General features: G+C 47.4%; 1 protein-coding gene across 2 annotated transcripts; it reads right to left on the bottom strand.

Annotated features, from left to right (window-relative positions):
* Window positions 1-33,315: 33,315 nt before the first annotated feature.
* Window positions 33,316-91,961, bottom strand: STUM (stum, mechanosensory transduction mediator homolog). Of its 2 annotated transcripts, XM_057536171.1 has the most exons (4): window positions 91,754-91,961; window positions 37,885-38,064; window positions 34,430-34,438; window positions 33,322-33,356 (listed from the first exon to the last, which is right to left on the bottom strand). In XM_057536171.1, the coding sequence occupies exons 1-4, from the start codon at window positions 91,959-91,961 to the stop codon at window positions 33,322-33,324; spliced, it is 432 nt and encodes a 143-aa protein (XP_057392154.1). The 2 variants fall into 2 exon arrangements, with proteins under 2 accessions (XP_057392150.1, XP_057392154.1); XM_057536167.1 differs by lacking the exon at window positions 34,430-34,438 and having other exon boundaries at window positions 33,316-33,356.
* Window positions 91,962-144,179: the final 52,218 nt, after the last annotated feature.

The following is a 144,179-nucleotide window of genomic DNA, read 5'->3' as shown; positions in this document are numbered from 1 at the left end:
GGAATCAACCAAAGATTAGTAGATTAGTAAAGGAATGGATCAGTGAACTGGAAGACAGAGTAGTGAAAATCACCCAAGCTGAACAGAAAAAAGAAAAAAGAATTTTTAAAAAATGAGGATAGTTTAAGAGACCTCTGGGACAACATCAACCATACTAACATTTGCATTATATGGCTCCCAGAAGGAGAAGAGGAGTGAAAGGGGCAGAGGACTTATTTGAGGAAATAATAGCTGAAAACTTCCCTAACCTGGGAAAGGAAACAAGCATCCAAGTCCAGAAATCACAGAGAGTCCCAAATAAGATGAACCCATAAAGGTTTATACCAAGATGCATTATAATTAAAATGGCAGAAATTAAAGTTAGAGAGAGAATCTTAAAAGTAGGAAGAGAAAAGCAACTAGTTACTTACAAGGGAACTCGCATAAAGCTATCAATTAACTTTCAGCAGAAACATTGCAGGCCAGAAAGAAGTGGCATGATATATTCAAAATGATGAAAGGAATAAACCTACTACCAAGAACACTCTACCTAGTAAGTCCATCAGTCAGATTTGAAGGAGAGATGAAGAGTTTTACAGACAAGCAAAAGCTAAAAGAGGTCAACATGACTAAACTGGCTTTAAAAGAAATGTTAAAGGAATTTCTTTAAGCAAAAAAGAAAGGACCATAAATAGAAATATGATAATTATGAAAGGAAAAAATTTCATTGGTAAAGGCAAACATACAGTAAATGTAGTAGATCAACCACTTATAAAGCTAGTAGGAACATTAAAAAACAAAAGTAGTAAAATCATCTATATCAACAATAAGTAGTTAAGGGATACACAAACAAAAAAGATGTAAAATATTATATCTAAAACATTAAACATGAAGGAAGGAGTAAAAGTTAGGGGTTGTTAAAATGCCTTCAAACTTAAGAGATAATCAACTTAAACATGTATGTATATGAAATAATCATAGTGTTATATATGAACCTCATGGTAACCACAAACCAAAAATCTATAATAGATACATACACAAAAAAGAGAAAGTAGTCCGAATATAACACTAAAGATAGTCATCAAATCATAAGGGAAGAGAGTAAAAGAAGAAGAAAGGTACAAAAAAGAACTATCAAGACAACCAGAACACAATTAACAAAATGGCAATTAGTACATACATATGAATAATTAGTTTAAATGTAATGGACTAAATGTTCCAGTCAAAAAACATGGAGTGGCTGAATATATTTAAAAACAATTTTTAAAAAGACCCAGCAAGCCTTCACCTTCTATGCTGCCTACACGAGACTCACTTCAGATGTAAGGATACACACAGACTGAAAGTGAAGGGATGGAAAAAGGTATTCCATGCAAACAGAAACAAAAAGAAAGTTGGGTAGCAATACTTATATCAGATGAAATAGACTGTAAAACAAAACCTGTAAAAAGAGACAAGGACATTTCATAACGATAAAGGGATGAATCCAGTAAGAATATGTATAACAATTGTAAAGCACCTAAATACATAAAGCAAATATTAACAGATGTAAAGGGAAAAATTGACAGTAACACAATAATAGCAGGGAATTTTAACACCCCACTTACAACAATGGACACATCACCCAGACAGAAAGTCAATAAGGAAACACTGGCCTTAAATGATACATTAGGCCAGATGGAATTAATAGATATGAAGAGAAAATTTAATCCAACACCAGCAGAATACACATTCTTTTCAACTAGACATGGAGCATTCTTCAAGATAGATCACATACTAGGCCACAAAACAAGTCTCAATAACTTGAAGAAGATTGAAATCATATCAAGCATCTTTTCCTGCCACAATGATATGAGACTAGAAATCAACTACAAGAAAAAAAAATTTAAAAAATCACAAACATGTGGAGGCTAAACAATACACTACTAAACAACCAATGGGTCACTGAAGAAATCAAAGAGGAAATCAAAAAATATCTGGAGAGAAATGAAAATAGAAACAAAATGATCCAAAATCCGTGGGATACAGGAAAAGCAGACTTAAGAGGGAATTTTGTAGCAATACAAGCCTAACCTAGGAAACAAGACAAATCTCAAATAAATAATCTATCCTTATCCTTATACCTAAAGAAACTGGAAAAAGTTTGAGAATATAGCCCAAATAGTGGAAGGAAAGAAAAAATAAAGATCAGAGCATAGGGCTTCCCTGGTGGCACAGTGGTTAAGAATCTGCCTGCCAATGCAGGGGACATGGGTTTGAGCCCTGGTCTGGAAATATCTGACATGCTGTAGAGCCTGCATGCCACAACTACTGAGCCTGCATGCCTAGAACCCATGCTCCACAATAAGAGAAGCCACTGCAATGAGAAGCCCATGCACTGCAATGAAGAGTAGCCCCCGCTCGCTGCAACTAGAGAAAGCCTGTGCGTGGCAGTGAAGACCCAACACAGCCAAAAATAAATAAATAAAATAAATAAATTTATTTTAAAAAACGATCAGAGCATAAATAAATAAAATGGAGACTGATAAAACAATAGAAAAGATCAATGAGGCTAAGATCTGGTTCTTTGAAAAGATAAACAAAATTGATAAATCTTTAACCAGATGCCTCAAAAAAAATAAAATAAAATAAAAAGAGGGCCCAAATAAATACAATCAGAAAGGAAAATAGAGAAGTTGCAACCAGCACCACAGACATACAAAGGATCATAAAAAGACTACTGTGAACAATTATATGCCAATACAATGGACAACCTAGAAGAAATGGATAAATTCCTAGAATCTTACAATCTCCAAGACTGAATCAGGAAGAAATAGAAAATATGAATAGACTGACTACCAGTAATTAATTTGAATCAATAATAATAATAATAATATTTTAAAAACTCCTAACAAATAAAAGTCCAGGACCAGATAGCTTCACAGGTGAATTCTACCAAACATTTAAAGAAGAGTTAGCACCTATTCTTCTCAAACTATTTAAAAAAATTGAAGAAGGAATGCTTCCAAACTCATTGTACAGGCCAGCATCAACTTGATATGGAAATCAGACAAAGATATCACAAAAAAATAAAATTACAAGCCAATATCAATGATGAATATAGATGAAAAAAATCCTCAACAAATATTAGCAAACCAATTCAATCATACATTAAAGATATACACCTTGATCAAGTGCGATTTATCCCAGGGATGCAAGGATGGTTTGATATCTGGAAGTCAGTCAATGCAATACTACACATTAACAAACTGAAGAATAAAAATCATGTGATTATCTAAATAAATGCCGAGAAAGCTTTTGACAAAATCCAACATCCATTTATGATAAAAACACTCAACAAAGTGGGTAGGGAATATACCTCAACATAGTAAAGGCCATACAAGACAAACCCACAGCCAACATCATACTCTGCAATGAAAACATTTCCACAAAGATCAGGAACCAAGCAAGGATGCCCACCCTCACCACTTTTATTCAGCATATTATTGGAAGGCCTATCCACAGCAATCAGACAAGAAAAAGATATAAAAAGAATCTAAATTGAAAAGGAAGAAATAAAACTGTCACTGTTTTCAGATGACAAGATACTATATATAGAAAATCCTAAGGACACCACCAAAAAATATTAGAACTAAGAAATGAATTCTGTAATGTTACAGGATACAAAATTAATATATGGAAATCTGCTGTATTTCTATACACTAAAAATGAACTATAAGAAGAGAGATTAAGACAATAACTCTATTTATAATGACATCAAAAAGAATAAAATACCTAGGAATAAATCTAACCAAGGAGGTAATAGACCTGTACTCAAAAAACTATAAGACACTGATGAAAAAAATTGAAGATGACAAAAACAAATGGAAAGATACCATCCTCATGGATTGGAAGTATTAATATTGTTAAACTGACCATACTCTCCAAGGCATTGTACAGATTTAATGCAATCCCTATCAAAATACTAAAGGCATTTTTCACAGGACTAGGACAAATAATTCTAAAATCTGTATGGAAACACAAAATACCCCCAAATAGCCAAAACAATTTTGAGAAAGAAGAACAAAGTTGGAGGTATCGCATATCTTGATTTCAAACAACACTACAAAGCTACAGTAATCATAACAGTAGGTATAGACACATAGATCAATGGAACAGAATAGAAAGCCCGGAAATAAACCCACACTTATAGGTCAATTAATCTATGACAAGGGAGTCAAGAATATATAAAGGGTAATATATAGACTCTTCAATAAATGGTGTTGGGAAAACTGGACAGATACTTGCAAAATAATCAAACTGAACTACTTTCTCACACCATACAAAAAAATAAATAGTTGGTGGGAATGAAAAATGGGCACTTTGAAAAACATTCTCACAGTTTCTCAACAGGTTAAATATGGAATTACCATATGATCTAGAAATTCCACTATAGGTTTATACCCAAGAGAAATAAAAACATATGTCCACACAAAAACTTGTACACAAATGTTCACAACACCATTATTTATAATTGTCATAAGTGGAAACAATACAAATGTCCATCAACTAGTGAATGGATAAATAAAATTGGTATATCCATACAATAGAATATTATTTGAAAATAAAAATGAATGAAGTACTGATACATGCTACAACATGGACAAACCCTGAACACATTATGCTAAGTGAAAGAAGCCAGACAACATATCAAATGGCTCCATTTGTATAAGACATCCAGAATAGGCAAATTTGTAGAGACAGGAAGTAAATAAGTGGTTGTCTAGAGCTAGGGGGATTGGGATGAAAGGGAGAGTGACTGCTAACTGTTATTGATTTTCCTTTTGGAGTGATGAATATGTTCTAAAATTGATGATGGTAACTATCCTTATAAGGGATAATAGTGCATCATTTAAAAGGATAAGAAATAAATATTATAAATAAATTTTTTTAAAATAAATAACTTTAAATTAACAACTCAGATAGAATGGACAAGCTACCAATGCTCACTCAAGAAGAAATAAATTGAATAGTCCTATATCTCTTAAAGAAAATTAATTTGTAGTTAAAAATCTTTCCACATCAATTGGTTCAAGATGGCAGAGTAGAAGGACGTGCACTCACTCCCTCTTGTGAGAGCACCGGAATCACAACTAACTGCTGAACAATCATCAACAGGAAGACACTGGAACTCACCAAAAAGATACCCCACATCCAAGGACAAAGGAAGAGCTGCAGTGAGACAGTAGGAGGAGTGCAATCACAATAAAATCAAATCCCATAACTGCTGGGTGGGTGACTCACAAAATGGAGGACACTTATACCACAGAAGTCCACCCGGTGGAGTGAAGGTTCTGAGCCTCATGTCAGGCTTCTGAACCTGGGGGTCCAGCAACGGGAGGAGAAATTCTCAGAGAATCAGACTTTGAAGACTAGCGGGATTTGATTGCAGGACTTCGACAGGACTGGGGGAAGCAGAGACTCCACTCTGGGGGGAAACACACAAAGTAGTGTGTACATCAGGACCCAGGGGAAGGAGCAGTGACCCCATAGGAGACTGAACCAGACCTACCTGCTAGTGTTGGAGGGTCTCCTGCAGAGGCGGCAGCTGTGGCTCACTCCAGGGACAAGGACACTGGCAGCAGAAGTTCTGGGAAGTACTCCTTGGCGTAAGCCCTCCTGGAGTCTGCCATTAGCCCCACCAAAGAGCCTGTAGGCTCCAGTGCTGGATCACCTCAGGCCAAACAACCAACAGGGAGGGAACTCAGCCCCACCCATCAGCAGACAAGTGGATTAAAGTTTTACTGAGCTCTACCCACCAGAGCAACAGGCAGCTCTACCCACCTCCAGTCCCTCTCATCAGAAAGCTTGCACAAGCCTCTTAGATAGCCTCAGCCACCAGAGGGCCAACAGCAGAAGCAAGGAAACTACAATCCTGCAGCCTGTGGAACGAAAACCACATTCACAGAAAGATAGACAAAATGAAAAGGTAGAGGACTATGTACCAGGTGAAGGAACAAGATAAAACCCCAGAAAAACAACTAAATGAAATGGAGATAGGCAACCTTCCAGAAAAAGAATTCAGAATAATGATAGTGAAGATGATCCAGGACCTCGGAAAGAGAATGGAGGCAAAGATTGAGAAGATGCAAGAAATGTTTAACAAAGACCTAGAAGAATTAAAGAACAAACACCTAGAAGAATTAAAGAACAAACACCTAGAAGAATTAAGGAACAAACAGAGATGAACAATACAATAACTGAAATGAAAAATACACTAGGAGGAATCAATAACAGAATAACTGAGGCAGAAGAAGAGATAAGTGACCTGGAAAACAGAATGGTGGAATTTACTGCCATGGAACAGAATAAAGAAAAAAGAATGAAAAGAAATGAAGACAGCATAAGAGACCTCTGGGACAACATTAAATGCACCAACATATAGGGGTCTCAGAAGGAGAAGAGAGAGAGAAAGGACCAGAGAAAATATTTGAAGAGATTATCGTTGAAAACTTCCCTAACATGGGAAAGGAAATAGCCACCCAAGTCCAGGAAGCACAGAGAGTCCCAGGCAGGATAAACCCAAGGAGAAACACACCGAGATGCATAGTAATCAAAGTGACAAAAATTAAAGACAAAGAAATATGATTAAAAGCAACAAGGGTAAAATGACAAATGACATACAGGGGAACTCCCATAAAGTTAACAGCTGATTTCTCAGCAGAAACTCTATAAGCCAAAAGGGAGTGGTACGATATATTTAAAGTGATGAAAAGGAAGAACCTACAACCAAGATTACTCTACCCTGCAAGGATCTCATTCAGATTTGATGGAGAAATCAAAAGCTTTACAGACAAGCAAAAGCTAACAGAATTCAGCACCACCAAACCAGCTCTACAACAAATGCTAAAGGAACTTCTCTAAGTGGGAAACACAAGAGAAGAAAAGGACCTACAAAAACAAACCCCAAACAATTAAGAAAATGGTAACAGGAACATACATATCAATAATTACCTTAAATGCGAATGGATTAAATGCTCCAAACAAAAGACACAGGCTCACTGAATGGATATAAAAACAAGACCCATGGAGAGACCTTCAAGATGGCAGAAGAGTAAGACGTAGAGATCACCCTCCTCCCCACAGATACATCAGAAATACATCTACATGTGGAACAACTCCTACAGAACACCTACTGAACGCTGGTAGAAGACATCAGACTTCCCAGAAGGCAAGAAACTCCCCCACGTATCCGGGTAGGGCAAAAGAAAAAAGAAAAACACAGAGACAAAAGAAAAGGGATGGGACCTGCACCACTGGGAGGGAGCTGTGAATGAGGAAAAGTTTCCATACACTAGGAAGCCCCTTTGCTGGTGGAGAAGGGGAGTGGGGGGTGGGGGGGAGGCTTCAGAGTGACAGAGGAGAGAGCAGCAACAGGGGTGCAGAGGGCAAAGCGGAGAGATTCCCGCACAGAGGATCGGTGCCGACCAGCACTCACCAGCCTGAGAGACTTGTCTGCTCACCCGCCGGGGTGGGCGGGGGCTGGGAGCTGAGGCTCGGGCTTCGGAGGTCAGAACCCAGGGAGAGGACTGGGGTTGGCTGCGTGAACACAGCCTGAAGGGGGCTAGTGCACCACAGCTAGCAGGGAGGGACTCCGGGGAAAAGTCTGGACCTGCCTAAGAGGCAAGAGACCATTGTTTTGGGGTGCGTGAGGAGAGGGGATTTAGACCACTGCCTAAACAAGCTCCAGAGATGGGTGCGAGCCACGGCTACCAGTGCAGACACCAGAGACGGGCATGGGACGCTACGGCTGCTGCTGCCACCACCAAGAAGCCTGTGTGCGAGCACAGGTCACTATCCACACCACCCCTCCTGGGAGCCGGTGCAGCCCGCCACTGCCAGGGTCCCGTGATCCAGGGACAACTTCCCCGGGAGAACACACGGTGCGCCTCAGGCTGTTGCAATGTCATGCTGGCCTCTGCCGCCACAGGCTCGCCCCGCATTCTGTACCCCTCCCTCCCCCCGGCCTGAGTGAGCCAGAGCCCCCTAATCAGCTGCTACTTTAACCCCGTCCTGTCTGGGTGGGGAACAGATGCGCTCAGGTGACCTACACGCAGAGGTGGGTCCAAATCCAAAGCTGAGCCCCAGGAGCTGTGCAAACAAGAGAAAGGGAAATCTCTCCCAGCAGTGTCAGGAGCAGTGGATTAAATCTCCAAAATCACCTTGATGTACCCTGCATCTGTGGAAGACCTGAATAGACAATGAATCATCCCAAATTGAGGTGGTGGACTTTGGGAGCAACGATATATATATATATATATATTTCCTTTTTCTCTTTTTGTGAGTGTGTATTTGTATGCTCCTGTGTGTGATTTTGTCTGTATAGCTTTGCTTTTACCATTAGTCCTAGGGTTCTGTCTGTCCGTTTGTTTTTTAGTATAGTTTTTAGTGCTTGTTATCATTGGTGGATTTGTTTTTTGGCTTGGTTGCTCTCTTCTTTCTTTCTTTTATTACTTTTTTTTAAATTTTTAATAATTATTTTTTATTTTAATAACTTTTCTTTCTTTCTTTCCTTCTTTCTTTCCTTCTTTCTTTCTTTCTTTCTTTCTTTCTTTCTTTCTTTCTTTCTTTCTTTCTTTCCTTCCTTCTTTCTTTCTCTGTTTTCTTCTGAGCCATGTGGCTGACAAGGTCTTGGTGCTCTGCCCAGCTGTCAGGCCTGTGCCTCTGAGGTGGGAGAGCCAAATTCAGGACAATGGTCCACCAGAGACCTCCCAGATCCATATAATATCAAATGGCGAAAGCTCTCCCAGAGATCGGCATCTCAACACTAAGACCCAGCTCCACTCAACGACCAGCAAGCTACAGTGCTGGACACCCTATGCCAAACAACTAGCAAGATAGGGACACAACCCCACCAATTAGCAGAGAGGCTGCCTAAAATCATAATAAGGTCACAGACACTTGAAAACACACCACCGGACGCAGTCCTGCCCACCAGAAAGACAAGATCCAGCCTCATTCACCAGAACACAGGCACTAGTCCCCTCCACCAGGAAGTCTACACAACCCACTGAACCAACCTTAGCCACTGGGGGCAGACACCAAAAAAACGGGAACTACGAACCTGCAGCTTGCAAAAAGGAGACCCCAAACACAGTAAGTTAAGCAAAATGAGAAGACAGAGAAACACACAGCAGATGAAGGAGCAAGGTAAAAACCCACCAGACCAAACAAATGAAGAGGCAATAAGCAGTCTACCTGAAAAAGAATTCAGAGTAATGACAGTAAAGATGATCCAAAATCTTGGAAGTCAAATGGAGAAAATACAAGAAAAGTTTAACAAGGACCTAGAAGAACTAAAGAGCAAACAAACTGATGAACAACACAATAAATGAAATTAAAAATTATCTAGAAGGAATCAATAGCAGAAACTGAGGCAGAAGAACAGATAAGTGAGCTGGAAGATAAAATGGCAGAAATAACTGCCAGTGAGCAGAATAAAGAAAAAGAATGAAAAGAATTGAGGACAGTCTCAGAGACCTCTGGGACAACATTAAATGCACCAACATTCGAATTATAGGGGTCACAGAAGAAGAAGAGAAAAAGAAAGGGACTGAGAAAATATTTGAAGAGATTACAGTTGAAAACTTCCCTAATATGGGAAAGGAAATAGTTAATCAAGTCCAGGAAGCACAGAGAGTCCCATACAGGATAAATCCAAGGAGAAACACGCCAAGACACATATTAATCAAACTATCAAAAATTAAATATAAAGAAAAAATATTAAAAGCAGCAAGGGAAAAACAACAAATAACATACAAGGAAATCCCCATAAGGTTAACAGCTGATCTTTCAGCAGAAACTCTGTAAGCAAGAAGGGAGTGGCAGGACATCTTTAAAGTGATGAAAGGGAAAAACCTACAAGCAAGATTAATCTACCCAGCAAGGATCTCATTCAGATTTGATGGAGAAATTAAAAGCTTTACAGAGAAGCAAAAGCTAACAGAATTCAGCACCACCAAACCAGCTATACAACAAATGCTAAAGGAACTTCTCTACTCAGGAAACACAAGAGAAGGAGAAGATTTACAATAACAAACCCAAAACAATTAAGAAAATGGTAATAGGAACATACATATCGATAATTACCTTAAATGTAAATGGATTAATGCTCCAACCAAAAGACATAGACTGGCTGAATGGACACAGAAACAAGACCCATATAAATGCTGTCTACAAGAGACCCACTTCAGACCTGGGGACACATACAGTCTGAAAGTGAGGGAATGGAAAAAGATATTCCATGCAAATGGAAATCAGAAGAAAGCTGGAGTAGCAATTCTCGTATCAGCAAAAATAGACTTTAAAATAAAGACTATTACAAGAGACAAAGAAGGACACTACACAATGATCAAGGGATCAATCCAAGAAGAAGATATAAGAATTGTAAATATTTATGCGCCCAACACAGGAGCACTTCAATACATAAGGCAAATGCCAACAGCCATAAGAGGGGAAATCAACAGTAACACAATAATACTAGGGGACTTTAGCACCTCACTTTCACCAATGGACAGATCATCCAAAATGAAAATAAATAAGGAAACACAAGCTTTAAATGATACATTAAACAAGATGGACCTAATTGATATTTATAGGACATTCCATCCAAAAACAACAGAATACACTTTCTTCTCAAGTGCTCATAGAACATTCTCCAGGATAGACCATATCTTGAGTCACAAATTAAGACTTGGGAAATTTAAGAAAATTGAAATCGTATCAAGTATCTTTTCCAACCACAACGCTATGAGACTAGATATCAATTACATGAAAAAAATCTGTAAAAATACAAACACATGAAAGCTAAATAATACACTACTTAATAACCAAGAGCTCACTGAAGAAATCAAAGAGGAAATTAAAAATTCCTAGAAACAAATGACAATGAAAACACGATGACACAAAACCTATGGGATGCAGCAAAAGCAGTTCTAAGAGGGAAGTTTATAGCAATACAAGCCTACCTCAAGAAACAAGAAACATCTCAAATAAACAACCTAATCTTACACCTAAAGCAATTAGAGAAAGAAGAACAAAATAGCCCCCCAAAGTTAGCAGAAGGAAAGAAATCATAAAGATCAGATTAGAAATAAATGAAAAAGAAATGAAGGGAACAATAGCAAAGATCAATAAAACTAAAAGCTGGTTCTTGGAGAAAATAAACAAAATTGAAAAACCATTAGCCAGACTCATCAAGAAAAAAAGGGAGAAGACTCAACTGAATAGAATTAGAAATGAAAAAGGAGAAGTAACAACTGACACTGCAGAAATACAAAGGATCATGGGAGATTATTAGAAGAAACTATATGCCAATAAAATGGACAACCTGGATGATATGGACACATTCTTAGGAAAGCACAACCTTCCGAGACTGAACCAGGAAGAAATAGAAAATATAAACAGACCAATCACAAGCACTGAAATTGAAACTGTGATTAAAAATCTTCCAACAAACAAAAGCCCAGGACCAGATGGATTCACAAGCAAATTCTATCAAACATTTAGAGAAGAGCTAACACTTATCCTTCTCAAACTCTTCCAAAATATACAGAAGGAGGAACACTTCCAAACGCATTCTATGAGGCCACCATCACCCTGATACCAAAACCAGACAAAGATGTCACAAAGAAAGAAAACTACAGGCCAATATCACTGATGAACATAGTTGCAAAAATCCTCAACAAAATGCTAGCAAACAGAATCCAGCAGCACGTTAAAAGGATCATACACCATGATGAAGTGGGGTTTATCCCAGGAATGCAAGGATTCTTCAATATATGCAAATCAATCAATGTGATACACTATATTAACAAATTGAAGGAGAAAAACCATATGATCATCTCAATAGATGCAGAAAAAGCTTTTGAAAAAATTCAACACCCATTTAGGATAAAAACTCTCCAGAAAATGGGCATAGAGGGAACTTACCTCAACATAATAAAGCCCATATATGACAAAGCCAGAGCCAACATCGTTCTCAATGGTGAAAAACTGAAAGCATTTCCTCTAAGATCAGGAACAAGACAAGGATGTCCACTCTCACCACTATTATTCAACATAGTTTTGGAAGTCCTAGTCATGGCAGTCAGAGAAGAAAAAGATATATAAAGAATACACCTTGAAAAAGAAGAAGTAAAACTGTCACTGTTTTACAGTGACATGATACTATACATAGAGAATCCTAAGGACGCTACCAGAAAACTACTAGAGCTAATCAATGAATTTGGTAAAGTAGCAGGATACAAAATTAATGCACAGAAATCTCTTGCATTCTTATACACTAATGATGAAAAATCTGAAAGAGATATTAAGGAAACACTCCCATTTACAACTGCAACAGAAAGAATAAAATACCTAGGAATAAACCTACCTAAGGAGACAAAAGACCTGTATACAGAAAACTATAAGACACTGATGAAAGAAATTAAAGATGATACAAACAGATGGGGAGATATACTATGTTCTTGGATTGGAAGAATCAACATTGTGAAAATGACTATACTACCCAAAGCAATCTACAGATTGAATGCAATCCCTATCAAACCACCAATGGCATTTTTCACAAAACTAGAACAAAAAATTTCACAATTTGTATGGAAACACAAAAGACCCTGAATAGCCAAAGCAATCTTGAGAAAGAAAAATGGAGCTGGAGGAATCAGGTGCCCTGATTTCAGACTATACTACAAAGCTACAGTAATCAGGACAGTATGGTACTGGCACAAAAACAGAAATATAGATCAATGGAACAGGATAGAAAGCCCAGAGATGAACCCATGCACATATGGTCACCTTAATTTTGATAAAGGAGGCAAGAAGATACAATGGAGAAAAGACAACCTCTTCAATAAGTGGTGCTGGGAAAAATGGACAGCTACATGTAAAAGAATGAAATTAGAACACTCCCTAACACCATACACAAAAATAAACTCAAAATGGATTAGAGACCTAAATGTAAGGCCACACACTATCAAACTCTTAGAGGAAAACATAGGCAGAACACTCTATGACATAAATCACAGCAAGATCCTTTTTGACCCAACTCCTAGAGAAATGGAAATAAAAACAAAAATAAACAAGTGGGACCTAATGAAACTTAAAAGCTTTTGCACAGCAAAGGTAACCATAAACAAGATGAAAAGAGAGCCCTCAGAATGGGAGGAAATATTTGCAAATGAAACAGCTGACAAAGGATTAATCTCGAAAATTTACAAGCAGCTCATGCAGCTCAACACCAAAAAAATAAACAACCCAATCCAAAAATGGGCAGAAGACCTAAATAGACATTTCTCCAAAGAAGATATACATACAGATTGCCAACAAACACATGAGAGAACGCTCAACATCACTAATCATTAGAGAAATGCAAATCAAAACTAAAATGAGGTATCACCGCACACCAGTCACAATGGGCATCATCAGAAAATCTACAAGCAACAAATGCTGGAGAGGGTGTGGAGAAAAGGGAACCCTCTTGCACTGTTGGTGGGAATGTAAATTGATATAGCTACTATGGAGAACAGTATGGACATTCCTTAAAAAACTAAAAATAGAATTACCATATGACCCAGCAATCCCACGACTGGCCATATACCCAGAGAAAACCATAATTCAAAAAGACACATGCACCCCAATGTTCATTGCAGCACTATTTGCAATAGCCAGGACATGGAAGCAACCTAAATGCCCATTGACAGACGAATGGATAAAGAAGATGTGGTACGTATATACAATGGAATATTACTTAGCCATAAAAAGGGACGAAATTGGGTCATTTGTAGAGACGTGGATGGACCTAGAGACTGTCATACAGAGTGAAGTAAGTCAGAAAGAGAAAAACAAATACCGTATATTAACGCATATATGTGGAACCTAGAAAAATGGTACAGGTGAACTGGTTTGCAAGGCAGAAATAGAGACACAGCTGTAGAAAACAAACATATGGACACCAAGGGGGGAGAGGAGGGTGGTTTGGGCATGAATTGGGAGATTGACATATATACACTAATATGTATAAAATAGACAACTAATAAGAACTTGCTGTATAAATAAATAAATAAATAAAATATGTATATGCAAAAAAAGAAAAATATCTTTCCACAGAGAATATTCAGGCCATGATGGCTTCATTAGCAAAATCTACTAATTGTTGAAAGAAACAAAAATACAAATTCTATACTAACTTTTCCAGAATGTAGAAGAGAAGGGAACACTTTCCAACTCATTTTGTGAGGTCAGCACTACCCTATTATCAAAACCAGACAAGCCATTACAAGAAAATGACAGATCAATTACTTTCAGGAACATAGACACAAATATTTTCAACAAAGTGTTAGCAAATCATGTCCAGCAATATGCAAAAAGAATAATACATCATGACCATATGGGGATTATCCTGGGGACGTGAGACTAGCTCAGATTTGAAAGTTAATCAATGCAATTCATCATATCAATAGACTAAATAAGAAAAGATATATGATCATATTAATAGATGCCAAGAAATTATTTAACAAAATTCATCATCCATTCAACATTCAATTCCAGGTAAATAGGAATCAAAAAAACTCCTTAACATAATAAAGGCTTCTACAAAAAAACTGCAACTAGCATCATACTTAATGGTGAAAGACTAAGTGTTTTTCTCGTAAGAATGGGAACAAGGCAAGGATATGTTCTCTCACCACTCCTATTCAACATTGTACTGAAGGTCGTATCCACTGAAATAAGGCCAGAAAAAGAAATTAAAAACATGCAGATTGCAAAGGAAAAAAATAAAATATTCTCTATTTGCAGATGACATTTTTGTCTACTCAGAAAATCCAAAAGAACCTTACAAAAAAGCAACTAAAACTAACAGGTGAGTTTAGCAATGTCTCAGGATACAAGGTAAATACACAAAAATCAATTATTTTTTCTATATACTAGTGATGAACAAACAGATATTGATCTTTTAAGAACAGTACCGGGCTTCCCTGGTGGCACAGTGGTTGAGAATCTGCCTGCCAATGCAGGGGACACGGGTTCGAGCCCTGGTCTGGGAAGATCCCACATGCCGCGGAGCAACTGGGCCCGTGAGCCACAGTTACTGAGCCTGCACGTCTGGAGCCTGTGCTCCGTGGCGGGAGAGGCTGCAATAGTGAGAGGCCCATGCACCGCAATGAAGAGTGGCCCCCGCTTGCCACAGCTAGAGAAAGCCCTCGCATAGAAATGAAGACCCAACACAGCCATAAATAAATAAATTAATAAAAACATCTGATTGTCTTTAAAAAAAAAAAGAACAGTACCATTTACCATAAATCATGCCAAAAATGATGAAATACTTAGGTATAAATCTAACAAAATATGTGCAGGATCTATATGCTGAAAACTGTAAAATGCTGATGAGAGAAATCAAAGAAGCACTAAATACATGGATTGATACAACATATTCATGAATGGGAAGACTCAATCTTGTTAAGACGTCAAGTCTCAAAATTCATGTAATCAAAATCCTAGAAGGATTTTTTTGGGGTAAAAACTGATAAGTTTATCCTAAAATATACATGGTAAGACAAAGTAATTAGAATAGCCAAAACAATTTTGAAAAAGAACAAAGTTGGAGGACTCACACTACCTGATTTCATTACTTACTATAAAGCTAGAGTAATTGAGACAATGTGGCACCAATACAAGAATAGATACGTAGATACATATATATAGTGGAATACTACTCAGCCATAAAAAAGAACGAAATGATACCATTTTCAGTAACATGGATGCAACTAGAGATTATCATACTAAGTGAAGTAAGTCAGAAAGAGAAAGACAAATACCATATGATATCACTTATATATGGAATCTAAAATATGACACAAATGAACCTATTTGCGAAACAGAAACAGACTCACAGTCATAGAGAACAGACTTGTGGTTGCCAAGGGGGAGGGGAGGTAGGGGAGGGATAGATCAGGAGTTTGGGATTAGCAGATGCAAACCATTATAGATAGAATGGATAAACAGCAAGGCCCTACTGTATAGCACAGGGAACTATATTCAATATCCTGAGATAAACCATAATGGAAAAGCATTTTTAAAAGAATGTACATATATGTATAACTGAATCACTTTGCTGTACAGCAGAAATTAACACAACATTGTAAATCAACTATACTTCAATTTTAAAAAATAAATTAAAAAGAATAAACACATAAATTAATGGGACATGAGAGAGAGTTCAGAAAGAGATCTATACACAGATTATGAATTCATTTTCAACAAAAATGCAAAAGTAACTCAAAGAGGAAAGGATAGTTCTTTCAACAAATAGTGCTGGAACAATTGGACATCCATACACAAAATAAACAACCTTGACTCAAACTTTGCATCACATACAAAAGTGAACTCATGCAAACTGAACTCATGTAAACTCATGTAAAACCTAAAACTATAAAACTTCCAGAAGAAAATATGGGATAGCATCTTTGTGATCTGGAGTTAGGAGGAGAAACTTCTGTTCTTTTTTAAAATTAATTAACTAATTAATTAATTTATTTATTTTTGGCTGTTTCGGGTCTTCGTTGCTGCGCGCAGGCTTTGTCTAGTTGCAGCAAGCAGGGGCTACTCTTCGTTGCGTTGCATGGGCTTCTCATTGTGGTGGCTTCTCATTGTGGTGGCTTCTCTTGTTGTGGAGCACAGGCTCTAGGCACGCAGGCTTCAGTAGCTGTGGCACACGGACTCAGTAGTTGTGGCGCACTGGCTTAGCTGCTCTGGGGCATGTGGGATCTTCCCGGACCAGGGCTCGAACCTACGTCCCCTGCATTGGCAGGCGGATTCTTAACCACTGCGCCACCAGGGAAGTCCCCGAAACTTCTGTTCTTTTAACAATATTGTTAAGAAAATGAAAAGACAAGCCACAGGCTGAGAAAAAAATATTTGCAAAACACGTATCTGACAAAGGATGCAACCATTGTATCCAGAATATATTTTAAAAAAATTTTGTGTGGTAAAAAACACATAACATGAAATCTACCTTCTTAACAAAGTTTTAAATGTACATTACACTACTGTTAACCCTATGCACATTGTTGTACAATAAAGCTCTAGAATTTTTTCATTTTGCCTGACTGAAGCTCTGTACTCACTAAACAACAATTCTCCGTTTCCTTCTCCATCCAGCCCCTGACAACCACCATTGTACTCTCTGCTTCTGTGAGTTCAACTACTTTAAATACCTTGTGTAAGTGGAATCATACAGTATTTATCATTCCGTGACTGGCTTATTTTACTTAGCAGAATGTACTCAAGTTTCATCCATGTTATAGCACATGACAGGATTTCCTTCTTTTTAAAGCTAAATACTATTCCATTCTATATCTATGTTTTCTTTGTCCATTCATCCATTGATAGGCATCAGAAACTCTTGAAACTCATCAATAAGAAAACGAATAACCTTCCGCCAAATGGGGAAAACATCTGAACAGACATCTCACCAAATAAGATAGGAAATAAGCACATAAAAAATACTCAACATCTTTAGTCATACGGAAAATGCAAATTAAAACCATAATGAGCTGCTACTACTTACCTATTAGAATGGGTTGAAAAACCAAACTGTGATTGCAAGTGCTGGTGAGGATACAGAGCAAGTGGGACCCTGACTCACTGCTGAAGGGGATACTGAAGGGAATGGTGCAGTCACTTTAGAAAATAGTTTGGCAGCTTCATATAAAATAAACATACGCTAGTCATACAATCCAACAATCCCACAATCTCTTGTAGTTACCCAAAAGAAATGAATGTTTTATGTTCACACAAGAACATTCCCAAATGTGTGTAACAGCTTTATCCACGATCATGAAAAACTGAAAACTCTGCTTATCTCCATCAACTTGTGAATACATAAAAACTGTGGTTATCCTTGCAGTGAAATACTACTCAGCAATGAACAGGAACAAGCTACTGGTACAGGCAACGACATGGGTGAATCAGAAATGCATTATGCTAAGTGAAAGAAACAATTATTCTAGTTATAATTATATATGATTCTCATGATATGACATCCTGGAAATGTAAAAGCTACAGTGACAGAAAACAGCAGTGGTTGCCAAAAGCTGAGGTTCGGGGCAGGGCTTGAACACAGGAAACTCTTTGGTGTGAAGGAACTCTTCTATATCTTCACGGTGGTCATGGTTATACAGCTGTATGTGTTTGACAAATTGTACATAGGACTGTATATAGAACTATTCCCTATAAAGGGTGAATTATGTAAATTATTTCTCAAAAAACCTGACTGAAAAATTAATTGATCTCTGTTATGAATAAAAAAGCCTGGAACATAAAGAAAATAAATTACCCAGCATCACTGTTAGTGTCTTGGACTAATTCCTTCTACATTTCTTTTTTATGCATCATCACCCTTTACCCTTTGCCTGCTCTATATCAGCTCTGTTCTAGGCATTGTGCACGTGTTATTTCATTTATCCTTAAACATGGTTATTATTTACAGAAACCAAGTGTGATGGTCAGTTCTGTGTGTCAACCTCATGTTGCTGTGAAGGTATTTTATAGATGTGTTTAAAGTCCATAATCAGTTGACTTTCAGTAAGGAAGATTATCCTAGATAACCTGGAGGGCTGGATTCAATCAGGTGACAGACTATAGGAGCAGAACTGAGACTTCCCAGGAGAAGCAACTTCACCTGTGCATGGTAGCTTCTGCTCACGCCCAAGCATTCCAGCATGCCCTTCCTGGTGGCCTGCCCTGCAGGTTTTGGATTTGCCACAATTGCCTAAACCATTTCCTTTCTATCTATGTCTCCTACTGGTTCTGCTTCTCTGGTTGATATGCCTGAAAGATACACCAAAACTCAGAGAAGTCACGGATAGGTATCAGCTTACTCAGCTAGTTAGTAGCTCGGTGGGTCCTGTTCTTTCCCACTGTGTTACCCGACTCAGAGGCGAGACCCTCAGGGACAGAAGAAAGAAACATTTTGACTTGCCTCTCAGTTTAAAAAGAAAGGAATGGCATCCGGACCTTTCCCTCCCTCCCTCCCTCTTCCCCTATTTCTTCTGCAAAATCCCAGTCAGTGAATTCTCTCTCTGGGGCCCCTTCTTTATTTTAAGCTTCTCCCTTCCTCTCCCCTTCCTCCCTACTCAGTTTCCGGCTTCCCCTGCACTAGGTTGACAAGAGCCCCTTCCCTGGTGAAAGAGCCACAGGCTTTCCTGCAGCAGAGCCTTCCAGAGAGGAGCTGGAGTCCTCCCAGCCAGCATCCACTCTCCTCTACCTGCCTCTGGCAGGCGACAGTGGCTATGGAAGAGGCTCCTTCTCTTGGCCCGTTTGTTCGGGAGAGAACAGAGTGGATGCGCCAGCAGTGGCAGGGCTGAAAGTTCTAGCATCTGCAGGGAAGGGTGCGAGTTGGCTCAGGCTCTCTCAGGGCTCGGGGTGTGGGGAGTGTGGGGAGCCTTAAGCCTGGGGTTGCAATCACTCAGGAAGGGAGGCCGAGGTGGGTGGTGAGGACTCATTTATTTCATGGCTGTGTCTAAACCTGTGCTGGGCAGTGAGGTGACCATTGCAAGGGCAGAGCTGTGGTGACCCCAGCTCTTTTCTAATCTCAAGGTACTGGATTGTGGGGCACTGGGACTTGCGATCTAGTTGGTGAGACACCCACACACACATACACTTATCAGCAGTCAAAACACTTGGACTAGGATTCCTTGTTCAAAACATGGGCATGTCTGGAATCCAGGTCACATGGGTGACGGTTAAAAGGACCAAAGGTATTTACCTTGCAGAAGAAAAGGGGAGATGGAGACAAGAGAGACACCTTCAGTTGATCGAGGGGCTGGCTATCTAGTAGAAGAGTGAGAGGACCTCCTGTACTCCCATCTTATCCTCATTCTTTAGCTCTGGAAAGAACCACTGGGACTGATGGGGAGAAGTTACAGGAAAGTAGGTTATGACTCAACCAACAGTCTCTCACAATTCTCTTTCCATCCCACAGAGGAATAAGGTAGCGAGTCCCTGGTCATTGGAGGAATCTACACAGAAGCTTCATGACCACTCATCTGGCAGACGGTAGGGGGCATTCACAGAAAAGGTAGGGGATGGGGCACCGTGACCTCCAAGCTCCCTCCCAACTCTGAGATTTTATGAAGAGCCACTTGACATGCAGAAAAGTAATTTTCAACCAACAAATAAGCTTTTTTTTTTAAATTAATTTTATTTATTTATTTATTTTTGGCTGTGTTGGGTCTTCACTGCTGCATGCGAGCTTTCTCCAGTTGCTGCGAGCCGGGGCTACTCTTCGTGGTAGTGTGCGGGCTTCTCATTGTGGTGGCTTCTCTTATTGCGGAGCACAGGCTCTAGGTGCGCGGGCTTCAGTAGTTGTGGCACGCAGGCTCAGTAGTTGTGGCTCGTGGGCTCTAGAGTGCAGGCTCAGTAGTTGTGGCACACGGGCTTAGTTGCTTCGTGGCATGTGGGATCTTCCCGGACCAGGGCTCGAACCTGTGTCCCCTGCATTGGCAGGCGGACTCTTAACCACTGCGCCACCAGGAAAGTCCCAAATAACTTTAATTTTAACTGCCTTTTTACATTTTCCAAAATGTTTTCATGAACATGTATTGCTATTATAGTGAAAAACATACATTTAAAGGCTCAATTTTTTTTGCATCAAATCCTGCAAAACCAGATGGTCTGCCTGTGTCCTGAGGAGGATGTAATAATGGCATGATTGACAGGAAATGAGTGTGGAAAGCAATCTGGGGAGATGAGTTTTGAACGGGATGGTCTTGACCTTCACCACTCAAACCAAACTACTGTCAGTAGAGAATTTGATCTCTCCAACTGGGCACTCAGGGCAGGCCACCTCCACAGGGACCAATTCCCAGGCTGGGACCTCGAGACCAAGGCAGCAGTTGAGGCCAGTGACCCGCAGTGACTTCTTTCCTTACACCGTGGTCCTTGGCACACGCAGTGTTCCTCACCTCTGCAAAGTGTAGCTCCCACAGATGTTTCCAGACATGCTCCCAAATGACCTGGGGCCTCAGGACTCTGGGCTGCCATACGGCCACAGCAAACAGTGCCTCTTGGGTCTCACGGCAAAGAGAGAACAGAGTCTGAAGGTTAATGCTTTCGCTGAAATTGAGAGACATTTTGGAAATCCTTGTCAGTCCACCCAAGTGTCAGCATCGCCTCGAGAGGCTTGGCTGTTCGTCTTCTTCCATATGTTTGTTCTCTTTCTGTCTAGCTTCTTTCTGGTCCAGATGAAATTCTTTGACTTGTGCTTATTTTCATGACTAGTAACCAGCATTTCAGACAGGCAGGAAGCCAACGGACACAAACTTTGCTTCTATCCTAGGTTCCGAGATGGTCCTTTGCACAGAATATTTCCCATTTTAGGTAGAAGGTGGGAGGTGGAAAAGGGGGCCAATATGCAGGTGTGCTTCATGTCAATTAGCAGCTTGCTGCTTCTAACTCTTCCTTCCCCGTGCAATGAAATTTCCCAGGAACAGGGCCAGAGATGGCACGAGGGAAATAAAAATATTATCGGAGCTGGTGCTATTTGGGGGAGAGTTTCATGTCTGAGAAGCCTAGTTCCCTCTGTGAAGCGACTTGGGCCACTGGCCTTGCTTTGTGGAGAATTTAGTGGGGCTGGACGGCAGGACACTGACTGAGGGTCCAGAATCACAGAGAATTCCCAGGGACTTTGGAACACTAACCTCTGGGTGCAGTTCTCACAACGGCTAAAAAGGAGAAACTTAGACATAAGTCCTGAGCCTTCAGCCTTAGTTTCTTATTCTCTAACTGGCTCCTCATTAACCAGCTAGCAACTCCCAGCATGCTTTTGGTGCCTTGCCACATGCTCGAAGGCCCTGCACCCACCTGGAGGGTCCATACTTACAATCTTTTATTAGTGGGAAAAGAAAGGGGTTTTGTATGTATGTTAACATTTTCTGGAACTTCTTATTTATTTATTTATTTATTTATTTATTTATTTGGCCATGCCGTGAGGCTTGTGGGATCTTAGTTCCCCAATCAGGGATCGATCCCAGGCAGTGAAAGCGCGGAGCCCTAACCACTGGACCACCAGGGGATTCCCTGGAACTTTTTAATGTAAAAAAAAAGTTTTCATTGAAATCACTGTGCATATATACACCTACATTTTTTCTTATAAATAGTGTTCTCCACTACCGTCAGGTGAGACAGGAGGGGTCGGGTGGAGTGGGAAGCTGGGAGGATGGGGCTGGAAGAGATGAAATCCTGAAACACGTAGGAGGCAGATCCATCACTTGTCACAGGTGGAAAACAATCACACGTGTGCCCAGGCCTGGCGCATGCACACGTGTGTGTGAGTGTGTGTACATATGTATGTGTATGTGTACATGCAATGTAAGTAAGGATCTAGTCTGTGTCTGACGCGTTGTAGAAGCTCAGTAGATGGCGGATATTGTTCATAGGTGGGAAGAACAGTGAAGATAGGATGACTCAGAGGAGGCTTTGGGAGCAAATATTTACTTAGGATTTTTTCTTATTAGTGAGAGAATCTCAACTTGAACAAGTTTATGAAAAGGAAGAAAGAAAAAAAGGCAGGGAGAGGGGGAGGGAGAGAGGGGAGAGGAGCATAGATGGCTCATGCATTTAAACTGTGGGATGGGCAGGGGTGGTTCTGCCTTGGGGGTGACGGGTGACATCCTCCCTCCCTCTCTCACCTCTACTCTTCCCCGTGTGCTGATGTCTTGCTCCATCCTCGTGTCTCCATGAGTGGGGGGACCTTGGCCATTGGCAGATCTGGGCTGACAAACCACCGCCTCAGGACCAAGGAGGGAAAATAGCTTTCCTGTACTCCTGTTACAAAGATCTCAGGAAAGAGCCGGATCTTTGCAGGTTAGCCCAGCAAAAGGGACATGCTATCGGCCTGTCTGGGGTGGGGAGGGGTCTGTGAGTGGCTTCCTCCCCCAGAATCCCATGTGCTGAGTAGGGGAGGAGCTGGCCCCTGGGAAAGGCAGGTGGAGAGCAGAGCAAAGAAGATTGCAGTCTCGTCTCGCCCTGGTGGATGCGGTTCCTGAGCTGGGCCTGGGAGCCAGCGAGGATCTGCGTGGCGAGGGGAGGAGGGCTGTCTCCGCTCAGGGAGAGGGAGCAGGCGGCAGAATCTGGGGACACCCCCATGCTGGGGGGACAGGATGCTCAAAGCCACAGCTCTGACCCCTTTGTAATAAAAATCTATACCTCACCACCTCAGCTTTTTCAGAAGATTCGGGATGTGTTTCAGGTTTCCCCAGAAACTCAAAAGCAACAGCGGAGGCGAATCCTCTGTCGCCTGACTGCTGGGTTCCCCTCCTGGCCTGGAACCTCAGGAGATGGGGACAGCTTCTAAGGGTTTGGAAAGTGCTTATTTCCTTCACTGAAGACATTCCTAGTTTTAAAAGTTTCTTTGCTTTCTAGAGCCTTTTTTTTTTTTTAAACATAGCTATTTTTGACAAAAATATAAATATCCACCGCCCTGACTGGAGAGACAGCTGCAGGCTCCTGCTCTGAGCACCTTCGCCTCTGATTACCCTCCACGGAGCCAGAGCCCATCGAGGGGCCTGGACTCAGCATCGTGGGCGGAGGGGGCACTAACCCAGGGGCCATTCAGGTCTCCAGGTTTTCCACAAGGACACTCAGGGCCACAGGCCACACGAGTGGCTGCACAGCGGCGCCCCACAGACACTGGGAAGTGGGTGGGCATCGGAAGTACCCGAGGCACCCTGGGCCCAGGACCCTGCCTCCGGAGCCATGAAAGTGTACCCCACTCACGTGGCCAGACACTGCTCTGTCTCCTCTTTTTTTTGCAGGGGGTCCCCTTTCGCCCCCTGCTACCAGCCAAGTGACCATCTCAGTAATTCCTAGTTTATGTCGCTGTGTGAGAAGGTCTCAGTGACCTAGCTGGCGGCCATCCTCCAGGACTTTGGGCCACTGGCCAGCTGGGGGCTGAGGACAGGTCACGGAGCTGGGGGAGAGGAGCCATGCGTACAGGACGCAACTTCCTGCTCAGAGAGCTGCCCGGGCCCGCTGCTTCCTCAGCACCTCTGCCCTCCCTCCCTCCATTCCATTCTTCCTTTCCATAAACGGATTCAAGTCGAGTCCCTCTCACTAGTGACAACAAATCCTAGTTAAGTCCTTGCTCCCAGGACGCTCTCTGCCCCAGCTGGGTGCTCTCTTCCTGCTCGGAAGGCCATGCATCTTCAGGATAGATCCACGGCCCCGTCCACAAACCCAACCACGGCCCACCCGCCTCCTGTCCCCCGTGTATCCTGCCGCATCCCCTCCTTGACTGACTACAGGCGACCACAGATCTCCCCCAGAGCCTGGGCTCTGGGAGTGCAGGGACCTCTGGACAGCAGATGGCTCTGTGCTTTTCACAGCCCCTTCCCTCTGGGCCTGAGGAGAACGCTCTGTCTCTTTGGGGGACACTATTCCTCACCCTCCAGGAGAAGCACTAGAAGTTTCAGCCATGTCACCTTCCTCAGGATGAGCGGGTGGCGGCGGGGAGCGGAGAGATGTCGGTGCCCCCCAGGGTTCTCTTCTGTCACGTAGCAGGGCTGGAGGGTGTTGCTAACTTCATCTCCCACTGTGCCGTCCCACCAGCCCCTCTGAAGCCGGAACCCTCTGCAGGAAGAAGTCTCTAGCCAAAAGCATTCCTGGAATAATCTGAGCACAGTAAGTACTTGGAAGATGCACACGGTCAAGAAATGCTCCCTGGGGTGTCTGGGCGACCGTGATGTGCCTTCGGTCATTATGCTGCCTCGAGCTTTGCGTCCTGGTTTTAGCAGCGACTAAAGTCAACCCTTAGGCACAGATGGCATTTCTGGGGCCTCGAAGCAGTCCCTGAGGTTGAGCGTGAAGTCTCCCTGGAAGGTGTACCTTGCAGCAGATTCACTCTTTGGGGCCACAACAACATCAAGGCCCCGAGATGGCAGCATCTCTCAGTAGACACACCAAAACGCCCCCCCACCCCGGCAAGTGGATGAGGATGGCGGCTGCCAGGGGTCCCAGGCTGACATGAGGAAACAGTGAGCGGCAAGGCCTTTCCCTTGGGGTGTGAGTATTGGGGTGGCACGTGGGGATTCACCTCCCACAGCCCCCAGTGCTGAATGCAGCGCTGCAGATGTGGCCTCGTTCTGGACCCCAGCTTGCTGCTCCTAAGGCATCGGAAATCAGACGGTCTGTTCTGTCACCTACACCGCAGTGCTGCTGAGTGCAAGCTGCCTGTCAGATGCTTCCCTGGCACGAGGGAGAGCCTGGAGCCTTCTTAATTCCAAGCACGACTTGTTCATTTCACGCTATTAGATTTCATCTTGTTAGATGGCCGCTGCCTCTCAAGAGCTTTTTGAATTCTGATTGGTCTAATATATTTAGTTCCCTTCATCAACACATTTGATAAGCTCTCTAGGTCTTCATTCAGTTATTAAAGAGAACACCGACTGGGCCACGGGCCATGCCCTGAAATTCCCTCCAAGGTAACATCAGCTCAACCAGTCCCTTGTTACAACTGAACCGCTAGTTATAAGTCCTCCTAACCACCCTTACCCAGCTTCTCATTTACACAGGAGACTTGGACAAATAAGTACGCTATACACACGTCCCTCATCAACCCGTCTGGCAATCAAGAGAAGGAAATGAGTTTCATCTGTACACTTATTTTTGGAAAACCCAGTCTGGGCCCAACACTCAATTTAGCGTGCAAACTCCAGGTTGAGAAGGGATCAGATTACCAAACATGTGGGCCTTTGAGGAGTAACTTGTACAAGCCTCCCAGGAGAAGGGGAATGCGAGGAAAAAGTCTGAAGGAAGGCAAGGCCCGCCTTGGAGAAGGGCAACCTTCGTAACAGGAAGGACACCAACAGCAAATGCTGCCAAGGGAGAAGGAGGGAGGCATCGAGGACCAGTCAGAGATCTGCCCAATTCTGAAAATGAGAGGACACAGGGATTTGAGAAGCCACCAGAAAGGTCACATGGGTGTTTATTACATAGAAAAGAGGGAAAGGAAGAAAAGGTTTCCAAAGCCATAGTTCCGGGGTTTAAAAAAACACAAACTTGGAATGTCAGAGAGATGCCATGCTTTCTATATTTATAATAGGAATATATAAATATGTACATGGAGATATGTACACAAGTTTTTATTGTCATACATGGTATTTTTCATTACATGTACAGTAAAGGTGCTTGAATTACGCATCTGAAAGCTGGCAGAAGGCTGGAGAAAACGGAACCCTGCTCAGTGCTAGAGGGCGCTGTAGAGACCCAGCAGCAGTGGGTAGGTCCGTCAGGGCTGGGGATGGGGGCTGGGTTTTGAGGGTCTGTGGGAGCTAAGCTGCAGGCAGGCCTGGGCCCCAGGCTGCAAGGTTTGGGCCAGGGCAAGTCTGGAAGCTTCCCGTCTGTGACATTAGAAGTTTCTTCCTCTCTTGGAACCGAGGAAGGCTCCAGTTATTGCCATGGGCTGGAAAAGCCCCTTGGCTGGATTGGATCCCAGGGGAAGCTTGTGGAGGTAGGGTGGGCTCCCAATGGTCAGGGTAGAAGTGAGACAAGAAAGCCCTGGAGATCAGGGAGTAGGTCTTGCCAGAGAACAATAGAACTGTACGGCGATTAATTTAACATAAAGAAGAGCGACCCAAACAAAGCCAATCACGGAATCAAAAACTGTAAATCACAACACTCATCCATATATAAATTCAGCTGATATGCACAGAACCAGTCTTGTTTCTATGTATGTTGCACTCATCCATATATAAATTCAGCTGATATGCACAGAACCAGTCTTGTTTCTATGTATGTTGCACTCATCCATACATAAATTCAGCTGATATGCACAGAACCAGTCTTGTTTCTATGTATGTTGCACTCATCCATATATAAATTCAGCTGATATGCACAGAACCAGTCTTGTTTCTATGTATGTTGCACTCATCCATATATAAATTCAGCTGATATGCACAGAACCAGTCTTGTTTCTATGTATGTTGCACTCATCCATATATAAATTCAGCTGATATGCACAGAACCAGTCTTGTTTCTATGTATGTTGCACTCATCCATATATAAATGGAGCTTAGCCTGTGAAGGCATGGAGCTTAGCCTGTGAAGGGGGCCGGCCAAGGGCTCGCTCAGGGCGCCCAGGCCACTTGTAGCCACCATCACCCTCTCCCTGCTTGGAACATGGGCCAAGCGCTAACCCAGAAAGTGGGGTGGACGTGACCTCTGTCCCCCTTCTCTCCTCACTGGTTCCTATACCGGGGCCGGTGGGAGGGTGGTAGGAACAGATAAGGACCTCAGAGGACAGGGTTGTCTGCAGTCCTGCAGGAGCCCGGAAAGAGACCATTGTCCCCTCTTCTCTGGGAAGACTCCTCTCGCCCCTCCCACAGAAGGCCAAGCAGGGGCATGGGGCTGAGCACAGCCAGGTTTGCTGGGGTGCGGGTGCTAAGCCCGTGGACCCTGGGAGGAAGAGGTCCAAGACCAGGGGCCCCGGAGGGAGAGGAAACAGTGTGGGCATCTGGGCCTGGGATGGGGGTGATGACGGCAAAAGTGCCACCAGCCAGAGGCCCTGCCTAAGGGAGATGGCTCCTGCATGGGGCACGGGGCTCTTTTGGAGATGGTAAGTCCCAATCCTGAGTCTCCAGACAGACCCTGGCCTGACTTCTCCCAGCATCAAAGGGGCTGTGAATGTGCACATGCACGCTGTGTGTGGGTGTGAGCGTGTGCACAGGTGGGGGTGTGCATGTGTCTGTGCTTCTGCTCACTCCAGGGTGAAAGTGCGGGGTCGGGGATGACCGTGGAGTCCGGACCAGCCCGGGTGGTTGGCATTTTGGCAAATCCACATGGGGAGGAAGAGGGGTTAGGAACAGAGATTCCACAGCTAAATCAAAAGCGAGAGACAACTTGTACCAGAAATTAGGACACACGAGTGGGACCCTGTGCTCAACCTCCCCTCTCTGGGGCAGGATCAGGAAGGGAGAGCGGAATTGGGGGGCCAGTGTTTCTGTTTTACTAGGAAGAGTCCCGGCCTCTAAGTCCATGGGGCCGGCTACTCCCTGTCCGTCCCTCGCCTGACAAGGCTCATCCTCCAAGCCCTGTGCTCTGAGAGAAGTGGGAAGAAGGACGGTTGCCCAAGCCCCTCCTTGTACCCAAGCTATAGGTTTTAAACTGAGGCACAAGACACTGGGAGAGACGAATAGCGCTGAGGCTGGAACTCACCCCCCAGGCTTGGGGGACATTTGGGGTCACTCTGGTTGGAGTTTCCCCCATCCGTCACCAGAGTGGCTCATCCTGTCTCCACGTGGGATCTGGGGTGGATCTATGAGAATCTGAGCAACACCTCTGTTGAGCCCAAGAACCTTCTGAAGTTCTGAGAATCCAACGGGAAGAAAAGTGATGAAAAATACAGGACCCCGGGCATCGCCACTTGCTCAGGCTGACCTCAGCCTCCCTTCCCCTGACAGCCTGGACTCCTGTCTCCTCCAATACACACAGAGCTCTCTGGGGGGGAGAGGCTCCAGCCCCAGGCCTTGGAGAGCATCTCCCCTCTTGGACCTCCACTCACCTTGCTATTCCACCTGTGGAGGTGGGGATGCTAGAGACGCTGCTCACCAGGGAAGTGGTATCTTTGAGCTGCTTCTCCGAGGCCAGGCCCAGGACCTGCTTGGCCCACTTAGTGCCCACTGAGCGCTTGCTGAATGCATAAAAGCAAAACAGGGAGCCTCCACTGGTAGGCCTGCTAGAGGCCAGCACAGGGAGCCCATAGAGACAAAGGCCAGGTTCCATGGGGGAGTGTGTGTGAGCTGAGGGTCAGCAACTGCTTCAAACTGCTCGTCCCACAGACAAGGTCATGGTCTCTGGGGAGGGTGGGTGTGGCTGAGGTGGCGGTGGGTGCTTTAAAAGTGCTCATCCACCTCCCATGCCCCTGTTGAAAGCCCTCTAAGCAAGCCAGCAGAGGGAGTAGCAATAACAGTGAACAGCCCCTGCAGCCAACAACTGGAGGACTTACATCTCAATTACACATCCCCAGGCCATTTACACAACGGAGGAGGCTTTCTCTGTCAACATCACTAACAGGATAAAAACAGCTGGTGTCATTAAATCCTGTCATTAAATCCCCACCGCCCAGCGCTTCTCCCAGGGTGGGATCCGCCCTGGCTGGGGCCCAGCGGCCCAGAGGAGCTGGATCCAGGCAGAAGGGAAGTGACCCACCCTCACAAACTCACCTGTCTGGGCAGGGATCAGGGCTTACTCAAGGAAACATGTCAGGTCTTTGTTTTTCGTTTTTTTAATTTTAAAGAGCCAAGATGGCCCAGAAAGACCACTGTCAGCCAGTGCCTTGCTTTCCTCCTCAGGAGCCCCAGGCCTTTGGGAGCCATCCTCCGGGTCCTGTGGATTCGGTGTCTCCTTTCGCTGGCCTCAGGGCTTGGTGTTTGGGTTTTCTTTCTGAGATCTGGGCCCCGTTCCTCCAGGGGGAAACATTGCTGTGGGGCTTTCTTTCTGTACTCCCTGTTTGCATGTTCCCTACAGCCCATCAGCCCTGGTGGCGCCCAGACGAGGCTGAAGTCACTGCCGTGTCTCTGAGATGCGGTGGGTCAGGGACCGGAGCCCCTGGGCAGGGTCCTGCGTGTTGGGACCAGGCAGGTTTGCCTGCCTTCATCGAGGGAGCGCAGGTTTGAGGGCCGCCCAGGATGGTGGCAGCAGGGTGGCACCCTATTACTTCTGGGTGGGCCGGGCACTGACCCCCGAGTGGACCCTCTCTTGGCGCCTCAGTTCTGACATCTGAAAACCACCCCACCCCCTCCCATCCCCGCACACTGATATTCCCCTGCCTCCGATTCCCCGGCAGGCTATCGGTAAGGGTCACAGGAGATGAAATGCACGCCACAGTGCCTGGCAAGGGCCCAGCATCTAGAGGCTGCCCTTGTCATTGGGGCTGACACGTGGGTCCGAGGCAGCAGAGAGAGGGCCTCGTGTCCCTTCCTTACCTTCCCTCAAGCGCAGCCAGAGGCTGGCTCCAAGGCCAGGCCTGCTGCTCGTCAGGCAGGGGCTGCGGGAGGGCTCCTGCTTGCAGCCTCAGCACCACGGCAGGCAGGAGGGGTGCCGGACCGGAGCCGGAAGCCATCCGCCCCTGTTGCTCCCCACGGGGACCCCGGCCTTCCCGGTCCGAAGTCTTGGCTTGGGCTCAGATCTTAAGGTCCAGGTCAGCTGTCTCCACTGTCCACAAGACACTCCCAGGCGGCCAGGTGGCTCATTCTTGCTCCAGGATCCTGCTCTGGCCCAAGGGAATTGCCACTGTGTTCCAAGTGTCATAATTAGGTTCTGGGAGTATCTCATTCACTGCGAAGTTCTCTGTGTGCCTGTGATCCCTGCCCCAAACACCCGTGGCCTAGGAATGTCCTACGGAATTCTGACTGACAAATGGCTGGACCTGAAATGCACCCTGGGGTTTCTGGACCATCACCCTTGTGCTGCACCACTGAGGTAAGCCCAGATCTGTCACCAAAGGGCTGTGTGTCAACCAAGCTCTTGCTGGCCAGAGAACTATGCTTTTCAGCTGGCTGGTGTATCATAGATTACCTTTGGCCATCTAAAAGCCTGAGCGGCCAGCTCAGAGGACTAGCGGTACACCAGCCACTGTTCCTTATCTAATGATGACGATGATGCTGAGACCATGGTCTCACTCAGAGAGAAGCTATTTTGAGCTGATCCACCCGCCTGGCAATCCTCATAGACTCATTGTTCAGAAGACGGGCTGGGGTCCTCTTGGTTTCTTCTGCACGTCAGTTACCTGGAAAGGGGCTGCCTCTTGAGGCTGGTGTCTTCTCAAGTTTGGAGAAGCAGCCGCAGGTGAGGGGAGGATCCGGGGAACGGGGGGGGGGGGGGTAGGAGGGGAGATGTCCTTCCAAGCACACAGACCCTGGCATGAAGCCATCCCACACTGGGACACATGGTGACACTTGTCACTCAGGAAAACTCCACCCGTGTCTGAATGTGTCACTAAACACGAAACATAAATTGCTCTGTCTTCTCTACCTCCTCGGCAGCCACCCCCGGCCACGCCAGGAAAATCAGATCCACCCTCTCCCTGTGGGGGCAGTCCCCTCCTGACACCTGCCATCTCTCCGGGGTGTCAGGCAAACTCGGGGGAGCTGTTTGGGGTGACGGGCCGTGGGCTGGAGTTACTTCCCTCAGCTGGAGCTGTTTTGATCTGATTCTAGGGGAGGCTCTGGGCTCTGACGCCGCTTCCTCGAGAGCAGCCAGCCGCCAGCCTGCTCTCCTCTTGGCCTGGAGGCTGCTGTCTTCACACAGCAGAAGGTTCTGACTTTCTGCATAAAACCAGATCTGAGCCCACACCTTGAAGACACAGAGGCTTCCACACGTGAAAGTAGCAGCAAAGGCCCAGGTTGGGGCCAGGAAGAAAGGAGGGGGAAGACATAGACACTGCCAGGTGTCCAGAAAGTGCAACCCGGCCCCAGGCAGCTCATCAGAACTAAGGGGTGGACAGCGGGGTAGGATCAGGCCAAGGAGGAGAGAACCCACCCCTGAGTCAGGGCCAGGGTGGGCTGGGGGAGCAAGTGGCTGGAAGGAATTCTGTCTCTCCCAGGATGCCGGTTTGCTCTCCAGGCCACAGGGACCCTGAGGTCCACTTCCCAGCAGGACTGTAATTAGAAAGCCCAGTGGATGGGGTGGGTGGGCCACTGCCCCAGGTGGAGGGTTGTAGGAACAGAGACTATGCAAGCAGCGGCTCACAAAGGGGCTCACGGTGGAGCGAGGGACCTGTCCTGCGGCCGGCCCCCCAAGCCTTCCCATCTAGCACGGGGGAAAAGGCCAGACAGGCCACTCCTCCAGCCCTGGCCAAATTCTGACTGAGCCCCTGATGGATAGGAAATGCCCCTTGGAGAGAAACACACCCAATGGCACAAAGTCCAGTAAGGCCAGAAACTCGGCTTTGGGCCAGTCCCACATTTTAGCGATTCCTACATTAGAATGAAAATGAAGAGAAAACAGACATGTAAATGTCCACCTTGTCACTGTCATTTAGATCTCCGTTCTCTTAATTTCTGACTCATCTTGAATCAGACAGCTTCTGTTGGCTCCGGCTCTGTAACAATCACTTACAGAGGTGTCTTAAAGGACCTGACCGTCCCTTTGCAACAGGAGAAATCCCTGTGTAACACCAACAGTACCACCTGAATGCATCTGTTTGCAAGAAGGATTTTCAGAGAGAGGGCCAGCACCCCATACAGTTTGTTGTTTTTTTTTTCGCGATTCTAAAACCGCCAAAGCTCTCAAATGGTGAGTTTTCTCCCATAGCTTATTTAGTGGCAAAATCTGACCTGTACTGAGGTAAGGCTATTTACAGTTTTATTGATCCTAATTAGTCTGACTATTCACATGTTTCTCTGCAGAAATGGTCGCGCGTTTGATGGTGGTGCGCTGTCCAGACTCGGCCGGGCTGTAAGGAAATGTATGGCAAATATCTCTTATTCTCCTCCTCAGATGCAAAATTTGTCACGTCAGAGACCCATTCAGCCCCAAGGATTTCAGGAAAAGGAGTGTGGACCCCAAATGGTGTTAAGTATAACGGGGAAGGCTGCCCATGCAAGCCCGGGTTGGTAAATTTGTGAATGAACATCCGGCAATTCCAGCAGTTTCGCCCCGGGAATAGAGCCACTGCCCTCCTTCCCAGGGAAACAAAGGTCAAACACACCCAGGCCTGGAGATTTCAGGGGCGAGGAGGTGAGGGCTGCGATTAGGGTCAGCAGACACCTGCGGGGATCCGTCCCCCTGACAGCTGAGGGCACAGCAGGCCTTTCCACACTGGGCTGGAGTCTGTCCATCCTCACTCCCGCTGCCCCCAGGAGACCAATCTGGCAGGGGTTGGGCACCCGGAGGAGGTGTCCACTGCAGTCCTGCCCCTTGACGAGCCCTGCTCGTCTGGACGGGGCCACTGCTGCCTGGACTGGCGGCCCCTTGCGCCCTCGCTGTGGGCAGCGGGTGACACGAAGCAGGCCGAGCCGGGGTGCTCCTGCCTCTCTCTAGGCATTCCCATCTCCATCCCACTCCCCACCCAACCCAGATGCCCTGTGTGTCTGCACTACAGGGCTGTCTGGAGCAGCGGGAGGAGTTGGTAGCCCTTAGAGCCTGCTGAGAAAAGCAGATGCGCTTTCAAAATAAATAATATTTTTAAGTCCCCTCTTTCCACTCCAAACCCGGGAAGCGGCAGAAGAGAACGTGTGAAGACCCCGTGCCCGCCTCTGCCTGACGTGGCCCTCCTGGACACTGGGCTTCTCAGTGGCTCGCCCGGGCTCACAGCTGCTGTGGGATGCCCTGCTCCTTGTAGCCTGTAAGGAAGAAGCAGAGGAGAGATGGTCAGACACCCACATCCCTCAGCACTTCTCCAGGCGGTGCCCCCAGACTAGAATATGCTAGAACTTCTTCACACAGAGGTGTAAATGACTGCCAAGGTCATTGGCTTTTAATGGGAAACAAAGGGATGAATGGAGAACAGTGGATCTTTGGGTTTAGTGGGGGATATATGAGAGGAGGGTGTCTGCTGCAGATCTGGTGGGGCTTGGAAGGTTATCACTGTGCTCCTGAATCCACACCCCTGAAGCTACTGCACAAAAGTGGCCGCAGCTGACTGGCCTGCTGTGATTTCCCAATGCGGAGCCTTGGGAGAAGGTACCAGGCAGACTTCCCCAAGTGATGGGCATCTGGTACATGTGGACCGAGAGGAGGAAAGAATTAAAAAGGAAGACAGCGTACAGAAGGCGGGAGCCAAGCATGCGTGTTCCATCAGCTGGACGTCTCTGACACAGGCCAAGGCGATTGACGGCTTCGAGCCTTTAAAGCCTTGGTGATGATTACGAGGACATGGGAAAAAATTGACCATTGTTGATATCAAGGAACTGATGGTAGTTTATTTGAGCATGAAAGGGTATTGTGGTTTTTGTTTTTGTTTTTTAAAAAAAGACATCTACTGAAATATTTAAGGGTGAAATTATAAGTCTGGAATTTGCTGAGTGGTTACCCCTGTTAGCTGGTAATTCAGCCCACAGAGGAGCATCAGGGGACTTACATGTAGTTTTTCTCTTTATTTACCAGATATTCATCAAATTTAGGTGTTCGGGGTAGAGGAAGATGTAGGGAGTAATAGATGAAACCAGAGTGGCCATGAGCGGATAATGGTTAAAGCCAATATGTGCGTTTAGGGACTCGTACTAGACCTTCTACTTGTGTCTGTGTTTAAACATTTTCCAAAATAAAAAAAAAAAAAAGAAGCTTCTGAAAATAGAAGCTTGTTGACCAGTTGGGAGCGGGGGTGTTTGTGTGCATTGGGGGTGCGGGGCAGGGCAGTGAAGGGGAGGCCCCAGGCAGCCCAGGCATGAGGCTTGTCATCCCCCAACAGACTCACCTTGGGAAACTTTGGAGCAACACAGGGGTATGAGGCAGCATGAGGAGGAGGAGAAAAAGAGAAAGAGAAAACAGTCTGAAAACAGAGGCCAGAGGGACTGCCTGAAATATAAAAAGAGGGAGAATGCACAGTGGGGCCCAGGAGATGGAAGCGGGCTGTGGCCAGTATTTACGGTGACCAGACACTGCGGCCAGCGGCCAGCCCCAGCAGGCGTGTGGACTTGGCTGCAGGAGCGCACAGAGAGCGTGCTCCCCTCCCTGGGGGTCACACTCGGTGAGACACTGCCAAGAAGCTCTCTCCCCTTCCCTCCATATCTCAGCCAAGGCCGCTCTTCTGCTCATCTCCTGCCCCTCACTCTTCTTCCACCCCCAACCCATGTTTGTCTTGAGATGAATTCTGGATGGATCCCAAGAGGGACGGGTACAGGACAGGTTTAACTGTGACAGCCTAAAGATGTTGAAGTGACCCATCCTGGCCCCAGCCCAGCTCTGTCTGAGCCATGGGGTTCGCCTTTTATGTGGACAGGAACCACATATATAAAACCTATTGCTTTGGGAAAGACCCAGGTGGGGGATGGCAAACAGACTTTATCTTGCAGACATCTTGGATCCATTGATAGTGACCGCCTGAAGCCCTGTGTTAAGAACATGTAAGACTATTCAGCAGGAAGTGTCATGATTGATTAGCAATGTCTGTCATGGGTATGGCAGTAGAAAGAGGCTCTAGTACAACTACCAAATATTTATTGACCCACAACCAATACAGGCTGTTGTTGACTGTTATTTGTTATTATTAATATAAATAGAGCAGCGGCCTTGTAAGTTCCTGATTTTAACTTTTACTTTGATCTATATCTCTCTGATTCCCCTCTTAGGAGGTTTTTCTTGATGGTACATTTCTTGATGACACCCCAGGCAATGCCAGGTAAAAAAAATCACCCTGTATTGTTATAATTGAAAAGTTCCCTTCATTTTCACAGGGTGGGGCTGGAGTGACACCAGAAAGAACAGCCCCTTATCCAACTATCTACCAGGACAAATAAGTCAATTGTGGCTATTCTCGCCTACATAGTCATCCTGGGATACACACACTCCATTGTTGTTTGGGGCAGTTCCAGCCCACAGCACCATCTCAACAGTGGCAATTACTCATCCTTTGAGGGTGGGCTTACTTTTCGGAGAAAGGGCAAAGGCACCCCTTGCTGAGATGGGTGAGCAAGTCTGGTGGCCAGGTGGGGTAAGTGGGTAGCGGTGAGGTGTGTTGGGTTTTCTGGTGCAGCCCTCAAGTGCATCCCCCAAACAGTGTTCTAAAAAGTCTGACACAAAGACAGCATGCCTGGAACCAAGGAGGTGACCTACAGTGAAAGCTTGGATTGGGGGGGAAGAGGGTAGGAAGGGTGGGGAGGTGGGTTCCAGCACTTGATTAGCCTGCAGCCCAAATATGGCCCCAACACCAGCCACAGAAGAGGGATTTCTGCTGAGTCAACAGCTAGGGTGATGGAAGGTGAGGAAGTGACAGGTCCCCATCTGCCCTTCTCGGGTCTCTGTTTCCTCCTCTAGGAGGTGACAAGGGGAGTTCTTGAAGCTATCTCTAAGATCCAGACCCTGTGGGTCCTGGTATCAAGCATGACCAAAAAAAAGGAATACCAGAAAGCCCTAGGGATCAGATTAGGCATCAACACATTTATTGAGACCCACCCTGTGACACAGGCTTGTGCCGCTGTAACAGGAAATTTCCTTACTAACATACCCCAGTGCCTGGCCAGACAGTTGTGTGATGAGGAGATGATGCAGTAAGAGGGGTCGGGGCTCATACTGGGTGGAGATGGGGCAGCCGTCACAGGCTGTCCATCTGCCGCTGAGGAAGCCTCTGAGAGCAGAGGCCCCTTCCAGTTTCCAACTGGGACCAGGGTCCGGAGCTTACACAGGCCTCTCGGGAAGCACCCAACTTCCCTGGGAAATTGTCAGACTTGGCTTCTCAGGACTCACGGGATTACAGGCAGCACTTCTGTCCAATTAGCGATGTTCTGCACCCTTCCCCACAAATGCAAGTGGTCCGTGGACAGACCCATGGGGCGAGGCTCCCATGAGGGGCCTGCCTTGGTCTCTGCCTGCTCTGCCCACTCACCGACGTCCTCCCTGACAGCAGTCCCTGCCCCGAGAGCTGCTCTCCCCAGCAAGGAAGGACTGTCTTCTGACTGCTCCTCAGCTTCTGCCTGCCCAGTGTCCCCCTCCCTCTTCTCTGGCGCCCCTGTTTCCCAGCTCTAACTTTGGGATGCCCTGGCAGTCCAGCATCGCAGGCGGGGGGGGAGCTGCTTCCAAGCAGCCTGTCTGACCAATCTACGGGCTCTGCCGAGCTCGCTCAGGCTCAGGGACCTGCATTTTCTCCGGCCTGGTGGCTTAATTGGTCACTGACCCGAGCCTTGCTGGGCCCTGGCATCTGTGTGTGCCCTGAATCTGGGATCCTCACAGGATCCTGAACTCAGACTGGGTCAACTAGGAATCATTCTAGATCATTCTAGAGCCCCCGACCCCTGGGCTTCCCCTCCTGCTTCTGCTGTCCTTACCTGGCACAGCTCACCTCTGGCATTGACATTCCACCTGCCAATGGTTTTGTCAGGTGTAGGACACAGTAGGAGCGCGGGGTGTGGGGAGAAGGGCAAAGGGCCTGAGGAGACGTGGTCCTTGTTAGTGAGGAACTGAGGCCTAATGAGGTAGACAGAACGTGTGACAATACAGGGAGGGACATGCACAGGGGCACAGGGTGACGAGCGCGGCTGCTTAAAATAGGTGTCTGTTTTAAGATCTCACTAGGTTATTTTTAAAATGTTAATCAAGTCTTCTCTGGTAGTTTCATGTCGGGATCAAGTTTGTGTTAAGTGACTGGTGAAGGTCCACTGCAGACAAATTAGGAAGAGCAAGGCTTTAGCATCAAGGAACAAAGAGCTTAGTTTAAAAGAAGTTGAAATGATGCTGTTCTAGTTGTAAAAAAAAACAGTTACAGTGTTTCCTGCGGGCAAACATACCCAGTGGCCTTTTCCTTCTTTCTGGAAACGGCATGATGGAGGTACAGGGGACCCGAGCTCACGCGGGCCACACCCCCGCTACCGCGGTTGTCAGCCGGGCTGTTTCTGAGCTGAACAGGGGGCTCCCTCCCTCCCTGATTCACGCCCTTCCCCTCCGGCTCAGGTCTCTCAGATTCCCTGCAGGCCTCGGGGCTGGGCATGCGGGGAGGGTCCCGGAGCCAGGCGGCCACGGGCACTAGTGAGCAGGACACAGGTGAGCCCTGGGAGGAGAAGCGGGCCCAGGCGTGCAGATCGCCCTGCGCAGCCCCCATGCCCCGAAGGATCGCAAACGCCCAGACCACCCTGGGCCCTGCCCCTCCTCCAGCCCTGCTCCCCGCCTGCCGGCCCCGCTCCGGCGCCTCCGGGAGGGGTGGCGCCGGCGGCTACTCACTGGCGAGGATGACCATGTCCATGCCCCAGAAGATGCTCATGATCCAGCCCACCATGACGATGGCCGTGAGCATCTGGATGAGGGCCGCAGCGATGTTCAGCCAGAAGACGCAGCACACGTGCCTGTCCGGGAGGTCAGTGCGGGCACCACACAGCACGGTGAAGGCCGAGACGAACGTCCCTGTGAGAGGCCGGAGGGGACAGCCTTCTGAGGCCGCTGGGAGACACAGCGGCACGTGTGCTCATCACTAGCCTGGGGCCCAGCGGTTCGCCCTCCGGCAGCTCCGAGAGAGCGGCCTGTGTGGCACCTTCCCGCTCAGACCACCTCTGCTGCCCGTACTGGAGATGCCAATGTACCAGCCTGGAGGAGGCATGGCCTGGGGATGCCAAGGACCCAGCACAGTCCTGGGGCCTCTGGGGGAACACAGATGTCACATGACAATCGGGCCCTGCCATTAAGGAGCAACGGTGCAGCCACTTTCAAGGACAACAGACAGCGGGTGGAAAGGGCACCAACCTCATGTGGCAAAGATCCTTAGGGCCTAAGAGTTCAGAGGTAGGAGCTGCTGCCACTGAGGTGACACGGAAGCCACCCACAGGGTAAATTCAGGAAATGACCCCCAGCACACACGCTGATTGCGGATGCCAGCAGAGGGGACAGAGGCCAGGGCATATCTCCCAGAACCCTTCCCTGAGGGGACGCCCCCAAGCACCCCAGACCTGAAAGGGGAAGGACAGAGAGCCCGAGATTTACTGAGCAGCCACAAGGCACAGAGCAACGTGGTGGGTGTGTCCAGGGTCTTTACCTCGTCCCAAACTTCCCAGAGCCCTGTGGGTAATATTGCTACATTTACTGACATTTCTCTCCAGCCAGGCTTTTTTCTACACAGGCTCTAAGCCCCTCAGTGACCCTGCAAGGCAGCTGGCCTTCCTTCTATTTGTATGAGTTTCCTATGGCTGTTGTAACAAGTTACCACAAACTTAGTGGCTTAAAACAACACAATTCTGGAGATAAGAAGTCTGAAGTGGGTCCTCAGGGCTGGGTCCTTTCTGGAGGCTCTGGGGGACAGTTGGTTTCCTGGCCTTTTCCAGCTTCTTGAGGCTGCCTGCATTCCTTGGCTCGTGGCTGTGTCATCACAGCCAGGAGCTGCACATCTCCCCTCTCTGACCTCAGCTTCCATCCTTACATCTTCTCTCTCTGACTCTGATCCTCCTGTCTCCCTCTTATAAGGACCCTTGCGATTACATTGGGCCCACCGGATAATCCAGGGTAATTCCCACATTTTAAGATCCCTAACTTAGTCACATCTGCAAAGTCCTTTTTACCATGTAAGGTACCATATTTGCAGGTTCTGGGGACCAGGGTATGGACATCTTCGGGGTGGGGGGGCCTCCTGCCCACCACACTATCTTACATATTGTATTAAGCAGGTGTTTCTGATGCTTTGATATCTGGGGCCTTGCTGACCCTGGAGAGACCCCCTCCCAGAGCTAGCCAAGTCCTAGAGATGCTAAATGACTTTCTTACGCAAGCCAACCGATCCAAAGCCCACACCCAAACTCCTCCTTTATGGACTCTCACACTCTGGGTGAGTCCCCCCTACCCTAATCACCCAGAGCCAGGTACCAGACCACTAGGGCAGCCCCTACACGCCAGAGACCACTGAAATGATTCAAACTAGCCAATCCTAAACCTGCTTACCCTGTCTTGCCTTTCCTTCCCATGGAAACCACAGTAAAGGCTCCTCCCCACGTTTTCCCCTCACTCCCTCTGCCTCCTAACTGTGCCTTCCTCATTTGCCACCCCCAAAGTGCGGTGTGCCCCCTCCTTTTAGGAACTGTGAGTAACAAACTATCTTTCCTGCAAACTATTATATATAGAATGGATAAACCACAAGGTCCTACTGTAGAGCACAGAAAACTGTATTCAGTATCCTGTGATAAACTATAATGGAAAAGACTATGAAAAAGAACATATATATGTATAACTGAATCACTTTGCTGTACACCAGAAATTAATACAGCATTGTAAATCAACTACACTTCAATAAAAGAGGAATGTTAAAGAGAAAAAAACCTGTCTTTTCAGTGGCCATAGTTTCCTGATCTGTTGGCCTCACCATACCTCACTAATAATAAAATCTACATTTTAAAGCACGCACACACACACAATCAAGAATTAAGTATCTTGCCCAAGGTCACACTCACAGGTGGGCATTGACCCCACCGCTGTCTGATGCTGATGGCCATGCTCTGTCATCCTGACCTCACAGGTGGAGTGACCTGGGAAAGCAGGTCCAGACGAGAATGCAAGCCACTTGGGAAATCAGCCCGTGATTCTCATGTTCCTACTTCTCATACTTTCTGCTCCTTGAGGAAACTGCTGGGCAGGCAGGGGTCGGGGTGGATGGAGTTGGGGGAGCTTTGATTTCCCCCCTCTCTGCACCCTGGCTTCTGGCCCTTCTTTGCCCAAACCTGGTGGCTCCTACTGGCTTCCAAATGTGGCCTTTCCCTCAGCCCACACACTCATGCCTCAGATCCAAGGCCGACCCCTGAGTCCACCAGGCTGATTTCTGATCCCAACCCTGCCCCGTCCTCCTCCTCATCCGAACAACTGCCACTGCTTGTGAGTGTTTCTGCCTCCTGAGTTACTGAGAACTCCTCTGAGGTCCCAGGTGGCATCCCATCCACCTTTCTGCCCCCAGCCCAGCACAGTGCCTGGTGAACAGCAGGTGGGATACAGGGACCCAAAGAAATGCAACCAGTGTGACGTTCATCCTCAGACCACCTGCATCATCACCTGCAGTATTTGTTTAAAATGCAGATGCCTGGGTGTCCATCTGAAAGCTGGATGTCTAAGGGGTGGCCCAGGAATCTGCATTTCTAAGCAAGTTTCTCCTTCCACTCAAATAATGATAATGCTCACTAAAGTGTAATTACCAAGGGTTCAAGTTCAACCAAACAGATTCAAGATCAAGATTCAAGTCTAAACAGCCCCTCTGTGTTCCTGACACAGCGCCAGGGGTGGCCCTCTGTGAGATTTGGGGAGGCAAATGCTGTTCTCCCACTCTCACTAAATGGACAGTCCATTTTTTTTTTTTGGTTTTTAAAATTTTATTTATTTATTTATTTTTGGCTGTGTTGGTCTTTGTTGCTGCGCACAGGCTTTCTCTAGTTGCAGAGAGCAGGGGCTACTCTTCGCTGCGGTGCGGGGGCTTCTCTTGTTGCAGAGCATGGGCTCTAGGCGTGCAGGCTCAGTAGTTGGGGCTCACGGGCTCTAGAGCACAGGCTCAGTAGTTGTGGCGCATGGGCTTAGTTGCTCCGCGGCATGTGGGACCTTCCCAGACGAGGGCTCGAACCCGTGTTCCCTGCATTGGCAGGCGGATTCCTAACCACTGCGCCCCCATGGAAGTCCCGTGAATGGATTTATAATATAAAAACATCGTTTTAACCTATCCAACCAGAAATTTAAAAAATGATTTTAGCACCCTTTCATATGAAGAGGTGTTAATTACTTTAAATGAGTCTTCTGCTAAAGAACGAACCCTCTCCAGCAGCGACGGGTTAGCTCTAACTTATTGCATGAGCACCAACCACGAGCCCGTGCTGGGCCCTGGGAATACAGAGTGCAGCAGGAGGTGGGGCTTGGCTGGGTCCCACGCCAGGAGCTCACATTCTGGTGGGGACACTGGGTCACAAAAGGAACAGTGACGAATCTTGTTTGGTTTATCAGGAAAGGCTTCACAGAAGAGAACATGAAGTGGGGAGAGGTCTGGAAAGCTGACGGGAAACAATCAAGGGGAGGAGGAGGGGAAGAGCATCCCAGAGATGACCCAGTGTGTCCGTCCGGAAGCTCAGAGGGTGGCAGGGGACTTTGAGGGCACAGGGAGCTGAGCATAGGGTGCGGCGTTCAGGGCAGGGATGAAAAACGGGGCTGGAGGCGGGCAGGGGTCAGACTGCAGAGGGCCCCGAGGGACTTGCTGTGGGGCCTGACTTCCTCTTCTAGGCAACACGTGGCCCCGGGAAGGGTTTCAATGGGGAATCACAGATCAGGGTTTTGACTCCCAAGGGGAGGATGGGGCAGAAGGGGTGAGGCAGAGGCTAGGAGATGAGATGAGGTGAGGTGGGCAGGGAGGCATGGCAGCGGGGAGGGGAGGGGGAGAAGGACCCCCAGGAGGGGAGGGTGTCCCAGGGATTGGGGGACCTGCTGCATGTCGGGGAAGGGAGAAGGGGGCACAGGTGTGTCTGGGTGTCTGGTTTCCCACACTGTGTGATGAGGGTGGGGCCACGATCTAGGTGTGGAGCCCAGAGAGGGTTGTGCCCATGGGCTGCTGAGCAGAACCGAGCTGGAGACAGGGGCTGCGGGTAGCGCAAGTCACCAAAGCGAATGAGGTCACCCGGGAGGGCATGGAATTCAAGGAAAGATCACTGAAAGACCCAGGGGGATATTAAGACCACAAAGGGGACAGAGTGGGGCCAATCCGAGAGGTGAGGGACAGTGTCCCAGAAACAGAGGCATCTCAGGGAAGAGAAGCTGGTGGACAGGGTCACTTACCGCAGAGATGGAGAAGGGACAGGTGGGTCCCGGGTCTGATTAGGTCACGAGCAGCCTCAGAGGGGGGCTGAGAGGATGATGAGGAGGGAGCAGGATGTCAGAGGTTTGAGGGGATAATGAAGTGAGGATTTCAGAACACAGGCGAGGACCACTCTCTCAAAAGTACTTGGGAGAAACTTCAGCTTGTCTGTCTGCTGAGGAGAAGCCGCCAGAGAGGGGAGAGAGTGAGGACATAACCAGATAGAGGGTAAGTGGGTGGCGAGGTTCTCGACAAGGTGAGAAGGTGAGGGGTGAGGGGGGGTCTACAGCAGATTTCCCAAAGCGGTTTGCACATGAGAATTCTCCAACTGAGGTTCATGCAAATGCAGGTTGCAGAGCTGCACCCCCAGACCACCAAAGGCACAGTGACGCATCCAGGGATGGGTCCAGGGATTGCTCGTTTGAAAGGATGAAAGAAACAGTCCCCCAGCTGATTCTAACTCACAATCAGGTTTGAGAATCCTTCTCCGAGGGGCGGAGAGACTGGCCTCCTGGATACAGAACCGGAAAACCACACAACCTTGTAGGAAATTAGTCCGTGATTCCGGCCTTTCACTCTGTCCCACAGCGTCCGCCACGTGACCCGGCGCTGAGTCAGGGAGATTACCCTCTGCAGCAGAGGCAGGGGCCTGGCCATAATGCTTCTGGGGGTGTCAAGGCCCGGCCAACACTAATTGGCACTAAGGAAAAGGATGGTAATGAACTGAACTGTCAACCACCAAAATCAGTGTGCTATAAGACACCTGCAACTTAGGCATGGACATGTGCTTTGCGTGTCCTACAGGATCCTGAGGGAGAGAGGAAGGTGGGAGAAGCCTGAGGAGGACCCCACCCTCACCGCACAGAGATTTACAGCAAAGACCCCCAAGGACTTTGCAGCCATAGCCCTCTCTGGCCACCGTGGCTCTGCCGAGGTCACTGGCTTCCCCGAGGAGCTCAGGGCTCAGGCCCCACGCACAGGCAGTGGGGAGGGGAAAGCATCCCTCCACTTCCATCCTGGATATCCCAAAGGGTCCTGGGGGAGGGCTCCTGGTTCCCCCCCCCTTCTGTCAGGCGCCAGAAGAGAAGCAGCGCAAAGTGGGCTGGCGGTCTCCCGTCAGGAGAGGGGCTGGTTCTGCTCCATAGGATGGAGCCTGGGGGCTGAAATCGTCCTTCATGAGCCCCATCAGGTTCAGCTTGTCACATGACTCACGTGGGAGAAGTAGGAGGTTCTGGGCTCGAGGCGGGGTCTCAAGGCCTCTTGAACTCAGGGGGAGAAGGGCAGAGCTGTCCTCTGAAGAAGCTGCTCCCCAGAAAATGCGCTCCCCTGGGACAGAGACCAGTAAGTCCAGTTGGATCCCAGCCAACACCTGCAGCTGGCTCTGCAGTCATTAAGATGTGCTACTCGTCAGCGGCCGAGACTTACACCTGGACCCCCTCCATCATTCCTCCAGGGAGGGTTGGTTGAGCACAGCTCTCTTACCAGCACAACCTTGAATGTGAGCTTCGGGGGACGGGAAGGAAATGTAAGGGAAGGCTTGGCCCGGACTTCACAGCCGATTTGGAAGGAAAAGCCACACCATACAAAACACGTCCCACTGCTGACTGTGTGTTCCAGTTCACAGCCAGAATAAGATAAATGGGAGATCACGTTCAGGGTCAAACTCAGCCTATGAAATTTCAATTCTCAAACCTGGATGTGGGGGCATAAGAAGCAATGGAGATTGTGCTAAAAATACACCTTCCTGGGCTACACCAACCTGAGATTGTAATTCAGTGGGTCTGGTCATCATCTTTTCATCGTTGTGCAATCATTTCAACGGGAAATGGAAAAGGAAAGGAAAAAGAAGTGACTATAAGTTCACAAATGATTCTGGACAAAAGCCCTAGGAAGACAGAATCAGGATAGTTTAAAAGTGCCCGTGACAGCCACTATGGAGAACAGTATGGAGGTTACTTTAAAAAATAAAAATAGAACTAACATATAACCCAGCAATCCCACTACTGGGCACATACCCAGAGAAAATCATAATTCTAGAAGACACATGCACCCCAATGTTCATTGCAACACTATTTACAATAGCCAGGACATGGAAGCAACCTAAATGTCCGTCAACAGAGGAATGGCTAAAGAAGATGTGGTATGTATATACAATGGAATATTACTCAGCCATAAAAAGGAACATAATTGGGTCATTTTTAGAGACGTGGATGGGCCTAGAGACTGTCATACAGAGTGAAGTAAGTCAGAAAGAGAAAAACAAATATTGTATATTAACACATATATGTGGAATCTAGAATAAATGGTATAGATGATCTTATTTGCAAAGCAGAAATAGAGACACGGACGTAGAGAACAAACGTATGGACACCAAGGGGGGAAAGGGGAGGGGGTGGGATGAATTGGGAGATTGGGATTGACATATATACACTACTGACACTACGTATAAAATAGATAATCAATGAGAACCCACTGTATAGCTCAGGGAACTCTACTCAATGCTCTGTGGTACCTAAATGGGAAGGAAATCCAAAAAAGAGGGGATATATGTATACGTATAGCTGATGCACTTTGCTGTACAGTGGAAACTAACACAACATTACAAAGCAATACTCCAATAAAAATTATACTCCAGTAAAAATTAATTAAAAATAAAATAAAAGTGCCCGTGGCCTAAGTAAGCCAGGGTCGGTCTGCAGAAGATAAGGTCTTGGTCCTGGATGGGGCTCTGCATGCTCCTTCTGTCATCCTGGCTCCTGTGGTTCTGATTTCTTAACAGACGGGGCAGAAAGGGGAGAGGCTTTTGGACACTGTGTGTTCACATGTGCTTGTGGGAAGGCACTGTCTTTTTTTTCAGCTTGGTAACTCGAACAGAGTCTGAGGGGGCTGTGCTAGGCGGGCAAGGAAGGCACGCCAGACCACTGCGAGCGGGACCTCGTGCGTCTCAGAGAACGAAGGGTATCGCTGTGAGCCAAAGGACAGTCAGCCCAAGGTCCAAGTCTGTGGAGGTCTGTGAGGACGACTGTGTCCTCATCCAGAAAGTGTTTTGTAGACCCAACACCATGCTTCTCATGTCCTGGCCAGCAAGGAACTTGCAAAGAGGAGACAAATTATAAAACCAAGAGAGAACAGTGCAGGCAAAACATGGACAGTTCTAGTATTTTCGTCATCCTGACCACCCTCAACGTCTTCAAAACAAATCTGCCTTGTTTCTTCAAAACAAAGCTAACTGCATTCCTCAAGAACAAAACAAAAAGGCCACATACTTAATGGGAGAAGATATTTGCAAATGATATATCCGACATGGGGTTAACATCCAAAATATACAAAGAACTCATACAATTCTACATCAAAACAAAAAGAACACAAACGACCCAATTTAAAATTGCACAGAGGAACTGAAGAGACATTTTTCCAAAGAAGATACACAGATGACAATTTTCCAAAGAAGACATACAGATGACACATGAAAAGATGCTCAACATCAATAGTCATTAGGGAAACGCAAATCAAAACCACAGTGAGATATCACCTCACATCTGTCAGAATGGCCATCAATAAAAGGCAACAAATAACAAGTGTGGGTGAGGATGTAGAGAAAAGGGAACCCTCATGCACTGTTGGTGGGAATGTAAATGCAGCCACTGTGAAAAACAGTATGAAGGTTCCTCAAAAAATTAAAAACAGAACTACCATACGATCGAGCAATTCCACTTCTGGGTATTTATCTGAAGAAAATGAAAACACTAATTTGAAAAGGTATATGCTATGTTCATTGCAGCATTATTTTCAGTAGCCAAGGTAGAGAAGCAACCTGTGTCCATCAATAGATAAAAGGATAAAGAAGATGTGGTATGTGTATACATACATACACACACACACACACACACACACACACACACACACAGTGGAATACTACTCAACTATAAAAAAAGAATGAAGTTTGCCATTTGTAACAACATGGATAAACCTAGAGGGAATTATGCTAAGTGAAATAAGTCAGACAGAGAAAGACAAATACCGTATGATTTCACTTATATGTAGAATCTAAAAAAAACCCAAAACAAATGAACAAACATAACAAAACAGAAACAGAGTCATAAACACATAAAACAGAGTCTGGTGGTTGCCAGAGGGGAAGGGGTGGGAGAGGAAAGAAATAGGTGAGGGAGATTAAGAGTTACAAACTTCCAGTTACAAAATAAATGAGTCATGGGTATGAAATGTACAGTGGGTAATACAGTCGATAGTTATGTAATATCTTTGTATGGTGACAGATGGTAACTAGACTTATCATGATGACCATTTTGAAAGGTACAGAAATATCGAATCACTACGTGGTGTAACAGTCACTAAAATAGTGGCATAGTACTATTATACTTCAAAAACAAATAAACAAACACAGTTGCAGAAAAAGAGATCAGATTTGTGGTTACCAGAGTCAGGGGATACAGGGAAGGGCAACTGGATGAAGGGGGTCAAAATGTACCAACTTGAGGTTAGTTATAAGATAAATCAGTACTATTTATGTAATGCAATGTACAACATGATAAATATGATAAACACTGCTCTATGTTATATATGAAAGCTGTTAAGACAGTAAATCCTAAGAGTTCTCATCACAAGGGAAACATTTTTTCTATTTCTTTAATTTTGTATCTACATGAGATGACGGATGATCACCAAACCTACCAAGGCGATCATTTTATGATGTGTGTAAGTCAAACCATTATGCTGTACACCTTAAACTTATATAGTACCGTATGTCAATTATATCTCAATAAAACTGGAATAAAAATATATTTAAAAAATCTGCTAGTGTCTTTGCCCCATAGATCCTGGACCAGTGGCAAAAGGGTTTGTGAACTGTTCTCTCCATTCCAAACAGCACAAAGATCCCTAATGAGGTCGCAGCAGCCCATCAGAAGGCGGCTTAGAAGTGTTTGGTTGGAAGCTCATCATTTTAGTGCAGTAACTGGGATTCTCTCCTGCTGTTAGCATCTCCTAGGGGACGTTCTATTCACCTCTGATCAATTAGAGACAAGAAAGTGAATTTATTACGACTTAAACCTTTCCGAGCATCAGTTTCATGGAAGAAAAATAATGAAGGGTGGACAGATGGGCCTTCTGTAAAGAGAAGGTGTAAGGTACCTGGGACCACTTCAGCATTAGCCCCAGCTGCTACCCCACACCCAGTGCCCCCTCTCCTCTCCCCTCTCCTTAGTCGGAAAGTACCAGCTCGGAGTACCCTCCCTGTATTCCTCCCTGGCCCTCAGGCAATTGCTGAGGAGTCACATGGGGACCCGAGGATTGAGGAGCTCGGAGAAAGGCAGCCAGGAAGAAGCCTTCAGATGGATAAGGGGGGTTGCAAGGGAGACCTCGGCAGGTAACAGTCCTGGGTCGAGACCACAGCCATGAAGGGGCCTTAGATTTTCCAACTGAAAAGGCTCCGTGGCTTAAAGGAAGGAGGGCAGGGAGTCCCTCTGGCTGTCACTAATAAATCTGTCATCCTTCCTTGGAGGGCAGAGAAAATGAGACCAGCTCCCTCCTCCGTCCCTCTTACTGCCTCCACCATGACATGAGGCTGATTATCCCGCGGAGGGGCAGGTTGACTGGAGCTGATAATTAATTTTCATGGCACTGGGCATTGCATCAGCTTCCCTGTGGTTGTGAGCACATCTCCTCTGCCCTCAGCCTCCCCTGCCACATCCTTGACGCGCTCCAATATGTGCCCCCAGCCCTAGACGAGCTGCAGGACAGAACTGGACACCTTAGGTCTCTCGGGGGCCCCAGAGAGGCCCCAAGATCTCCCCGGGATCTTAAGCCTGAGCAGAAATGTAACCACGTGGAATTTCTCAGTTCCCCAGTTCTGAGCCTTGTCAGGACAGATTCTGGCTTAAACGGCAGAGGGTAAACTGAGGAAGTGGGGATAGGACCAGGAGGGCGGCTATGTAATGACCAGGGCTAGGAGTGTCCCGGCCCTCAAGAATCTCACAGGATGGTGAGAGAGAAGAAGCCACGGAACACAACTTGTGTGGTCAGTCCTGGGGGACAGGGCAGAGGCAGGGTGACCCCACGTTACAAAGGGGGACTCTGGCGTCAGAATTCCGGCTGCCCCCCCAGAAGCCTAGACAAATGACCTAACCTCTCTAGACCTCAGTTTCCCCATCTATGAAATTAAGGTAATGATAGTAGCCTGCCTCATAGGGATGTGAGGACTGAATTCGTGCATGTAAAGTACTTGGAACACCCTCATGGGAGCAAGGGGAGGGCCCTCACCCCGACCAGGGAGACCCAGAGTCTTCCCCAGGAGGCAATGTTGGAGCAGAACCCTGAAGAATAAGGAGTTATTCTCAGTGAACATGAGTGAAACTGAAGATCTCCACGAATCCTGCTCTCCCAGCGGCTTGTAGCCAATGGGACTACTCTTCACTCCACCTAAAAACAAAGTTTACTACAATTGCCGAGTTCACTATGTCAGCCTCATGGAGCCGGAGGCTCGGTACGAATCATATGCCACGGTACCATGCAGCCAGTAAAAATTATAGTTATGATAACTACGCAGCAAGCCAGGCCAGTGCTTTAGGTGAAATTACAAAAATAGTATGTATACTGTGCAGAGGACTATTTAAAAAATATTTACTCTGTGGACAAGGATTGGAGTGTATCAAAGCAAAATGAGAACTGTTTTGCCATGGCAGAATTAGAGGTAGCTTTTTCTCTTTGTTCAAAAACAAATTCTCTTTTCAGTTAAAAAAAGTTTCAGGCACCTGTCAAGATCCAACTCTGCTGTCCGCCAAAGAGCATCTTACTGGTGACAGAGAAAACCATGTGGCAGTCAAGCAAACTAGGGGACAGATGGAATGCAGACACCTGACACAGAAAATGATGCCATGTGACCATGTAAGGGCTGTGACAAAATCCCCTGAACTTCCAGGAACACCTCTGGAATGCAGCCCCCAATCCTAGGGCGTCTTTCCCACTTAGGCAGGCAAAGCCAGGCTATCAAGCTAAATGCGAGGCTTGGGCTCACCTGCTGGAGGTGGGATGAGAGGGAGGATGCTTCAGGTTCCTGTTTGGAAGCCAGGAAAGGACTCCAGTCCCCAGACACCTGGAGGAGCCATGGTGGATTCATTTAGGAGGCCACATGACAACAAGAGCAGAAAAGGAGGTGGCTGGGCTGAGCTGGTACCCCAGCCTCCCAGAGGACTGGGGAGGAAGGAGGGAGGGAGGCAGGAGGCCTGTGTGGGGCTCGTGCTCAGATGCTCCCTGTCTGGCTGGGGACTCCCTGCTGGCCCAGCAGACACACCTGCTCCTTCCTGGAGCTGTGGCCTGCAGGGTAGCCCATGTGTGCTTCCGTGACAGGGACAACTTCCTGCTGGGGCTCCTGGAACTAGGCTCAGGTTGGCTCTCTCCAAGCAGGGCTGACGTTGCACCACGTTGGCACAGGAGCATGCCACGCTGGCAGAGAGGGGTTGTCAGTTGTGGTCTTTATTTTGGAAGTAAGTAACTCAAACAGGCTCAAACGACACAGGGATTTGCTAGTTCACATAATTGGAAAAGTCCAGGAAGGTGGTGTGGGGCAGTGGTTAGGCATGTAGGCTCGAGGGTCAGACTGCTGAGTGTGATTCCTGCCTATCATTTACTGGCTGTGGGAACATGGGCAAATTACTCTGCCTCTGGAGGCCTGTCTCCTCATCAAAAATTTGTAGACCTATTTCCTCATCTGTAAAGTAGGAGTTAAAATAGTACCCTTATCCAGGGCTCTTTGTAAGGCTTAAAAGAGATTACACATTTAAAGTGCTTGGAACATACTAAGTCCTTAACTGCTGTATGCTGTCTTACTATTAATAAGAATTCAGGATTGGTTTGATTCCATGACTCAGTGATTCAACAGGGACCCAACATCTTCCATCTCTGCTGTGTCTTCCATGGTATCAACTGTATCGCAAGACCAACTTCCCTCATGGTGAAAAAATGGTTGCAGCAATTCCAGTTTTCACATCTACATACCACTTGTCCAGAGAAGACAGAACATTTCTGTCCCAGTGGTCCAAGCAAGAGTCCTGAGATCTACCTAGATCGGACTGTGTAGGCCACATACCCACCCTTGAACCAAAGATTTGGCAAAGAAAGTGGAAGGTACTTACTGGCTTAAGCAATTGGGCCCACTCCTGGAGATAGAAATAGGGTCAGATTTCCCTACAACGCCCAGATTGCGTGAAGGAGGTGTCAATTCCTGAGTGAAAATCTTAGTTTGTGGGGGGGAAGTGAGAAGAGGGTAAAATGAGGCTGGTAAGTGGTCTGTGATGTTTGCTAACAGAAGAGAAATGTGTTACAAAATCCAGCAGAGAAATGACACATTGGACCATCATTTTCTAAATGGAGGTGTGGTGATTTTAAAAGATCGCCCCAAATTCTTTGACACTCTTCCATCAAGAGGTGGGGTCTAAATTCCTTCCTCTTAAACTGTGCTCTGTGGCTGGCCAGCAGGATATAAGAGAAGTAACACTGTGCTAGTTTCCCAGGTCAGGCCGTAACAAACTGGTACTTCCACTTCCTGAATCTCTACCTTCGTACTCTTACACCCAGCGTGCATGCTGTAAGGAAGCCCAAACCAGCCTCCTCAAGAAGCCACGTGGAGAGGTGTGTAGGTGTCCAGCCAACAGCCCAGGTGAGATCTCAGCTGATGGCCAGAATCAGCCACCAGACATGTGAATGAAGATGCTTCCAGATACGTCCAGTCCCCAGCCATCAGGTCACCTTGGTCTTTGAGTCTTTGCAGCTGAAGCTCCAGACATCATGGAGCAAAGATAAAATATCCCCAGTGTGTCCTGTCCAAATTCCTGACCCACAGAACTGATGAGCCTGCCGCAAGGCTTTTCTCACACCACTAAATTTGGTGGAGTTTTGCTGGACAGCAATAGATCATTGGAACAGGGGTGTCACTGAGCAACATGTCAGTGGTGGGGAAGGAAGGGTAGCAGGAAGTGGGCCAAGCTGTTTGGTTCTTACAGCGCTCATTTACCACCTGACTCCAATCCTAGAGGACCAGTTCTACTTGCCCCCTGGGCACTGGGTGCCTACTGCCATCCTCCACGCCAAGCTAGCACAGCCGCCAACAGTCAGGGATTCAGTTAGGACAACACCACCCTGGAGCAGTGTTACTAGAAGTGCTCAATACTGTCAAAACACAGGGCTGCCGGCCACCTATGGTATGACCTTTGACCCACACAACTGGAGGCGGCCGCCGGGGACAAGAGAGGCTCATTTGCCCTGTAGCTGGGCCACTCTGACTTCTGTGTCTCCTGGACAGTGAACTGATGCCCTTGCCTCCCCCTCCAACCCCCTACTCCATCGAGGACCCCGGGGCTATGGGGAAAGAGAGAGGAAGGGGCCATGAGGAGGGGCTCCCTGAGGACCGTGCCAGGTGGACAGGGACAGACTAATAATTCACTGAGAAGGAAGAAGAGACAACTGCTTCGACTGTCCTTTCTGCCAGATACGTGTGCTTGATGTCTACAGAAAGGTCCTTTCCCGACCTTCCTACGGCCACGTGTATAACCGTTATTATGATTCTGATTATGGATCTATAATGTATCGAGCATTCGTTAGAGGTTAACATTTTACTATATTACCTCACCCGGTTCCCACAACAAGCCACGTCTTTATCCTCATTTAACAGACAAGACCTGGAATAAAAGGTGCATTAACCAACTGTAGTCAATTGCAGAAGTGGCCCCGATTCTCTATTCCCTGTACCCACGTCCTTCGCCATGTGATTCAGCACCTCCTCCCATGAAAAGAATCTGTTTCCCCACCCTTTGAACCCAGACTGGCCTTGTGACTTTCACGGGCCGATACATGTGCTAGAAGTGGCATCGTGCCAGTTCTGGGCCGAGGCCACAGGGCAAAGCGTTCCTTCACCTGCTCTCGCGGAGCTCCGGCCAGCCGCCATGTGACCAAGTCTAGCCTGTCCGCTGGGGGATGAGGCCACGTGGAGGAGACTCCAGCCCCCCAGCCATCCTGGCTGAGAACCACGCCCAGCCCTCCTGAGCCAAGCCAACATCACAACCCACGGACTAAGTAAATGGCTGCTGTTTTAAGCCACTACATCTTGGGGAGGTTTGCTATGCAGCAAAAGCCAACTAAACACCAACTGTGCCTGTTTTCAGAATCCAGTGGCCGCCAGGAAAGGGGAACGAGAGGCCGGAAGACTGGAGGCCCTCAGCTCCATCAAGAGAACAGGAGGGAGGGGTGGACTCAGGCTTTGGCTGCAGAACCTATCCTGGGACCTGAGAAAGCCTTTTCAGAAAATAGGAGCCAAACAAAATTGGTCTGGCTCCCCATGGATTGCCCTCTAGAGGGACCACCTCTGGGGCAGCCTGTACTTGCTGATTTCTTAAAGGGGCCAAGAGAAGAATGGATTTGATAAACTTACTTATTTCAGGAAAGGACCAAGAATTAAAACCAGCTGTCCTGATGGAGGCCTTCCCTCAGGTCCGGGAGGCTGGGACCTGATCCCTATAGGACAGGGGCTGCACAGCTCTCCCAGCTCCAGCCTCGGTATTGGTGGAGCTGGGGCAGCACCCCTGGGACCACGCTTCCAAGAGGAGGCTGGGAACTTCCACTGTGGCTGCAGGGTGACTCAGCCGAGGGGCCCACAGGGGAGGGACGCGGAAGCTGGGATGCTCAACGGGGCAGATACACGAGTGGGGAGGGAGGGGAGGGCAGAAGCTGGGTGGTCTGCAGTTGGAAATGGAATAAAAGAAGATTTCAGTGGAATCCCAGTTGCGAAGGGGACATCTACATTACTACCCAAGGAGACTGGCCACGGTCAGTCCAGAGAATGGCTCTGCCCGAGCCATTGCAGCTTCTCGGTGACCCGAGGGCGCCAGGCTGGGCTCAGGAGGGAACTCACTAACGGGTGGTAAGTCTCCCAGCACCAGCTCCTCCCCGAGTGCCCGGCCTCCTACCCACCAGCCGATTTTGCTAGTTTCCTATTCTTCTCCCCGCCCACAAGCTGGCTGTCCGTCCGTCCGCCCCCACCATCTACTCCGCTTACACTCCCTCCCGCTGTACAACCCACCTGAACGCTCCAGCTCGGAGCCCAGGTGGTGTCACAAGCAGCCCACGCTCCACCCGGGCACCACGGACCTCCGATCACCGCTTTGTCCTATTTGCAGGTAGATCGCTCACCACGGTGCAAGGCCTTCGAGGGCCCTGGCCTTCCCTGGTCCACCTTTGAGGCCCCTACATTGCCTAGAAACATAATTGGCACATAGAAGGTACTCAAGTATCTAACGAATCTGAATGGAGCACAATGAAGACAACTCCTGGCTGGAGAGCGGCCCCAAGAAGTTACACTCTGCCCCCCACACAGGCTACAAGCCCTTCGAGGGGTGCAGCCAAAAGGTAAGAAAGCTGACTCTGAACCCAGCCTACTTGGGTCTGAGCCCTGGCTCTGCCCCTTACCACCTGGGTGACCTTGGACAAGTCACTTAACCTCTCTGGGCCTCAGTTTCCTCATCTGAGAATGAGAGCAATAATCTCTACTGCTCTGTGTTGTCATCGACATTATAGGAGGTGTTTGGTGCTTAGGACAGTACAGGGCGCCCAATAAGTGCGATGGAAGTGTGTGCTTTAACTACTAGAACACTAGAAAGAGGGTTTGCATTTTACTCCCCTTTATCTTCCAGGCACTGGTGCGATGCCTGGCACGTGGCAGGCCTTTAGTAAGGGCTTACTAAATGAATAGATCTCCACAGAGGCATCGGCTAAGGCCTGAAGATCTGTGTGTCTACAGAACTGGGCAAGATGTGTTTGTGGGTTTCTACATCTCCACTGGGCTCCCATCCCACACCCTGACCCGCTTCTGTGGTCGGCACACAGCTCACATTAAAGCAGTGCCCTTGCGGGACCATCAAACCGAGGAGACGGATCTGCTCTTCCTGGTCCCTGCAGATGAGGGATGGCCTGAGGTCCTGGGAAGACAAACCGACTGCCTGCACATGCTCCAAACCCTTGGGCTGTTTAGGAAAGGCCGCATGGTAAAGGAGAGCAGAGTCACATCCCGGCCTCCAGCCCTACTTGGACACTTATCACTCACTGCAGGACCTCGGCCATCACTTCCCCTCTCTAAGCATCCTCCTACTCCCGGGATGGTTATTATTACTGATGTTATTATTATTGGCACCCAGCAGGATTCAGTCCCCAGGATGTTTGATCTGGGCACCACTTTGCCTTCTGAAATGGAAATGACCCAGCTTCTTGGGGGCTGTGCAGTCCAGGAAGTAGCTCTCCACTCTCCCTGCAGGCCTGGCAGGGTCGGAGAAGGGGACAGGAAAGGGACAGAAGCCTTCGGGGGACAGTAGCCCTCGGGGGACAGCCTGACAACAAGAGACCAAAGCCCTGTTGAGAAGGAGCTCCATGCCCAGCATAAGGACTTTATGTCCCAGAGCGTCCCACACCCTAAAGTGGACACAAACAGACCCAAGCGCACATCAAGGAAAATGTCCTTAAAGAGTTTGGGGGACCATAGCCCCCTCCCCCGCAATGAAATGGCAGGAACATTTCAAGATATGTGAACAATTATTCCACACAGAGAGCACGCTTCCTTCCCCGAGATGCCGTGACTGCTTTGCACCCACACTGTCAGGACAGGATCTCTGCAGCAGCCCCTCAGAGCCCACACCAGGATTCAGACTCCTGGGTCTTGGTCACAGTTAACCCTGATGGAAGTCAGAATACTTGGCTCAGTCACTCACTTTATTCACCTCACTTGGCTGCAAATTGGCTCTTTCCAGAAACTAATTTCACCCTCCTTGGGTGTGCTTTCTGGGAATGATTTAGAATTTTCCAAAAAATGTGCTGCCGACCTTGAGAGCAGATCCCCAGGGCATGAGCTTTTTCTGAGCAGCGGCAGCCCTGCTAAGACCGATGACACGCAGGACAGGAGGATCGCCCATAAATGTGCGTCTTGTAGGTGAGAACTTCTTTCATGTCCCAGTCACCCCCTCAAAGGTGACGGCGTCCAAAGGCAGAGCACACAAGCGTTGGTTAAAAACAAAAGCCTCTTCCCTTACGTCCCTTTCCGGTGCTTCACCAGTGGGGACGGGCAACGGGAGGTTTGGATGCCGGAGGGCAGTTGCTACCTTCAGCATCACCAATCTCATCTCTGGAGGTGAGATTAGAGCAGAGTCAGGCCTACCCTGCACTCCTAGACTCAGCACATCATCTGCTGCAGTGTTGCACGCCTCCTCCACAGGGCTGGAGGAAGTAGGTGCAGATGGAGAGAGGCATTGGCACTTATGCAGACACCCTGGTGGAACGGCAGGCACACCAACCAAGGTCCTGGGGCTAGTCCGGGTGCATGGATAGTGCAACTGGATTTGTTACATTATATCTACATGTACAGTTAATGGCAGGCTCATGTCATTCTTGAGGTTGGTAAATTGCCCTGTTGTTATGCTTTGTTTCCAAAGCACTTCGAGGGTCTAATCGAGGAACATAGCTACTCGGAGATGGTATCTCTTGGTATGCTTTGGGCTGAATGTGACACAAAGCCAATTCAAATGAGCTTGAGCGATATGAAGTGTGTATCATCTCAAATGATAGGAAGTCTAAAGCAGCTCAATTGTGTCCCCAAGGGCCCAGGCTCTTTCCGTACCTGCACGGCCACTCTGAGAGTTGGCTTCAACCTCAGGCTGTACACAGATGGCTGTGGCAGTTCCAGAGATCTCAATCCAGACATGACAATGTCTGCAAGAGTAAAGATAACCTCTTCCTGTGGCCCTCTTTCAGGCTTGAGGAAACATTTCCCTGATTAATGATCATTGAGTCACCTGTCAATTTCTGAGCCAGTCACCCATAAGAGAGTTGGAATTATAAGACTGGCTTGGACTAGTCATCTTGGTGGAAAGGGTGCTGGGAGTCAACCTCCCTGCCCACCACACACAGCCTTTACCTGAGAGCAGTGGGCCTCTCTCCTTTCTCCTCCTGGGCACACCTCTTCCCAGGCAAGCAAATCAATCCCAGAGACTACTACAGTGAGATGTCACAGCTAGACATCTAGAGAGTCCCTCAGAACAATCACTGCATTTCAAAAATGCCCTACCCAAGTGTGCATCACTGATGAATGGATACACAAAATGTGGAATATATACAATGGAATATTATTCAGTCTTGAAAAGGAAGGACATTCTGACACGTGATACGACATGGATAAAACTTGAAGACATTATGCTAAGTTGAATAAGCCAGTCACAAAAGGACAATTACGGTATGATTCCACGTAGAGACAGAAAGTAGAATTGAGGTTACCAGGGGCTAAGGGAGGGGGAGTGAGGAGTTACTGTTTAATGGATACAGAGTTTCCGTTTCAGATGATAAAGTTCTGGAGAGTGGTGATGGTTGCACAGCAATGTGAATATACCTAATGCCACGGAGTGGTACACTTAAAAATAGTTAATCTGGTCGATTCTATGTGACGTATATTTTACCACAATAACAAAAGTAACTTTTGGATCTCTCCTAACTCACTAGTCGGCAGCCTCAGTGAGAGGTGAGCCTTTACCGGGACGTACACACCCCACACGGCAGCCACTCGGGAGCCTTGATCCTGTGTAATGTCTCCATGTCTCAATTTAATTTCATCACGGCTCTTAGAATACGGAAAGAATCTTTTTTTCTTCTCTGACTTGAATGCCACTTTGATTAAAGAGGTCCAACCTATAGGGAGGCAGTGTGTGAACGTCAAAATCAGGGCCGCTGACCCCCCCCCTCTAGGGGCACTCACAGCTGGGGACCCCAGAAGACACAGCCTGCCACCCCATCCCCCGCCCCCAGTACAGCTCAGTCCCTCTAACTCTGCTCCTGCAGCCACCCTGGTCAGCAGCTCCAGGAGATTGTGTGTCACTCACTTTAATGAAGAGCTTCTGAGACCTGGAGTAAGGACAGACCATCAATCCACCTGCCAGGGAGCGGCCGGGAGAGGAGTCGTGTTCTTTCCTGTGATCTGACTACCGAGCCAAGGGGAGAAGCATAGAGTCAGATAGAGCCGCTTCCGCAGCTGATGGATTTCTTGGAGCAGAACTCATTAGGTGGAAGGAGACTTATCTGGGGGTTTTGCAACCTCAGCAGGACATTCTCTTTCCAGAGATCTAAACAAGCAGGAAAGTAACGGAGGTGGCAGCCCGGGAGCTGGGAGGTGGGACTTGGCCCCAGTCCAGACGCCCAGGCAGGCTCTGGGGAGCTGCTCACCCCCAGACATTGCAAGAAGGCTCTGCAGATGTGAAAAGCAGAATTTGTGGGCAGAGTGTAGTTCCCTTCAATATTTTAGAAGTTCAAACTCGCCACTATAGGTCCCAATCGCCTAAAAGGGGGCTGGAAACTGGGCGAGTGAGTAAGGCATGCCATTCTGTAGAAACAGTTGGTTGTTTTTTTCCTCTCGGAAATGGCACTTTGGAAAATCTTGTCCTCTGATGGACTCCCAGAAATCCCCGCCCCGATCTCCCCAGCAGGGACAGTGTCGGTGGAGACTGGCCCATTGCCCCTGCCCCAGACTTCCCCATTGCCACTTAGCCATCCCCCGCTCTGCTGCTCCCCGCAACCCAGGGGCCAGCCAGGCCTGGCTGCCGAGTTCAGCGACCAGCCGCTTCTGTCCGGCCTCTCTCCCCGGCTACCCACCCCGGGTGCTCTGCTGGGGTGGGGGCCAGAGAGTGGCCTGCCGGAGAACTAGGCCAGGCCAACATATCTCTCTGGGAACCTTCAGCTCCCAGCTGGGGTGCTTCCTAACTTCCTGCTCCCCATCCTCTGTGTGCAATGGGGCAGGGCGACAGCGCTCAGCTTCACTTGGGGCTCGCTCTGTGCCAGGCCTGTTCAAGTGCTCCACCTGCAAAGTCTCCTTCCGTCCCCACAAAAGCCCTGAGGTGGGCGCTCCTGGCAAGGGAGGGGGTGGGACCTTGGTCATGGGCTGCTGATGGTGCTAGGGTGCCCATGCCAACCTGGCTCTGCCCCCTTCCAACCTTGGGCAGGTCAGCTAGGCTCTCTGTGCCTCTGGCCTCCTTCTGCCCCACAGGGCTGATGTTAACTGCACCTGCTGCACAGGTGTTTCAGGCAGCTCGGGCCGCCATAACAAAGTGCCACAGTCTGGGTGGCTTAACAGAAATTTATTTCTCACAGCTCTGGAGGCTGGGAAGTCTGAGATTAAGGTACCAACTGACTTCAGTTTCTGGTGAGAGCTCTCTTCCAGCTCTTCAGGTGGCTGCCGTCTCACTGTGTTCTCAGGTGGCAGAGGGAGCGAGAGAGAGTTAGCCTCTGGGGTCTCCTCTTATAAGGACACTAATCCCATCAAGAAGGCCCCACCCTTATGACCTTATTTAACCTCAGTTACCTCCTAAAAGTCCTCCCACATACAGACACACTGAGGATTAGAGCTTCAGCGTAGGAATGGGGTGGCTGGGGGCAGACACAATTCAGCCCATAGCAACAGGCCTGGTGTGATGAATGAGTACACACAGAGCTCCTGCAACACAGCCAGGCACACGGTCACACCTACAGGGAGAGTCTAGGTGTGTGACCCAGACTTGTACTCTTCACCCTGACTCTGTGGACACTCTCCACCCTGCTCATAACACAGGATGGGGGTGACAATACACACCTGCTCTGGTTGCTTGTCCCTTGTGAGTGCTTGGCAGGCCTTTCCCTGGAGGGTTATGAGGTCTGCAGCCCTGGGGTCCCCTGACACCCAGCCTGGTGCCCCCTTCCATCTCTCTGGTTCATTCACTGCCAGAACCTGACTCTTATCCCCTTCTGGGCCTCAGGAGTCCTCTCACAGCCCCAGCTCAGGTGTACTCCTGGGGATGTTTACATTCTGGACTCCATAACAGATTACTGAAGCCCGCCCCATAGCTCCTTCAGAAAGGTGTTTCCTGTCCATACAGGGCAAAGACTGGTAGACAGGAACCACGCTTATGGACCCAAATCTATTAACCAATATGAGTAACTCCCCAAGGAAACCCCTCCATCCTGCCTCGAGTTTATATCAGGGACAATTTCTCTAACACTTTGTCCATTTGCTTGGGCTGCAAACCAGTTGCAACCACCGTGGCCCCTTCCTCCACTCAGCTCTCTCCATTCTGAGAGTTGGCAGTGGTAACATCCCCACCGTCGGCTCCCCTAGATGCACAGGTTTCTGTGAGGTCACCACATCCCTCACCTGCCTGCTCACCTGTAATTTTTACCTACTTCATATCAGTTCCCCTTCTTCTGGAGACAGTGCCCATAGCTTCCTTTGGGGCCTCCCTCTCTCCCATGCTCAGGCCATGAAGTTTGGGTGGGAATGACCTTGGCCCCCAACTCCCAAGGCAGATGCATGATACAGACCTGGACCATCCAGACATTCCACTCCCCAGGCCACAGTGACTGGCTCAGAGATGGGCACATGACTCAAGGCAGGCCCTTGAGATTCAGTTCCAGGAGTTTACTGGACCAATTGGGAGAAAAAGCCCTCTTTACACTGGAATTGCTAGTTTAAAAGACATTGTCAACATGGAGCACCTGGGAGCTATCGTGTAGAAAGAGCCCATCTAAAAATCAAACGTAGAGGAATGGAATCAGGGCCAAGAACTGGGAAGAGAAACTGAGTCCTGAGGACATATTTGAGCACCTGGATCCAGCAAGACCTGAAATCCACTGTGCCACTAGATTCCACAGTTCTGTAAGGCAATATATTCTCTCTTTTGTTTAAGCCAGTTGAATTGGTTTCCTGACCCTTCTAACTTAAAGACAGTAACCCATCATCATGTGTTCCAAGAGCTCTATGTGTATTAACTCATATGACAACAAGCCTGTGAAGTAGGTACTAGTAACATCAGGTTGTTTGAATACAGGCACAAAGAGCTTCATTGACCTGCCCAAGGTTAGAAAGAGTAGAGCCAGGGGTGGCAGGGCTGATGTACCACTTTGGAAAACCTTAGTATGCAGTAACTAGCCAAGGTGGGGATCCAGATCACCTTATCAGAATTGCCCAGGTAACACGCTGTGGGTGCTGAACTGACTCTCGGATAGTTGTATGAAAACAACAAGCCAAACTCCATAAACTGCAACAGCCCCAGGACTCAGGCGTGACCTGCGTCCTGCCTGGGGCGAGAGGAGGAAGGTGTGGTCACATCACAGCGCTCAGGACTCGTGGTCAGGGGACCAGGGCTCTCTCCCTGCCTCTTGCCACTGCCCCACGACCTGGGAGAGTCCCTCTCACTCTGACCCACCGGTGTCCAAGTCTGTAAATTGAGAGGCTTGGATGGCATGTTCCCCAAGGACCCTTCCAGGTCTCCCTTTTTGTGGCCCTGGTCCTGTGAAACAGAAGAAAGACACTCTGGCAGAACCAGCACCACGGGGCCCACAACTTTCCTGCTCGGTGTTGGAGCAGAATCACTGGTGGGCGGGGGAGGGAGGATTTGAGCATTTGCTCAGAGGCTGGTGGGGCCCCTACACGCAGGCTTGCCCTGTGGCAGGCAGAGAGCGCCTGGGCCCCAGGAAGCCTGCCCGGTGGCTGACTCCGGGACTCCGGGAACACGCGGAGGTTTCCCTGCCCACCTAACCCGCCTGCAGGCCTGCCCGGCGGGTGCGGCTCGTGCAGGGCATCCCCTCCTCTGACCCAGAGGTCTCGGGTGCTCTGCAGTGAGGCAGGGTCCGCTCCCGGTGCCACCTGATCGGCTTTGCTTTCTGTCTCCCGTGGGCACCTGGCCGCACAGGGCTGTCAACCTCCCCACCTGGGTTTTCCTGGTTCCCGCTGAAGCCCGGCTTCATGAGAACAGCACTGCAGACCCAGGATCTAGTTGAGTGATTAAATTTTAGGCACTTGATACATACTTGTTGAAAGCTGTTACATGGATGTAGTAAATATTAGAGAAACAGACGAAAACAAGCCCCATAGCTGTCCCTCATAGTCAGAAGCTCTCATCTTTCCAAGGTCAAATCACATCTCAATGACCTTGGCCCGGGACGCCTGTGTTGAGAATGCCCCTCTCTGTGGAGGAAGGTGAGGGCAGAGGCCTCCTTGACGACACAGGTCATGGGTTCTCACAGCAACCCCAGCGCCGCCACGCCCGTCAACGCGTATTCGTTGTGTTTGTTCAACAGTGTCTTGCTGCCTCTCTGTCTGTCTGTCTGTCCATGCCCGTGGAGCAGCTCTGACAACGTAGGTTTTTAAGCAACTTTGGTTAACAGGGCTAGGTACACAGAAGTGCAAAGTAGGAGGATTAGGAAGGGAAAAGGTTCTAAGGGGGTAAACCGGGGGCCACAAACCCCCTGGAGATCCACGAACTAGGACTGGAAAAAATTTACTTCTTTATTTTCACTAACCTTTAACTCAATTTCAGCATTTCCTTTCATTATAGATGTAGGCAACAGCCACCATAATATTAGCAGAACCTGGTCTTCATCACCAACAAGATATTTCCATACCACAATGAAGCTGAGAAGTAGATTTCTCAAAATACCATTGACACTGATTACTATTTCAAAGTTACGGCACTTATTAGACTCACGGCTGGATCTTCTTATTTAGTATATTAATACAGGAGCCTGGTGTTTCTATATACAAATTTGTTTTTAATATTTTGATAACTGTGTTTAAAAATCATTCATTTTCTTTATAAGTCTATGTAGTAAATGCGTCAAAAATGCATTAAATTTATTTTGAAAGGGGATCCGAGGCTTTACTAGACTGTTAAAGGGTCCAATGGCACCAAACAAGTTTCAGAACCCCTGGATTTGGGTCTGATATCTCCTCCAGGGCTCAAACCTGCCACTCTTCAATTACAGACCATGGAAGGCCATTTGACTGGACGCTGGGTCTCCAGGTGCCGGGGAAGGAGGGAGGCTTGAGGATAGGAAAGCCCTCCAAGTGATGCTTGTTCCACCGGCCAGAAGGAAGCCGCGTGGAGGGAAGTGGCTTGGCGTCCCTGGGTAGGAATTTTTCTCCCGCAGAGCTCGCTAATCTAAACCAACAGCTGCTGCATCTGTTCAGGGTTCTGAGTTTTTCTACCTGTTGGAGGCACTATGCTCAGACTTTTCTCTCGTACTCTACAGATTTTTATTGTATTTGCGATGGTGCTTGCAGGCATCATTGGATGTTCTGACACTGCCAGCGTGCTCTGGATGAGCCCTGTTGCTAAGAAACAAGTCCCAGAGGTATCTTTTAACACACAGCTCCATAAAAGCACATTCCTCCTCACTCAACTCCAGCGTGCCTTTTCTCTGGCTGCTTAGGTTAAACGAATAGCTGTTTTCCAAAGGCCTCGTTTTGAGCCTGGAGGAAAATCCAGTGAACTGCTCCAACGATGCAAACAGGGGAGCTACTTTCAGAGCTTGGGGTGGTGGCCTTGGACAGAAAGAAGGACACCACCCTGGCGAAAGTTGCCTGCAAGGCTCTGAGCAGGTGGTTGGTGAAGGAGGGCCTCCTAGGAGGGACCAGCGCAGGCTGAGGGGACAAGCAGGGCCCTGATGTGCAGAGATGCCTCGAGGGACCCCCCACCCCATCCTGGGGGCTCCTTTGAGGGTTTCTAGGAACCACTGACCTCACCATTCCCTGTAGAGCAGTTCCAAGTTAAACATGCTTTAGACCGAATTCAACCACAACTTCTCTCCCAGGAAGGCTCCAGTCTTCCTTGGTGTGTCCACCAGACAGCACAGAGCAAGGGCTCCTGTGAGGGACACCACCTTCCCCTTGCAGCCCGACCCCACTCCTACTCCTATTGGTAGGAGTGAGGTGGGCCTGAGGAACTTGCATTTTAAAAAAAGAACCCCATTTGAGAAACTCCTGGGGCAGGCCCTGCTGGTAGCAATCACCCCTGGTTCCCTTCTCCTCCAGGCCTGGCTCTGGGGACACCACAGAGTGCCACAGACTGAGTGCCCCACCCCACTCCTACTCATACTAAACCAAACTCTCAGAGGATGAAAGCTGGGAGTTGACATTTAACAAGCTTCCCAGGGGATTCTAATACACCCTGAGGTTGAAGAACGACAGTGTAGGACCACACATCAGCCATGTCCCCAGCTGGCTACTCTGATCCCAAATTACTGAGGATCTGCTACGAGCCAGGCATTGTACCAGCCTCGGAAGGGCAGAGCTGAGTGTGAGGACGGGTCCTGTGCTCAACAGGCCCATAGTCTATAGGCCCTGCTGGTTTATACAGCATCCGTACTCTCAGCGCTGGAATGGGAGGGCTAGCTTCACCCCAATACAAATTCCAAGGATGATAAGAATGATATTTAATTTTTCAAAAAAGCAGTTTAAAAATAGGCAAAAAACCTGAATAGACATTTTTCCAAAGAAGACAAATGGCCAACAGGTACAGGAAAAAATGCTCAACATCCTTAATCATCAGGAAAATGCAAGTCAATGAGCTATCACCTCACACCTGTAAGAATGTCTATTATCAAAAAGACAAGAGCTAACAGGTGTTGGAGAGGGTGTGGAGAAAAGGAAACCTTCGAGAACTCTTGGTGGGAATGTAAACTGGTGCAGCCACTGTGGAAAACAGTACAAAGGTTCCTCAAAAAATTAAAAATAGAACTACCATATGACCCAGCAATTCCACTTCTGGGTATTTATCTGAAGGAAATAAAATCATTATCTTGGGGGCTTCCCTGGTGGCGCAGTGGTTGGGAATCTGCCTGCCAATGCAGGGGACACGGGTTCGAGCCCTGGTCTGGGAAGATCCCACATGCCGCGGAGCAACTAGGCCCGTGAGGCATAACTACTGAGCCTGCGCGTCTGGAGCCTGTGCTCCGCAACGGGAGAGGCCACGACAGTGAGAGGCCCGCACACCGCGATGAGGAGTGGCCCCCGCTTGCCGCAACTGGAGAAAGCCCTCGCACAGAAACGAAGACCCAACACAGCCAAAAATAAATAAATAAATTTATGAAAAAAAAAATCATTATCTTGATGAGATATTTGCACTTTCATATTCATCACAGCATTATCATCAAGATATGGAAACAGCCTAAATGTCTGTCAATGGATGAATGGATGAAAAAACTGCCATATATATATATATATATATATATATATATATATATATATATACACACACACACACACACACACGCACGCACACACACACATATGAATGTTATTCAGCCTTTAAAAAAGAAGGAAATCCTGCCATTTGTGACAACATGGATGGAACTTAAAGGCATTATACTAAATGAAATAAGCCAGACACAGAATGGCAGATATTGCATGATCTCACTTACGAGTGGAATCTTTAAAAAAAAAGTCAAATTCCTAGTAACAGAGAGTAGAATGGTGGTTGGCAAAGGCTGGGGTGTAAGGGAAAAGAAGAGGTAAAAAAATAAATTCCTTTAGAACTTGAGAAAAAATGTAGTCCTCACTGTGTTCCAAGCACTATTTAAGCACTTTATGTGTAATAGCTCATTTCCTCTTCAAAAGAGTCCCATGAAGTGGGTACTATTATTATCTCCATTTTGCAGATGAAGAAACTGAGGCACAAGAGGTTAAGTAACTTGCCCAGGTCACACAGCTGTCACATGGTAGAGTAGAATCCAGGCCCTCAGCAAAATAAAGAAGTTATACCCAGAAAAGGATCACCAGGATTCATTGAAGCACACACAGAAAATTGGGGATCCCTGACTCCCCACATCAAATGCCCTTTTGCTTCTGAGCCCACAGGGGGCCTCTCCCTCCCACGCCCCCATCTCTGGGCAGTGTAGCAGGTGGTTCTGCTTCTACTTATTTTTCCCAACCTGAGAATGAAATCTTCCCATTCCTGGCAGGGGGAGCAAGGGCCAGCCTGGCCTTCCTGCACCCTGAGCATTGAGGAGCATCTCAGAAGGCAATGCCCCAGGGCAAAGCTCTCCACTGCAGTGCACGCCTGGGCCTCCACCCTGCAGCAGGGCAGCAGCCGCCAGAGGGGGCAACAGGCAAAAAGGCTCCAGGCTCCTTCCCTCTCCCAGCTGCCCGACAGCCGCAGCCATGCTGCCTGCTAGTGATGCATTATTTTAAAAAAACCTCTACATTAAATATGTATTCAGGGAAGAGGCTGGGCACTGTTCTGGTTCTGATTCCCACTCTGGACGGGGCAGTGAGTCACTTTCTGGCAGCTCTCTATGCCAAATTCCTCTGGGCTATTTCAGGGCAAATAAAAATGCCTGGGAAGCCCTCTGAGCAGCCCTGGAAGGCATCACTGCAAACTGGTCACCAGGTCGTAATCAAGTCACTCCACCCAGGGTTGACAGCCAGAAACATCCCATGCCCCAGGCAGGGAAGCCCCAGCAGCAAAGGTGCCAGCTCTCCACCCGGCATCCACAGTGGGACCCAGCCCAGGTCACCCCCACAATGAGCCTTGCCCCAAGCCTCACCTACTCTAGAAGCACAAAAGGACGCCTCACGCCTCTCCTTCACACTCTTTTTCATTTTCAATAAACACACTTAACAAATAACCAGTTAGCAGCAGCTGCTGTCTCCAGAGGCTGTAGACTGGATAGTCCACTGTGTGAGGGTGAGACTGTGGGTAGTAGGGCTGGGGCTCTGCACCTTTCTAACTTGTGCAAACTCTGAACATGCCCTTGTCCTGTGCACTCCGGGGGCACCAGTGTGCAGGCTCACACGTGCACACACCGGGTGTGCACATACAGCCTCTCCCGGGCATCGCAGTTTGGCTTTCAAGGAACGGAGATCAGCACTCCGCCAGGCAGGGAGTCTGGCACATGCTCTGGGTGGCCCTGTTCAAATTTCCGGCACTACATAAATAATAACAGTCAACACAATGGCTTTCTAGTAATTCATAATTCCTTATGATTCATAATTCTGTATGATTCAAACCCCTCGGCTGGGCCCAGGTGCTCAATTAGCAACTCCTGGCACTGAGTGCCTGCCCTGCTCACTAGAGAGCCCTCGGTGGAATTTATCTCATGCTGACACACTTCCTCTTTTAACTCCTTTTCCTGGTCATTTCTTTTCCAAAACATTTTTAGTTACTAGAAAATCCTCTCTCTTATGTGTTCTGCTTCTCCCTCGATGGCTTTGTATATTCCATTTTCTGGGAAATGAAGTTTCACTGTGAAGCCCCTCTGTTTATGAGCCAAAGAAATATCTAGCATCATTGATAAAAAGTCTGGTGCCACTGGGACCATCTACCTCTTCTTCTAATTAAATCTGCTTTTCCTTAAATGCTGGCATTCAAGATGACTATAAAACTCTTTCTGATTCAATGTCTTCTTGTTTTGTTTAACAGTTAATATTGTTACATTTTGATTTCCTGTTATTTTCCATTATAGATTTCAGCATTTTAGCAGTATTGTGCATTAAATGGGATTTTTTTATTTTTGACAAATCTGGTTAAAAGGAATAAAAGAGCCCTCAGGCTCTTCACCACACCTTGGGTAGCTCCAGGGTGTCTGGTCCTCAAAGGCTTTCTGAAACCCAGGTTTAAAGAGACTGCAGGTCACTGAGACCTGGACAGGATCATTGATTAGCTGAGACCACGCCCACAGTCCACCACCCATTGGTTTCATCCGGCGAGCAGGCTGGCCTCCTTCTCCCCTAACCAAGTCCACTTCCCAGAAGCCTCTCGTGTCGATTGCATTGTTTAGAGATCCAGGTCTCTGTCATAACATGGATCCTTGGAATCAGATTTGTAGCCCTTGAGGGAGCGGCAATGGGTGGCTGACAAATTTACCACCTACTTTCCCCCAACCACATCAACCTCAGCCTTCAATGTGCAAAAATCTCGACAAGAATCATGTTTATGGAAATTATATCACCATGGCAACTGGAAAGGTCTCACAAGTATTTTTAAAATAGCAAATTAACAAAACCCACTTATAAAAATCTAAAATCTGTTCTTTTACGGGCATTAGTGAACACACAGATTCGAACAAATACAAAATATGTTTCATGACATGATGCCCGAAAGTCAGTAAAAAGGGCTCCTGACCCTAGATTAACTGGGGACAGAGGGCTGAATTTGTGAAAGCAAAGTTTCCTTTTTCTAATAACAGGTTGCACCTTGGATTTATTCTGGAAAATGACACCAAGCTCTCCTAGTGCAGAAAAATGTGGATAAGAGACCTGAATTGCTGAAATACTAATTTCTTACTTTCTATTTTCACATCACTGATATTATTACCTTCCCCACTCTGCAAGACTATTCCATTTTTAACTCATAGGTTTTTAACAGTTGCATAAGCTTCTGCCGCTGTGATTTAGCCTGGCTGAATCTCTATTATAAAATCTGCTTCTCAGAAGTCTGCACACAAATCACACAGGAGGAGGAAAAAAACAGATCAGAGGTACCCAACCAGAATCTTTTTGCTTTTTAAAAATGTTAATTGGTATGGCTATCAAAGGGGATCCTTTTAAGTAGATGATGCACTCATTTTTGGTGTCTTTTGTAAAGACTTAAAACGTAATAGGCGTATTTTGATGACTCTTCTCATAACAAGGAACCTTTGAGGGTTTTAACAACTCAAACAGTGGGGGTTCTTTTTGAGAGTGGAGGGAGAAAAATCAAACCATGCGCCTGACGACTTCGTTCTCTAACTGGTCTCAGTCTCCACAACAGGGAGGGCTGGTGGTGGGTACAACCAAAGGAAATGGGGGGCAAAATAAAAAATGATGGGTCCTCCAGAGAGGAACACACGCTGGATGGAGGTGGTGATTTGCTTTCAGTGTCTTCCATTTATAGCAGGAAGCGTGAAGAAGAATAGCTGTTACAACAGCCTGGGCTGATGCTGCATCTTCCAAAATGATCATAAAGATCACAAGCAAAAAGCTGCTTGTGAATGGTGAGCTAGCTCTGAAAAGGTGGACGGTGTTCTGATTCATGTCAGGGGAAGAGCGGGAGAGGGGGCTGAGCGGCCAATAGGCAAGTAAAGAAGAGGGCTCCAGGGTGAAGGAGCAGCGCCTCCTGGGGCAGCCATGCTTCCGGCGACCTAAATCTGCAGAGGGGACGGGGTGGGAGCCAGGTGCATAGAACCTGGCTTCTGCCGCTGGGGAAAGAGGGGCAGCGCGCAGATCTCTGCGCCAGGCGCCAGGGGCCAGAACTGCCCAGGGAGGAGGTGGGGCTGGTGCCCGCCTGCCGTTAAACAAGAACATGAAAAACCATAAAGGAAAACACAGAAAGAAGATGCCTGGGACCCGGGGGCGCCGCTCAGCACCGTGTCAAGCACCCCCCCCTGCGCCGCCCCCTCCCCCGGGCACTCTTGGGAATGTGGCATCTCACGAGCACTGAGAGCCATTTGGAAGCTGGACGCCCACGCTTTTCTGGCTCTGTGTACTGGCTGTTCCAGAGCTTCCAGGAGGAAGACTGTTAGAATCCAACTTCTTTAGGAAAACCGGGCTGGGTCGGGATGGGGCGTGGTTGCCGGGTTGGCGGCCAGGCGGCGGTAATGGTGCCAAGCTGGTGGTTCAGGATCCCACAGCTCAGCTGGGGGCGCTAGAAACACAGGTCTCTCTGCCAGTGGGGGTCAGGGTCTTAAGGCAGTGACTGTTGACAGAGGTCTGGGCAGGACCAGGAGAACCAACCAGTGAAATGCTGATGTTTAGCAGCAGAAGAGCAGGAACGGGGGTGTTGTCTGAGTCTCAAGAGGGCTGGGTGGAGGAAGGGGGGTGCAGGACAGAAACCATGGTCAATACACAAGCCGAAGGGAGCCGGAGGGGCAACGTCCAACCTCTCTCTTCCTTTACTCCATCCCCTGCCAGTGCCCCCCATTGGCCAACACGCCTGGAGCAGGTGAGGTCACGTAGAGGTCAGCCTCAAGGCCAGGGATGAGTTGAGAATGGATGGGGGTCAGGAGGAAGGATGTGCAAGCCTCCGCTCCTGCCCACCTCGGCAAGGGCAAGCCTCGTGCCCTCAGAGCGTGAAAGCAGGAGATCAGCCAGACTGCATGGGTGGGATGAGCCAGACAAGCTGCTGGAGCAGAGCCCCCATTCACTTCCTGACTTAAAGGGACATGGTGCATATGACCCTGATCTTATTTCGTTAACTATCTCAGCGCAAACAAGGAGGCAAGAAGAATAATCACTCTTGCTTCGGAGGAGTACAAAGTAGGGCCCATCAGGGAGGTGAGCACCATCGGGCCGAGGGTACTGTTGATGGCAGATCTGGAATGAGAAGCTGCGATGCCAGATCTCAGCCCAGCAGGGGCCACACTCCTTCCCAGCTTATTATCAGTCAGCAAGTGTGGCTGGGATCCTGCTCGGTGCTCTGCGCTGGACCACACTCTAGGGGATGACACAAAAGAGGTGTAGTTGAAGAGACAAGACGAACCCATGTGATAGATTAGAAAACCCAAAGTTAGAGCAGCAGGTAAGCCAGATAATCCAAAAGAGTAAATAAATGCTCAGTTTTAAGGCATATTCTACCCATCACCCTACCCCCTACCACCAGTCAGTTTTCATTGTCTTCAGACTTAGGCTGAGAACCACGTGCCTTTCTCCCATGGTTGGTGGTACTGCCGATCCCCTGATGCCTGGGGGCGGTGGGTGAGGAACCCCATGCAGAATATGAAATGATGGGATGCAAACAGCACAGGGGAGACATAACTGCTCACTCCTTCCTTCCTAGGTCTACCTTTAAGGAGTGCATGGGTCCATCTCCAAGTACCTACACCCTGACATGGGGTAGACCAGCTCTTGTCCTCAGGGGAACCTGCACAGGATCATTGACAGCCCCCTGTGGCAGGTTCTACATTGGGCTCAGAGAAGCCGGTAGGGAAAATAAAACACACAGCCATGGGACTTCCCTGGTGGTCCAGTGGTTAAGACTTCATGCTTCCAATGCAGGGGGCGCGGGTTCCAGCCCTGGTCGGCGAACTAAGTTCCCACAAGCTGCGTGGCCAAAAAAAAGTGTACAAGAAAACCAAAAACCAAAAACAAGACACACAGTCGTCCTACCCAACTGTGGGCCCAAGCAACTGGGGATCTTGCCCAGGCCATTGCTTTTCTCTGCTTTCCTTTAGCCCAAATCAATTCCCAAGCCCCAGAGTGAGGCCCCTCTCCTCAGGACGGACTCAAGAGTCCAGCCACAGACACTGAGGTCCCAGACTTCGGAAACCTGGCCACGCCCAACTTGTGAGCTTTGGTGCATCAGCCACTACCCACCCCCTTCTGCCTTGAGCCTCAGAACCCCAGCTTTAGGGCCTAAGATGGTTATGTTTATTTTTCTCCTTCCTGAGTCAGGCCACAGGATGATCCCTGAAAAGATTCCACTTGTATGTTCTATCCACATGACCCCTCAGAGTGGCCGAGGCCAAGGGTAGGCTCTCCCATGCCCTCCCGGAATGGTGTGGTCATTGGTTGTTGGCTCGAGGCTGGTTTCTTTGAGGTCCACAAATGATTCTGGGACTCCACACTGAGATGTCAAAAAGAGGAATTACCAAGACAAGAAAGACTTCTCCAAAATAGCTCTGCAGCATCGGGACCTGCTCCAGCTCTGGCTGAAACATTCAGATGCCTGACCGGCCCCAAAGGAAGGCTGGGAATGCAGCCAGGTCAGCCCCAACGAGCCACTGCAAGGCGGGCTAGTTGTGTGCACTGCCCACGGGCCCCAGCCTCCCCGGTAACTCACTTTAGTTATAATCAAGCCTGTTGTACTTGATTAATGTGCTGATGGAACAGAGGAACGGTTCACACTCCCAAATGTCTGCAATAAGCTTCTGTGCCTCCTTGGGGTTTTAATAGTTGGCATCCCTGAGAGAATCTCTTTTGGGGGTCTGGACCCTGCAAGCCAATGCCACCTTGTACCGTGACTTTGTTCCCATGGCCCCAGGCAGCCCCTGAGTGAATTAGAGCTGGTAGACTTTAAGTGATCGGAAAGCACTTACATAGGGTACAGTAGTTTAAATTTAGGTGCAATTGCTATATCTGAACTATGTGAGTTCAGAACGTTCGGCTTTTAACCATATAATTTTTAACCTATTAGAAAATACTTTCAAACTTACAGAAAAGTTTCAAGAATAATATAGAAAAATCATGTCTACCCTTTGCCCAGATTACCAGATTTTAACACTTGACTATATTTGTTTTGTTTTTCTCTCTCTTTCTCTTTACATAGTGTTATCTTTTTTTCTGAACCATTTGTAAACAAGGTTGCACACATCATGGCTTTTTATCCCTTAATACTTCAGTATGTTTCCAAAGACAGAGGTATTCTCTTACATATCCACAGCACAGTTACTGATTTTAGGAATCATAATATGGATACAATATTTTTTCTAATCTACAGTCCATATTCCGATTTTATCAATTGTCTCAATAATGTCCTTATTGGTATTCTTTTTCCCTCCAGTACAGAATCCAATACCCCGAAGATTATGCTTTGTATTTAGTGGTCAGGTTTTTCTGTCTCCTTTAATCTTTCATAATGATGATATTTTTGAAGAATACAGGCCAGGTATTTTGTAGAATGCCCCTCGATTTGGAGCTTTTCTGATATTTCCTCATGAATAGATTCAGATTATGCACCCCTGGCTAGAATACTACAAAAGTGATGTTGTGTCCCTCTCAGGATATCACATCAGGAGGCATGTGATGTCTGTTCCTCCTTGGTGATGCTAATTTTTTTAACAGCTTTATTGAGATATAATTCATATACCATAGCATTCACCCATTTAATCATTCAGTGGCTTTTAGTATATTCAGGTTGTGCCACTATCACCACAATCAATTTCAGAACATTTTTTATCACCTGAAAGAGATAACCCCATACTCATTAGCAATCATTCCCCACGTCCTCCCAACCATGCCACTCCTCCCCCGACAGCTATTTTCTGTCTCTACAGATTGGCCCATTCTGGACATTTCATATAAATGGAATCATACAATATAGGGTCCTTTGTGACTGGCTTCTTTCACCTAGCATGACGTTCTCAAGGTCCAGGTAATGTTATTTTGTTCACCCAGTGAAGATGCTGTCTGCTTTCTCTGCTGTATGATTTTTCCCCTTGCAAGCAATAAGCATTCTGTGGAGAGACACTTGAAGATCATGCAGATATCCTGCTTCTCATCAAAATGTCCCCTTAGATTTAATTTGATGGCTATTGCCCAAACCAATCTTTATTAAAATGGTTTACGAAGATTGATCGCCTCCACTGCTCCCCCCTCCCCATCCCTGCCCACGCTTATCAGTTGTTGGCTGAACAACTTGGAAGGATGGATTCTGACCCAGCTCTTCCCAGTCACATGGTGACTGTCCTCAGTGAATTCCCCACAGAGCAAGCCCTCTGGCCCAGCGACGGGGGCGGCCAACATCCCTCCCCTGCCCCATGTCCCTCCCCTGAGTGGCTGGAACACTAAGGACCCACCAGAGACACACATGTGTACCACACTCCTCCAGTCCTGCCTCAGCCCTGAGAACTGGATCCCATCCTTCCCTCTGAGCTGGGAAGGCTGAGAAGTGACACGAGAGCCTATGTCCCTTGGGTAAGAGACACACTCACTAGGTTAACGGGGCCAGTTCATGCTCTTGACTCCGCCTTCACAACCAGAAGTCAGTCTGCACACACATCTTTCCTTCAACAAATGCCTACTGGGCCGTGCTAGGTGCTGTGGGAGGTTGAAGTGATAAAGCACGGCCCTTATGCTCAAGGAGATGATTCATCTGAGAAGATTAAGACACTAACAGCAGAACAGAATTTAAGAGGAGCAAGAGAAATGTCCTAAGTGCCCTGACAGCCCCAGGAAGGAGGAGCTCCCCACACGGAAATGGTCAAGAAAAGCTTGGAGGGGCAGGGCGTTGGAGGTGGGCCTGGAAGCTGGGCAGGATTTGGACACAATGGTGGAGAAGGGTGTTCCAGGCAGGGGTACAGAGGAACAAAAAGGCATGGGCAGAACCATAAAAGCAAGTCGTCCGGTTTGATTCAGTAAAGGGAGGGAAAGAATAGGTGAAGTTCATTGAATCCTGGTGGGTCTAATGTGGAATGTGAACTTAGTCCGTGGACAATAGGGAGCTACTGAAGGTTTCGGAGCAGAAGAATGAAATGGGCAGAGCTGAGCCATGGGCAGACATGGGTTTAATCTGCTAGCAGAGAAATTCTACTAAAACCATAGGTGCACTGAGCTGTTGCCCAGGAAGACCCACGTCCACCTGAGGTGCTGTGGGCACTCCCTTCTGCCGCCTGGCCTAAGGGTGACTCTTCTCGGGCCAATGCAACACCCACAACCAGGGCCAGAGCCCATCTGTCTCCAGAGGGAGGGGCTCACTCCACCTCGGAAATGGCCCACGTTTCAACTTATGCCACTGGTGCCGTGCTTTTACGTTTTTCATTGAGAAAGTTTTCCCTCTTGGTGAGATGCTTCTTTTTAAAACAAAACAGAAAATAAAACATGACAACCTCCCAAAAAATGTTTCTTCCGAAAGCCTCCAGGCGGCTCGCGTCTCGCCCATCTGGGCCTCGCCTTCTGAGATGCGGATTGCTGACTAACAGAACTCTGAGAAGAAGGTACCCAGACAATCACTCTTCCTCAAAACCACCTGCCTGAAGGTGTTCTTGTCACATTAAGCTTCCGAGGTTCTCAAAGGAGACGGGCCAAATGGTGAAACTGGAAAGCAGGGCAGGGGAAGGAGCAAAAGGCTCTGAATCTGCTAAAAACCACTGAGTTGTACACATTGAAAGAGTGACGTTTATTTTATGCAGCTATATCTCAATAAAGCTGTTATGAAGGGGAAAAGGCTGGGACAGTGAGAAAAAGAAGGTCCAGGTGGTGGGATCGGATGTGATCACTGACAAGCCACGTATTGTCCCCTGCAGCCCTCATCAGGTCTTTATAATAGCCACACACTCATTTAATTTGACAAATAGTAATTAACCCTCCAGTACAAGCCAGGCACTGGAGTGGGCAGGAAGACCTTGGGCTGGGGTAAGTGACGTGAGATTGTGGGTAAGAGCCTTCGGTCCGGGAGGAGACCTCTTCTCTGTAAAGTGAAGGGGTTGGACGGCCCTAAAGCTTCCTGGCCCTGGGAAAAGGGACCATTTTCTTTGTTGAGGTTTTAGGACAGGTGACAGGCTCTTGTCCACAAACACCAAATTATTCTTGGCTTTGGGGTCAAACTTCTCAGTCAGTGAAGACCAAAGCCTACAGAAGACCTGGCCGTGGCTCCTACACAGTCCAGGTTCCAGGACAGCCCTGGTCTCATGTCATTTTATTCTTTTCAAGAAAAATGACTTCTTCAATGAATTTAAGACCTTTCATAAAATAAATGCTTATAAGTATCCATCAATAGACATATGGATGATGTGGTATATATACACAATGGAATATTACTCAGCCATAAAAAAGAATGAAATAATGCCATTTGCAGCAACATGGGTGGACCTAGAGATTATCATACTAAGTGAAGTAAGTCAGAAAGAGAAAGACAAAGCCCATATGATATCACTTATATGAATCTAAAATACGACACAAATGAACCTATCTACAGAACAAAAATAGGCTCACAGAAATAGAGAACAGCATTGTGGTTGCCAAGGAGGGGGAAGAGGGGAGAGGGAAGGATTAGGAGTTTGGGATTAGCAGAGGCAAACTACTATATATAGGATGGATAAACAACAAGGTCTTACTGTATAGCACAGGGAGCTACATTCAATATCCTGTGATAAACCGTAATGGAAAAGAATATGAAAAAGAATATATATTTATGTATAACTGAATCACTTCGCTGTACAGCAGAAATCAACACAACACTGTAAATCAACTATACTTCATTAAAATTAACTTTAAAAAATGAAATTCTGCTATTTGCAATAACATGGGTGGACCTGGAGGGTATTATGTTTAGTGAAATACGTCAGACAAAGACAAATACTGTATGATATCACTTATATGTGGAATCTAAAAAAATAAAACAAATGAATGAATATAACAAAGCAGAAACACAGAGAGAACAAACTAGTGGTTACCACTGGAGAGACGGAAAGGGGGAGGGGCAAGTTAGGGGCAAGTCTGTTAGAGATATAAACTACTATGTATAGAATCAATAAGCAACAAGGATATATTACACAGCACAGGGAATATAGCCAAAACTTTGTAGTAACTTTAAATCTATAAAAACACTGAATCACTATGTTGTACACCTGAAACTAATGTAATATTGTAAATCTACTAAACTTCAATAAAAATACATCCTCCCAAGGCCGACCTCTGCCCCTTGCCCAGGTGATAGGGCTTCAGGGCTACAAACCACCTACATGGCCTCCAGGATGAATAAATGGTCTCCCTGGACTCATGAGCTGGGAAGTTCAAACACAGACCTAGGATCTGTCTAACTTTTACAGTAAGATAACTACAGGTAAAGCTTGCAGGGCATTTGTGCATGTGCCTGCGTGTCCAAATACACACGCACACATTCATTCTCCAGTTTGATGCTCCCACAGCCTTTTACCAAATGGTAGAGTCGACCTCAGAGACACGTCCCTCTCAGAGGCCCAGGGTTTGGGGGTTATAATGGCAGAACCTTCTGGTAAATGGTAAACCAAGCCCTAGAGAATGTGCGCTGTTGCCCCCTTGCCCCCAGCGTGTTGGGTATGGGAGGTCCCAGCAGTGCCCAGCAGGAGGTCCCAGGTCTCGGCTCTGAGCCACGTGGGACCAGATGCTGAAAAAGCTGCCCTGCTTACAGCTCTCCCGCTCACCCTCGTGCCACTGTGAGGAAAAGCCCAGGATGAGCTTGGGAACAAAGGACATTTTGTCAATGTTAACTGGTAGTGATAACCCCCTTTCTGACCATGGAGTGCTTTGCGGTTAAACAGAACATAACGACCCTGCGAGGTGGCAGAGAGGGGATTATTTCCATTTCACGGATGGGGAGATGAGCTCAGAGAGGCGAAGGGGCTCAAGGCTGCACGCATCTGAAAAATCAGAACTAGCTCTGGGGCCTCCTAACTTCTAGTTCACCCCCTTTCCACGACGCCTCGTGGCTTCATGAATCTGATGCGCAACGGGAGATGTGATTTAGTCCAGTGCCCTCCAGGTCACCCCACTGTATTTCCCCTACCTGCCTACCTATACATTGCAGCATCACTTAAAAGCCAATGTATAAATGTCACTGTGCCAAGCAACACTCGCCCAGTGAGTCTCCCATGGGACATATCCCGTAGTGAGTTGGGTCACAGCCTAGGCAGCGATACTTTGAGGGGTGACCAGGTCCAGTTCAATAATGTAAATAGCATCCACATTTCTTCCCAGATGTTGCAAGAAACGGAGCTGCTGTGGGGAGTGGACATGGTCAGTCAGCAGGTGATACTAAGGAAGTTTGTGCTGCAATCAAGTGTAGACCCAGGGGCGTGCTGAGCAGAGGACAGTTGACTCGGTGCCTACTACACAGCACATCACTCCCCAGATGTGCACCGTGCTCCTGCTGAGATGCAAGGTCAAAGGGGACAGGGTCCCTGCAGTATACCGTATGTTTGATAGTGAGAGTGTTCTTAAGGAAAATGAACTAGGGAAAGGTAGGGAGTCTGGGGAGGAGGAGGAGAGCCACAATTTTAAGTAAGATCGTCTGGAAGGTGTTATGGGCTGAACTGTGTCCCCTCAAAACTCCTATGTTGAAGTCCTAACTCCCAGTGCCTCAGAATGTGACTGTGTTTGGAGATAAGGTCTTTAAAGAGGTAAATAACTTAAAATGAGGTCTTGAGGATGGGCCCTAACCCCATATGACTGATGTCCTTATAAGAAGAGGAGATCTGGACACAGAGACACACAGACAGAAGACCATGTAAAGACACATGGGGGAAAGTGGTTGTCTACAAGCCAAGGAGAGAGAACTCAGGAGAAACCAACCCTGCTAATACCTTGATCTTGGACTTCCAGCATCCAGAACTGTGAGAAAATAAATTTCTCATATTGAAATGCACTGAGGGCTTTCCTGGTGGTGCAGTGGTTAAGAATCCACCTGCCAATGCACGGGACACGGGTTCGAGCCCTGGTCTGGGAAGATCCTACATGCTGCAGAGCAACTAAGCCCGTGAGCCACAACTACTGAGTCCACATACCACAACTACTGAAGCCCGTGTGCCTAGAACCTATGCTCTGTAACAAGAGAAGCCACTGCAATGAGAAGCCCGCGCACCACAACCAAGAGTAGCCTCCGCTCGCTGCAACTAGAGAAAGCCTGCGTGCAGCAACAAAGACCCAACGCAGCAAAAAAAAAAAAAAAAAAAAATGCATTGAATGATGAAATTTTGGATATACTGGATTAAGTACAATGTACTAATAAAGTTAATTTCACCTGTTCCTTTTTACTTTTTTTATAATATAGGTACTAGAAATTTTAAGACTACACCTGTGGCTCACGTTATATTTCTTTTTAACAGCTCTGGCCTAGGGCCACGTGGGTCATCATGAGGACTTGAGCTTTTATTTGAGTGACAGGAGAGCCATTGGAGGGTTTCCAGCCCAAAAGTAACATTATCTGATTTGCTTGTGTTTTAAAAGGATCCCTCTTATGGCCATGTTGAGGACAGGCTATAAGGGAGGTCAGTAAGGGCAAGCAGCCCTTTAAGAGGCCACTGCACTCTGGAGAAGATGGGGGCTTGGACCAGTGAAGTAGACACAAGATGATGAGAAGTGGTCAGATACTGACTACATTACGAAAGCAGAGCCAAGTGTTTCCTGACAGACTGGTCGTGGGGTGTGAGAAAAAGAGGAGTCAAGGATGAATCCCAGCTTTTGGCCTGAGCTACTGGAAGGATGCCATTTGCTGAGATGGGGAAAGACGAGGGAGAAGTAAGTTTGGGGAAGAAAATCAGAAGTTTGGTTTTGGGTAAGTTAAGTCTATGATGCCTTTTGCTTTCCAAGGGGAGATATTGAGAAGTCAGTTGGATATAAAACTCCGGAGGTCAGGGAGGAGGTCTGAGCTGGAGATCTGGATCTGGGAGTCATCATCGCAAGGATGCAATGTAAAGCCAGGAGACTCAGCATGAACATCGGGGGGGTGAGTGTAGGCAGAAAAGAGATCAAGATCAAAGAGAAGATCAAGATCAAGAAGATCAAGTGCCCTGGGGAACTCCCAAGTTTAGAAGTTGATGAGATGAGCAAAGGAAACAGAGAAGGAGTCATGAGGTATAAAGAAAACTAGGAGAGGGTGGTGTTCCAGAAGCCGAGTGAAGACAGTGTTTGGAGGAGGGAGTGAGTAATTGTGTCCAATGTGACTGAGAGGTCCGGGAAGGTGAAGGCAGAATTGACCACTGGATTCAGAAAATCTGGAGGACACTGGTGATACTGATAAGTACAATTTAGGTGACTGATGGCGGTAAAAACATGCTTAGAGTGTGTTCAAGAGAAAATGAGGGAAGAGGGATTGATGACAACAAATCTAGACAACTCTTTCAGGGAATTGAGCCACAAAGGGGAACAGAGAGATGGGCAATGGGCAGAGGTGGGTGTGGGATCAAGAGATCCTATTTCAAAATGATGGGAGACAATTTCAGTATGTATATGTGTTAATAATGAGTCACTAGACAAAGGAAAATTGAGATGTCTGAAAGAGTGGGAATTCTTCTGGTGTTTTCCTAATCTCCAGAGTATGCTTATATTGCTTTTTCTGTTTTATCAACTTTAGACATCATTTATTGACTTTCTGCTATGATACATAAGAGTTAGCTTACTTAACCATTCCTCATCTCCCTTCTACTCTTGTTCCCACATTATCCCATTGTCCCAAAACATCACTACTGTATTTCAGTGCATCTGTTGATTTCCTTGTCAGTCTTTATTTCTTGGTCTAGCAACTACAGACAGTATGTCTTCATCACCCACTCCACATGAGGAGGGTATTAACATCTCTACCCTCCACACATTAGTCAGCTTTGGTAGGTTGTGTTGGGACAATAACAACACTAACACAACAACAGAAAAATCTCAGGAACTCAGGCTTATTACTCACTCACGTGACATGTCATGCCCTGCTTCTGATATCCTCTTTATTCTGGGAGCCAGGTTGAAGAGCAGCCCCCATCTGAGACCTGCCATTCTCATGAGAGAGGGAAAAGAACAATGGCAGAACCTCACAATACCTCTGAAAATGTCTGCTCAGGCATGGCATATGTCACTTCCACTCACTCAACTGGCCAAAGCAAGTCACATGGCCAAGCCTGATATCAATGGGCAGGAAACGAAGTAGTCCCCTCCCACAGGAATCGTAGCAAGCCACAGGGCATTAAGTGGAGATATGCCATCACCTTTCAGTGGATAAGTGGGAACAATAATTTAATCTATCACAATCTACCTGCCAACTTCTACAAGCTGTTTTTTTTTAAATTTTATATTGCCAAGGTAAAAAAATCTTTCACACTCCTTTATAGCTATTATTAAGTACTCTTCAGTGCTTTGCCTGTGGTTGGTTTTAAAAGCTGAAAACCACTGAGGAGGGCGGATTCAAGATGGCAGACTAGGAGAACGTGGAATTCGGGTCTCCGCACAACTAGGGCACCTACCAGGCACCTGTGGGGGACCATAGACACCTAAGGGGATGGGAGGAACCCCCAGTGAGCAGGTAGGCTGTGGAGCATGGGGGGAGTGAAGGGGGAGGAGTAGTGGAGGCCAGACGGAACTGGTGTCCCTGAGGGGCGGCTGGGGGAGGAGAAGGGATCCCACATCCGAAGGGAAAATTGGGGGACCATTGGGAGGGTGAAGGATCAAAAGGGAGTGTAGCCAGGTTTCCCCTGCCCACTTGGACCCCCAGGAAACTGCTGAGATCCCAGGCCTGATCCTCTGCCCACCTAGGCCCCCTCCAGCTGTGCGGGTCCTGAGGGAGTGGGAGGGAGGGAAGGGGGAGCAAAAGTACAGGCCGGACCTCCAGGACCGGCACCCCTGAGGGGTGGCTGGGGGAGGGGAGGAGTTCCTACACCCAGCGGGATCCACCCACTGTTAGGGGTCCAGCAGGGACAGAGGAGACCCTGGGGGAGACCATGGGAGGGGGCATGGAGGAACAGAAGGGAAAGCGGCCAGTGCTTTCCCTGTCCACTTGGGCACCAGGGAGCCTGTTGGGTTCCCGGGCCAATCCTCTGCACTCGGAGCCTCCCTCCTCCCGTGCAGGGCCCAAGCCCCGCCCCTACACCCCCCCCCCAGGGCCCCACCTCTACACTCAGAGACCCCCTCCATCGTGCTGGGCCTAAACCCCACCCACACACCCTCACCCAGGGCCTTACCTCCAAACTCCGGAACTCCACACTCCACAGGCCCTCCTTTCCACGTGCTGCCTCTCCCCTTCTGGGCACATCCTAAGCAGAGGCCCCGCCCCACACTCAAACGCCATCCCCCCACCCACCTAGGTCCCGCCCCACCCTAAACCCCGCCCCTGCCTAAGTTCCACCCCCGCCTAAACTCTGCCTCCACAGCCAAGGCTTTTTTTTTTTTTTTTTCTGTTGTGGTTTTATTTTACCTTGTTGCAGTTGTTTCAATTATATTTTTATTTTCCCTAATATATTTTTTATCTTTCTATTTTGTTTTTTATTCTTTGTTATTGTATTGCTCCTATTTTTTTTTTTTTTTTTTTGCCACACCACTCAGCTTGCGGGATCTTGGTTCCCAGGCCGGAAGTCAGGCCTGAACTCCTGTGGTGGGAGCTCCGAGTCCAAACCACTGGACTAACAGAGAACCTCAGACCCCAGGGAATATTAATCAGAGTGAGGCCTCCTGGAGGTCCTCTTCTCAGCACCAAGACCCAGCTCTATCCAACTGCCTGCAAACTCCAGTGCTGGACACCTCAGGCCAAACAACCAGTAAGACAGGAATACAGCCACACCCATCAAAAAAAAAAAAAAATAGAAACTACAAAAAAATGTTACAGATGAAGAAGCAAGGTAAAAACCTACAAGACCAAATAAATGAAGACAAAATAGCCAACCTACCTGAAAAAGGATTCAGAGTAATGATAGTAAAGATGATCCAAAATCTCAGAAACAGAATGGAGAAAATACAAGAAACATTCAACATGGATCTAGAAGAACTAAAGAGCAAACAAACAGTGATGAACAACACAATAACTGAAATTAAAAATACTCTGGAAGGAATCAATAGCAGAAACCGAGGCAGAAGAACGGATAAGTGAGCTGGAAGATAAAATGGTGGAAATAACTGCCAGTGAGCAGAATAAAGAAAAAAGAATGAAAAGAATTGGGGACAGTCTCAGAGAGCTCTGGGACAACATTAAACACACCAACATTCGAATTATAGGGGTCCCAGAAGAAGAAGAGAAAAAGAAAGGGTCTGAGAAAATATTTGAAGAGATTATAGTCAAAAACTTCCCTAACGTGGGAAAGGAAATAGTCAATCAAATCCAGAAAGTGCAAAGAGTCCCATACAGGATAAACTGAAAGAGAAACATGCTGAGACACATATTAATCAAACTATCAAAAATTAAATACAAAGAAAAAATATTAAAAGTAGCAAGGGAAAAGTAACAAACAACACACAAGGGAATCCCCATAAGGTTAACAGCTGATCTTTCAGCAGAAACTCTGTAAGCCTGAAGGGAGTGGCAGGACATATTTAAAGTGATGAAAGGCAAAAACCTACAACCAAGATTACTCTACCCAGCAAGGATCTCATTCAGATTCAATGGAGAAATCAAAAGCTTTACAGACAAGCAAAAGCTATGAGAATTCAGCACCACCAAACCAGCTTTACAGCAAATGCTAAAGGAACTTCTCTAAGCGAGAAACACCAGAGATGAAAAGGACCCACAAAAACAAACCCAAATCAATTAAGAAAATGGTAATAGGAACATATATATTGATAATCACCTTGAATGTCAATGGATTAAATGCTCCAACCAAAAGACATAGACTGGCTGAATGGATACAAAAACAAGACCCTTATATATACTGTCTACAAGAGACGCACTTCAGACCTAGGGAGGCATACAGACTGAAAGTGAGAGGATGGAAAAAGATATCCATGCAAATCAAAATCACAAGAAAGCTGGAGTAGCAATACTCATATCAGATAAAATAGACTTTAAAATAAAGACTGTTACAAGAGATAAGGAAGGACACTGCATAATGATCAAGGGATCTATCCAAGAAGAAAACATAACAATTATAAATTTTTATGCATCCAACATAGGACCAGCTCAATACATAAGGCAAATGCTAACAGCCATAAAAGGAGAAATCGATAGTAAGACAATAATACTGGGGGACTTTAACACTCCACTTACACCAATAGACAGGTCATCTAGACAGAAAATAAATAAGGAAACACAAGCTTTAAATGACACAATAGACCAGATAGACTTAATTGATATTTTTAGGACAGTCCACCCGAAAGTGGAAGAATACACTTTCTTCTCAAGTGCACACAGAAAGTTCTACAGAGTAGATCACATTTTGGGTCACAAATCAAAGCTTGGAAAATTTAAGAAAATTGAAATTGTATCAGACATCTTTTCTGACCACAACGCTATGAGATTAGAAATCAATTACAGGAAAAAAACAGGAAAAAACACAAATACATGGAGGCTAAACAGTGCACTGCTAAATAACCAAGAGATCACTGAAGAAATCAAAGAGGAAATCAAAAAATTCCTAGAAACAGATGACGACAAAAACACGATGATCCAAAACCTATGGGACGCAGCAAAAGCAGTTCTAAGAGGGAAGTTCACAGCAATTCAAGCTCACCTCAAGAAACAAGAAAAATCTCAAATAAACAATCTAACCTTATACCTAAAGCAACTAGAAAAAGAAGAACAGGGCTTCCCTGGTGGCGCAGTGGTTGAGAATCTGCCTGCTAATGCAGGGGACACGGGTTCGAGCCCTGGTCTGGGAAGATCCCACATGCCACGGAGCAGCTGGGCCCGTGAGCCACAACTACTGAGCCTGCGCGTCTGGAGCCTGTGCCCCGCAACGGGAGGGGCCGCAATAGTGAAAGGCCCGCGCACCGCGATGAAGAGCGGTCCCCACACCGCGATGAAGAGTGGCCCCCACTTGCCGCAACTAGAGAAAGCCCTCGCACGAACCGAAGACCCAACACAGCCAAAAATAAATAAATAAATAAATAAAGTAGCTATAAAATTAAAAAAAAAAAAAAAAAAAAAGCTACTCTAAAAAAAAAAAAAAAAAAAAAAAAAAGAAGAACAAAGAAAACCCAAAATTAGTGGAAGGAAAGAAAACATAAAGATCAGAGTAGAAATAAATGAAATAGAAACAAAGAAAATAGCAAAGATCAATAAAACTAAGAGCTGGTTCTTTGAGAAGATAAATAAAATTGATAAACCTTTAGCCAGACTCATCAAGAAAAAAAGGGGGAGGATGCAAATCAATAAAATTAGAAATGAAAAAGGAGAGATTACAACTGACACCACAGAAATACAAAAGATCATAAGAGACTACTACAAGCAACTATAAAGTGCCAATAAAATGGACAACCTGAAAGAAATGGACAAATTCTTGGAAAAGTACAACCTTCCAAAATTGAAACAGGAAGAATTAGAAAATATAAACAGACCAATCACAGGTAATGAAATTGAAACTGTAATTAAAAATCTTCCAACAAACAAGTCCAGGACCAGATGGCTTCACAGGTGAATCCTATCAAACTTTTAGAGGAGTGATACTTATCCTTCTCAAACTCTTCCAAAAAATTGTGGAGGGAGGAACGTTCCCAAAGTCGTACTACAAGGCTACCATCACACTGATACCAAAACCAGACAAAGATATCACAAAAAAAGAAAATCATAGACCAATATGACTGATGAACACAGACGCAAAAATCCTCAACAAAATACTAGCAAACAGAATCCAACAGTACATTAAAAGGATGATACACCATGACCAAGTGGGATTTATCCCAGGGATGCAAGGATTCTTCAATATACGCAAAACAATCAATGTGATACACCATATTAACAAATTAAAGAATAAAAACCATTTGTCATCTCTGTCATCTCAACAGATGCAGAAAAAGCTTTTGACAAAATTCAACACCCATTTATGATAAAAACTCTCCAGAAAGTGGGCATAGAGGGAACCTACCTCAACATAATAAAAGCTGTATACTACAAACCCACACCAAACATCATTCTCAATGGTGAAAAACTGAAAGCATTTCCTTTAAGATCAGGAACAAGACAAGGATGTCCACTCTCGCCACTGTTATTCAACATAGTATTGGAAGTCCTAGCCACAGCAATCAGAGAAGAAAAAGAAATAAAAGGAATACAAATTGGAAAAGAAGAAGTAAAACTGTCACTGTTTGCCAATGACATGATACTATACATAGAAAATTCTAAAGATGCCACCAGAAAACTACTAGAATTAATCAATGAATTTGGTAAGGTTGCAGGATACAAAATTAATGAACAGAAATCTCTTGCATTCCTATACACTAACAATGAAAGATCAGAAAGAGAAATTAAGGAAACAATCCCATTTACCATCACAACAAAAAGAATAAAATACCTAGGAATAAACCTACCCAAGGAGGCAAAAGACCTGTACACAGAAAACTATAAAACACTGATGAAAGAAATCAAAGGTAACATAAACAGAGGGAGAGATATACCATGTTCCTGGATTGGAAGAATCAATATTGTGAAAATGACTATACTACCCAAAGCAATCTACAGGTTCAATGCAATCCCCATCAAATTACCGAAGCCATTTTTCACAGAACTAGAACAAGAAATTTTACAATTTGTGGGCTTCCCTGGTGGCACAGTGATTAAGAATCCGCCTGCCAATACAGGGGACACGGGTTCGAGCCCTGGTCTGGGAAGATCCCACATGCCATGGAGCAACTAAGCCCGTGCACCACAACTACTGAGCCTGTGCTCTGGAGCCTGCAAGCCACAACTACTGAGCCCACATGCCACAACTACTGAAGCCCGCGTGCCTAGAGCCCATGCTCCACAACGAGAAGCCACCACGATGAGAAGCCCACGCACCAAAATGAAGAGTAGTCCCCACTCGCTGCAACTAGAGAAAGCCCATGCATGGCGATGAAGACCCAACACAGCCAAAAATAAATAAAAATAAAAATTAATTAACTTAAAAAAAAAGTTTTACAATTTGTATGAAAGCACAAAACACCCCGAATAGCCAAAGCAATCTTGAGAAAGAAAAACAGAGCTGGAGGAATCAGGCTCCCTGACTTCAGACTATACGACAAAACTACAGTAATCAAGACAGTATGGTACTGGCACAAAAACAGAAATATAGATCAATGGAACAAGATAGAAAGCCTAGAGATAAACCCACGCACATATGGTCACCTTATCTTTGATAAAGGAGGCAAGAATATACAATGGAGAAAAGACATCCTCTTCAATAAGTGGTGCTGGGAAAAATGGACAGCTACATGTAAAAGAATGAAATTAGAACACACCCTAACACCATACACAAAAATAAACTCAAAATGGATTAAAGACCTAAGTGTAAGGCTAGACACTATAAAACTCTTAGAGGAAACCATAGGCAGAACACTCTATGACATAAGTCACAGTAAGATCCTTTTTGACCCACCTCCTAGAGTAAGGGAAATAAAAACAAAAATAAACAAATGGGACCTAATGAAACTTAAAAGCTTTTGCACAGCAAGGGAAACCATAAACAAGACAAAAAGACAACACTCAGAATGGGAGAAAATATTTGCAAATGAAGCAGCTGACAAATGATTAATCTCCAAAATATACAAGCAGCTCATGCAGCTCCATATCACAAAAACAAACAGCCCAGTCCAAAAATGGGCAAAAGACCTAAACAGACATTTCTCCAGAGAAGACCTACAGATGGCCAACAAATGCATGAAAAGATGCTCAACATCACTAATTATTAGAGAAATGCAAATCAACACCACAATGAGGTATCACCTCACACCGGTCAGAATGGCCATCATCAAAAATCTATGAACAATAAATGCTAGAGAGGGTGTGGAGAAAAGGGAACCCTGCTGCACTGTTGGTGGGAATGTAAATTGATACAGCCACTATGGAGAATAGTATGGAGGTTCCTTAGAAAACTAAAAATAGAACTACCATATGACCCAGCAATCCCACTACTGGGCATATACCCTGAGAAAACCATCATTCAAAAAGAGACATGCACCCCAATGTTCATTGCAGCACTATTTACAATAGCCAGGACATGGAAGCAACCTAAATGTCCATCAACAGATGACTGGATAAAGAAGTGTGGCACATATATACAATGGAATATTACTCAGCCATAAAAAGGAATGAAATTGAGTTATTTGTAGTGAGGTGGATGGACCTAGCATCTGTCATACAGAATGAAGTAAGTCAGAAAGAGAAAAACAAATACCGTATGCTAATGCGTATATATGGAATTTAAAAAAAAACAGTACTGATGAACCTAGTGGCAGGGCAGGAATAAAGACGCAGATGTAGAGAGCAGACTTGAAGGCAGAAGGGGGAAGGGGAAACTGAGATGAAGTGAGAGAGTAGCATTGACATATAAACATTACCAAATGTGAAACGGATGGCTAGTGGGAAGCTGCTGCATAGCACAGGGAGATCAGCTCGGTGCTTTGTGACCACCTAGAGGGATGGGATAGGGAAGGTGGGAGCGAGGCTCAAGAGGGAGGGGTTATGGGGATATATGTATACATATAGCTGATTCACTTTGTTGTACAGCAGAAACTAACACAACATTGTAAAGCATTTATACTCCAATAAAGATGTGGAAAAAACCCCCCAAAACTGAGGAGCATTTATATCATTATGACTAAGCAAATATTCTTCACTACAGAATCAAAGGGAAGCTAAGAGCCCATACAGTGCACCACAGTTCCAATGACAGATTCTATGCACTTAAAAGAGCTTTCCTTACATTCCACCACTTGCTTAAAATCAGGCCACATTTTGATTTTCTTCCTATTTGAGCTATACCTTTAATAATTTTTTGTTGTTGTTTTTCCTGAAGTTGTTATTACCTCTCTTTTTTATTGTTGGTAGAAGAAACATGTGCTTTCTACATCATATCCCTAGTATCCTCAAATTCTTTCTCATTTATTGTTTGGAATCTTCTATTCTTTTTGAAGCCTACTGGCCTCCTGATATAATTGGGTAGGTTGCTTCATTTGAGGATATTAATGCTTTTGCATAGCCTTTTGTCTTTACTGCAGTTACTAATTGCCTTCTGTTTTTCTTGCTTGCTTTCTGTTTTGTATCACAACTTTAATCTCTTGCAGTATACCAATAATATTCTCTACTCTGTGGAATGTCCCCTTCTCACATCATCCTCAGAAACCTCTTTCCTGGAGCCCTCTACCCTCCCACTCTAATGAAGACTGACTGCTCTCCAGGCTTGCTGAACAATTTTATCCTGCGTTGCTTTTCATGTCTGCCCTGAATTGGATACATTATTCCCTGGATCTCATATCTTCTTTCTTGGTTTACTCTCTTGTTTTGCTGAGATACACCCTCAAATGACTTCCTTAAAAAGGTTGGGTAGGATGTGAACTTCCTTGGTCCTTTCATCCTCCGGCCTGCCTCACTTCTATATAAAATAAAGGCATTGGGCGAGATGATCTCTAATGCCTATTCAAGGAGTAAAATTCTGGTCAGTGTGCATTCCATAAATAGCATATTGATAGTATATCAAGGAGAAACTTTAAATGGTTCTTGCTGTCAAGGAACTTACAATCTATCTAGATAGACAAATAATAAACTCTTGAAACAATAATAAAAAGGCAACAATACAAAAGATGCCACAGGGTAGGGAATGATTCGTCATCAACTAGAGGCTCAAGCTTAAAGGAAAGAGAGAGAGAAGCTGAGCCAGCCTGTGGTGCTCTGACCAGGGAAGCAAGACCTTAGCTGAGTGTCAAAGAGTAGGCAATATATTAGGGATAGATTAAATATTTATGAATATTCAACAGTAGATTAATGCCCAACATTAATCTGATGGAATGGTTAACAGTCAATGGAAGTTATCCTCTGTCCAACTTTCCCTGCCACTATCTGAGTTATCAACATTTTCATTTCACCAAGTCAATCAAGATAGATACAGTTTTCAAATATGAGAGTATAATTTGGATCCTAACCAATAGATAAACCCTCTGGCCATTTGGGGGCATAACAGTGAAATTCCATTACATGTATGAGTAATTGTGTATACTTATAAATGCCCTACCAGCTGGACTATGAAGGTCCTTGGTCTTTATTAGTAGACTTTCACTGAATAGGAAATTACCATCATCCATTTTTCAAATTTATTTTGTATCGTTCCAATGAGGAGTCAGAGCGATCATAAATGACTTCTCCTTCCCATCCACTCCCCAGGAAAGGAAACACCCCTCTTATGTATGTTATCCCAACAGCACTGCTGCTTGGGTGGAGAAGGCACCAGGGAATTGTAAGGACTGGGCTTCTCCATGGCAGGTCCTGCAGACTGGATGGACCTGAGACACTCTACCAGGCAAAAACCGTGCCTTCATTCAGCCCAACACTGGCACTCTCATCCAATCTGCAAATGAGGAGAGGACTTGCAGGTGAGGAAGCTTCCGGAAAAAAGAAGAGCTCTTTGGGCCAATGCTGTGACCAGTTTCCAGAGAGTGGGAGTGAAGTGAGGATGGGAAGTGCTTGGGGCCTCGTCATGGATACTCTCAGCAAAGTCTAACCCAATACTACTCCCTCTGGGAGGCTTTCTCTGAACACCCACCCCAACCCTGGAAGAATCAATTACTGCTCAAATACTCTTCCTGCTGCCATCATAGCACTTTCAAATCTAAACAAAGTTTGCATCCATTTCCCTCAACTATCTATGACATCTTGACTGATTTATTCATCATCACATCGCCAGTGCTGGGTATGTGGTGGGTGCTCTGTGTTTGTCGAATGAATGAGTGAATGCATTAAAAGAAGCTTCGCTTCCTCAAAGGGCAGAGCTAGACATGAATACTCAGTTTTTGCAGAGCATCAGATAAGCCAGGAGGACCTGGAAAGGTGGATCTGGGTTGAGGGAAAAATTTCTGAGAGCTGGGACCATTCAAACCACTGGGGAGGGGGCAGTGCAAAAAAAAAAAAAAAAAAAAGCCTGCAAGTTTTGCCTGTGCTGCTTTGCCGTCCAGGACTCTACTGCAGGTTGAGGGGAACAGAGAGATCAATAAGTACTCAGAAGAAAGGTCCCGGGGGCGGCCCCACATACCAGAGATGGGAGCAACGCTCAGCTCTGTAGAAAGGCAAAGAGCAACAGGGACCCACGGTCTCCGGAACACTCTCTAATGGCCAGACCCTGAGCTTTACGTAATCTCATTTCATCCTCCCAGCAACCTGGAGAGACAGGCATCCCTGACTCACAGATATGAAACACCAACAAGGATCTGGAACCCCCTTCAGGGTGGAGAGGGGCCGGGGCCTGTGCACTCAGTCCACTGTACAATGACAGTCAAAACAAAATGATAAACTGCCTGGATTTCGTCATTGAAAATTCCTAAGTCTGTATACCCATGGCTCATCTCAGCCTGTTTTATTACTTTTGTAGTTTGCTTTTTTTCCTCTTTATTTTCTTCTGGCTTCTTAGAAAGGTTTCTTACAAAAATCCCATAGGATTCGGATCTAACAAAGGGAAGTGTAAAGAGGGAAGAGCTGGATGCCCAGGGCAGGGGGGCAGAAGGGCAGGGGGCGTGGCAGCAGGGCTAAGGGTGGGAAAGGGACCTAGTGAGGCAGACCCAGGAGGGCAGGCGCAGGTGCACAGGGGCTGTGGCCTCAGCCAGCGGAGACTTGACGGAGCTCCTCCCACCAGGCCCCAATGTGCTTCCTTCCTCAAAGACCATAAGGTGGCATTTACTTCACCACTTTAAGAAAAGTGGAATCGAGACACATCCCTGCTCATGATCTTCACATCCCCAGAGAGACGGACAGGCAGTGTGTTTTTACTCCAGCAGGTGGGGATTTCTGACAACTTAAATTAACGTCGGCTGCGTCCCCACCGTGTCTAAATGTGCGAAGAGAGCCGCCCTGACACCAACCAGCCTGCTGAAGGCACCAACAAGGCGGACGTCCAACTAAAGACCACCTAACTTCCTGCTCAGACAGATACGCTGCTCTGGCCACAGCCCCCCACCTCCCCCCAGGGGACAGAAAGGTGAGCACGAAGGGGAAAGTGAACGCGACCTGCGTGGGTGGGTGTGATCTTCGCTATCAGCGCTGCAGAGGACCCTGCAGAGCTGGCTGAGAGCGGGGCCGTGAGAAAGGCCAAAGCAAAACAGAAAACCACTTCTAGCTGACCTCTGTTCTTGGGAACTTGGAGCCTTACAGCGGCAAGCTTTCTCCTGGGCACAGAGGTGCCTGCCTCTCCAGTCCCTTGGAATTGGGGGGTGGGGTGCTCTTAGCACGGAAGATCAGGCGGTGCCAAGCTGGCAAGCTGGGAGTGGGGGGAGGGCGTGCAGACAGATTTGGGGGTGGGGTTAGGAGAGGGAGGGTCAAGAAAACCTAGCATTTCCTCCCTTTATGCCCTCTTCGGCACTCCTATCTCTGTGATGGGCCTCTGTTTTAAAATTTGGGACACTGATGCCATCAAGGACCCTGCAGGCAACCAAAGTCCGACACCGAATTACAACCGCGCTCTCTCCACTTTCTCAGGAACGGAAGTGATGGGATGGAGTTATGGGGTCACCTCTGGCCAAGTGCGGTTCAAACCCACAGGCACCTAAACTAACAGAATCATCCCCCTTCCCCTCGGCGTCCTGCGGGGCTGCCGGCTGAATCGCGGGCACTCGGGAAGGAGGTGGAGGAGACTCTGGCTCAAGAGCTGCCGCCCACACACGCCCAGCACCGCGCGAACGCAGGCGGGGCTGCGGGGAGCCTTCTATCCGGGCTCGCCCCGCTTTTCCCCAGCTCGGCCGACTTCTCGAATGCCCGGGACCTTGGTCACCCCCACCCGCGGCCCCAACGCTCTTCCGGCTGGGGGCCCGCGCCCCTCCGAGACAGGAGCTCCTAGGGGGGCGCGCGCGGCGGAGGGAAAAGACAGGATTTGGGGGCGCCTGGAGGGGAACCTAGCCGGGGCCGAGAGAGCCGCCCGGGCCGCCGCCCGCGGGATCCAACATTCCCGGCAAAGTTTCTGGCTCTTTGGGCCCGGATCACCTGGCTCCCAGGTCGGAGAAGGTGAAAGGTGTGTCAGGAGCCCTTCGCCGCGCCTCCCTCCGGGCGCCCACTCCAGGCGCTTCTGCCACCTGCCAGAGGGCGCTGGGAGCGCCGGCGCAGCACGTGCCGCCCGTGGGCGCCGCCCGAGGGTCCCTCCCCGGCGCCTCCCCTGCCGCCCTCCCGCGCCGGTGCCCGGGGCGCAGGGGTCGCGGCCGCCGCGTCTTACCCAGTCCCGGCACGAAAGTGTTGAGGAAGAGACAGATGACGGCCACGGGGAAGGGCATGTAGGGGATGGCGGCGCGCAGGGGGCCCTTCTTCTCGCGGACCTGCACCACCACCCCGCTGGACGAGGACGTCCCCCGGTCCGCCGCCGCCGCCGCAGCCACCGCCGCCGCCGCTGCCGCCGTCTCGGCGTCTTTGTGCGAAGGCTCCATGGCGGGGCGCGCTCCCCGGGAGCCGGGCTGCCGCGGCCGGGACTGCCGCCCAGGGCACAGGAGGCGGGTGGCGGCCGGCTCCGGGCTCCGGGCTCCGGGCTCCGGGCTCCGCGCCGAGCTCAGGCGTCCAGCGTGCTCGGTGTGCCGCGCGGCTCGCCCAGAACCCCGCACTCCCGCGTCCCCAAGCGCCCGGCCCTCTGCCGCGCGCTCCGCTGCGCTCCCACACCCCCGGCGGAGGGGCGGGGAGGGCGGCGTGACACTCGGTGACAGCGCTCCGACGCCCCTCCCCGCGGGGCCCCTTCCCCGCCCTCCCCTCCGCTGCCCCCACCCCTCAAAATACCGCTTACAAATCAGGGAGGAGGGAAGAAAGTAGAAGAGGAACGCAGAGGGAGCTGGTGTCCAGGTATTGGGAGGAATGGACACACGTCTCACTCCCCAGACAGGTGAACCGGGCGGGAACCTCGGCCAAGGACACCGCGAATTGGGCGTGTGCGCTCGGCTGGCACGGCGGGGAAAGGCTTCGAGGCTGAGTCCTTTACTCCGGAGGATGCATTTAACGCTAGGGAGATGGAGGCAAGGAACGCGCCGCGCCTGGTGCCTAGTACGCTTTAAATTTGTTCTGATTTAAATGGGCTTGAGTCAGAGAAAAAGGGATTTTAGGATCGATAATCGAGCTGAAAGCAGGAGACGCAGCTTTTCAAACAGGTCTCCATGAGACTAGTTTAAATGGGACCCTTCCTTACATACACATACACACACACACACACGAGATGGGAAAAGCTAAAAGAAATGAGCCTGTTGCTTGGAAGTGGGTGTGTGTGTGGGGGGCGGTGTTGGGGACCATCCCCTGAACAGTTCTGGGAGAAACCTGGGGCTTCTGTGAGCTGGACCTGGTGTTTAAAAAGCCAGCGAAGACACAGCGCCGTCTGGTGTTGATAATGCAGCAGTTGGTAGAAGCAGAAGGATGTGGCCGGGCCGTGTCCAAGAAGGCAGCAGGAGGCCCCATATTTAATCAGATTTCCTGAATAACGGCCGCCTTCACCTCCACACCTGGAAAAAATGAACGAAAGCAACCGCCTCTTATGTTAGGGAGGGATTCAAGGCATCAGAATTATCCAGATGTTCAGCAAATTGTCTGCATAAATCCCCTTCCTTTTCAGTAACCCTCTTTCTCCAGGAAAAATGGTGATTGAATAATCCCCAAACAGCCCAGGGACTCCGAGGAAGGATGCTAAAAAGAACCATGGGTATTCTTTTATGGGTACCTGAATAAACTAATTTTAAAAGCATGTGGTCAGCAGGGGGTAGTGGTGATACCTGCGAGCACACACACAGTAACTAGTTAGGCCTGGCAGTCAGAAGTGAACAGGACCGAAATGTTTGTCTCTATTCGGCCGCTAATTACCTGTATGACTTAAAAGAACTCATTTAACCTCTTATGGGCTTGAGTTACTGTGATTGTAAAATCAAAGCAATATTCAGTTTAATACTTACTTATTGAAGACCTAATGTGACTTGGATTCTGGGGAGAGGGAAAGGAGTAAAACCCAGCCCCTGACTTCAAGAGTCTAATAGATGAACTGATAGATACTAACAACCGCAAGCGACAGAATTATAGACGGTGATGAATGCTGTAGCTGGATAAGCTGAAGGTGCTGAGAAAACATGGAACCATCTGTGAAACCAGCTACAGAGGGGAGGCGTCAGGAGGTTTCCCGAAGAAGGTGATAGTGGATGAGATTTGAGCAATGACTACAGTTAACTACTTGCAGGAGATTTATTTTATTTTAAACAAACATTTATTTATCCAAGCACTCTGCCGGGCACTAAGCACTTTACACATTTTAACTCATTTAATCCTTACCACACTCTGTGAAGTAAGTATTATTTATTACCCCATTTTACCAATGGGAAAATTGGAGTACAGAGAGGTTAAGTAAACATTCTTTGAACATTCTTTTGCAAAGCACCTGAATGGTTTTAGGGCCACTAAAACGATTTCAGGGAAGGAAATGCATTTGCATCCTCCAGTTTTCTAGATGATTTGCTTAATATCTAGAATGGATGTCAGAAAGACATCTAGGCAGAGCAACAGCACGTATGAAGGTATGGAAACCTAGAAAAGTAGGAACATTTCAGGAATTCAAGTGTGGCAGGACTAAGGCTGGTATGGGCAGGGGGCTAAAGATGACTCTGGTGGGGTGAGCAGGAACCAAATAATGACTGGCAAAGGAATTTGGATTATATGGAATCACTGCAACATTTTAAGCAGGCATGTGGCATGACTTGAATATTCCAGTCACTATTACTATGTAACAAACTACCCCCAGACACAGCTATTTTGTTATGATCCCAAATTCTGTGGATCAGGAAATTGGACAGAGTGCAGCTCAGACAGGTCTTCTTTGCTTTATTACGTCTGGAGCTGAGAGGACTCAAAAGGTGGCAGCTGGAACAGCTGTGGCTAGAGGATCCACTTCCAAAAGGATTCTCAACTCTGATACCTTGACTGGGATAACTTGACAGCTGGCTCAGCTGGGACTGTTCCGTAGAGCATCTACACATGGCCGTTCCACGTGACGTGGACTTTTCACAATGTGGTGGCTGGGTTCTGGGAGAAACTTCCCCAGAGGGGGCATTGCAGGACCAGTGGAAGCTGTGTGGACCTTCTGCCCTAACCGCAGAGTCACAGTGTCAGTTCTGTGGGCTCTGTGGGTCGAAGCAGTCACAAACCTGCTTAGATTCAAATGGAGGACACCATACCTCTCAATGGAGTAATGTCAAAGAATTTGAGCCCTGGTTTTAAAACTACCCTAATGAGATACGGTTTGGGGGAAGGATCACTCAGTCAACAGTGTGGAGGATGGATTCAAGGGGGTTGTAGACAAAAAAAAAAAAGGTTGCCATTATATCAGTAAACAACGAATGTTGCCCTCCATCAAGCCATCTGTTACTGCAGCCACCCTGACGGTGCGCCCTGAGGGGAATTCACGATGGAGGGAAACGGGATACTGGCCCTAAGTAGTTAAGATGCATATCAAAGGTATAATTTCAATGAGCCCAGACTCTTGCATCTTCCCAGACATAGAAAAGCACTAAAATTATTAACTTGAGATGTCTGTTTTTTGTGAGTAGCAGTAATCTTTTGATGCTGGACTACATGTTTGTTTTTCAATGAAAATTCCTATACATCCCAGCTCCTCCCTTACCTCTTTAAAAGAGTCCTTCAGAGCTATCTGAGAGGCTATTTCCGAGGCTATAGTCATCAGTAAGGTCCCCTAATAAAACATAACCAACAACTTTTAGGTTGTGCATTTTTTGTGGGGTTTTTTGTTTGTTTGTTTGTTTTTGTTCTTCAGTTGACAGTGTAAACTTAGGGCTCATGAGAGGGAGGACTCTTCCTGACCTCCATGGATGGGGAGTAGGGAAGAGATAGTTCCCAAATGAACAAATAATAATGATATTATTAGCAGACAAAGCGGAAAAGCTGAGTTTGAGGGACTGAGGACAGCCAAGGGGTGGTGGGCACTTGTTGATTATATAACCAGCTGTCTTGACTGTCAGTTAGTCAGTGTGAGTCTCAGTAAAGCTATTAGGGCTGCAGATTTTGGAACCATCAGCATACAAATAATACTTAAAGCCCTGTGGAGTAATGCAAATGTGGAATAAGAAGACTAGAGTTTCCAGGAAACTCACCAGAGGCTACTGAAACTAAGCAGAAAGAAAGGAGGAGGGAGAAGGAGGTTTTAAAGGGGAAACACTAAGAGTGTTTCATGGGAGCCAAAGAGGAAGATTTTTAAGGAGGAGCGGTCAGCCGTGTCAAATGCCATAGAAAGATCGAGTAAGACCCTGAAAGTGCCTATTGGATTTGGCTGTTAGGAGGTTCAGCTCACTGGAATCCCAGCTCAAAAGTCTCACCTACTGTGTCCATTTTCAAGGAATTTGTCCCATTTCACCTAAATTGTTGAATTTGTTAGCATAAAATTATTCATAATATCCTTTTATTATCTTTTTAATGTCTGTGAAATCTGTAATGATGTCTCCTCTTTCAGTCCTGATATTGCTCATTTGTGCTTTCTCTTTTTTCTTAATCCCTCTTGCAAGGGGTTTATATCTATTTGACATTGTGACCATGACTGATGTTTGAAGGTGAGTTTAAGATCTAAGCTACTTCAGGTAGTAAGAGGTCTCCAAAAAAGTTGAAACCTTAAAAAATAATCTCCCCCCGAAATCAGACACAAATACAGCAGAGGAAACAAATCAAACAGTTGATTACATCAGCCAAGTACATCTAGGCCATGCATTGGGTCATGAAGATAAAATCTGTTGTTTGGCCTTGTTCTGTCATCAGCTGAATAAAGTACCTCGGCTTTGAACCTCTTTTTAGCTGAAAAAATTGTTTTTGCTTAAGTCAGCTTCCAAACTGTACAAGGAATTCATATATCAACCAGGATTGCTCCTTTTGGAAAAGACTACATCGTAGCCTTGGCAGTAGAAAGACAGACTTTATTTGGAGCTCCCTGTATTTAAACAATTTCTTAACTTCTCTGAGCCTCAGTTTCCAAAACTGTAAATGACACTTATCTCATTTATGTATGTGTCAGGAGTAAGGGAGAAAATATGTGCAAGATACTCAATAAATGGGAACTGAGTCAGGAGCCTTTTCACCCCAAGTGATAGCAAAACCCAACTCCAATTTAGCTTAGAGGGGAAAAAAGGAATTTATGGATGTGATGGTTTTTGACGTATGAACGTGGCAAAGCTGAATTACAGTTCCCAGAATTCCCTTTCTAATTTGTTTCCATTTAGCATGGGCTACAGATGATGATTGCTCTCAAGAGCTGAAGGACAGATGGAGGCCGTGGTCACTTTATACCATGTGTGCACCTCCTCTGAGGCATTTAATCAAATACTAATCTAGGTGTTGTGGCGAAGCAATTCTGCATATGTGATTGAAGTCCCTAATCAGCCAACCTTAAGTTAATTTATGAGTGTCCTGGCTGGGCCTGACTTAATCAGTTAGAAGTGCTTTTAAAAACAGGCTTAGGCCTTCTCTGAGGGAGCAACTCCAAGAGACTGTTAGGTCAGCAGTTGCTTTCCCTTCCTTCTACATCTTCCTTTGTGACCAAAACCTGTGAACGTCAAGTTTCAACTCTTACCAGGGGCTTCCCGCTTGCTTGTGATCTTTTCTCCCTGTCTGCCTGGACCTCAGATTTGCTTAGCCAGCCCCCACAGTGGTGCAAGCCAATCCCTTGTAAAAAATCCATATCTGTATCCTTATCTATCTGTCAGTCATCTGTGATTCTGCTGGATCTACTTCTCTGATTGAATCCCAACTGATACAATGGGCTCACAAGGCTGGGAAGTCCAGAGAAGGGCTCAAACTATGACAATGAGTTATCTAATCAATTCCTCTCTCTCTCTCTCTTTTTTTTCCCTCTCTCTCTCTCTCTCCATCTCTCAGCTCTGCTTCCCTCTCTGTGTAGTGGCTTCATTCTGTTCATTCTGTACACTGGTTCTCCCCATGTGGTGAGGAAGATGGCCTCTGAACCCTAGGTTCACATCTTCCCAATCAAACCAAGCAGAAAGAGACTTCTTTCTTTCCCACAGAGAAGGGGTTCTGACTGGTCCACATTTTGGATCAATCACTTTTGCCAGAATACTATGTTAAGTTTGACCAGGCTTGTCATGAGTGGGATTCTGTGATTGACAGCCCCCATCAAACCTCAAGGAGTAGGTAGAAGCACCTCCCAAAAAAGAGGTGCTACTGTAACCAGAACAGGTGTCTGGGGATGTATGCTAGACAAACATAGCTGTAGTGACCACAGTCTACTGCAAAGACTGTTAGTAGGCTTCTTGGTGATGAGCCTTCTAAGTCACTGATCTTGATCTACACGAGTCATGTGTTCAGACTTCCATCCACATGCTGACTTCCACTGACACATCTTCTGGTTGCCTCTCCCAGACACAACACACTCATGTGAAGTGTGGTGTTAAAGACAGAGCCCAACCTGGCTTCTCTTCACATCTGCACTTCCACCCAACTGTGTGATCTCAGTCAGAGCAAGTCATCTCTCTGTGCCTCCACTTATCCATTTGTTGAATAGAAATTTTCATGCCCAACCTTCTCACACTAAAAGACCAGGAATGTGGATTTAGATCATAAATTAGAACAGTAGTATTATTTCAGGTCTTGGGATCAGGTGGATCACTTCCCTGCTTCCTCTGTGGATGGAATTTCTCATCTTCCTTCCTAAAGTGACATTTGCCCTCCCTACGCCTCCCCCAAAGCCATAATAGTATAAGGTTTGCAGAGGAACATAATGAGAGAAAGGGAATGTTTATAAGGCCAAGATCAAACAGAGAAGTGGAGACCTGGGCCCCCCACTCTCCCGTCTTCCCATGCCGGAGCCAGAGTGTTCTACTGGACTCAGTGTGGGTCCCTGTTCTAGTGGAGGGGCGCTCCCCTTTGTGGGTATTCTTTTTTTTATTTAATAGGTAAGCATGGTAGAAACCTTGGCCATAATCAGACCAGGCTGTCTAGATTTGGACACTAACTATTTACAGAATTTGGAAACCTAGTGCTTATAGGAAGTCGCCCCTCACAGGGAAGGGTGAAGCTTAGCAGCAGTTACCTATCCCCCAAGTGGGAAGGTGAGCTTGGACATAGCATCTCCACCCCAGGGGGAGAAGGACCTGGGACCCAGAGTTACTGTTAAACAATATTGCTCCTTGCTCTGCACAGTATTTAAGGATCAAGGGAAGAATTATTATCACACTGAATTTAGAGTCTTGATGACCTGAGAAAAACACGTTAAGGCGACGAGCAAGGCCTCGGGGGGGAGAGACTGCTATCTCTTTAAGAGTCCTCAGCAGACCCTCAGCCAGAGCTTTATCTGGCCAAGTCCTACTTCTTGTGCAAACAGTTTTACAGTTTTCTAAAGTTGTTCAGGCTGCAATTACTAAGAAAAATATGGAATGCTGTTAAGAGAGAGACCAGGAGAGCTAGCAAAGCCCTTTCTGATCTAAAAGCAGGCAGATTTGCAGTCTCTTAAGAACCAAGCCCTCCTAGACTCTGGCACGCTGAAGCGTGGGCCAAATTCAGAACCACCAGAGGCAGAGAGGACCCTACCCCGGGGACCTCTTCTCTATATGGGGAAGTAGTTGAAAGGGTAAAAGGGTTGTCTCCAGAGAGACTGAGCAGCCTAGAGCCTGCCTGGGACACGTAGCAGCTATCAAGCGGCTCAATATGGGAGCTGTAGCTCCCTGTGGCTACCTAAAGTTCATTAAAATTCAGCAAAACTTAAACTTCAGTTCCTCAGCTGCACTAGCCACATTTCAAGTGCTAAATGTCCACCTGTGGCTCACGGCTACCATATTGGATGGTGCAACTAGAGAACATTTTCCTCATCGCAGAAAATTTGATTGGACAGCACTGAATTAGAATAGGATTGAGCTGCTTGTTAAAAAGATGCAACACCGAGTGGCTTAACCAAGATATTAGTTTATTTCTCTCTTTTATAAAATTCCACATCAGTAAAGTAGCTCAATTCCCGAAAGTCATCAAGACCGGTTATGCTCATGTGGTGTCCACAGAGTCAGGTTCCTTCCATCTTGACGCTCTGCCACCGCGAGGGTGTTTCCTGGTCCACATGGTTGAGAATGGTGCCCCAGCCGGGGGAAGGGGGAAAGAGGAAGCAACGCAGCTCCTTTTAAAGGCATCACCTAGGCCTGCATCAATCCCTTCCACTTCATCCATTGGCCCCATTTTGTCTCATGGCCTCACCTAACTACAAGGGAAGCTGGGAAACTTTATTCTGGTGAAAAATTAAAAGTTTATTCCTGGACTTCCCTGGTGGTGCAGTGGTTTAGAAGCTGCCTGCCAATGCAGGGGACACGGGTTCTATCCCTGATCCGGGAAAATCCCACATGCCGTGGAGCAACTAAGCCCGTGTGCCACAACTACTGAGCCTGCACTCTAGAGCCCACGAGCCACAACTACTGAGCCCACGTGCTGCAACTACTGAAGCCCGCATGCCTAGAGCCTGTGTTCCACAACAAGAGAATCCACCCAATGAGAAGCCCGTGCACCGCAACGAAGAGTAGCCCCCCCTTCTCGCCGCAACTAGAAAAAGCCTGCACGCAGCAACGAAGACCCAATGCAGCCAAAAATAAATAATTAATTAATTTTTTTAAAAAAGTTTATTCCTATGGGAGAAAGGGAGCATGGATGTTGGGGGCACGTAGCAATCTCTTCCATGGCAGTTATGTGGGTAGCCCTGGAATCCATTTCTGCCAAGTTTTCTTTCTTGTAACCTTTCTCTCTGTTCTCTATCTTCCTACTTTCCTATTTCCTCTCTCTTCCTTCTACGCCACTCCCCGCTGCACCCCCTTCTATGCAGCAGGCCCCATGCTCCCCAATTTCACATACACAGTCTCATTTTACCATCACAGCCACCTAGTGAGGGAGGCAGTAATTGTGACCATTTGACAGATGAAGACAGTGTGACTCAGAAAAGTTCAGTGATGAGCTGGACTAGATGGGTCCTGAAAGCTTTCTCCCCCATTCACTAAATTCCACCTGTTTCTTCCTCTCTCCCCGGCCCAGGCCCGTCTCTCCTTCTCCTTGGATTCTCTCCACTGCCTGTCTCTCTCCTCACATCCTACCCCTCTCCCTTCCTCTCCCGGTTTTTGGGCTTTTATTCTTCTTTTCTGTCTCCCAATGTAACAAGGATGACCTCACTCAGCCGATTACTCAGTGCTTCCACTCAGCTTCTAATAAATCTATTAAGTTGTAATCAACCTATAAATCAGCTCTCCTGAGAAAACCTGGTAGGGATTAGGTTTGTGTTTCCCTGTAATTACAGCTGAGGAGCTGAGCAATGAATCAAATTGACTGACAGAAAAAATGGGGTGACCTCAGACACCTTATGTCTTCTCTCCTGTGGCCTGTCCGGCCAGGGCCTGACCACAGATGGCCTGGCTCGCTGCTGTGCCCCTCCCCACCTGTCCCCAAAGCTGAGGCTATGGGGGCCAGACCAGACCTCTGACCTCAGGCTGGAGGTCAAGATCCTAAAGGTCACAGAAAAAGGGGGTCTCCAAGATAGGCAAGAATCTTCCAGAGCTCTCATCCTCCCGTTCACAAATACCCCTCCTCCTCTGGGTCTTGGGTAATTTCTCCCTCCTTTGGTTTTCTGGGGTTTCTCTCCCTCCACTGGGGTACAGAAGTGGGAGGGAGTGGGACTTTCTGAGAAGTGTCAGTCCCCTAAGTGGTCTGGAAACTGCACTTGATTTTGGCTGTTTCTGACAGAAACAGAAGGGGATGGCAGGCAGCAGTGAGCCTTTGGGGGGGACCAAAGATGGAGAGGGGTGCTAAGAAGGCCAGAGGGTGAAGATGCCCTGAAAACTGTGGGGACCAAAGATGGGGGCAGGGGTGCTAAGAAGGACAGCTGGGGAAGATGCCTTGGAAACTGAAAATCAATCTGCCTCTCCTTTCTCTCCAGGAAACCAAGTGGGATTGGAGCAAGTGTGCTTCGTCCAGGCCGGGATGCTGACCTTTCTTCCCGCCCACCTACGGAGACTCCTTACCATCTGGCTTGGGCTTCTGTGGCCTTCACGCCCACACCGGCAACTCCTCTTCCCTGTAATACCCTCCCGCACCGGCCTGAGCACAGCGGCTGGAACATCCCGGGTGTTCGACCAATGTGAATTGAGTTCGCCTACTCATTCAGGTGCCAATCCGTTCATATATCTCCACATGCAATTTTTATTATCCGGCTGTCCCAGATATTCCCCAATTCACTGATGTCTTTTCGGAAACAGTGGGAGTCCTAGAACTGATGACTCGCTAGAGGGTGAGAGAAACCAGGAGGAATCAAAAGAGAAATAGCCAAGATGAGAGAGAAGGAAAGAGAGAGGAGGGTATGGGAGAGGAAAGGCAAGACAGAGACAGAGACAGAGGGAGCTTGCCTTTCACCTTAAAGGTGATCTGAACCAGGGCACAAGGGTGGATCGTGTGCCGTTACACTCACAACCCTGGCATTGAACTGAGAGAGTAACAGACTAGAAAACAAAACAGAGAAAGGCAACAACAAAGCCCAGCCAACCTAGCAGGCAGGCGCTGTCAGCCCTGGACACCCTCAGATCACTGAAGGTGGGTCATAGCAGAGACCCAGTGTCTTCTTACTGACCTGGTTCCGAGCCCGTCAGCTGCACTCCCTCTGGCCCTAAACTGGGAGGCCTAGCCCTGCGGCCACTCACCAGCAGCCTGGCTGGCTCCTGCTTCCTGGCCCCTCTTTCCGCCTTCCGGGGGCCCCTCCCTGGGTCCCAGGCTGCTTTTGCACAGGTGCCCGGTCTCTTGCTTCCTGTGATGACGCCTGGGGACACGAAGCTCTGTTGTTCGGGCAGGCACCACAGACTGGGCTGTGTCGGCCCTTAGTCCCCGGGCGTAGGTTGGTTTGTCTCTCCGGTAACCACCCAGCACTGATGTCAGAGGGGCTTCAGAGGGGCTGAAGGAGGCCTCTCAGGCCTGCACCCCGTCCCCACCCCCACTCGCCCAGGGTCCTGGGGGAGCCTCAGAGAGCCTCAGGGGGCCGTGCCCTGGGAGGTGTGCACATGCACGCTCAATACCCGGGACACAAGGGTATACGCTCGGGCTCACGAGAGGCCGTTGCATGGGCTCTGGAGTCAGACATTCCAGGGGGTGCAATCCTACTTCTGTCACTCAGCAACTGTGCAAGCTGGGGCAAGGGACAGACTCTCAGAGACTCTGTTTCCACACTTGTAAATGGGGCCGATAATAGTGCCCACCTCATAACGTTGCCCTGAGGGCTGCATAGAGAGTGCTGAGCACGACGCCTGGCACGTGGCAAGTGCTCAATTACCATTATCATTATTGACACTTTCTAGAGGAGACCAGGACAATTCCCTTGGTACCAGGTGGCTCTAGTCATCCCATTTGCCAGATACAAGCAGACAAAGTCCAGGTGATTTACTAGGCCAGTTGTCCTCTGGGGTGGTGGGAGGAGGGAGGCATGACCCTAGAACCCTATAAGAGATGACCCTATAAAGTAGCAAACTAGGTGGTTATCTAAGCAGAGTAATAAAGAGTGACCTTCCCAGCATCTCTAAACCATCTTTACCACAAATTAGTCCCGAATCCCTAAAACGTCCACCACTGGTCACTTATTTGGGATAAGGCAGAGACCCCAGACAAAGAAAATGCACTTAGACCTCTTTGGGAGACTTACTTCTTTGATCTGATCATGTCGGCCTTGTTGGATAGCAGGGAGAAAAGTTGCGTTGGGGTAAGATGGAAGGCTGAGTCTCTGATTACCAGCTGAGAAGAGCGGGTCTGGAGTTGGGCATGGGGTTGGGGGTGGAGTGAGGGTGGGGAGGGTATGTGGGTCTCAGCAGGCAAGGTCATGGATTAGGGCCCTGGAGCCTGGGGTTTCTAAAAGGGGGTGTGTGGGACACACTCCAGGGTGGCCTCCATGATTCCTACCCCCTGCTGTTCACACCTTTTGAGCCTGGGTGGGAACTGTGACTTATTCTAGCCAATGGCATATCGTAAAGGTGAAGGGATTTTGCAGATGGAAGTAAGGTCCCAAATCAGTTGATTTTAAGTTAATTTAAATGGAAATTGTTCTGGGTGGGCCGGACTTAATCAGGTGAAACCACTTTAAATGGGACTGGGTCCCCCTTGAGGTAAGAAGCTCTCCTTGCAGCCTGGGTGAAGTCAGCAGCCATACTGAGGAGGCCCACAAGGCGGGAGCTGACAGCCTAGTACCTGAAGGCAGCTTCTGGCCCAAAGACAGCAAAAAGCCAGAAGCCTCAGTCATATCAATGCAAGGAAATAAACCTTGCCAATAACTCGAATGAACTTGGAAGTGGGTTCTTCCCCAGTCGAGCCTCCTCAGGAGAAGGAGGCCAGCTGACACCTGGGTTGCAGCCCAGTGAGCCCCAGAGCAAAGGACCCGGTTAGGCCACGCCTAGACTCCTGAGCCACAAACACTGTGATAGAATAAAGTGTGTTGCTTCATGTTGCTAAACATGTGTGATCTGTGACGGTGACAGAAAACTAATATTATGGAGGGAAATGTCCTGGAGCTGAAGACAGCCTCCAACTGTAACGCATTCGCCTGCTTCTCTCTCCAGGAAGCACCTGCTTGGGCCAAAATATTCAACCCTGATCACCTTGCTGGTCCCACTCTATTTTTGCCCTGAGGTGGAAAGGGGCCATGTCTGTGGGTCCTGCTCCCCTAAGAACCCTTGCCTGAAGCTGCTATAAGGAGAGTGGCACCCTTGAGTCACACCGCCAAGACCCCTCACCTTGAGAGAAAGCCAAGTACTCTGTAGCAAAAGTGCCCTGGCTCCCAGGCTCACCCAGGGAGGGGGCTGCTGGGAGCTCAGGGGGAGCTCCAGGTTCTCCAGTCAGATCTGGTCCAAGACCAGTGCCCTCCCTCTCTTTCGGTGCTCCCAGGGAGTGGTCATTGAGCATCCCTGGCCCTGGCTCTGTCACCTGAGACCTCACACCACCTTTAGTTAGACATGGGGCCACCCCTGGGTAAGTAGGCAAGCATGCCGAGACTGTACCCTCAGCCTTGGTCCTGGAGCCGATGCTTGACCCTGCGCACCTTGGCTGCTTCCCTCCCTCCCTCCATGGCAAAGGCCTGTGGGCCTGCTTCCCATCTCTGACGCTGTGTGTGACATCGCCCATCCCGTGTCCCCACCTGCAGCACAGCCCTTGAGCTGACTTCATGTTTCTTATGGATAAAATCTCTCTGAGTGACTTCTTAACTTTTATTTTCTTAGAACCCTTTCTTCTCACAAAAATCATACAAGAAAACTCAGTCTGCAAGGACACAAAAGTGGAGCAGCTCTGATTGAGTGGAGGGAGGTGAGTGGCCTCTACCCGGCAGACCCTTGCCTGCCCCCTCCCCGATTTCAGCTGAAGTGCTTCTTGGAAGTTTGTTTAGACCTTCCTGCCCACGGCCCAGTCAGGACTTCCTGTTTGTCTTCCTCAGGGCTGGCCAGGACAGGAAGTTCCACCCTCTCATCCCCAGCACAGCTGTCAATCAATGAGAGCAAAAAGAATGTTCCCAATCCATACTGAGTCCCTAAATATACAGCCACTAAGATATTTTCCACCTGGAAGACTATGATCCCTGTCCCCCGATGCACCTCGCAAATGCCCTGACGTGAACTTGCCACCTGTGAGACAAATGTTCTTCCTGGCCTGCCTAGGAGAGCTTTAAATAGACTCAGAGTTGAAAGGAAGCTTATGGTTACTTAATCCATCTCCTAACGCAGGGAAGCATTCCCTATACATCCCCACCAGGCTCTCTTTGGATACCTCCCACGACGGGGAACTCACTATCTCACAAAGCAGGTGTCTCCCTATTAAAACTCTTATCTGTCTCCCTGTAACTTTCCCCCACTGGCCCTGCTTCTGGGGCTCAAAGAATAAGTTACGTAACCTATATGAAGAGGAACACGGCTCACTCCAGGCCCGTCTGCTCCTTCCCTATGCCACTCTCCTCTGGTACGTTGGTGGCCCAAGGAGCCATGCCTCCCAGTATCCGTGGAGATATATCTGTCTATCCTCCTGTCTCATTAACTCTGGGATTGGCCATGTGACTTGCTTTGGCCAATTGAGATATTAGCCACGTGAGGCTTGATTTACCACTTGCAAATTGGGGCTTGCCCTCTTACAGAGTTCCCTCTTAGGAGACAGCTACCGTGCTGAAGGAGCACACGTTAGGCTACTGAATGATACAAGGCCGTGTGAAGACAAGCTCTGGAGGACGGCAGGCCGTCTTGGATGTTCCAGCCACAGGTGGGCGCCCAGCTGAGTGCCACCACATGAGTGACCTAAAAGATTCACATGGAACTGCACTGCCCGGGGGAGCTCAGCCAACCCACAGAATCGTGAGAAACAATAAATGGCTATTTTAAGCCACTACATCTTGCAATGGTTGTTATGCAGTGATAGATAACCGAAAACCACTGAGAGGTTTTTTCTGGGAGCAAGTTTCTGGGATAGTATAGCCAAGATTTTTCATCCCAGGTCAGTCATTTACAAAGAGCATAGACCAGCTGGCTCAGCTGTGAGATAACAAACATCTTCACTGGGGATACTGGGAGCCCTGCCACTTGGAATTAAATTAGAAGGAGCCGGTCGGAGATGGGGGGTAGGTAAGAGCCTTTGGCTTGAGCAAGTCGGAGAGCCCTGGCTGGATGACAAATCACGCAGAACAGCTTGGCTTTCTGCACAAAATGGAATTATGCTTTGGTTCAAATTTCTTGCCACTTATAAATTACTTTTTATTTTATTACCCTCCAAACTGCCATCCAGACAGACTTGGAGGCTGTCTTGGATACGTCAGTTGCTTTCCAAAGCTGTGAAGGCGCAAATCATGTGTCATCCCCAGTGGTTTGGGAAGAGATGCCTTTTCTTTCAAAAAAAAAAAAGCAATTTGGGTACACGTGTGGTAATGACTTAGAAGTGGAAAAACAGCAAGATCCATTGGGGATTATAACAACATCCTGAATAGGGAGAATTAATGTGACATGTTCTAGAATGAACGCTGCCCCAGACTCCACGCATTCACTCCATAAGCATTATTTGAGCACCAACAATCCCTGCCTTCCCGGAGCTCACTGTTCAAGGGGAAAGACTGACAGGTGAACCAGCAGGTGCAATGTGGTGTGATAACGGGTAAGTTTGGGGTTAGAGAAGCACCTAGAAGAAGGCTGACTCCTAAAGAAGCTGTATCTAAGTTGAGAACAAAGGGTCAATAGAGCAGCTGAACAAAGAGAAATGACATTGAATGGCAGAGATTACTAGTTCCTGCCCAATATCTATCCATCACTTCCTTATGATTAGAATATCTTCTTAGCCCGGTGTACAATGCACCCAGTTAAAACACTCCCTTGTTTCTAATAATGAATAATGAGATATAAATGGAAGTTTATATAGATTCTTTGGAAGGAATTCTGTCTCACCTAGGACCTGCCTAGAATCTGTACCTGATGGCTGGAATTCCAGCAGCCATTTTGTACCATGAAGCAAATTTGAGGATAAAAACCAACTGCTAAGAATGGTAGAGCAGAAAGTTAAAAGGACCCTGGGTCCCTGACAACTATGAAGCAGCTGGGCCAGCCCTGGAGAGCCTCCCACCTAGCTTCTTTCACACACAAGAGAAATAAACACCATATTCAAACTACTTATTAGTTGTGTTGTTGTTGCAGCATGCCTGGTCCTAACAGATACAACTGCATGTGCCAAGGTCCAGAGGTAAGAGAGCACATGGCGTATTCCACACTCTGCAAGTGGTTCCAAGTGGCTGGAAGTGAATCATGGTGTGTGATGGGGGAAGGTGTGGTGGGAGGGCCTGGAAAGGGAAGCAGGGTGAGACTGGAGTTCTTGGGATGGTGCGGCGCAGAGGGAAATCGTAATTGCCGGCCCTGAGGAAGGGTTTTTAAGAAGTGGTTCTCCTCTTCCTCTTCCCCACATCTGGAGAAAGGATGACTTCCTGTTCCCCCAGAGACTTAGGACTAGGAAACAAAGTGTCTAAGTCAAAGAGTGTGTCTCAAAACTGGAGACCTGGTCACAGATGACTGCCCTCATGACTTCTCCTAAACTAAATTAAACGAGGCTCTGAGCCCCTTTCCCGGTTGGTGCCACTCAGCCTCCCCCTCCCGAGAGCTGCGCAAAATTAGAGAGCAGAGCTTGCAGAAACCAGGAAAGGATTCTAGCCTTCCATGACGGGATCGTATCTGAGATGCCCATTGCCAGGCTGGCATGGTCCATGGGCAGCTTTGTTTCTGTCCAGCTAAGGCTGGGAACAGGGATCCCCGTGGAGGAGCCCAAGTCCGCAGCTCACTGTAAACGGCCTCCTGCATCCACGGGCCACCCCTGCAGGGGTCTGACAGCTCCCAGTCTCCAAGGGGAGCAGGGCTTGCTCCCTGCCACCCTCAGAAACCCCCAAACGCTAGCCCCTCACCTTTCTTGGGGAAACTTCTTCACCTGCTTCTGGATCAGCCCCTCCCAGCACCAGCCCTGGCCCCTCCTCCAACCCAAAGGAATTCAGCTTGAGTCTCCTGAGGCCTCAAACACAAAAGAGATTTACCTCCCACCTTTCTATCCTTTCTCCCTGCCATGGGGAAAAGGATGTTATAAGGAACTCTTTTGAAAACTCAATTAGGCGTCTCCCACCATCACTGACAGAAGAGGCCCCTGAAAATGATGCGGGCCGAGAGCAACTTGTCACACCAGACAGCGAGGAAGCAATCAAAGACAACTAGGGCCAGGGCCGAAGGACTCAGGAGCCAGGCTGAAGAGGCTCTCCCTGGCAAGAGAGACAACAGTGTGTATCAGTGAGGACAGTAACTTCAAGAGATTGAAACAGGTCAAATATATTTAAGTCTGTGAGTCTGTAATGATAGTTTTAAAAAAACAGAAACTAATTGGTTATCAGTTGAGGATGTTAATAAACTATTTCATTACTTCAAAACGGACAAATAAAAGGAAAAACTCAAGCAAGAGACAAGGATAGAAAGAAACCACTCTGTTCTGAGTAAATATATCCCAAGATGCTAAAGAAGAAGAAGGAGGAGGAGGAGGAGGAAGAAGAGAGAAGGAGTTTAGCCTGTAATGACTCTGATGTCATGGAAACAGGAAAAGCAGCAGCTTTCCACAGGGGACCTGGGGACCACAATTTCTCTGTACCTTGCTGGTCAGCGGTGGGTCTCCGTGGGCTGGAGCAGGCAGGGCTTCCTAGAATGTGGTCCTCCAGAGAAAACGTCCTGCCAAAGAGAGCGGGGTGCTCTTGGGATGGGAGAGCAGCAAGAATATTCCAGAAAGCATGTGGGCATTTTCCCAGAGTCCAAAACAAGCTATTTTACACAATGCTGAGTGATGTAAAGAAGATGCCCCCTCTGTGGGAAGGATGAGAACCAAGCAAAGCCATCGAGTTTGGCAGTTTGCAGACTCTGAATATCCTTCAAGGGAGTCGACTCAGGAAAGTCACGAGTTGTCCCCAAACTACAGTGGGAAAGGTCAGCCAGCCCAGCCGGAAAGTCAGAGAAGGAAACTTGACTTGAGGATGGAGCAGGGACAAGAGAACTTTTTTTTAGCCTTTTTTTTTTTTAAAGCAGAGGCAAAATACCATAGTGGTTAAGATCATCAATTCTAGAATCAGACAGCCTTGGCTGAATCCCAGCTCTGCCAATTACTAGCCGCGCGACCTTGGGCAAGTTACTTAATTTCCCTGTGCCTCAGTTTCCTCAGCTGTAAAATGGGATATAGCAGTGGGAGATGCTGGAGCAGCCAAACATTACAGAGTGGACAAGACATGAACAAGAGGACAGCTGACCAGTCATGACATGAGAGGGAGGCCATGAATTTCCAGGTTGGTGACTGTACTGGTCCTCACTCAGGGCTGCTGGCCTTTGCTTTGCGATGCTCTCCTCTGAGGGGTCTCCACGTGGGCTGGGGGTCCCCTGGGGCTGAGCACCTGAGGGTGTCCTCTTGCCATGTCTTCTCTGAAATCTTCCCCCTCGGAGGATAAGCTTAAAAGCTGGTCTTCGGACATAGGTTTTATGCCAGGTGCTTTCTCATTGTCATCTTGTTAAGTCTCTGTCTAGACAACAACATGAAGTAGGTATTATCCACTTTTTTACAGGTGAAGAAAATAAAGTGGTCAGAGGTCACACAGAGGAACGGTGAGAAGGAGCAGCTCGAGCCCATCTCGCGGTGGCCCTGGCAGTGCCCCCCTGAGCCCTACCACCCCACAGCCCATCGCCTCTCCATCGGCCTCCCTCTCCAAAATGGGCTTCACAAGGCGGGCTTCAGGCGCTTGAGGGGTGCAGCGTGGCCTGAGACCTTCTCTTCCACCGAAGCTTTAAACCCACCCACATGGTGGGTACCAAATAGTAGTCTGCTGAGTGCCAGGCTCGATTACTTAGGCCTGAGCTGGCAGCGATAAGCATCATCTCATTTAAACTTCTCAGCCCACATGAGGCGGGAACTGAAAACAACCAGACTCACAGGACAAACATCTCTGAGAGAGGGGTGCTGAGCTGGCTCCTGCGGAGTTAATGACCAGCATGAAAGCCTGTGTGCAGGGCAGGTAGTGACAGGAAATGACAGGGAAAGGCAAGAGAAAGAGACATGGTTGAGTTGGGGCTGGGAGGTGGACACCTTGAGAGATCGCTTTATAATTTTGGTGAGCAACCTTGCATTGTACCAGCCTGGTCTGTTCACTTTCCTCCCTTACCCTCTTCTTCATTCGAGGATGGACAGGGGTCCAAACACCCAAGAGAAAGATGAAGAGATTCCAACGCCCTAGTTCCCGAGAGACCAGGAGGTCAGTGGACAGTTCTGGAAAGTCTAGGCCACCTGGAGCCAATGGGACAGGGAAGGGGGATGGGAAGGGATGTTGGTGAGGGGGCGGGGGGAGAGTGAAGAAGAGGGTGGGTTGGGAAGGGAGGTAGAGAGGGAGCTGGCAGACACGGAAATGCAGTATAATTGGAAGTTGCTACCATTGCATCTGACACTTTCACTGTTCAGGTGAGACAATTTAGACCCCAAAGGGCCAGTTCTTGACCACAAAGCTCATCTGTACCCCAAAGGGGAAGGACAGAGGTGAGAAACATGCGAAAACTAGGTAGACACCTCTCCTGGAGACCCCATCACGGAAAAAAAGGCCAAAAGATCCCTGGCTCCACCCGGGTCAGGTGACTTTGGAGGGTGGTGCTTGAGGGAGGGCGCAGGAGTCTAGGGTGCATGGGTGCAGGCCCGTGCTTCAGGGTTAGTGCCGCCCTTTCCCAAAGCTCTCAGCTCTGCAGGGAAGTGCATGGGCTTAACTGCTATTCAGCGTGTGAAGTAGGAGACGAGACTTGGAAACATATGAACACCTGCCCGATGGAGAGAGGACAAGGTGGCCCTTGTTATGCACACAGGTGGGACTCAGGCCTGCTCCAGCAAGGCAGGCTGTCCCCACCAGGCATGGACCACAGTCACAGTGGAGACCTCCCTGTGAAGGACTGAATGACCTGCATTTTGAGTTTCATCTCCCGACATAGGATTTTATCAATAGAATGCAGAAGGCAGAGACAGGGATGGGTTTTCTCTTGTCTTAATGCCACCTGAGCAGCATACAGAGCCCAGGAGGCAGCCAATGAGCTGCTCTGGTGTATGTATGGAGCGGGGGCATCTCCTTGAGCCATCCTCTGCCATTGGCCACTCTGCTTTACTCATACAGGTTCCAGGTGCTGCGTCAGGTACCGAGGACATGAAGATGAGTAAGGGACAAATCCTGACCCAAGGAAGGGCACAGTTGAGTTGGGGAAACAAATACACAAATAAGTCATTACAACCCCATGGGGCATGTGCACTGGGCATGCAGCCCAGAGCGATTTGCTCAATAAAGTAGGTGAAAGAGGGGCAATGGGAGGACGGAGGATTGGAAGGAAGTGGTGAAGATTTACAGTCCTTAAGGGAGATCAGGGGACCAGGTCAAGTGGCGATGGACGGTTGGATCACAGGCCAATGTACAGGCCACGTGATTTTCTCCAGGAGGGCTTAGCTGAGAAGGTGTGTTGTAGAGGCTGCAGCCAGAGAGAGAAACATTGGTTGGAAGTAAAGATTTAGGCAGAGGAGCAGCTGTGGGCATAAAGGCAAGGTCCAGGGTGGGCCCTGCCAGTGGATGGCACCCAGGAGCGGAGAAGAGCCACGGGAGTTGCAGAGGTACGGGCATTCCATCCTGCTGTAGGACAGGCTGTGTCCACAGACACTGCCGTCTCCTGGGATGGAAGGGATGCTGGCAGGAGTGGGATGGAGAAGGTGGACGCCGCAGCCCAGCCGCTCAGGGAACTGGATCCCTCTCTCTGCCCCGGTTCCCTCACGTGAAGCAGGGGTGATAACACTGCTCTCTGGATCCCTGTTGGGGCGTCCAAGGCTGGGCACGTAGTGTGCCCTTCCTTCTTCCCACACTGCCCCGTTTACTTCCCCAGATCACTTGGGAGACCAGAGCTCTGTGTGCGACACGGGTACACCTGGCTCGGAACCCTCGCCAGCTCCGGGCTCAGTATGGACATTGAGCCACGACTGAACATTGGTTCTAGACTGTATCCGATGCATGTTATCACATTAAATAAAGGAATGAGAATTCTTCAAGCAAATAAGAGAGAAAAGGACAGCCTGAAGGAGGTAAGTTGAAGGCTTTTCCCAGGTTAAAATAGCCTGGCGCTCTCTCCTTGGTCATGGGGGGCTGGCAGCCTTTTCACATGCTGAGCAGGCATCTGTCAAGCCATTTCCTGCTGGGGTGAATAACAAGCACCCCAAAAGGAGTGTTTAAAGGAGATTCAAGGCTCCTCTTTATAGAGAGCCAGGTTGATAAGAGTTTACTCATCCCCTCCCCAGCCCCCTGACTGCAGCTGGAAGAAGCCGCCCCCCTCAGTGCCACGACCCCCTTCTGGCAGCCAGAGTCCTACAAGGAAAAAAGCAGGACTAGCTGAGTCCTCATGCCCTCCTTTGCACTGGAAAGGTGAGACTAGTGGGATCAGCCTCAGCCTCAGCCTCGGCACCAGAAGACCTTCGTTTGAATCCCAGCCCTACCACTTTCTGCTGTGTGACCTTGGGTAGCTCAATCAGCCTCTCTGACCTTTGGTTTCCTGTCTAGTAAGACAAAGAACGTGGGGTTGTCGTTGAGGGCCAAGGGTCAGAGTCATACTTCTAGAATCCAAATCCTGGTTTTGCCATTTACTAGCTGGTGACCTCATCCTCCCCAGTTTTGAAGCCCAGCCTTGCTGGCACTCTGCACAGCCAAATGACTGTGTGACCCTCCCATGGCCACTCTGGGCCTGTCTGGTCCAGCTGGGTCCCTAGGGGCCTAGGAAGAGGGACTATGTTACCCACACGTGTCCCCCAGTCCTGCCTTTCCTGATTCTCCGTGGCCTGCACTGTGTGTGGCCTGCACTGTCTTCCTTCTTCTGCCCTTCACAGAGTCTGCCTGGGATTCTCATCTGGCTTGGATCTCATCAAAACCTCCTAAAGGCCCTCCTCCTGATTCTGTTTTTTGCCTCTTTGGTACCATTTAACCACGTGCTTTCATGTGCCAGAACAATTTGTATTCATGCGCCTTTCCTCCCCGGGATAACTTACTGGCTCTGTCAAATACCTGGGCACAGCCTGCTCCCCCTGCCTGCCACAGAGTGACCTATCTGTAAGGCAACCGGGGTTATTTGGTGTCGATTTTTCCAGAATTCAGTGATCATTTTTAACTGCTTTATTGAAGTATCATTTACATAGTATTCAGTGGTTTTGTGTGAATTTACAGTTGTGCAACCAGCACCACAGTTGAATTTTAGAACATTTTCATCACCCCCAAAAGATCCCTATGTGCAACTGCAGTCACTCGCTGATCCTAGTACCAGCCCCAGGCATTTTATAATATTTTTACTAAAACATATGAGTCAAACTTTTTTTTCCAAATGCTTTGCTTTTGAAAATAGAGCTTCGAAAACATTCTTATAGGAGAAGAATGTTCATTTCCTATAAGAACATTCTCGTAGGAACGTCCTTATGCGTATTTCTCACAGACTCACTGACGCTGCAGGGGAGTGCCGAGTATGTGACCTGGACCCCACGTCCCACAGGTGACATGGGGGTGATGAGCACCCTCTTAAGACCACAGAGTCCCCGCAGAGCAGGAACCCTCCAGCTCTCCTCGCCCAGCAACGGCCACTTCAGCAGCTCTGTCCCTCTAATGACAGCTATCCTGGTTACCTGGTCTTAATTAAGTTTATTTTTTTCTTCCACCCTTTTCTTACCCTCCCTCTGCTCAACAGAAAGGCTAACTAGATTGGACTGGCTCAGAAATAAACAGCAAAGAGGGAGGTGGAAAAGAAAGGGCTATGAAATCAGAAGTCATTCTCCAAACTTCTCATGCAAGGCAGGAGGCTTCTCCTTGGCTTTCCCACCTCCACATGGGTCTCCCAGTGTCCAGGAGCTCACAACTGACGGTCTCTGTCTTTTTTTTTTATTATAGGTTATTACAAGATATTGAGTGTAGTTCCATGTGCTATACAGTAGGTCCTTGTTGTTTATCTGCTTTATATATATAACAGTGTATGTCTGCTAACCCCAAATCCCCAATTTATCCCTCCCCCCTACCTTTCCCCTTTGGTTACCATGAATTTGTTTTCTATGTCTGTGAGTCTATTTCTGTTTTGTAAATAAGTTCATTTGTATCATTTTTTTAGATTCCACATATAAGTGATATCATATGACATTTGTCTTTCTCTGTCTGACTTCACTTAATATGATAATCTCTAGGTCCATCCATGTTGCTGCAAATAGTATTATTTCATTCTTTTTTACGGATGAGTAATATTCCATTGTGTGAGTGTGTGTGTGTGTGTGTGTGTATCTCCTTAAGCCAATCGTCTGTTGATGGGCACTTGGGTTGTTTCCACGTCTTGGCTATTGTAAATAATGCTTCTATGAACATTGAGGTGCATGTATCTTTTCAAATTAGAGTTTTCTCCGGATATGTGCCCAGGAGTGGGATTGCATAATCATATGGTAACTCGATTTTCATTTTTTTAAAGAACCTCCATACTGTTCTCTATAGTGGCATGTCTTTCTTTTCCAGGTCCAGAAGACCCATTTCCTCCGATGTGTCCTTATGTGCCATGAACATGTTCTTCTGGATACACTTATTTGTGAGTAGGAGGCTTTGGATCAATGGTGGGGTGGGAGTAGGGAATCCTAGCTCCACTGTTCACTAGCTGTGCGACTTCAGGCACCTCCCTAACCTCTTTGAGCCTTGGTGTGCTCATCTGTAAAATGGAACCAGAATTGCCTGCCTCAAAGAATTATTGGGAGAATGCAATAAAATAGTATAGGCGAAACACCAGGTACAAAGTACGTGATCAATAAATGGTAGGTTTTTAAAAAATTAATGTATGCACCGCTTAACCTGTGATCCTAGTAACAGCTACCTGAATATACTTCTATATATTACAGTCATATGTATTATACACTTATGTGTATGGGGCCTCTCCCATACACTTAGGACTCTTTCCTTCTGCTGTGAACTGAAGTGTTCTCCCAGCATGTTTTCCTGTCCCCTTTGAGGACAATGCACCCTCACTCTGTAGATGCAGCTGGTCCTTAACCGGACACAAGTTTTTAAAAAGTTCAGATGGCGGGACTTCCCTGGTGGTCCAGCAGTTAAGACTCCGCACTCCCAACACAAGGGACCTGGGTTCGATCCCTGGTCAGGGAACTAGATCCGGCATGCCGCAACTAAAGGTCCCGCATGCCTCAACTAAGACCCGGCGCAGCCATATAAATAAATAAATGTTAAAAAAAAAAAGTTCAGGCGGCAATGCAGGGAATAGATTGTATAGGTAAAAACTAGAGACCAGGAAGCCTGGTAAGGGATCATGCAACAATCCAGGTAAAAGATGATAAGGCCCTGAGAAGGAGGCGGCAGTGAGGAGAAGCTGGGGAGGACAGCCCTGAGAGATATTTAAGAAGTAGACTCGGGACTTCCCTGGCAGTCCAGTGGTTAAGACTTCGCCTTCTGATGCAGGGGGTGCGGGTTCAACCCCTGGTCGGGGAGCTAAGATGTCACATGCCTCGCAGCCAAAAAACCAAAACATAAAACAGAAGCAATGTTGTAACAAATTCAATAAAGACTTTAAAATGGTCCACATTAAAAAAAAAAAAAAGAATGAATAAACTGTCTTTAAAAAAAAAAAAAAAGAAGTAGACTCAGTGGCTTTGCTGAACAGCAGAAATTAACACAACACTGTAAATCAACTATATTTCAATAAAATATATATATTATATATATATATAGAAATTGGACTCAGCAGAACATGACAGATGATTGCAGAAGGCAGCATGGTGTAATGAAGAGAACTCGAGCTCAGCCAGCCAGGGAGACCAGAGCTCACTCGCTCTCTGCTGTGTGAGGACACAGCAAGAAGGCAGCTGTCTTCATGTCAGGAACTGACTCTGCACCTTGACCTAGGACCTCCCAGACTTCAGGATTGTGAGAAATAAATGTTGTTTAAGCCACGCAACCAATGGTATTTTGTTGGCAGCCTGAGCTGACTACATCATATGTGTAAGGTCTTTTAGGAGGCTCTCTGCTCTGCTCCATTGGTCAATTTGCTGTCCCTACACTAATCCCCCATTGCCTTAATTATTGTAGGTTCATAAGTCCTGATGTGTGGGGGGCATTCCCCACCTTCCTGCTATTCCTCTTCAGAAGTACTCTGCTATTCTTAGCCTTTTACTTCTTCCATATGAATTTTTAAATGATTTTATCAAGTTCTGTGAAAAACATTGTTCAGATTTTGATAGAAGTTGCATTGAATCTATAGATCAAATTGGGCAGAATTGGCATCTTCATGATCTTAAAACTTCCTGTCCAGAAGTTTGGTGTATCCACTTATTTGGGTCATTAACATCATTAACAAAATTTTATAATATTCTCCATAGAGGTCCCGCACATATTTTGGTAGATTCTTGATATTCTCTGATGCTTTTATTAGACACTTGATATTCTCTACTGTCTTCAGTAGTAATTACGTTCCTAATCATTTGCTGCTGGTATACAAAAATGTACTGGAATCTTATATCCAGCAATTTTGCTAAACTCTGGTATGATGCATGTCAATAATAGCGTATGAATTCTTTTGGCTTTCCTATGTAGCAATCATGTCACCAGCAAATACTGAGTTTTATTACCCCCTTTCTAGTTTCACGTCTCTAATCTCTTTTTCTTGTCTTACTGAACTGCCCAGGTCTTCCAATACAATAGAACTTATGGTAGCAGGGATCCTTGTCTCATCCTTGATTTTAAAGGAAATGCTTCTTATATTTCCCCTATTAGGATTTTATTTGTTTGGTTTTTTATGGATACTTGTTTTCAAAAAAAATCTTTAATTTAGAAACAGTTTTTAGCATGAAAGTGTTCAAATTTATCAAAGCTAAATCTACTGCCCCTCCTGAAATGGTTAGATGGCTTTTCTCTTTCAATCTGTTAATATGGTGTTAATATTAGCAGTTTTCTATTACTAGGGCATCCCAGACAGCTGGGCTATATACCCAATTAAATGTGGTGTATTACTTTTTAATGCCATGTTGGTATTTTCTTTGCCAATATTTTGTTTAGTGTTTTTGCATCTATATTCATGAGTGGAACGGGCGCATGATTTTCCTTTCTGATAAAATCTGTGGTTTTGCTGTCAGTACAGGGAAAGGAAGATGCTGTAATCCGGCTTTAGTATCTTTACACAGAAATCTTTGAAAGCTCATTTTTAATAAACAATCAGGGATTTCCCTGGTGGCACAGTGATTTAGAGTCCGCCTACCAATGCAGGGGACACGGGTTTGATCCTTGGTCCAGGAAGATCCCACATGCTGTGGAGCAACTAAGCCCGTGCGCCGTATCTGCTGAGCCTGCGCTCTAGAGCCCGCGAGCCACAACTACTGAAGCCTGCGCGCCTAGAGCCCGTGCTCCACAACAAGAGAAGCCACCGCAATGAGAGGCCCACGCACCGCAGAGAAGAGTGGCCCCTGCTCGCCGCAACTAGAGAAAACCCTCGTGCAGCAACGAAGACCCAAAGCGGCCAAAAATAAATTTTTTTAAAAAATTTATTAAAAAAAAAAAACAGCAATCAATGGCACCTAGTGAGGACTAGTTTTTTCCCCTAAGTACTCAAAAAATCAACGAACTTAACAATTTTCTGTAGCATTTTCTTGTGGATTGACGTCATATTCACCAACGCATAGATGTTAAAATCTGTCTTGTTCCCTCTAAAAAGATCTGGATGGGTTTTCCCGGCTCCACTGCCCAGCACCCCTCCCCCTTGCTGTCATTCCTCGGAGTCGACCGACCACTGTGCCTCCCGCACACCTGGGCGACCCCGAGAGCGCTTCACAACCTGGACGTGGCTCCCGAGAAACCCAAGAGCCAGCTGGTATGCGACGTGTGCTTTGGGCACAGCGCGGGAGGCTCCCCAAGTTTCTTAGAAAACAAGTAACTTTACATCAAAGACATCATTAGGTTGTGGACTCTTGGCAAGTACACTAATGTTATCCTTCAAACAGAACTTTCTAGATCTGCTTCTTGGCAGGCAGCCCAACGTGAGAGCACTCTGTGGCCAGGCAGTGCCACCCAGGAGCAAGGCATCACTGTCGTCGCCGGCAGGAGCATCTCGGGACCAGCTTTCGGCTCCGGCAGGGCTTCGCCTGCATCAGCATATGCTCTGCTCATCCTCTCCCGGGCGAGCAGCTGGGCTCCAGGAACCCCTCAGGGAGGAGCGAGGTCCAGCTGTGAAGTTCCAAAGCAAGGAAACACCTGCACCTGGCGTCTCCCAGCACAGCATCCCTGCCTTCGCTCCTTCCATGTTCTGGCTGCAGACAGGCCACGTCATCACCACATGGGGCCCCTCCTGGCTCCTGCGTGGAAAGTCACGGAGGCCCCTTCTGCTGGACAGGCCCAGCCAGGCTCTGCTCTGGATTAAAGACAAGGAATCGCTCTCCACAAGACCTAAGGGGTTTCTGAGCACTGCGATCATAGGATAAGGTGGCCAGTCCCTACAGGGAAAGGGTCTGTGCTTTGTCCCCTTGCCCATTCTCTTTTCCCCTTTCCCTCCTTCCCCTCTAGAAGGAAAGAAGAAAGGGAGAAAGGAAAGTAGGAACAGGGAGGAAGGAAGGAAGGGAGGAGCGAGGGAGGGAGGGAGGAAGGAAGGAAGAGAGGAAGGAAAGAAGGAGGAAAGGGAGGGAAAGAGGGAGAAAACTTCAGGCAAATAAAACCACACATCTTGAATTTCTGTGAACACAGGAAGTGGATTCATTAGTCAGGGTAGCGGGAGGTAACCAAGGCAGCTCTGAGGGTGGGAGGACAAGCTGGCTGTGAGGGTTGATGCCAGTAACCTTTGGCAGCTCAGTGGACACGCCATGCCCTGGCCGGGGGCTGCACGGAGCTGCCGCGAAGCGATGAGCCCTGTACACCCTCTCTGGGATGGCCAAACCTGCAGCCCCGAGGCTGCTCTGTGCTTGATGAGCTGGACTAGCTCCCTCCATGGAAGTATCTGTCATGGCCCTGGTTTCCTGCCCAGCCCCTGACTGATACTTTCCCCATCACCCCAGCCACCTCTTACCCTCACCAGTTTTATGATACCCTGCGGGCCTCTGTTTCTTTCCAGGTGCTGTTTGTTTGTCTCTAACCAGACTTCATCAGGACAAAAGAATGAGAAAGAGAATGGCCCTGTCTGTCTCAAAACACTTCTGTGATGTTTATTTTTTCCATTATAAAAGAAGTAGCCAGAGGAAGTATGGAAAAGTACAGGAAAGTTTTAAAAAGAAAGAATTTACCCATAGTTCCACTGCTCAGAGACAACTGACATTAATATTTTGGGGAACACTTATGCCCCACTTAACACCTTTTAATTTTTTCCAATTTAAGAAGATAGAAGTAAATAGGTATTAAACAAAATGACAATTATCACAAGAGATATTCTTAGTAAAAGAACTGTCCTCCTTAACCTCCTAGCTAAGTTTTCCCTAAAAATCATTCTCCTGAACTATTCTAATGTGGTGGTGGGGAGAGTCTCTTACTCTCTCTTCTCATGCTTTCCAAATCAGTTCTTTATTTATTATTTGAATTCTTATCCATCACATTCATGTTACTTTGAGAGATTACAAATTTATTCTCCAATATCTCCAATAGCCTCAGAAAGAGAAGATCTTATGCATATGTACAAGTCTAAACCCAATGTGGCAGATTGAAAATGGTCACAAATTCTTGGACAAATTTTTGTATCCCCCCCCCCACCGCCCCAGATTCACATGTTGAAGTCCTAACCCCCAGTTCCCTAGAAAGTAACTGTTTTGGAGACAGAGCTTTAAAGAGGTGATTAAGGTAAAATGAGGTCATTAGGGTGAGCCCTAATCCAATATGACTGGTGTCCTTATAAGGAGAGGAAATTTGGACACACACAGAGACACCAGGGATGTCCCCAAACAGAGGAAAGACCATGGGTGAAAGTGGCCATCTGCAAGGCAAGGGGAGAGTCCTCAGGAGAAAACAAATTTGCTGACACCTCGGCCTTGCACTTCCAGCCTCTGGAACTGTAAGAAAATAAATTGCTGTTGTTTAGCTTACCCAGTCTGTGGTATTTTGTTATGGCAGGCCTAGCAAACAAATAGAATAGCTGTGCAGCCTTGGGCAAGTCACTCAACCTTTCTGAACCTCAGATCTCCATATATAACCTGGGTCATCACAAAGGTAAGAATCAACGTATGTGATGCATAGTGCTCTCCAACATTCATTAAGTGGCTAAATCAAGGTGCAGAGTGGCATAGCTAGAATGCTTCCTTCTGTATAGAAAAAATATATATCTATGTTTTGGTTATCTACCACTGCATAAAAAACCATCCCAAAACTTAATGGCTTAACACATCAACAAACATTAACTTATCTCTCATGAATCTGTAAGTTCACTGAGCAATTCTCCTGTAGGTTTTTTTGGGGAGTGGTTCTCATGCTGCTGCAGTCAGATGGCTACTGGGCTGAATGGTCCAGGATGTCTCACTCACATGTCTGGTGTGTTGGCGGGATGGATGAGAGGCTAGGACGCCTCTATCTCCCCATGGCTAGCTTGGGCTTTTATATTTGGCAGCTGAATCCTAAATCCCAAGGGTGAATGTACCAAGGAGGAAATGAAAGCTGCCCGTCCTCATAGGCCTAGAATTAGCAGAGGGTCACTTCCTCTGCATTCTATTGGTTAAGGCAGTCCCAGGACCAACCCAAGTTCAAGGGAAGGGGGAAGAAGCTTCATCCCTCGGGGGGAGATGACAACAAAGAATTTGTTACCTCACTAATCCACCACAAAATGGGAGGGGATAATGTGAATACATATGTATTTGCTTATATTTTTTAAAATTGATGAGTGGATAAACCAAATGCTAATAAATATTACTTATGTTAATAAAAGTTACCCATGCAGAGAGAGAACAAGATGGAGGAGATAAGGGTGAAAGCTAGATTTCTCTGAATATATTTTGTTATATAGTTTTGACTTTGAATCCATATTTAAAAAAAAAATCAAAAAAGCAAGTCTTAAAAATTGAAAACAAACGGAAAGAAATGCACCTAACTGCATATCAAGATGGTGGCATAACAACACACACACAAAATAATTGCTTCGAATAATTTTAAAATATAGAATTGATTATACAGTCCTAGTGGGAAATATTCTAAGGACAAAACCAAAGCTATCTTATACTGCATTAAGTCATCTTACTGCCAGCAGCGATATGCATATAGCTATTTTGAAATTATTATACTTGTATTGTGGAACAGGCAAACAAGCAATTGTGTTAAAGTCATTAAAAACCAAGTTTTTCAGCAAAGAGAAAGTGAAAGTGTAAATTCAACCAAGTTAAGTGAAAACTCTGTAATCTTACATTTGAATTGGAAATATTAGTATGAGCTCATGATTGTTTCCTCTTTAAAAAATATGAGAGTACAAACAGCACAATTATGCAAATTTCAAAACCAAGCAAAACTTAGGATGTTAGAAATCAGGAGAGTGGTTTTCTTTGTGAAGTGGTAGTGCCTGGGAGAGGCCATAAAGCGGCCTTCCAGATGCTAATAATCAACTTCTTCTTTAAAAAATTATTTATTTATTTATTTATTTATTTTTGGCTGCGTTGAGCCTTCAATGCTGCACACGGGCTTTCTCTAGTTGTGGCGAGCAGGGGCTACTCTTCATTGCGGCGCACGGGCTTCTCCTTGCGGTGGCTTCTCTTGTTGCAGAGCACGGGCTCTAGGTGCACAAGCTTCAGTAGTTGTGGCGCGTGGGCTAAGCTCTGGATATCTCCCAACCCAGGGCAAGATGGACCAACCCCAGAGGACAGGGCATGGCAGGAGCCTGTGAAGGAGACTAACTGACCCTTAGGGTGAGGGTTCAAGTACTGAACTAGTCACGTGAGGTTTTCTATTATACACACATACACACACACACACACATTGCTTATATGATTGAATACGTATTAGAATAATTTTGTTGTATTGCTTTTGTCCCCTTTCATAATGCAATAGCCAGTTATTTTACCAGGAAAACTGAGTTTATTCAGGAATAGCCAGAGGAACCACAACTCGAATACACAACCTAGGGCAAACCATAGACGAATCCAGAGAACAAGGAAGGGGAACTTGCTTTTTTAGGGAAAGTGGGGGTGGGGAGGGGTTAGAAGAGCTTGTAATAACCATAGAGTCCATTGGAAGAGCCAGGAGTCCAAAGTATAGAGGCTTCTCATTGGTTGGGCTGCTACAGTCTTTGATTGGCTGGGCTGTCCTCCAGTGAAGAGAAGTTTTCTTCTTTCTGCTACAAAGTAAAGTAGGCAACACCTTCCTGTCTGAGATGTAAGTGTACACCTCTTCCTGTTTAGAGTAACTGAGGATGCATGGTGGGGCGTGAGAGCCTCCCCTACAGGCCTGTCTCGACTCTAGTTTTAGCTGAGATTTCTTTAATTAATCCCACAGTTTTTATTACATTTGTACTCTGCTGTCTCTTACGATTTGTTTGCATAGCTTCTCGCACATGTAGCATCACTATATACTGTCAGATTTTTTAACAGTAGAAATGCCCTCCAGCCAGCCAGGAAAAGAGGCTCAGCACCCCTCATCTGAGCAATAAGGCTCGCCGCCTAAGTGTTGGGGGACCTGGATCTGTAAGTTGAGAAGCTATTTTGGACTTGTCTCCCATGCTGACAATATTCTGAGAGATCAAATAATTGGGGGAATTAGATCGCCTGGCTGCAAGTGTAGGTAATTTTAAATGAGGTAGCTCCCCTTCCCTGTTCAAATCCCGAGGCCGCCAATGATCTGAACCCTAAAGGTGGTGACAGGGAATGCCCAGCCCAGCCCCCTCAGGTCCTTGCCTTGGGGCACCTGTAGTGTCATGATAATGAGGGAAATGACCCAGGCCCTCCCAGCCCAAGAAAACTACCTAAACCTAAAACTTTCTTCAGAATTCAGTTGGAAAATAAACTTCTATTTCAAAACTAAATGCAAAAATATTAAAATACAAATAGACAAGCTATTTCCCAATGCAAAAGTCATGTTCTTAGTTGGATAACTCCTCACTTGTTCAGCATTCACCATGGGCTGGCTTGTATATATTCTCCATCGAGAGTTCTCCCCCAAAGAGACTGCAAATAGCCTCAGGGCAGCTCTCTCTTGCCCAGCACTTAGCAGAACGGCCAGCCTAGAAGACCCTGATGTTTGCTAACTACAGTCATATTTCAAAAGCACTGATAAAGGGGCCACAATTCGCTTTGTTATTAGAGCCTGAGTGATGGTTAAGGAATGAGCGTTTATTGCATCATATAACCTTCCATTCTCCTCCTGTCTCTCTCTTTTTTCACACTCCTCCCTTCCCCCTCTCTGCATCTGAGTATGTGCGTGTGTGCACACGTGTGTATGCACAGGTGTGTGCGTGCACGTGGTGGAATGCTGGTTAGAGTCGGGGGAGGAAGGATGTTGGTCTCACGCACACCCTGTCTTTTCAACGTCCTGACCTTTTCTTTTTTCCCATCCCCACTTCCATGCCTTTCAATATATTAAGAGGCCCTGCCCCTGTCCCCGCCCCAAAGCCTCTTCCCGGTCTGGGTTGCTTGGGCAGGAGTGGGTGGGAAAGAGAATGTCAGTTGCACCTCTGCCCACGATGAAGATGGCCTCTCAGGGTCCCGCTCCCTCTTCCCTGCGCTCTGGGAGACTGGTGTCCTGAGAGCACAGTCCTGGGAGATGAAGAAGGACCAAGTGAGCTGGCCGACTTCAAACTGTCCTCCCAGAGCAGATGTGGCCTGAGGCTCTGTCATCGGGCTCCGCCTTCCCTTATGTCATTTTTTTGTGAGCAGGGCTGACTGCCCTCCTCAGCTGCGACTGTATTCATTGCTTTTTCCCCTAAGCGCTCAGGCAGTAGTGTGGGTGCCCGAGAGCTGCCTGGAGTGTGAACAAAAGCCCACTTAGGAACCACATCCTGGTTTCTCCCCCCCCACTCACACCCCAGCTGCCTGCACTGGCCAGCAAAGTCCTCTTCTTGGGGACAGAGGGGTCACCGTGACAGCACCACTCGCCTCAGAAACCCCTATGCAACTCGCTAAGGATAATTCTTAGAGAAACCCTGGCATCTCCATTCCATGGAGACACTAATTAGTTCCAGAGCTGCTAATTAAAGGCCCAAGCTGCTGCATACGAGGGTTCTCTGTGCGCTGGGCTGAGGCCACAGTGAGAAGCGGGAGATAAAGCTGGAGGCACGGCTGGGCCCGCACTGGGGGACTCTTCAATGACAGGCCCAAGAAATAAATGAACCTCCAAAGGCCCTTTAATTTTCTCACTTAGCTGTTTTGCTGTTTTGATAGGAAAGGACTAAAGCCTCATCATGATTTGCTGGGCCATTTGCGGACAAATGAGGGACAGACTCCGGAGCTGAAGTGAATCCTGCTCTCTCTCCAGGGTGAGCTTCTGTCTTACATTAACTGGGGGCTAATGAATGTCTCGAAGGAGAGGCTTTGAGACTTTCATGCGGATTGAAGGATCACTCCAGTGGCAGCTAAAATGCCAGTGACGGCCTGCCTTTGGCCCGTGACAGCATCGATAGGCCCTTCAAGACAGGGGCAATTTCTACCAGAGCCGGTCCTTTGCTCAGTGGCCCCCATGGGAGTTAATAAACAGAAAAGGTCAGATCCCGCAGCCGCCTGGAACATACACAGCCCTGGAACTCTGCACCACGCGCACAGGCCTGCAGCCGCCTGGGGTATACACAGCCCTGGAACTCTGCACCACGCGCACAGGGTCTGCAGACTGGCCAGGCACAGGCTCCTACTTGGCCCAGGCTGGGGCTGGCGTTTGCTGGCAGATTCTCCCTCAGGGAAGTCACAGCATCTGGGAGTTTCCGCGCAGAGGTGCTAAGGGAATCCAGTCGGGTCTTGGACACACCACACCACAGCCCCTGGGTGGGAAATGCAGGAAGGAGCTTTAGAGAGAAGAGGAAAGGGCAAGAATTGAGGAAGGCAAAGGGCAGGGGGTAGGGAACCAGGAAAGGTCCTCTGGTCCGACGGGGGAAGCTCACCGCAGCAGCGCCCAGCCATACTTCCCCAGAACTGCCCCGCGGCCCCGGTACAGCTGCTCCCCTCACTCCCCACCTTCCTCAGAAGATGAGCCGGGCCAACGCAGCCTTTCCGAGGCAGCTCTGTGGGCCAGTGGCCTTGGGTGAGTCACTTCCCTTCTCTGGGCTCAGTTCCCTCGTCCATTAATGGTGGTGGGCTCATTGGATGCTCTCACGTACGGACGCCTCTGGGCTGGCTTGGAGGGCTCGGGTGGAATAAGGTGACACTTCCTTCACGGAGTAGAGGGCTCAGCCCAAACACCTGGCAGTCCCCCTCCCTGGCACTGTGGGTAACGTCACTAAGGACCCCACACTGCCCGTCAGGCCCATCAAAACTCTCCAGCCGACATCACATCCCCAGCGCTGCGCCACCCACCCTAGCCACGCCCCTCCCCAGTCCTCCGAAGTCCTTGCTGGTCTGGCAGCGCCCTTCATGCCTGCGGCTCTTTCTGCCCCCTCCCAATCAGCCCCCTACTCCCTCTCTGTCCCTTTACCTTGTTTCGTTTTTCTTCAAAGCCCACTTCACCACCAGATACCATCAAATCTATGAGTTTACTCGTCGCCTTTCTCCCCTCCTCGACGGCAGGAACAGGGTCCGCCCTGATTGCTGCAACACACGGTGAGTCCTCAGCAAATAACTCCGTGCCTTTGTGCCCACAGCTCCGCTGTTCCCCGCCACCTCCTTCCAAGATCCAAGATCGTCACCACCTCATGTCTCCCCTCACCTGCCTCTGGAAGCCTCTCCAGCTCTGAGGCCCCCTTCACTCTAATGCCTACAGGACCAGGCTTCCCTGAGGGTCACGGCAGTAAGCAGTGCTGGGGACTAAGCCGTGCTCAGAATGTCAGCCCCAGGGCCAGAGGTTCCAACGTGATGGTTTAGACAAAGAAAACCAAATACCACGCACGTAATTGGCACAGAGGGAAAAAAATCTTCTCAAAGCCTCCAGCCCACAGAACTCCACTAGTCCCTGCTGGGTACCACAGATGCTTAGTGACAGCTGAGATCTGTCTTCCAGAAGCAGGAACCAGGGAGTATTTCTGGCCCAATTAAGCTTTAGTGCTTGACAAGTAGGAAGTGCAGCCTCACCTCTTTACGTTCCTCATGTGAGAAGCACATGGGCTCTGTGTACATCTGAGCCATCTTGCTTGCCTTCCTGTAGGTAACGTCACGCCAAGGACACAGGTGGATGTGCAGGCCATGATGAGGGCATCTCTAAAAGGATGCGGTCGACTGGTGGCATCTGCCTCAGGCAATGGGTACAACTATTGTTTTACAAATTATCAATATTAGAAAATCAAGCAATTATCTCCATTTCAAAGGTATGAGAACTCTTCTCATAGCTATTATTACCAGCAGCATCGAGTTTATAAGTGCAGTGCTGCCAGGAATATGGTTTCTATTCTTCCAGGCATGGCAGATTTTACCCTGTCAGTTTTAGCAGGGAGACCAGATCTGAGTCGTGATCCCTAATTGAACCCTAGATAGGTAGGTAGATGAGAAGACAGATTAGATGGTCTATTTAAGTACACACATTTGAAAAACTCTTAAAAGAAACACATCAACTCTAATGTTACGTACCCATTTGAAACAGACCCCGTTCCAGGCAGTGAATGTCTGGCTCTCCCCCGGAAAGAACCACAAGCATCTTGTCCTCAGGGTGGAGAGAACCTGTCCCGCCCCCCTCCCCAGGCTGGTCCCCACCCTGCCCTGAACACTAGAGGCCTGTCCTTGGCCTGTGCTCAGGACCCTGCTGTACCACCCCCTGCATCAGCCAGGAAGAGCTCTCTTCCCCGAGGACTGATCACTTTCAAGGAGGGTCAAAGGCCCCTCTGTGTCAGCAGCCCCTTGCCTTTGTGTAGGCACTGGCCCTGTGTGACGCTGATCCTCCTCCGTCTTGGCCTCTCTGTGGGAACTCAGGACCATAGACCATTATAGGTAGGGGTGTCTCCACGCAAGATAGCGGAGGGGTCGGTGTAAGGGGAGGGAGGTGGTGAATGGCCAGTACCTTGTTCATTTATTTGAGCTCTACGTAGCATTTAGTATGTAGTTTATGGTGTTCTTCTCTGAAGCCCAGGGTCTAGCAGAGTGTGTGGCATGTGGCAAGCTCCCAGGAGTTGCTGGGGCCGAATATAGGCATAGTCAGGTTGGCAAGGGGAAGATGGTCAGCTTGACCCATCAGAGTCAAATCAATTACAACAATATTAGTTACCATTTATAAAGCTTAGTCTATGCCAGGTACTTTACTGACTTTTAACATAATGAACATTTACGGCCTCCCAGGGAGAAAGGTGTTATGAGCCTCATGTTTCAGATGAGAAAACTGAGGCTCAGAGGGGTTAAGCAACTTTCCCAGGGTCACACAGCTTATGACATAGCTGTCAAACCCGGGATGGTCTGACCCCAGAGCCTCTGTTTTTGACAACGATGTACTTCTCCCCTTCCCTCCCCTCCCCTCCTCTCAGAAAAAGCAAATGAGGGCAGGACCAGGAATCTGAGGTCAGTAACCTGACCACCCCCTGGGGAAACCTTGAGGGAATGTGGCTCCAATGGAGCCTTCAGACAAAGCAGCTGCCTCCACAAAGGAGCCCTATAATTGAGGCTTGTTTTTCTACCCGACTGTCATTCGGCAGAGCCACCAGGACTGCTAACCAGTTGGTGTGCACCGGCACAGTTGTACCTGTTGGTAAAACTTTGAAATACATTCATGCACATTGACAAATAGCTGCTGTCCTAATGTCTTCCTCCTGGACCCCATCACCCTGATGGCTCAGGAGCCCCCATAGGAACTCTGGAGCTTCCCCTGATCCCACACCTCAAGGGTTAATGCCTGGCCCTGCATGGAACCTCCAGGCCCCTGCTCCAGGGGAGGGCTGGGGCTTAGTCAACGCTGGGTCCATTCCTGTGCAGACCACTTTTTCATAATTTTGAAATTCTCCTTCCGGTCCCACCCTCTCATGGGAACTGCTGGTCTGAAAGGACATCTCCAGCAGCTCCTGAGTCCCAGGGATGAAATAGTCCTCCTTACCCGACCCCCTAGGGAAGCTGCATCTGGGGGGTCAGGCTCCGCCAGCACAGAGGGGTGGTCCCCAAGGCAGGGAATTGGCCAGGGCAGCCATCTCTCCTTCAGAGCCCCCCATAACCAGAATGGGCAACACCCAAGCACGCCTGAACCAATTGCGGGACCCTGGTGAGCCAGGAGGGCTGGAAGAATGGTCCAGGGAGGGGGTCCGCGATGGCCCAGAAGGGACTATATGCTCAGGAAGTCAAAGCTGGATAATCAACTGTGAGTGTGGATCTGTGGGGTGGGGCAAAGCCAGAGAAAAGAAACGAGCCTCAAAGACAGAAGCCGGAAGAGCAAGGACAATTTGGTTAGAGGCTTTGGAGGTGGGTCAGAGCATGTGATTTCAGCCTAAAGATGTGAATACTATAAGGCGGCTTGAGGCCTGTTTCACGTGGTGCTGGTACGTGGCCTGCAGTCTCTAAGACTGGCTGGGTGGAGGCCCAGGACCTGAACGCATGAAAAGCTGTAAGAAGGGCAGCTGTGACTGAGGAAAAGGACAACATTTTGCTATCAGCAAGGACAGCACAGGTCCCTCCTCCTGCCCCCACCCCAAGCCCCCAGCTTGTACTTAGTGCGTCTCCCATCCCCACGTTCTGAGTCAAAATGTGATCAGACTTTATGTACCAGAGCACAGAAAAACAACAAAGCCCTGTGGATTCCTCTCTGCTCAATTCCACCCTCCCAGGCCTGCTGTTTGCTTCACAGCCTCATATTGCGTTTGTGTGCAGTTCAATAGATTTTTTTTATTACAGCTGGAATTAAATAACTGAAAGATGGATCCAGTGGGCTGAGGGAAAACAGAAGTTTAATCAAAGGAAATAACAGAGTCGGCCTGATTCTAGAATTGCAGGATGTACTGAAGCGCCCAGCAGGGCCTGGTGACGATGTCCCTCTCTCAGACTTTCCCTTTGAGGCTTCCTCCCCCAGCTTGTGCCCATGAGGGGGCTTCAGAGGTGACTCACCCCCTACAGGTAGGAGACGCAGTGGACTGGACCAGGGCCAGGCTCTCAGGGCCACCACAAGCTCAGGAAAGATCAAACCCAGGGCCTCCATCACATCATCAAAGTATTGCTGAAGGGGATTATCCTTTTACTTTTCTCTTGCTCTGAGGTTCTACGGGCAGCAGACCCTGCTGAAAGGGATTATAAATTCTGGCTTGGGGTCCTGTAGTCTTGGCTGTTGCCAGGACTCATGTGGCAACAGGAAAGGTTATATGAGGAGGGGGGAGACAAAGTGTGAGATCTTGGAACCCAGCTGGGCGTGGCCCTGTAACTGGGGCAGCTGGCGGGTGGCAGGACCTGGATGGGACCTCCCTGGAAGGTGCAGCGGGAAGGGGCAGGGCTCAGGCCCACCCCAGGGGAGGCCTGATCGAGCCTGCTCAGGGCGCTGACAGGCAGCCGCCGGTTTAGAAAGCCCCTACCCGCATTGCCAGCCTCTCTGTGCCCCTCCTCCCTCTCATCCACTGTGCTCCACACTCAGAGGTTCCCCCAGGCGTCTTCCTGCCTCAGAACCTTCACACGTCACTTCCTCAGGGAAGCCCTTCCTGACGCCCTCAGGCCTGCTCAGCCTCCCCTATGAAACACTCCACAGCCCTTAGGGTCTCCACGGCGCTGACCACCATTACCATGTTATGTTCAGTATCTTTCTGCCTTGCCGCCTATGAGCTCTCCCCGGGCCTCGGCAATCTGGTTTTATTCTCCACTCTCTCCCCAGTGCCCGCTGAAGTGTCTGGCCTGTAGAAATGGCTCAACAACATTAAAAAATAAAGGACTTGAGTCAGACCTTACCTGTAGGTGTTAGGAAGGTTCCAAGACAAGGCAGAGCAGGTAAGGGGATGGAGGCCAGGGCAGGGAGGGCTTCCAGGGGCCAGCAGGACTCCAGTCCCAGGGGTGTGGAATCTGCCAGGAGCAAGGAAGGACCAAATCCAGGGACCCCCAGCCTGGGCCCCTCACCGTGATGGGACTCAGCTCCCAGGAACAAGACGTGGTCCGGTTCTCCATCACTGAGACCCAGGCAGTCACTCAACCTCCGGGAGCCCTTGTTTCTCATTCGTAAAATGGGGATAAAAATTCCTGCCTCACAGGTTGCTATGAGGATTAAATGAACTCAGGAAGTGGTAGCTTTTTTCTTCCAAATGTGTGCCTTTGCCTGGACTGTCTTTGGTGATATCTATGTATCTATATGTATCCATCCATCTATCTTATCTACAACTATATAACTACACCCATTTCTATTTCTACTTCTAGATCCCACTGTCTCTACCTCCATATTGTTTCCCTCTCTCTAAATCTCCCTCAGAGCCTGAGCTCTGAGCTCTGACACTCCAGCAGCAGCTGGAGGAGGTTGGGTTTGTTAATATTTGGACAAATACTAACGAGACTGGCAGGACCAGCCCTTCCTAGATTACACAGATGCTTCTTCACAGCCCACAGATGCCCCCGACCTAATTAACTTGGCAGACTCAGGAGAGATCAGAACAGGTTTGCAAATTAAATCCTGTGATTGGCTTCAAAGGGTGCTGCTCCCTTCACATACACACCCCTCTGTGTGCTGGGGAGGGGCAGACTCGGGGCTTCTGCTTAGCTGCCCGGGCACACCAGGCTTTCAGGGTTGCTGCATTACCAGAGAAGTAACCCCATCAGCTGATTCCAGGCCTCGATCAATTTCAGCAGCAGCTTTGGGGCTTTCCACAGGATGTTCTAAAATCAAAGCTTGCGACTCCACACATGCCTTGAAGGAATAGGAATCACCTCTCTGGAGGCAGCGAAGGGAGTCGGGGGAGGTTGTGTTTGGCTTCATGCAGACCCCAGTTGAATCCTGGGTCTGCCGCTTACTAGCTGTGTGATCCTAGTCAATGAGCTCAACCTCTCTGGCCCTTGGTTCCCCGGCTGCATAATGGGGTGACCAGACTATGTCCAAGGGCTGATAAGAAGTTTAAATAGGCCTGTAAAGTGCCTATTCAACAGAAGCTCATTCTCTCCCCTTATTCCAGATCAAGACTGGGAGATGCAGCACTATTTACAATAGCCAGGTCATGGAAGCAACCTAAATGCCCATCAACAGACAAATGGATAAAGAAGTTGTGGTACATATATACAATGGAATATTACTCAGCCATAAAAAGGAATGAAATTGAGTCATTTGTTGAGACGTTGGTGGATCTAGAGACTGTCATACAGAGTGAAGTAAGTCAGAAAGAGAAAAACAAATATCGTATATTAACGCATGTATGTGGAACCTAGAAAAATGGTACAGATGAGCCGGTTTGCAGGGCAGAAGTTGAGACACAGATGTAGAGAACAGACATATGGACATGAAGGGGGGAAAACTGCGGTGGGGTGGGGATGGTGGTGTGCTGAATTGGGCGATTGGGATTGACATGTATACACTGATGTGTATAAAATTGATGACTGATAAGAACCTGCAGTATAAAAAAAAAACAAACAAAACAACTAATACTAAACTTTCATTGGGTTATTTGTATGGAAATATGTTGATATAAATGTTTCAGACGTTACATGAAATTTCTAAAAATCTTATATGTTCTGGTATAATGTTATAAGTCATAATCCTAGTTATTACTTTAAAATGTGTATCTCAGAAATAACAACAACAACAACAACAAAGACTGGGAGAGTTGCCAGCAAATATATCAGATCCCAGCAGAGGACGGTGCGTCTCCCTCCTGTTCACTCTGCTGCGGAGCTAGCGAGAGGTCAAAGTCAGATCCCACCTGGGGAAATGTCCTCTGCAAGGAGCAAATTCGCTTGCGCCCAGGTCCTGCTGGTGTATAAGACTCCTTTGTAATTACCGGCTTCCACGGCCTTGTACCCACCTGATGTCATCCCCCCACCCCACCCCCGCCCCGGGTCATGGCTGACCCGTGCTTGGGAATGATCTGTCCCAAGGCTGTCACGGGAGGCCTGACTTACTTGCCGTTATTTCGGCTCAGATTCCAGGACACTTGCCTTGTCCCCTTGTCCCTCCCCTTCCTATACTTCAGCCTCCAGAACTGTCCCCTGTATTACCACTATCTGCCTCAATATCCATGCCTTGAGCCATCCCCTGGGAGCAGGCAACCCACCTTCCCCCAAATCTAACCTCAGTACTCCAGCTAAACCCAGTTCCCAGAGGCTGGACCTCCCCGGGGGCAACTGGCTGTCAGCCCAGACTACTGGCTCTGCCGGCCACCATACGTGCCTGACTCTGAGTGCCAAATGCCTGCTATCTGGGACCTCCGCCTCCCTGTGACAGCTGGGCGTTTGAGGGCCACCAGCTCCATGCCTCCCTCGCTACCACCTGCTGCCACGATCCCTCACATCACCTGCTCCAGGGCCAGCTTCTGCTGTCTGGCTGCACCTGGCCGGCCTAAGCCCAGGCTGGGACACTCCCGAGCAACTCGTCATTGCTGTGGGACAAAGGCTGCCTAGAAGTGGCTCTGACAGGGAAAGGCTCTGGCTTCTGCTAACCAATGTCACAGTGTCCCCAAGGTGGGAGCAGAGGTGGCATTTTATTTCTTACAGGTTCTAACTTTCCTGCATGAGACTCCAAAGGCAGGACGCTGTCCAGAGCACAAGGGAGGCTCTGGTCCTGAGCTAGCAGCTCTCCTAACCCCCAAGGGCTCGGCCACTGCTCAGAACCATCAGGAGATGGGGAAGAAACCCTGGTACCCAGGCTGAAGAACAAGAAACGCGCTTCCCCTCCCAAACATTACTACAGGTTTTTATCCCGTCTTCCTCCAAAACCCCACTGAAATGAAAACAAAGGCATTTTTGAAAGTATAAGCCCAAAGACTAGGAGAATTTCTGCTCTAGGAGAGGAGACAATTATAGATAAGAGATTTTGACAAAGTTTAGAAGATGAAAAGCAGATGGAGGAGGAAAATTAGCAGAGGCAGATATAAGCTGAAATGCCTGCAAAGGAGGTTCCAGATGAGAAGCAAACCCATTTGCCCGGCAGAAAACCTGGGATGCTCAGGACATGGAAGCAACAGGTACAGAAAGTTGTGGGCAGGAGTGGGGCTGGGAAAAGGAGGTTTGTGTGGGCGTCTACACTGAGTGAGACCCCCCCCCCCAGATTCCCCCCTTTGCCCTGCACAACTGGGCAGCTCACATGCTTCCTCCACCCCACCTGGGCAAGATGCCCAAGGCTTGTTCTCTGGTGAAGCAGAGAGAAAGCTCCAAATTTGGGGATACCAGGCAAAGTGAGGGGTAAGGCTCAGGACTGCATTCTAAAAACTGCACAGTGGGTTTCTGAGTCCCATTTTCTGGTCCTGCTACAGGCATCCTGCCCCCAAGCAAGAGATTAGAGGATTCTCCTCTTGAGTAGCTGAACTACCCCAGAGAAAAAATCTCTAAATACTGGCATTTGGCAATTTCTAATGTAAAAAGCCCCACCTGTCTTCACGCTCCACCCAAGCATTCAGAACTTTCAATCCGCTTTATAGAGCCTCTTGGAAGTATCATCAGATAGTCAAAGATTAACAGATATTTGAGGAAAGACTCAAACATGAAAAAGAGATCAAAACAAAGGCAGCGCTGGAGTAGGTGTCAGAGCACCTAACATCTCAGAGACAGGGCAAGGAGCAGAGGACAGTTTCAAAACGAAAATTCTAGTGAAAATTCTGAGAATCAAGAGTAGACATTGCCCTTTATGAGAAAGGAAATAATCAGAAAACAAGAAAGAACTCTTGGAGATTAAAAATATACATAACAGTTGAAATTAAAATTCAATAAAGGGAAACCTGCCAGAAAAGAAAATTAAAACACAAAGAGGGAAAACAGGACAGATGAAATTTTTTAAAAATTTCAAGAATCAAAGAGAAAACAGGTGGGAGGAAATAATTTTTAAATATATATATAAATATTCCTGGAATAGAAGGGCATGAATTTCCATACTGAAAGGGCCAATTGAGAGTCTATTCATTACAAATGAAAAAAAATACCTACACCAATTTTGAAATGTCAGAACACCAAAGATAAAGAGAAGATCCAAAAAGCTTGGGTCTGAAAGCTGAAACAGGGCACAATAAGAGAAGCAGGAATCAAAATGGCACCAATTTCTCAGCAGCAACACTAGAAGCCAGGAGACGAGGAAACAATGCCTTCAGCATCCTCAGGGGGAAAGTGTTATTTTCAAACTGGATTCTGTATTCAGCCACTCTCAGTGCGTGTGAGGGTAGAAAAAAGACATTTTTTCAATGTAAACAGACTCAACCAAATTGACCAACCATGTACCCTGTCTTAAAAAACTGCTGAAGGATGTGCTCCACCAAAACTACGCTGTAAATCAAGAAAGAAGATATGGGCCTGAGGAAACAGCAGAGCTAGGATTGGACAGAGCAGTGAATGCAAGTCCCTGGATGACAGATGTGCAGCAGGCCTAGAGAGCAAGCTTATGGTTTGGAGAAGGAGGGAGAGCTGCTCCAGGAGGGAGACCACTGGGGGAAAATGGGATAGATACATTAAATGATAGGTCTCACCATTCAGAAATACTGTTAGGCCTTTGCCAGAACCAAAGGAGCAAGTTACATAGAAAACTAGGTGAATTCTTTTTTTTATCTTTTTTTCTTTTTGGCAATAAAGCAGGTATATTTTAATAGGGGCAGGCAGCTAATTTGCACTCAATTTATACATTTTCCATCCAATTTCATTCCACTGGTTCCAGTTTCTTCATAGCCATGGCAAATGCTTCTTCACCAAAATGAACATTTTTACCCAATAATATTATCCTAACCAGTTACATTTCCAGAATGGGAGGAAGAAGTAAGGTAAATGGACATTTTTTTTAAAGTAAAAGATAAACGTACAAACATGAACCCCATTTGTAATCTAAGATGGTTTAGACTAGCGCTTATCAAAGTTTAATATGCATATGAAACACAGCATAAGATGTAGCCTCTGATTCAGTAGTTCTGGAGTGGGACCTGAGATACTGCATTACAAACAAGTCCCCAGGTGGATGCTGCTGGTCTGTGGGTCATACTTTGAGTAGCAAGTATTTATACAGAGATAAATGGCAATGAAAACATCTGTTGAGCTATGATAATAATATTTGCCATTTATCTAGTGCCTACTGTATGCCAAGCACTATACCGTTTTGCATGCATTATCTCAATTTACTCCTCAAAATCCTTATTATTATTATCCTCATTTTACAAATAGAGAATTGAGGCTAAGAGGAGAAGTAATTGCCCAAGCTCTGACAAATGCTAGTTGGTGGAGCGGGGATTGAAGTAAGATTTATGTCATCTCAAAGTCCAGATTTTTTTCCTTAGAATTACAGCTTCAACCTCCCCTGCAATGTAAGGAGACAGAAATAAATGGAAAGACATTCTGTGTTCATGGGTTGAAAAACTTCATGTTGTTAAAATGTCCATACTCCCCAAAGTGATTCAATGTTATCTCCATCAAAACCCCACTGGCATTTTTTACAGAAATTTAAAAATGAATGCTAAAATTCATTTGAGACCACAAAAGACCCAGAATAGACAATGTGATATTCAGAAAGAAGAATATAGCAGGAGGCATCACACTCCTTAATTTTAAAATATATTATAAAAATAAAGTAATTTTAAAAGTATGGTACTTTATGATTGTAAATGGGATTGTTTTCTTAATTTCTCTTTCTGATAGTTCATTGTTAGTGTATAAAACTATGACACATTTCTGTATATTAATTTTGTATCCTGCAACTTTACCAAATTCATTGAGGAGTCCTAGTAGTTTTCTGGTGGTGTCTTTAGGATTTTCTTTATATAGTATCATACCACCTACAAACAGTGACAGTTCTATTTCTTCCCTTCCAATTTGGATTCCTTTTATTTCTTTTTCTTGTCTGATTGCTATGGCTAGGACTTCCAATACTATGTTAAATGAAAGTGGTGAGAGCAGGCATCTGTGTCTTTCTTGTTCCTGATCTCAGAGAAAATGCTTTCAGCTGTTCATCATTGAGTATGATGGTTGATGTGGGCTTGTCTTATATGGGCTTTATTATGTTGAAATATGTTCCCTCTAATGCATTTTGTTGAGAATTTTTATCATAAATAGATGCTGATTTTGTCAAAAGCTTATTATGCATCTCTTGATATTTTCATAAGATTTTTATTCTTCAATTTGTAACATGGTGTGTCACATTGGTTAATTTATGTATATTAAACGATCCTAGCATCCCAGGGATAAATCTCAATTGATCCCAATGGCAGGAGTTGGGCTGGCAGGATGCAGCTATATTCGGGGGCTAACTATAGCCAAGTGCAGCAGGGCAGGCCAGTGACAGGAGACAGGGTTTTCCTGTTAGGGTTACACATTTTTGCTGCTCTTCTGTTTAAAAACATACTTTTAAATTTCTTTAACAACCTTGCTTTGTCAAATCACATTTGGGAAAAAAAGAGAGCTGCAGTACCTCCTGAAACTGTTGTCTTATTCTCTTGACTCTAAAGGTTCACTGCCATTTTCCAATACGAATGGCCTGAAAACATCCCATCTTTCTAAGCCATGATGAATGAGCATTGATTAAAAGTAGTTTCTTGCCTCCAAGCAGCCCACAGAGCAGTCAGGGCCACAGCCCTGGGCGCCTAAGGCAGCCGAGCCAAGACACTTCTGGCTGTAGTGCTCAGAGCAGGCACACCATCAAAAAAGCACTAGGCGAATTTTTAAATGAGATAATTATTAATCCCAGGATAAACAAAGGAAGGTAGGAAATATAATCACTGCATATTACTTGCTCTACCATAAATAATATTCACACAGTTATAATAATTATACACCAACTGCTTATATTAACTAAAAGTATCAGAGCCATTATCCTGGGAGGGTAAGAGGAGGGAAGGGAATGGGAAGAGGACGAATCCTTGTCTGCCATATCAGAACCTCAATAGATAAATTCTAAATTTGGTAAATCAAGGAAAGAAATATAAGCACATTACTTAGAAATATAGAGATAAATACTAGAAGAAACAGCTCAAAGAGTGTACTTGTTTTCTATTGCTGCATCACCATAAACTTAACAGTTTAAGACAACACATTTATTATCTCATGGTTTCCCTGGGTCAGGAGTCTGGGCATGGATCTTCTACAGAGGGTTAAAATCAAGGCATCAGCTGGGACTGTGTTCTCATCTGAAAGCTCAACTGAGAAAAAATCATCTTCCAAACTCATTCAGGTCACTGGCAGGATTAATTTCCTTGTGGTTGTATGACTGAAAGCCCCAGCTTTTTACTGGCTGTTAGCTGGCGGCCACCCTCTAGGCCTCCTGAAGTCCCTAGAAGCCACTCACGGTTCTTTGCCGTGGGAGCTTCTCCAACATGGCCACTGACTTTATCAAGCCCACAGGGAGAGCCTCTGGCTCCAGTTTGCTAAGAAGAAAGTCTTATATAACACAACATAATCGTGGCAGTAATATCCCATCACCTTGCCATGGGAGGGGAGATGGGAGATGTGAACGCCAAGAGGCTGGGACCACTGGGATCACCCTAAATTCTATCCACCACAAAGAGGTTCTTAAATGTTTTTTCATAAAGAAGTCATGCAAAATACATAAAAGAGTATTAATGGATCCCTCCCACCCATTTCCTAGCCAACACGTTCTCTTCCCTGGGAGGCAACAAATATAACCAGTTTCTCTCGTAACTTAACAAATGATTCTGTGTATATAATACATGTGCACATACACACGTTACTCCTCACTCCCTTAGCTCTCTGCTCCAATGTGCCAGGCCTTTCCTGAGCCCTCTATAAAAATGATGATACATACATATTTTTCCCCCTTTTTTGCATAACTGGTACCATGTTATGTAAACACATATGCATCTCACTATTTGCACTTCATATATCCTGAGATCGTTTAAAATTGGTACATAAAGAGATTCTTCACTGTTTTTCTGCCGTGGTATAGCATTCATTGACCATTTGATGGACAGTTAGGTCATTTCCAACCCTTTTCTATTGTGAAGTTAGATATTTCTAACGCTTCAATGAGTATCTCTGAGGGGAGGTCATCTTACTAATAGTGTTGCCTCTGGGGAGTGGGACAGGAAAGGGCAGGGATCTACTGCTTTCATTATAAACCTTGTGCACCACTTGATTTTTTTTTTTAACCATGCACACATATTACTTTGATAATTGTAAGAGGGCTGTGTGATCTGTTCGGGGTTGAGGCTGGCTACATGGGGAACCTCTCTCATCCTCGCCACCATCAGAACAGGCTTCCAAGCTCCTCTGAGCTGCTAGCGCCCACTCCCACTCAGGCTTTATTCTTTTCCTTTCTCAGCGTTTATTGGGCATCTGCTGTGTGTCAGGAACTTGGAGACTGGAGCTTCAGAGAAAAATTGTACTTCTCACTTCAGGCCAAAGATTCTACTTTGCAATATCCCTTGTAATATATGAGAGCAAACATGCACACAGCTCTCCTGGGCTCTCAGGAGAGAAATGGGCTTCCAGCGGCCTCAGCTGGAGCCAGAGCCCCCTCCAGGGTGCAGGAAGTGCACAAGCAGTGGCTACCTCCAAGGTGGGGAGTTTGGGAACTGTTTGGTGTTAAAGTTCTGCTTTCCAGTGGGTCTGAGGGGCGGCCCCCAGGGGCAGCTTGCCTTATTGCAGTCATCCACTCCTTCCTCTGCAGCCCCAGCAGTAGCTTCTGGAACACTGCCAGCCCCCTCGAGGTCCCCATTTGTCACATTGTAAGACTCTCCCCCATAAAAGGGCAAGACTAGAGAGACCCTCTGTGTCTCCCTCATTCCCTCCCCCTCACCTTTCTCTGCCCCCTTCCTCCTGTAACTCCAATTTGTTTTCCTTCCTTACAACTGCTTCTCCTTTTCTTCTCCTCCCCTAGTGATTATCCTTGGCTTCAGCTGTGTCCCTGAGCGTCCAAGGGGGGCCGAGACCCTGTGACCCTACACCTGCCATCTCCCTTTGACCCAGTGGACAACAGAGTCTAGCATTTGCCCAGTGAGGTGGGTACACACCTGTTTTAACTGGGGAAAAAATTAGGCCTTTGTGCCTCATTTCCCATAGCAATGCACCGTGATGAACTTGATCTCCATCAGAGTGACAGTTACTGAGCAGTCTCCTGGGCATCAGACCATTTCGTCCTCACAGCAACTGCACAAGACGGTATTGCTATGATCCCTGCTTTATAAATGAGGGAACCAAATTAGTTACATCTCTGGGAGATGTAACGAATCTACCTGCGGTCACACAGCTAAGAAGTGGCAGAGCCGGTATTTAAACCTGCATCTGCTTATTTCCAGAACCAAGGCTCTTAATCTCAGTGCTGTGGGCTTCATCCTCTACACATGTGGCAAACATATTTTCGGTTTCCTTTCTAGTGAGCATTGGCCTCATGACCCACACTGACATCAACCCAATAATCATGACTGTGTGGGTGCAGTTTTCCATCAGTTCAAAATCCACTTAATCCAGAAAACAAACTTATGATTACCAGGGGGAATGGGATAAATTGGGAGATTGGGATTGACATATACACACCACTATATATAAAATAGGGAACTAATAAGGACCTACCATATAGATAGGGAACTCAATACTCTGTAATGACCTGTATGGGAAAAGAATCTAAAAAGAGTGGATATATGTATATGCATAACTGATTCACTTTTCTGTACACCTGAAACTAACACAACGTGTAAATCAACTATACTCCAATAAAATTTTTTTTAAAATCCACTTAATCCACCATCAACGGGCCCACATTTCTTCAGCTTGGCTGCAAGGACTTGAGGCATTTCATCAAATGCTTTGCTGAAATCAAGTCTACATTCCAACATTGAATTTCCTCAAGACTTTACCTCCCAAGGCTCCCTGAAGTAATAAACCAACACCCAACAAGCTCCCCCAACCCTCCCCAAGTCTTTCTGTGCTGTTATATCTGGCCTGGCCCTGATCAAGGTGCTCCTCTGACCTCCTGAAATCAAGATCAAAAAGGCTGGTGGTGTTTGGAAGTGATAGCGGGCAGTGGGAGGAGGTAGAGGGTGAAGTGTGACAGCGGCTGCCAAGTGGCAGAAGTGAGATTAAAATGGATTCGAAAAGTGGCTGGTGCAGCGGTGAGGAGATGTGGCCTTCCATCAGTCTGGGGCAGCAGCCTGAAAGATGCACTGGGGCCCGAGGTCCTCCCTACAAGCTCTCCCTCCTTTTCTGGAGCAGGGCTTACAAACTGAATCCTGCAGGCATCAGGCCAAGACCCTAAATAGGGGAAGTTGGTCCTGGGGGAAGTGATAAATGAATTGCATGTAAAGTATGCCTGGCACATGTCAGAACTCCCTAAGTGTTCATTGTTATTATCAGTTGTTATTATCATCATCATCGTCATCATTATTATTATCACTATTATTAGAGAAGCAGCTGTGACTCAACCCCAGACAACTATTGTCCTTCAGCAAGGTGGATGTAGTGATGCCAGATTCCCCAATGTGTCAAAGAAGCTGGGAATCTGGATTTTTGTTTAAAATCTCTCCATTTTTCCATTTGGCAACTAATGCAATTAGAACAAAAACCAGTGCCTGTGTGGACCAGATGAAATCAGCCTGTGGGCCACCCTCAGGCCTGCATGCTCAGTCCTGGAGCCTGCGGCAGAAGCTCTGTGCCCAGGATCCCACAATCTCCGGGGATTAGGAACGTGGCTGTGACAGTCTTCCAAGCCTCCTTGTGTCCCACACCCCTACACACACACACACACACACACACCCCAGAAGCACTCCAGGGACGTTGCATCCCCAGCTGAGCCCTTGAGCCTGACAAGGGGCCAGCTGCACTTCCAGCCTGGCAAGGAGAGCGGCGAAGGGAGAACGGTGGCCAGCCGGGAAGAGAAGGGCTCACGCAGGCCTCTTCAAGGAAGAAGCCCAGGGTCCCCGCACGGCCCACAGCACTGGGCAGCTCAGCCTCTGCTTGGCAGAGGGAGAAGGAGCCGGCCGTGGACCATGAGAGGCTCCCCGCTTCCTGGGCCCTGAGAACCTCTCCCCTGCGCAAAAATGGGCTTGAGTTGGATTAGGTCCCTTCTGCTGCCCACCTTCTCTGATGCCCTCCTGCCTTAGAGCTGTGACTGCAGTGGCTGCCACTATGAATGTGGGGTGGCCGCTGTCACAGCAGATGTGTCAGAGCATAAACAAAGAAAGCGAAGCACAGCTGTAAAGAAGGCCAGAGAACTCCCAAAGCCGTGGTCTGCCCGTAACCGCCAAACCAAAAGCGTGGAGTGATGCCCCGTGGTGCTGGGCAGCCTGTCCCTGAACTGTGGGCGGACTGGGCGGGGACCGTCTCCCAGGAGCTGTGGTTGTCCTTTCCCTCAGCATCCTTTGTCCATAGTTCTCAGCGAGAGGGGGTGCATCGCAGCAGCCTCTAGAACCTTCTCTGGGGTCCTTTCCCTCCAAAGCTCTTCTCTGCAAGGACCCTGGAGGAGTTCTATTGATGCTTTCATGTAAGGGGATGATATCCCGTCAGCCCCTCTTTGCAGAATTTCTCCTGTTTTTGAGAAAGGTGATCATCTAGGAATGGGAAGGGTGGGGATGGGAAACAACTCAATACCATTGTCATCATAATTACATTTTTGTGGCTTTTAAAAGCTTTATTGAGGTATTACTGACATACAATACATAGTTAAAGTATTCAATTTGGTAAGTTTTGACACATGTACACACCCATGAAACGTTCAACACAATCAAGATAATGAACATACCCCAAAGTTTCCTTGGTGTCCTTTGTCATCCCTCCCCTCCTCTCCCTTCATCCACAGGCAACCACTGATCTTTCTGTCACCAGAGATTAGTTTGCGTTTTCTGGAGTTTTATATAAATGGAATCTTATAGTATGTATTCTTTTTCTGTCTGGCTTCTTTCACTCAGCACAACTGTTCTGAGATCCATCCACGTTGCTGCGTTGCTGCTTGTATCAGTAGTTCATTCCTTTTTGTTACTGCGTGGCATTCCATTATATGAACATAATTACTTTTTTAATATATATATAATTACTTTGTATTAAGTACTTCCTATATGCCAGGAACTCTACTAGTGAGTTCACGTACATTATCTTTTTCACTCCTCAAACTGATCCGCAAACAAGAACAGTAATCTCCACTTTACAGTTGAGGCAAGCAAGGCTCAGAAAAGTTAAGAAGCTTCCCACAGGTCACACAGCAGGGAGGTGTAACATTCAGGATTTGAACTTGTCTCCCTGCACTGAGCTATACTGCATGTGCAGTTTTCCCTCTGAGCACCTGGCCATCCCAGGTGTCCCGGGCTGCTCAACAGCAGGATGCCTTTGACCTTCCCTTCTAGCTCCCCCGCACGGGCCCGGGAGCACAGTGGACCGGCCTGGCCGCCTTGGTCCCACCTCCTCCCGCGACCGTGACACTCTGAGCACATTGCCCGTGGAGGGGAGGAAGTCAAAAGAAAGGGGCCCGAGCACCTGGAGGCTTGAACCCCTTCTGCCCACAGCAACCCCCCCTCACCCCCCGCCTGTTTGCAGAAGAAGATTTTTACTGGAGTCAACTTGCTTTGAGCTGAGGTGGAACACGCTCCCGGAGCCTATCAATAGAACGAGGCAGAAGGGTGACCACGCGGCAGATGGCACGGGTGGGCGGAGCGGCTCCTCTGTCGTGTTCGGCAGTGGTGAGAGATTCCCGACTGCGGGCACCGGCACTTCCCTTCTCCTCCATCCCTTCAGCCCACTGCAGCTGAGCTTCTTCCGTCACAGTCCGCCTTTTCCGGGTTCCCGGAGATCCTGCAAAGTCCGCCGGGCGGATGAGCACCAGGGCCTCAGGGCCGCACCTGCGAATCCCGAGAGCCAGCTGCTGCCTCGTATTTCCGGAGACCATCTCTCCAAGTACCTTGCAGAAGGGCGGGAATCACTGTCGCTGGGGCCTGTATTCAGTGATTTACATCCCACCCCACCTGCCTCTTCTGGAACTTCGCATGGCCCGGGCCTGGCATCTTCAATCTGCCCCTCTCGCCTTGCTCCTTCTTTGGAGCAGACTTCCTTTACCCAAGTCAAAATCCTTCTCTTGATTCTGCTTCCCCTTCACATTACCAAACTTCCTAAGTTATCTCCTCAGAAGCCCTCCCCCCACCTGGAACCGTATGTATATACGTATACATACTAAGGAGCTAGGTTGACCCCCCCTAACAATCCTCTCCAATGAGTGCCTTTGGGGGCGCGCATCCTACATGTGATTCCCTGTTGGAAAAGCATCATGCCCATTAGGCTGCCAGCACCATGAGGCAGGGAGTCCCTAATCCGTCATTGTGGTTTCTGCAGCACCCAGCACAGTGCCTGCACCCAACAAATGCTCAGTGAATACGTGATTTCTGGAAATAAAGTTTTAATACTTGCAAGAGTGAACAATATATTATTTAGAGGTACATATATTTAGTAAAACTATAAAGAAAAGCAAAAGAATTACACACTCAAGATCAGGATGGAAGTCATACCCATTAGGATGGCTGTTTAAACATACACACACACACACACACACACACACACACACACACACACAGAGAAAAACAAATGCTGGCTGTGGAGAAATTGAGGCCCTTGTACATTGCTGGTGAAAATGTAAAATGGTGCAGCCACTGTGGAAAACAATCTGGCAATTCCTCAAAATATTAAACATAGAATTACATTTGACCCAGCAATTCCCACTTCTGGGTATATACACAAAAGAAAGCTGGGACTCAGCTATTTGTGCACCAGTGTTTGTAGTAGCACTATTCACAATAGCCAAAAGGTGGAAACAACCCAAATGTCCATCAACAGATGAATGGATAAGTAAGATGTGGTATATACATACATACAGTAGAACATTATTCAGCCTTTAAAAGGAAGAAAATTCGGACACAAGCTACAACATGAATGAACCTGGAAAACATTATGCTGAGTAAAATAAGCCAGTCACCAAAGGACAAATATTGTACCAATCTACTTATATGAAGTACCTAGAGTAGCCA

Source organism: Balaenoptera acutorostrata, chromosome 1, assembly GCF_949987535.1.
Source record: "Balaenoptera acutorostrata chromosome 1, mBalAcu1.1, whole genome shotgun sequence".
Classification (NCBI taxonomy): domain Eukaryota; kingdom Metazoa; phylum Chordata; class Mammalia; order Artiodactyla; family Balaenopteridae; genus Balaenoptera; species Balaenoptera acutorostrata.
Note: the sequence above shows the minus strand (reverse complement) of the source record. Positions and strands in the feature narration are given on the sequence as shown.

Coding starts and splice junctions, on each gene's coding strand:
- STUM (XM_057536171.1), bottom strand. CDS start 91,961: ATGGAGCCTTCGCACAAAGACGCCGAGACGGCGGCAGCGGCGGCGGCG. Junction 38,065..91,753: donor CACTTTCGTGCCGGGACTGG/GTAAGACGCGGC, acceptor GGCCTCTCACAG/GGACGTTCGTCTCGGCCTTC.